Below are 138,818 nucleotides of genomic sequence, written 5' to 3'. Positions count from 1 at the left end.
GAACAAAGAAAACTGATTACTTAGATGATTTGCTGTACTTGCAAGGATCATAGAGACTTTATAAAAAGCTTTTCCACAAGCACATCTTAAGGGTAAATTAGGTAAGGACTGTAAATAAACATCAGGGAGCTGTATGTATCTCTTTCTTGATATGCCAATGTGCATTAAAAGACATTTTATACAAGGGAAAAAAAACAGAGACGGGGTTTGTGGAAACCACAAAAATGATTTCCTTTCCTTTACAAATTTCACTATACACACAAGTTCACCTCAGCAATAACTAGGGTTAACAGGAATACCCTTGACCAAAACAAGACTTGCCATTAGAACTTAGAAGTAAGCTTTTGATGCCTCTAACCATAAAACAAATCTCAAATCAAATACTTCAAGGAAAGCAATAACTATCAAGAGTAAAACCAATGGTAATAACCAAACTAAGCACCTGAGTGTTTTCCTTCATCTGTGCGCACACAGAATAAACTGGTGCTTCATGACCTTCAAAACTATACAGCTTATTGCCAGTGACAGCATCCCAGACCTGTATAGAGATGAACCTTGATGATTGCAGGCCATAGCCTTGCCAATAGCATTGAAGGAAAATGCCATACAAACCAAACCTTGATGGTCTTGTCCTCTCCACAACTTATGATGCATAATTGTTTGTTTAGGTGAGTAAAGGCAAGATCATTAACTTCACCAACATGAGCATCAATCTGGAAGAATTTCATTTGAAAGTATAATATATATAAAAAATCCAATCAGTGCATAAGTAATTACAGTCTTAAAAACAAAATTTAATTAATTAACTGACAGCTGCAGAAGGCCAAGAAACCTACTAGCGATCACAATTTTAAAATTCATAAGCCACTTCAATGAAATCAAAAAAATAAAAAGAGAAAAACAACCTCTAGTTGGTTCCGTAAATCATCAGCACCATGATAGGAATATATGTGCGCTACACTCTTGGAATATCCAATACCTGAAACAGAAGTTGGCTTAATAACAAAAACTAATCATAAAAACATGACCTGTGAACTTCAACCATTTTCCCCCACTTCATTAAGAAAATTTTACCCATGACCAGAAATTGTAATGTATTTTTTCTCGTGTCTAGAAAATATATACAAGTATTCTATCAGTTTGGAAAATAAAATGAATAATAGGAAGTAAATCCCCTTATATACCAATATGGGAACCATCAGGACTCCAGATAACACGATTGACTGATGCAGTGTATTCAAAAGCCACAGATGCCTATCAGAAGACATGAAAACTATTAGTCTTATTGGTGGGAAAAGATAGAGGGTGGGAAAAGAACAAAACCAAGGGAATTAAACCTGCAGAGCCATTGAACATGCATCAAGGTCCCAAATCTCGAAATTTCGAGAAACAAGCCTCTCTCTGCTGCCTACCTCCCAAATTGTTATATCGCCAATATTTGTTCCAACTGAATTTGGAAGAAAAACAAATGAATAAAACTTCAATCCAGAAACCATACAATTAGGCATTGACTGAAAACATAAGACTAAAGACTCATTAAGCAGCATGAGCAAACCGAGAAGCAGAGTCTGTTGCACTGGATGAAAGTCCATGCTCTTGACAGCTGAACCTTGACTCAAACTGAAAATAACAGTCTTCGGCAAGTCCTCAGAAGAGTGAAGGGTATCGGCATGGCTCTGGCCAGGATATGTGTGTGGAAAGACATTAACAGACATATTATTGGCCTGAAAATGCAAAAGGGAAGTCACGGTGCGAGAAAGATAAATTCAAACAGTTAAGGCACCAAGGACATAGCAACAATTTCACCCACCATATTGCACATTGAAAAGGCACACTTACAACTAAGCTAGTTTCAAAATCTTATTTCAACGAGAAATGAAATATTGGGAAAAGTAAAAAACAAAAAACAAAAGTGAAATATTAATATTCTCACTAAAAAAAAAAAAGTAAACTACAAAAGGTATTGCCAAAAGGAAACATAATCAGTTAAATACTGATTGAAAAAGAGTGAGTTATAAATTTAGAAAACAGCAGTACATAAACATTTTGATAAAGATACCTTATCTGGCGTCCCCAAAGGTCTTGATCTCTTCTTGGACACGTGTTTAGAATCTGCAATTTGATAGTCCATTCTTGGGTTATTAGTGGGAGGAGTTCTAGGGTGCTTTAGCAAAGATGCTATCACACCAAATAAATGCAAAAAGGAAAATATAACTTAGTTGGAAAAGTGAAATTTGAATGAAAATAATTTTAAAAAAATCATTCCAGGGGAACCATATAATGTGATTGTGGGAACAAAATCGTTCAAGCAAAAGAAGAGTGATTGGCAAGTATCTGATGATTTTGATCAGGGAAGACCCTATTCACTAACAAGTCTAACATATAAATGAAACACAGGCAAAGGCACATCACGAAGTGTCATACAATCCCCTTAAATAATTCAACAACCAAGAAGAAATTCAACTGACGGAAAAAAAACAATACAAGGGGCAATTGTAGACTCTACAAACTATTTCAATACCAAAATTCTCAACTAATCCTAAGTACAATTCAAGGTCACCGAATGTAACAAACCTAAGCCAGACATGGGCCACCGATCAGTTTCACTCTTAACCCTGTCAATATCAGAACACCCATGAATCGCATTTAAACGATTGCTTGTTGGGAAAACCTCTCCACATCAACCTCTTACTTCATAACATATTCAGCCATCCTCGTGACATGGTTGGGGCCTCGAAACACCACAACCAATTTCAATTCCATAAAGAGTTTTGAGTTTTTCCTGTTTTCCCCTTTATTTTTATGGATTTTACAAACTGGCATGTTAAGCATTTAAAAGACATCATCGCAACATTAAATTCAAAAGCCCATAGAGTCAACAATAATGGGTTCTTCATATTTCTATCATTAAGCAAAGCTTGAATTTATAGGGATCATGATATTAAGGCAACTCCATCTTGTATTGCCAAATCATTATTGGTTTCAATTTACTAATTTAAGACAACATTGTATATGTTTGACATTTGCAAAGTCGTGCCTTATTGCATTATGACTTATTCTAACAGAAATACAATATAAATATCAAAAGAACTGCAACTTATACCAATTATTCCTTCACAACGTCTGCAACAAAATATTTAATCACGTTCAAAGTCAAAACTATTATTGCTTATCTAGAGGTATACTGTACTTTATATACATTTTATTCATTTAAAATTGCACCCCGTAATGACCCGAAAAAACAAAAAATTCATCTTATTTACGACTAGCAAAACTGGTTATGTACCCTATAAGTTATATCCATAAATTTGTAAGATTTCCTCGTAATATAGCACAATCAGCAATAAAGCCACAAACATAGAGAAAATGTTATAAAAAAATTGACTAAACAAAATCAAAAGCAATCATACATGCATTATTGGATACTGTTAGACCTCTTGGTCTGGCAGAAACTGTTTGGTGCGGAACAGAGGCCGGGTTAGCTGTCCATCCAGAGAGAGATGTTGTAAGAGGTGCTGGTGCAGGCTGGCATGGCTGAAAATCACATATATTAAATAAACATACAAATAGGAGTTCCTCAGAAAACTACTTCCTTATACACCAAATGTAAATTTTGTATAGAGACTTACACCATGAGCACGTATTGGTGGGAAGCCACCTACTTTTTTTTTTCTCGAACCACGTACTTTAGCAATGGATCCCATTATAGGGTTAATTGCAGGGGAAGGAGCACAAGCAATATGTCCACAACTGTGGTCCGAAAATAGAGTTTTAAAGTCAGCGTTTGGCCTAGGATTATTGCAAAGGTGATGCTGCCAATTTAAACTGCAACAAACATTACAGACAATGACTTCAGATGACAAAAAAATTTCACATCCCCATAATTTTTAATTGAAAAAAGAAAGAGCAAAGATTATGTAGATAACTTGTGTTCGAATTACCCCTGATTGATAAGTGTACTCAGCCTTGAGTTCTTTAACTTGGGGAATTGCAGCTTATCAAGGAAAAGTGGACTTGCCTCAATTATCTTTTTTACTTCAGTAAGTATAACAGCCCTGGCAGACTTAATATCACCATAATCTGATAGTTCCTCATTCTCCCTGGTTTTTTTAAAATGAAAAGAAAAGAAAATGCAGGTTACTGAGAAACTTCAACAACAAAAAAATATATAAAATAAACATAGTGGACAAAGAACTAAGCAAACAAGCACAAAACAGAACTTTTGGAGCAAGCACACTTCAAAGTGCACACTGGTTGCCTTCAACATCCAAGCAAGATAAAGGCAGTGTTATATAACAATGAAGGAAGAAAAAATGACTTACACTCTAATAAATTCATCATTTTAGGTCAACAACTCTTTGTCTATTGGAAGAATTGTTTTCACTTTCAAAGATTTTAACATATAAACCATTATGTCTCAGTTCAATCATTATCTATCTTTAGGTAACAAGCTACAATAGAAATGTAGAATTGGTCATTTCGGGTTTGAATCCAAAGGAAATGCACAAATATAAGCAGTCACAACATGCAACAAATGGACACCAAGACAACTGAGTTGGGTGTCTGACATCCGGACCTAAAGAAGTGTATTAAAGGAAGAGCGTTACTTCATGCTAAATATTTATGATGTCCTCAATTCATTTTAGTTTCTTCTCTTCCTAGAGCTCAGGTGGTATTTCTATAATTCTGCTCTATGGAGTCTAGCATTTGAGAATTAGCCACTTATAGCGTATTTAGATAAAACAGACAATTTAAGATTTGAGTTACTTGCATTCACAACTAAAGTCATGAAACCCCTACTGCCAACTATTTCATTTCGGTAACCCAAATTTGGCATAATTATTTCACAGAAACTGGAACTAACAGCCTGAAATTGTATCACATGATTTGGTACATGATTCTCACTTGTCTGTAACTATCAGTTTCAATGACCCAATAATTCCATTCTTTCTGCCTTCAACATATCTAACTCTTAAGAATCCATATTTTCTACTTGGTCAAAAAAAAAAAACAGGGAGTTTCACAAACATGGGCAGATGTTATGAATGGCACAATCAAGGCACAAATAGGACATACTCAAAGCTTTATCTATAACAGCATAAATAAAGACTTTGATGCCACAAACCAAATCAATCATATAAGAGCATAAATTTGACGCCGCAACACTTATGGTCATGATTTTTTTACAATAGCATGTCTTATGCATGGTCATGAGTCATGACTTGTTTAACAGGAGCATAACTTTGACTCCACACCAAATTAATCACAAAAGAAATACCCAACACACCTAAAATTCCCCAACGACAGAAGCAGGGTCATTTCCTTAAACCTCTCTTCGTTGATTGTCGAGAAAACTTTCAAATCCTTCTGAAGAATCTCGACAGCTCTAGCATAGTCATGCCTGCATTAAAGACAAAGTTATAACAAAGCCACGACAAAGTATTTTTGTTTCCGAATCAAACAAAGAGCTTACCTGTCAAGGGCCTCAAAGTACTTTTGTTTCCGAATCTCAAAGAAAATCTTCGTTGAGTATCTACTTTCATCAACCTTACAAAATCCACTCAGGTAACTGTCCGCCTCATCCCATTCACCATTGTTCACGCAATCCTCAAAATACCTCATATTGAAGAAATACCCTGAATCTTTTTCCAACCTTCATTCAGACACAGACACGAGAACCTCACTCAGTATAAACCAAACAATATAAGTTCCATTTGCACTATGTTTCCATAACTGAAGAAAAAAAAGGTGCAAAAACGATCTTCCTGACCTCCCTTCCATTTTCTCAAGTTTCTTGGCAACCAAGCAAACCCGAAGACGAGGGCCAATTAACAAAATAAACAAGACTACGTACGAACCAACGAATATAAAGAAGCAAAAGAACAAACTCACTCACCTGTGAACAGTGTCCTTGTATTTCCCTTCATTCGCTTCATTTAAGTACTGGAGTATGAGAAAAACGAGCTCTCTGTCCAACAACGTCATGGTTCGCGTTCCTCCAATAAAATAATAACCACCAACACAATCAAAATTAGGGTTCTAAATTCAAATTCTCCCCCAAATTTCACTCATCCAATTCAATTCCTCAAATTCTCAGTTCCATACACGCCAAACGAATCTCACACAGAAGAGACACACAAACGGAGACATGCATACACAGAACCACCAAACCTATACAACCAGGCACTCCAATACCTCACGCGCATGCGTATATCACATAGACATACAATACGTGAGTGTTCGTTCGTATAGACGCACCTTTTTCAGTGAGAGTTGCAGATCAAGACTCGAAGAGAGAGAAAATGAGAAGGAGAGAGAGAGTGTGTGTTGAAGAACAGAGACCAAGAATGGAAAGGTTTTGAGGGGTTGGGGTTTGGGTTTTGGATGGTTTTATAGGTGCTCCCTGTGGGGTTTCCTTTTGCCTTTTTGTGTTTTTTATTTTATTTTGAATAATGCTACTCTTATACATTTGTATATCACTTTATACCACCTTATGGCGGTTGAGTGACAACCACATTAATTAAAATTATTTAATATTTTCTTTTCTTTTATGATTTATTCCCTTATTTGTTTTTGTAATTGCCTTAATTAAAATACACTTCATTCATTTAATTGATGTGGCATATAATATGAACGTGCAACATCATGCAGATGTAATCATTGTGGGATAAAAATGTGGTAAGTGTAGCATTACTTTTTTATTTTTGTGTCTTTCTTGCTCTTTTCATACGGAAAATATGTTGTCAGCAGAAAAAGCGGGTCCGGGCACATTTGCAAATTTTCTACAATAGTAGTGGGGTTGTGTGTAAATTGCGTATGTGGCATTTTGGACAAAGCTATACTCTAAATCGAATTTAGGTGCAAATGATGAGTATACGATTTTGTTTAATTGACACCTTATATAAGTACGTGCATGTGTAGAAATTTAAATGCCAATAAAAAAAAGCAACCATAAAATAACCACCAAATTTTTTTGAAACATTTATTCATTTTTTTACGAGTCAAAATTTAATATTAAGTCGTGTTCCACAATAAATAATAACAATTCTTCTCTTATAATAAAAGGTCACTTTCCTGTAATTTTATGTTGATAGTGATTCCCTTGTATAGTTGGCATATGCGCTCTTGTTATGTTTGTCAAAGTCACCTGGCCAAATCAGCATTTTGACCAACTTTATTGACAGCCTTGGTATATGAAGGACTTGATTGCAAATGTTTGCTATCTCTGTGAGCTCTGTTGCAAAATCAAAACTATTCAAGAAAAACCAAGTACAAATGAAACCTCTTTTCTAGTCTGAAATTTTATTTTGGATGCGGAATTTTTATTTAACAAAACATATGGGAAAATTTAAAGCTTTGTTAAAAATAACAATAAATAAGCCTTTGAAATTAGCCCAAGTCGTGATTGAAAATGGTATAATGAGTTAAGATTAATAGGTTCATAGCTGGATAGATTCATCATGGATATGAAACAAGAACAAGACATTGATACACACATGGGGTTCAAGGCATATCCCTGTAAATTGAAGGTTGCAGCACAAATTCTCTCTTTGACATTTTTAAGTCAACCATTCTTTTGGTAGCTAACGAACCGAGTTCAAGCAGGTGTTCCAAGTCTACTTTTATTGTGTTTACTAATACATGCGTATTGAAATGATTCTAATTAATTTTTCACTTCTTCCTTGATTACTAACATATAAAGGAATAAAAAATTATGTCGAATTTATATTTAAAATCTGTAACTAAATACCCTCAAAATTAGGAATGGGATCAACTAGAGGGGAGTAGTTGATCTGATTCCAATTCACTACTCTATCTAAGTTACCCGATTTCATGACTTTTGTCATTCTTGAGAAGTAAACATATTCACGTTTGGTTCAATCTTATTGTTCCTCAAGGAACTTTCTTTAAGCTTCAATACTTGAAGCTCTCATGTCTTTATTTCAAGACCATCGACGCATTTTAACTGTATTAACTTTAGCTTCTCTATGACATAATGGGGCATATGTCCGCTAAATAAATCCTTAGGTTGAATATGGCTCCAAGCTCAAAGAAGTTCTAAAGAAACAGAAGGAGGAAAAAAATTACAAATCTCATAGCACAAAGTGCAAACTATCCATTATAAGACAAAAGCAGTGCCTGCAATGGCGTCCCTAGTCTTCAAGAAGCTCAACCCTCAGCTCTGGATCCACATATATTTCTCACAGGTAAGTCTTTCAGTCTTGCAAATGCATCTTTTGCAGCATTTTGAATCTTCCCAAATTTCTGAAAAGAAGAAGAAAGAAGAAAAAAGCTGGAAATCTTAGGAGGAGAAGAAATAGGAGCTGATTGGGATCTAGTGAGTCAGTTTTTGATCGTGTAAAGAAGCCAATGCCTTGTATATTTCTTGGATATGAATTCTGAGCTACAAGAACATGTGGTTACGAAGTGATGCATGTCAACAACAATTTGATGAATTTAAGTTACCATGGTTGAGCCAGTGATTCGATGGCCCCAGCTCGAAAAACTTTGGTATAAACCCCGTGAAGTACATTAATGCTGAACGAAATTATTCCATGTATTTATTTCCGCTCGTCACACTTGCTCCCTTTTACCGTGAACCCATAAATATAATTTACTTCATTCACCAACCCAACCCATATAACATTAACTCCAACTCAACCTTATATATACACCTCTCAATCAAATCCAATGCCTCTCACACTCATCCACTCCCGAAACTAGTCCTTAGTCTTTCTTTTCTCACAATGGCACTCATTTTCTCACCTCTACTCTTGTTTCTATCTTTCATGTGTTTTAGGCCATTAGAGGTCCTGCCTTTCACGGTCATCATGTCAGATTCTGGCGTGCCATCCGCCCTCGTGGACGGGCCACAAACAGGGTTCTCCATGAACAAAGATGGGGCCCGAACTGACACTCATGAGCAAGAAGCGGTCTATGACATCATGCGAGCTACGGGTAATGATTGGGCCACTGACATTCCCGACGTGTGTCGTGGCCGGTGGCATGGAATTGAGTGCATGCCGGACAGAGATGATGTCTACCACATCGTTTCGCTCTCCTTTGGGGCGCTATCCGATGACACCGCGTTCCCGACTTGTGACCCAACCCGGTCCCATATTTCACCATCCATCACTAAACTTCCCTACCTCCGGACCTTATTTTTCTACCGTTGTTTTAGTTACAATCCTCAGCCAATCCCATCACTTTTGGGGCAATTGGGCGCCACCCTACAAACTTTAGTGCTTAGGGAAAATGGGCATGTGGGTCCTATTCCTATTGAGCTGGGCAATCTCACCCATTTGAAAGTTCTTGACCTCCACAAAAACAATCTCAACGGCTCAATTCCGGTGTCCCTGGGCCGGATGACCGGTCTAAGGTCGTTAGACTTGAGTGGGAACAAACTAACTTCAATACCCAATTTCAGCTTCCCAATTTTGAGCATTTTTGACCTGAGCCAAAACCTTCTAATGGGCTCAATCCCATCCAGCATTGGAGCCTGCCATGCTCTTATCAAAATGGATTTGGGCCACAACCAACTCACCGGCCTGTTACCCGACTCCATCGGTACCTTGAAAAACCTAATGCTCATGGATCTGAGCTACAATCGCCTCAAGGGTCCACTTCCAATGTGGATTAGGAGCTTAATCTCACTTCAAACTTTGATCCTCAAAGGAAATCCAATGGGGCCCACACCAATTCCAAGTGATGGTTTTGATGGCATGAAGGGGTTGATGACCCTAATTTTATCAAGCATGAATTTGCATGGTCCTATACCTTCATCGCTAGGCAAATTGCCAGGCCTTCGTGTGCTTCATCTTGATGGGAACAATTTCAATGGCTCAATCCCAATAAGCTTTAGAGAGCTCAAAAGTGTGAGTGAATTGAGATTGAATGATAATTGGCTCAGGGGCCCAATCCCATTTGGGAGAGAAATGGTTTGGAGGATGAGAAGGAAGCTTAGGGTTCATAACAATTCTGGGCTATGTTACAACGCCAATAGTGGGTTGGAAGATTCTGGCATTGGCCCATGTGACACTCCGAGGCCATGAAGAATCAAATGTTTCAATTTTGAGTTTCTGTTGTGCTCTGATTTTGTTGTAGCAGAAAATAGGGCATATATTTGTACATTTGAAGTTTGTAACACTTATATTTGTCCCAAAAATAAGAAAGTAGCTACTTTATATTTCATGTGAATGGAAAACCCTAGGCATGGCTCCTCCGTTTGGGTCTTGGCTCCTCCAGAGACATATAAATATGGTAGCCCACACCCACAACTTAGGGAGTGGGCTTTGATTTGTCACTTCCAGGTATCAAGGACGGACTTTTGCTTCCTTTGTGGTGTCAGCTGATGTTCGTTGCGAAAGGCTCATCTGACATGTTTTCTCACCTCTCCTTTCTCTCCTTTTGTTTTGTGTCCATTACTGGGGAGATGATTTCATCGCTTTTTCTTTTTTCTTTACAAAGAAAATCACACGAGAATGGAAGAGCAAAGAGAAGATGTTCTTTTTGTTTAAATTGGATTGAGTGAACAATTCCATATTTAAAATATACCATAATGATGTACATTTTTTTTATAGATTTAATGCCCAATTTGGGATTGCTGTCGCTTTTATAAAAAAAAAACTGCTTATATTGTACTTTAAAAAGAATAAGTTGTAAAGTAATTATTGAAAAACAAACTATATTTCATAATATCATATATAATTATTAATGTTGAAATGATAAAACAATTTAGTCAATGTAATTAAATGAAAAATGCAATGCAGTGTTTGCAAAACTGCAATGCCGTGTATGCAAAACTGCAATGTAACACCTGTCTGAAAATTCACTAAACTATCTCTAACATAAGCAATCATAAACTGAATTTACACACACAAACTTAGACCTCGAAATCAGTAATGTAGTTCATGTCATAAACTTGAAATTAACAATTAGATCTCCATTATAATTTGGTAGGCCAAAGTATTTTATTAAAAATATCAATCCCGAAACTCCTTCACTGAAAAAGGAGCCTACCTCTGAAAGCGGTGGTAGTTTTTTGTCCACCTCTAACGGTAGGGGCAAGTGATATAACATGCATTAGGCAACATGTGCAAGTTTTGGAGGAAGTGGTTAACAAACTTATATACAAAGATTTCTTGTCATACGTACAGAAAAGATGCACAAAATCAAAGTTACATAAATTTAAAGACCAAATTTAAACACAGCATACATGACATGAAATATATGCTGAATGTTATGAGCATCTTGGGCAATAATCAACATAACCAATGATCACTTTGTCTAGAGACCATGTTGATGTATATATGCACATAATAGATACACACATATTCATAAAATGCAAATCCATATATTAATACATATATATTGAAAGGAAAACTGCATGCGCTAGTTTGTGCAAAAATGCACCTATTAATAAGTGATGAACCAAAAGTCAAAATCATGATGAAAGTACTAAAATAATCATCCATAAATGGAAACGGCATTGCAGAATTTGAGTCAAACACTACCAAAATCATCAACTCAAGACCAAAACTACATGACAGAACCTAGTAAAAAACAACCTAAACAAATCAAATCAACATATTCTACGAAAATCCCCAACCAAACAGCACCTCAAACTCAAATTTGATAAATAAAAAACCAAAATAAAAACAAAAACTACAATACAATTGCTATTCCACAACAAAACATACATGCAATACTTAGATACTACCAGAACCGCCATGAAAACAATGTTCAATCTACAATCTAACAAAAATATAAGTAAAACAGTAAAGAAAAAATTCGAAAATAAACTCAGATCTCACAAAATATACGTACCTCCTAGTCAATGCAAGCTCCAATTCAAAACCACAAGAAATCCAAAACCTTCAACGAATTTCAAACAACCGTACACTAAGAGAACCTGAAATCACACAAAAAATTGAACAGAAAAATCACACTGATTTTATGTATGAAATTGGAAGAAGAAATGGAAAAGAGAAGAACAGAGCTCATGAAACGCAAACCAAAAGCCAAATGACTGAAGAGCACGTTTACTTGGATTTGCTTTTAGCTATATTTCAACCTATCTTTTGACGATTGGATTTCTCGAGTCTAATACCTAATTTTTCTTATAAATATTAAGAGTCTAATTCGTGGTTTCGGTCTGACGTAATTACCGTCCTTGACAGCAAGCAGTTTTCGTCGACAGTCAAACAGTCAAACAGCCAGCGACATAGAAATGGTGGCGGCAGTTGCCTCTGCCACAGCGACTGGAGCCTCCAACCTCCGCTACTCTTCCGGGTCGGTCCACCGGCGGATAAGGCCCGCAAAGAAGGTCACGGGTTACACAAAATTCGCCACCCAGTACCCCAACCGCTTCTCTTCCACGAGGGTAAAAGGGTCTCTGCTTATTCGAGCTCTTGACCCTCATAGAGGAGGAGGAGACGAAGAAGAAGAAGAAAGTTTTCTCTGGTTTTATTAAGTGTTCATTTCTGAGATAGAAAGCAGCTCTGGTCAGAAAGCAACTTTGTTCATTTTGTACGAGCATATATATCGAATATGAATTGTCTGTGTTCAATGCTACAATTATTTTTTGGTAAAAAAGGAGACGTAAGCTTCAATATATGTATGAGAGATCTGCGTCTGGTAGAGAGATTCAAGCCCAGGTAAAGAGCATGATGGTTTTCTTAGCATAATAGCTAACAGTCTAGTTTTCAAATTTCATGTGAAGATTTCAATTTCTATTATTCAAGAAAATAAATGATAAAACTTTGACCAGATGGAGCTGTTTATAAAAATAGTAAGTTTGTTTTCTTTTATCGGTGACTTCAAATTCGCTTATTTGTTATCTCTTGAGTAGCTAGTCTGAAAGAAACATGTTTCACGAACCAATCCAACATGCTTGAGTTGTCTAAGTACGTACTTGATTTGGCCAATCCTATGTGAATGGACTTTACAAAACTAGTGGTTTGAGTATCAAATATGTACTGTACGTATTCAGGGCCACATTTGTTTTATGTCGTATTTCATTGAAATGGAAAGCAAAGAGATGTAAACTTCATTATAGGAGTGAGAAATCTGTGTCGTATAATCGGTAAAAGAGCATGATGAGGATGGTTTTATTAGCATATGAATTTTTGCTCCCATTCTCAGAGTCTTGTTTTCTGTTGTCATCTGTGATTTCACTTAATTTTGTTTTGAGTTGGCCAAGTACATAGCTGGGAAAAGTACATACACAGAAAAATGGACTAAAGAAAGTGGCTTCTTTTGTGGTTTTGTATATGTCATGGGGAAAAAAGAACATAAACAAAGGCGCAATGTATAGGAGGATTCATTACAATGTTCATTGTTGCACAGGGGCAAAGACATTTGAAAGGCGCAAGAATTCCAGTGATTTCTTCCGCATCCATTTGAAAGCACTTCCTGTAACATCCATTTGGTCTACTTGAAAGAAAATTCAACTGCCGTGATAATCTTCAGCTGCTGAGATAAGAAAATCTCATATTACATGAAAATCAGATATAAAAGCCAGTAGCATTAGCCAGATGAGTGTCAGCCCTTTGAGCCCAAGTTTGATTCCTCTCGTCATCGTTTAGAGTAGTTTAGATTATTAAGAGTTGATGATTGAATTCTTGGCAATACTGTACATATTATCTGATATTTCATATCAGAGTGATATATAACATCTCAATGGAGATCATAATATAATATAACATCTCAACATTGTTGATGATTGAATTATTGGGTATAATGTACATATTATCTGATATTTCATATCAGAGTGATATATAACAACATCTCAATAGAGATCATAATATAGTATAACATCTCAACAAAGTTGATGATTGAATTATTGGCTATACATACATAACAGACATTATAATTATTTTCCCTACTGTACAACATACGCACATGACAAGATTATCTACAAAGTGTGAATTCAAATGGGACTTCCCTCTTTGCATCTTAGAAAATACCTTCAACTGCTGACATAAGAAAATCAAAACCTTCTTCAGCTTCAGTAAGTGTAGATAGAATAGATATAATTTATACACAACATTCATCGTATAAGCAGTGTAGTAAATACCTGGAGTTTGAAAATGGGGGTCGTCGGCACATAGAGGATTTATAACCCGAGACAATTTTTAGACATATGTTTTAATACCTACATAACCCAATGAATTTCAAACCATTAAGAAAATATATATATATATATATTATATCCTCTTAAAAAATATGTGCAAAATATTTATATATAAAAAAAAAGTAAAAACATTCTCCAACTACTGTATATTCCCCACCATCATCAGTTTGGTATTTGAATAAATAGACATGGAATTTTCCCAAAGAAAAAACAAACATAAAGAAAAGAAGAAAATTTGTGATGTTAAATGAATAATATAAATATTGGCGAAAAAAAAAAAGAATAATATAAATAGACATTAACAAAATGAAATCTTAATAATTACCAGAAGAGGTGGAAGCAGCATGGTCCTCCTCCATTATGGATTCATCATTAGTTTGTTCTTGTTCTTTCATATTTGAATAAATAGACACATGGAATTTCCCAAAGAAAAAACAAACATAAAGAAAAGAAGAAAATTTGTGATGATAAATGAATAATATAGATAGACATTAACAAAATGAAATCTTAATAGACATTACCAGAAGAAGATGTGGAAGCAGCACGTGGCGGCTCATCATCATCAATTTGGTAAACTCCGTCTTTTTGTACAAATTCTTTACCAACTTTGATGTTTGGGATGTGAGAAATCTTGGGCCACTCTCCTCTGCCTTTTCGGCAACCTTCTGCAACTAGTGACATTGGAAAGTCAAAGCCCTCATCGATGACCAACTCCTTCAGTGGTGTATTTCAGTAAGAAGTTGGGCAGTGTTTTAAGCGAATTGCAATAACCAATTCTCAAGGAAGAAAGGCAGGGCATTATTGTAATTGTCTTCTGAGAATCCTCTTCTTCACTCCACCCTGTCATTCCTTCCCACTCTTCCCACATCCCCATAAATTGGAATTCAAGTCTTTTCAAACTTGGGAATAAAATAAGTGGTGATGAGGATGTTTGCGTTTCTATTGTTCCATCTATTCCCAAAAACTCAACTCCTACCTTTTTCAATCTTCTCCAATTGAATATGATTAGTACTTCAAGGGACTCCAATCTCCCCAAAGAAGGCACAAACTCAAAAAACTGGCAATATTCGAGGGTAAGGCTCCTCAATTTGTTTAACGACGTCATCCAATGGGGCCGGAGTGTGGTGCCACTGTAGTCAGAAATAGATAAGGATTCCAGATTTGGAGGTGGTTGTAAGGCATTCAGATTTCTTCCTCGATGTGCTGCGTTGTTTCACTAAAGGAGAATCCCAATTGCAGACTGACAAGGCAATTTTTGTTCACCAAATGTGCTTTCACCTGCCTTGCATCCTTCAGATCCTTCTTAAACCAAATCTGAAAACTCCCACGAAGCTGGTCCATGTTTCTCAAATCACTTAACTCGAATAATGCTTCTTTGTTGTTATCAACGTCATCATCGTCATGGATGCGAACTACATCTAGCGTTCGTAGACTTGTTAACCTTGCAATCCCCTTGGGCAATTTTAGTCTATGACACCACCGAACATGAAGATGCTGCAAGTTAATCAGCTTTCCCATGCCTTCAGGTAATCTTTCAAGTGCCCAGCAGTTAATGAGTCTCAAGGTTTGCAGATTGATTAAATTACACATGGTGTCTGGCAATTTCATCAAATCATGATTATTAGACAAATCAAGATACCTCAAATGTGCCAATTCTCCAACCTCATTTGGAACTTCTTTCAAGACGTTACGACTCAGATTCAACGTTCTAAGGCATTTTACTTGTGAAATTAACTCTTGACCAAAACTAGTAATCTTTGAATCAAAAGTTGCAAGAGTTCGTAAATTCTTGCAGTTGCACAAGGAACTTGGAATTAGTGGACCTTCGGGTGCAAACATTAATGTCAAATGACGAACTTTGTTATAACCATCAAACTCCATTATTCTCTTATTATTACCACCCTCAGCCTCAAAAACAAAGCATTCATTCTTAGTTAGAAATTGTAGAAAGTCATGCACAACATCATGCATCTTGCACCCCGTTATATTTCCAAGACCATCTTTCTTAAATTCTTGAAAGAAAGATCTCATTACTAAGTTATCAAAGTACATTTCGCCTACCGCTTCTTTTTCTTTGTTTCTGATTGAATTAAGATAATTTTGTGACATCCACAACTCAATCAACTCATCTTTGACAATGTTATAATCTTTTGGGAAAATAACACAATACAAAAGACAATGTTTGATTGTTGGGGCCAAATCATAATAACTTAGTAAGAGTGGTTGGAAAACTTGTTCCTTAATCTCTTCTACATTCCATATCTTACTATTCAAAACATCTTCCCATTGTTTCCTCATTTCCTTGTAGCGCATGAGACCACCCAATGCCTTTGCAGCAAGGGGCAGACCCTTACACTTTTTTACAATCTCTTTGCCAATAAATTCTAACCCCTTAGACTCATTTCTTTCTCTATCAGCCAGTGCAATGTGATAGAACAATGCCCAACAGTTTTCTTCACTCAACACCTTCAAATTGACAATATCAGTGGATGCTCCCATCATCCTCGCAACTTCTTCTTTTCTTATGGTCACTAATATTCTACTACCCACATCCCCATTTTGTAAAGGTAACTTTAATTGTTCCCACTTTCTATAGTCTTGGTTCCACACATCATCTAGGACAAGAAGGAACTTCATGTCCTTAACAGACTCATGTATAAATTGCAAGAGAATTTGCAACTCATTTGAAGCTGGAGAATTCTCTTTTTTCAGACCATCAATGATGGCTTTGGCAATTTTGATCTCATCAAAAGGATCTGACACACAAACCCATATTCTATTGTCGAAATGGGCTTGAACCTTTTCATCATTATAGGCAAGTTGGGCAAGAGTTGTCTTGCCAATTCCTCCCATCCCTATAATAGGGATGACAAGGCAGGTTGCCCCTCCTTGACCACTCTCACTCAGCAACTTTGTTACTAATATTTCCTTTTCGTCGACTCGACCAAATGTCTTATCAACGAAAGAAGAACTTTTTTGTCGTTCAATTTGTTCACTTCCTCTTTTCATGTATTGAAAGTTATAGTTTTGCCTTTCATTAGCAATCAGAGCTAATCTTTCATTTAGTTCTTTTATCTTCACAGCAATGTCACGACGAAGAATTACTTGACTGACTTGGCCAAAACAAAACCAAGGGGCAGGAATGCAGAAACATACCTTCTTGGTAGTACTAGTACTACCAGCATTAGCAGCTTCTTTTTCTTGTTTCTGAATATGTTGTTTCAGAATTTCAGTACTCCACTCATCCAACACGTCGTCCATCTCGTAGGATACATCCTTCAAAGTATCCAGCCAGTATCTCACGTCCACCTCCTTCATTTGCCGCTCCTCAGCATTCTCGAGCACAACTTGAATAGCTTTGAAATTGCGGGTGAGTTTTGCCACTTCTTTCTTAACATCAACAACTAGTCTGACCTCTTGTTCTACTTGTTTTTGGATGATTGAGGCCAACTGTTCTAGGAGCACGGAAATGAGTGCTTCAGCCATTTGTTTGCTCTAGAAATGGATTTCTAGTGGAAGAAAAAAGAAAGGGCAAAGGAAGAAATCTTTTAATGCAAATGATAGCAAGGTAGTGTTGGGAATTGCTGTAGTCATTCTCATTTCTCCCCAAATAATTTTATAATGTTGAGGCTGATGAAGAATGCTTGTAAGTCAATTCAGGCACCACGACGACAACAAACACACACTTGCTAATCAACAAGAATAGAATTTATCTCTTCCCTAACTTGTTTGTTTCTTCTCTTTTAATTCCTTACTTTTTCTTTCCCCTACCTTGTTCCCTTATTCTTTTCTTGTTTGCTAGGTCGAAGCATCCTCCAAACAGCCTCTTATTCAAAAATTAAAAAAATTTGATGGCTGCACACTGTCGCCCAGTTAATATTAGAAAAATCATAATGAAAACAAATTCAATAATATTAGAAAAATTCAATGTCTTCACATGCTGGAAAGTTTGGTAACTCGTTGGAAATTCTTGACGGCATGGCTCATCCAGTACCCTTTCTTCTGGAAGAAAGAAGAAAATCTAAAGCCAAATTTTGGTCAACGGTGAGTGTTAATTTGGAGTGGACCTCATAAACACACCAGACTAGAGTGTGTTTCTCAGCCATATTCCAAGGACTTTTTTGGTCAATTGCATTGCATATTATGAGTACATTAATTAATGAAGAGAAGATAAAAGTAACTATGACACAGAAATATGCATCTGAAAAATAGAATTCTCTACACATGAAAACAGACTATATATAATCTCGAGAACTTGTGATCAATTGCAGAGTAGCTCAAGGAAATTTGGATATGCCACGTTTAAAACAGAGTAGCTCAAGGAAATTCGGTAGCAACCGAATTTTAAAATTTTCACTCAGTAGTTAATGACCATATATAAGTAGTATTAATACTTGGGCAAGAGAGAGAGAGAGAGAGAGAGAGAGGGAGATTTTTAGCCAGCAAAGTCTTTTAACTTCTTCCATGGGTCATTTTGATCTTCTCCTTCATCTGTTTTCTCCCCAACCGATCCCACCTCCGGTTCTATATTATTTGCTACCGAAGCAAAGGAACATATTCAAGTCAGATAAATCTATACACTCATATTGAAACTGTATAAAGTGATCTGTCATGCAAATCTAATGACTAATTACTTTAAATTCACCACATTTTAAAGTTCGAAAACGTTTATGAAAGGACTTGAACACATCCACTGATGAATTATCAAAACATGCACAGACAGAGAACACATCCTCAGATGATAAGTGATTACACTAGCTGGTTGCATTTTAGGGCGAGTGCGTGAACGTCTGGTGGTAGTATTATTCAGTAAAGCAAGCTCTTCAAGCAGTTCACGCTCATTGGCACTATAAAGGAAAGAAAAATCTGTGGGTTAAAATTTCAAAGAAAATGTTCATTGTTTAGAGGTTACAACTTTACAAGAATATAGTAGCTTAAGGATTTCTTCGATGTGCATTACTTGTTAGTTGAAAGAAATTAAATAGAATTCCAGCTTCTGAAAGCTGAGAAGGAAATGACAAAAGGACAGTGGAAAATCTGGAATTATTAGTCTCAAAAGTGCGGATGCATAAGTTTTGATGGAGTATTACGTTATGGAGATGTAAGCTTCATCCACAAATTTGTGAAAAACTAATTGTTGAAAGTCCACGATATAGCATGTGTACTTCACAATTTTACTACTCCAAAGCATTAAAAACAGTATACCTTTAGAGAGATAAGTACATTGTGGGACAAAAAATAAACAATTAAACTTCGAGCATTAGTGTGGTATCTGTCGAAGGCTCTCCGATGTTTAAGTCAGAGTGTAGGATGTGTGTAATTTTGGTAGAGTAATAATAAAGGTGAAAAGTAGTTACTCTTTTTACTTGGGTACTATTAGTCTTTTATAGAGAAGTGAAAGTGAGAGTTTGCACAAAGTTTCGATGTGGGACTTTGTGCAAATCGTTGTGGTGATGACACGTGTCTACGGTTCTAGGTTATGTAGTTGAGAGCATTGGCAGCCACCTTCGGTAGGCAACTACCGCTTCGGAGGGAGGTATTCCTTCAGCAGGTTAGGAGGATGATGACTTCATCAGTATTTTAGGGATTGCTCAAGTGTCTTTCCTTTTAGCTATCGATGTGCATGCCAGTTCTCCAATACCGAATGTGCTTGGTTGATTATGGTGCAAACATGCTCAATAAAAATAACAACAGCCCCCCAATATGGCATCCAGATAATTGATAGAAACTGTTGTGGAGAGATATACACCATCTCTCTTTGAATCCCTTCTATTTCTTCGACATCAAGAGATGTGTAAAGATCCTCAATAGGGCCCCTGATGGAATAACAAGATAAACAAATTATTCTAAACCATGTGTCACAATATGAGACGTATATGAACATACTGATGTTATATAACAGGAGGAAGAAAAAACATTTAATATTATGTCTGAGGAGCTGGCATGCAAAAAATAAGAGAAATGATGAAACCTGGAGGCTAAAATTCTTGAGAATATGAAATCCTCAACACATTAAACTGGGTAGCAACAGCTTCAATTTTCCCTACAGTGCAGACACCAACATGACAGGCTACAGACAAGTTACAAATTTGACGCAACACATATGCAAAAGTCCATATGACATAAATTTTCATAGAACAACAGGAGCAAGAAAAGAAATAGGGAAATAAGTCTTCAAAGTCTCAATCATCTTCATAGAACTTCTCTTTCTTATGAGAATCTTCACATGACTTTTCTGTTCTAATCCTATTTGTGATTTTGACCGATGAGACTTCTACAAACTTTGTAGCATAAATAGTGCTCCCACAAAGCAGTTATATTGCAATCAAAGAAAATCTATATAACAATTCTCCAATTCTAAATAAGCTTATTTATTGTTGTGCTCTGAAATTTCAGTCAAATCTCACATTACCATCCTAAAGTTAAAGTGGCCCACTTACCATAATTGCACACTTTCTGTTTCCAAATTAATGAACTAATACGTGATAGTGTGTACTATATAATTATGTTGTACCCATATAATTAAGTCGTTCATTTTAAATTTAAGTCAAGTCTAACGAGTTAAAACACTTTTTAGTATTAATTAAATATACAAAGCTCACATACATGACATTTCATTTAACCATGTAATTATGGGAAACACAATTTGAAAGACGAAAAAAAAGGGAAAAGAAAAAAGAGAAGATATTCATATGAATGACGATTATAAAAAGTGTAATTTTATTGGCACCCCAAAATTTTCTCTTTGCACCCCATATTCTCCTTACACCCCACTGAATTTTAGTAAATTTTAAAATTACTCACTACACCTCATTTTTCTTCCTAGATTGCCCTCGTGAACCCCATTCTTTAACTTACTTGTGTAAACTCCACTGAAATCGTTACTTTGTTCAATGGTAGTCCACCGAATTTGTTTTGGTTTTTTAGTGGCTATCCACCGAATGTGTTTATGTTTTCAGTAGTAGTCCACCAAATCTGTTTCAGTTTTTTAGTGTAGTCCACCGAATATGTTTTTGTTTTTCAGTGGTAGTCTATTGAATTCGTTTTTTGTTTCCTTGATTTCGTTTCTTGCTTCAGTGATCATCTACTGAATTTGTTATTGAGTTTGTATTTAATATTATTTTTTATTAGGAATGTGAGCACCTTAGGTGCCTGTTGAAGACATTTACCCTTCGTTAGTGAAATTGGTGGGCTAATCCAAATAATGGTATATTCAAATGGTACATTCAGATGTCTGGATTAGAGCAACTTATTAGGTGTTCTTATCGGAATGCAGATAAGATTGTTGTATCTACCTTCGTTGAGAGATGGCATCCCGAAACGAACATCTTTCACATGCCTTTTGGTAAGATGACCATCACATTGGATGATGTGTTGTCTATTTTAAGGGCGTCACCTTGGTTTTGTTCCTTCAATAGGAGTAAGGTCAAAATAACTTCCATTAAATTTGTGGTCGACAATAAGTTACTGAAAAAATAAATATATTTCGGTTTGTTGCCACTGAATTGTAGGCAAAAATTCAGTAATACACCACCGAACACTGTTCCATATTATGGTGGATCTCCATTGCATCTGAAGTTAACAACCGATCAAACACCACTGAAATAGGTGCAATGTTTCTGTGGCATCCCACCAAATTTACCTATCGTGTTCGATCTGGTATGTCTGAACGCAACCAATGAACCATCATGAAATCCTAAGCTTGAAAAAGGCCAAAAAATAAATTCATACCTCATTCGAAGCCTCTCTAACTTCAATCTCACCCTTCATGAATAAATACAATATATTTTTTCACCAATATAAGCATATAAACCTTATTAGGGTTGTAGAAACATGATGGTTTGAGAAAAAAATCTAACTAGAGTTGCAGGAACATATGTGGGGTGTATTGAGCAAATTTAATTTTTATTATAAATATTTTTTGTCCTTAACAGTAATTATGTACAAGGGTTAAATAAATTACTTATGTTTAAAATTAGTATGGGGTGCAAAGAACAAATAATGGAATGCCAATAAAATCTTCCTTATACAAACTAGAGAACAAATAAAGAACCCTTATAAAAAAAAACAACAAAAATGCTAGGCTTACCACAATTGTATCACTTTTCTAATAGAGGTGGACCCCATTGTATTGGTGAGCTCCTCTATTAGAGAGGTGGATGAAAAATGTTAGCCTAGCATTACTCAAAAAACAAATAAAGAACACATAATGCATATAATCCAAGAATAGCAGCTCATACTTCTAGAACTGTCACGCCATGTACTAAAAGCCTTGATCAACTTGCATTTCCATGTCTTATACAGACAGCCAATTTCATAAAAAGCTCCAATGAAAGAGTTTGTCTTCTAGGATTCTCACCAATACCACTCCACTGCCCACTTGATTTGGTCTGACATCAATCATTGGTAGGTCTAATTTAAAAATAATTATACAATAATTTCATGACTTCCAATCTCAATTTGTTCTTCTTATGGTATTTTTTTTTTTTATAGAGAAAATGGTATTGCGTTCAATCCAAAGAGAACATTACATGGTAAGAACGAGCATGTTAATGGTGGCCTCGTTAAACCTTCCCGGGAAGAATCACAAGGGATAAAACCCCAGGGTAGGAAAGATTACCACCCATGCTAATGACTAAACAGAATAGTCAACACCCCTATTACGAAGTCAGACAAAACAAGACCAATCCTCCCTAACGCCATCTAGGAGCTAGGGAGGTCCATCACCCAACCAATAACAAAGCTCCTCCGCTCGAAGACTATAATGTGCAGTACGATGAGCCACAGTGTTAGCAGTAAGGGGGACAAAATGAAGACAAGAGGATAACGCCAGAAGAAGACACCAAATTGTGGGAGGAAAAAGATAAAAAATAAAAAAAACAATTGTGGGAGAAAAAAGAAATTGGATCTTGTGGTTTGTTGAACCAAACTAGAAATACCTATCTATGAAGATGAGATTGATATATTGGGTTGTTAAAATGAGAACTAAGATGAGAGTATAAGGATCTTTCAAGGAGGATTAGGTTTTACCACTTAGAAAAATACATTTTTGCATAACAAGAAGGTTACACTTGTGTTCATGCATAAAACGACGTTGATAGATACTATAATTTGTGTGAATTTGTAATCCTTAGACTGTATAATTTCTCCTCAAGCATGCCAAGCCTGACTTGGTGAGTCCACCACATGAAAGTCCCTGCCTCTCAAAGATATTTTATATAATTTTGGCTATTGTCACTTGGGTTGTGTTAATTTTTATTTTATTGATCAATTATTTATTGGTAGAATCTTGGGTTGTGTTACTATCTTTAGCGGAAAACCCAACTTATTCCAACCACTTTGGCATATTCTATTACTTATTTGATGTTTGTTCTTGTGTAGTTTTGTAATTTCCCGAACAACAACAGTCAAGAACGGATTTGAATTTAAAATAAGTGAACAATATGGACAATTAAAAAGTTAAAACTCACTGCTGCTTTCAAGTTTCAACCATCTGCCACAGATAATTACCAAAAGAATAAAAATAAAAACCATCTAGCACAAATGAAATGGTCCATATTGGTGTAAACCAATAATCATTGTCTCGCAAGAAAAGTGCGAATTTCAGATTTCTAAAGCCTGAAACAAAAACAAAAATGAAGAAGAAGAAGATGAAAATAGCTAACAATCACATTTCACATTTGATGTGCTACACTTAATCTTCTAATAATAAACTTATTGATACTCTTAACTCTCTTATGGTAAACCACGACAAAAGTTGCACATGTTTTTACGTCACTTAATATATGAGTTTAGTGAGTTAATGTGGGGTTTAGCCTAATGAAAAAGAGCATTGATTTATATACCAGTGGTCTCAGGTATTAGCGGACCCATAAAAAATAGAGGTGCGCAACAACATAGCAGAGCAGCACAAAAAGACAAGCTTGGTTTAGGCAATTTGTCAAACACCTGGTGTGCACCACCAAATGGTCAATATAAAGCATTTCTCAAGGCTTTTCCAGTGATGGGAGGTGCAATGCACTTTCTTGCGCCTTAATAGGTCTATCACTGTCTCATGTTTGAACTCCCATGATACCTTTGGTAGTGTATATATATGAGAAACCCTCTTATAGTTTAGAGTGTCGATCGATTGTATTTTTTTATTTTAAAAAAAAGTTACTCTACCATGGAGGGATATCTTTACCGTTTATACCTTCTATGTTCCTATTTTTATCCAGCAATGTGTTTGGAACTGTATATCTTTTTAGATACTGCCCATCTTCCTTAAATTATTCGTAGATGGTAAAAATGAAGTTATCCAAACATATTGGACAACCTTTTGTTGATTTAACTCACTAAACTAGTTTAACATAATCCTTTTTTCATTCTCCTCACCACTAGAGTTAATCCCAATACCTAATAATGATATCATCCTTTTGATTATTGTGTTTTAACAGTCAGATTATTGGTAATCTGTTAAAATGAATACATTAAGCAATTAATATCAGATTTATGCAAATGGCTCTAAGTGTGGAACTAACAGGCAACAGGGTCATCTATATCATTTGCAATTAATATCAAGATTTATGCAAAGTATGTGGATAGAGGGTGTGGAACTGGAACAGTAATGTTTAGCCCCAATTTTAATTATTTCATAACGAAGTCAGAAGTTAAGATCATCCATGTATAGTTTCACTTGAATGAAACCATAAATAAATAAAATATATTTATTTTCAATTTGAGAACATCATATGTTTCACATTATCTCCTAAACTATTTTATTTATTTATTTATAATTAAAATTGATTTTAATTTTATTTCTGACTTGCAGTGGTAAAGTTCAGTTCATTTCAGAGATCAATATTTCATTTCAGGGATCAATAGTTTATTTCAGAGGTCAATAAAATGAACTATGAAATGAAATTCATTTCAATAAGATGGTCTACCATAATAACTCTATAGCCTCTCTCTTATTGACACATGGACAACATTAGTTTTAAATTTGTAAACTATTAAACTACATCGCTGCAAATGAAACTACAGTTCAGCTTAATAGCTGCCAAAAAAGATAAATAAATTGAACTACTGAACTAAACTGAAATGAACTATTGAGCAACCATTGCGGATGCTCTTAGAGAGGATGATGTTCGAACTTTGATATCTTTTAACGTTGAGATGAGAAATATGAGTAGACAAATCCATTAATAAGTAATGAGAGGATTGAGTATATCCATTAAACATTTAAACAAAAATAAAAACCTTCTTATCTCTTTCTAACACAAAATAAGTTAATCAAACTCAACAATGATAGAATAAAAGGGAGGCGTTATTGACACTCTTGGAACGCTATCTTATGCTTCTCACCGTTGTTTTTATTCTTTCAATATTCATTTATTATCTCAACTAGCAAAATTATTTTTACTGAATAATAGTTATGTACTCCTTCATATTAGAGCACCTCCAGCAACAAACCCCAACCCTAACAGGATAGGGCCCGAGCCCAGCAGCTTCCAGTGGGCCAAAGAAGCCCGGGCAAGGTGTGGGTCCCATGAGACTGGGCCAACCGTAGGCGAAACCAACCCGAGGTTGAGCTCGAAGATTGCTAACATTAGCGCAGTAATTCAAATTATTTTTAATACACGCGCCAACATTAAAAAATTTGAATTACCGTGCGCTGGTGTCGGCCAATGGTAACACGCCACGTGGCACGCTCTAGTCGTTCCAATGGTTTTTTTTCCAAATCCAACGGCTGGGCTTTTTATGGCATAAAAAATGTGAAAAAAAAATTCAAAAATTTTTAAAAAATTCTGAACTTTTTCCCTATAAAACCTACAATTCTTCTTCCCTTTCAACACCAAATCCTCATACAATTTCATAAATTCTATTATTTTTCACTTTCTACACAAAAATTTAATTTTTATTCACCATCTCATGGCATCTTCCATCGTAGCCGGAGGCATGTGGGCAATCATGGAAGATGTTCTCTTGTGTGAGAGTTGGGTCCATGTTAGTCATTGTCCGGTCATAGGCAATGAGATGAAATTCTCTCACATGTGGAGAAAAATTCATGCCGAATTTTGTGAAAGATTGGGTTTGAGTCGTATAGAAATGACATTGAGTAGTAGGTGGAAAATATTGAATAAAGAGTTAGGGAAATGGAGAGATGTGTTAGCAAAAGTGAGGGACAATGTTCGAAGCGGTGAAAATCTTGGCAATGAATTAAATTATTTGTAATTTCCATTTTATTAAATGTAATGTCCTAAGTTTTTTAATTATTTTTTTATGTTTCTTGCATTTCCAATATTTTTGTAATGTTACTTGCATTTCCAATATATTTTAAATATTTCATGCGTTTTCAATATTTTATTAATGTGTCTTGCATTTTCAATATTTTTTTGTTAATAGATTATGCAAGCACATATGTGGTTTGTGCAATTGGGCAAGGCAAAAAATCTTTCAACCATCAAGTTGGGAGGTGGTGAAAATTTTATCCGAAAAATTCATTCAAATTATGAGATATGAATTTTATAATAAATATTGACAGGTAGGAATCCAAAATCGTATCCGAAAATATTCTCCAAATTAATTGTTTAGATGAAGAAAAAAAAATGAAAAGTGAATAGTATTGGCCCTTTGCTATGGCAACGGGTGCCACACGTGAATAGTATAAAGCTCATTTATGGACGCATTTATATATTTATCGTATTTTCTTTTCTTTTATGATTTATTCCTTGGCCGTAGTGCTCTTAGCTCATTTATGTTCTACTTTGACGATTAAAATACTACTCTTACCACATTTATATACCACATCCCTATATATTGCAAGTACAATTAAAATTATTTAATATTTTCTTTTCTTTTATGATTTATTCCAGTATTTGTTTTTTTAATTGTCTTAATTAAAATACACTTTATTGATTTAATTGATGTGACATATAATATGGACATGCCACATCATGTGGTATAAAAATGTGGGATAAAAATATGGTAAGTGTAACATTACTCTTAATAAAATGAAGATTGAAAGAATAGAATAAAAATCATTATACAAACTTGTAACTACTATCTAGTAATGGAGTGCCCTTCTTTTCACAACTCTTACAAAGAGTTAAACTCTATTTATCCATTTTCCTTTTACAAATAAAACATAAAATTGTAAAGCTGAGAAAATGGTGAAACTGTTAATAAATTTAATTACAATTAATATTATAAACAACCTGTTAAAACAGATATATAATTAAAGAATTGAAATGGGTCCCTGAGAGTATGCGTCTGCGCTTTGAAAAATCAAAATTGAATAACAGCTGGACCAGAAACTTGAAAACAGACAGAAAAGAAGGCTTAAGGAAGAAGGGTGTGGACTTTTGGGTTTGGCTGATAACAACTATTTTGTGCGCTCTGGAAATCCCGTCCGTTGTTCAGGTTCTCAAAGCGCAACATTCGCCTTAAAGACTGTAGCTTTTGCTAGCTTTTGCCCACCAAAACCCAACCAAATGACCGAAGCTCCAAGCTTGGTATCTCATCCTCTTCGTCTTCTTCGGCTTTACCTTTTCTCTCACCTTCACTCTGCAACAAGCTAAAGAGGGAGGTTCAGGAAGGCTCAGAGTAAAAAAAGAAGCTTGAAAAATTGGGAGAAGAAGAACAAGAAGCTGATTTGGTTTGGTGGGTCGTTTTCTGATTTACCAAAAGAAGCGATTTTTGTTGGTGGGTTTGGCTATGGCTTTTGGTCCAATGTTTTGTTGTGGAAGGGGCTTTGGTCGGTACGTTAATCATTCTTTGTTTCCGAGCTGAATTTGAAAATTTTGGTTTTGATTATTTACTGCTGGTTGGTTTTTTCTTTTTTTAATTCAATTTTGTTATGTAAGTAGTAGTGGAATCTGATTTGGAGAAATCTTTCATTGTGGTTTTTTGGATGATGAAATGAGAGTTGAAGTGGGCTTAGGTTCTGGGTTTAGCTCAGATTCGAAGGATGAGCTCATTGGTGTTAGGAAGAATTAAGTGCAAATTGAAGTGTTACCATTTTTTGATTACCAGAGAAACAAAAAGAAGAGGATTTGCATTCTTGGGATTTCCTCAGATTAAACAGAGAAGGAAAATGGGTGTTAGCAAGAGGAATTTATTGATCCACATGTCGGTTTCAAAGTATAAGGAAGGAAAAAGAGAATAAAGAGTTAATATCGGACTGGAATCTTAATGACTCAGTAAAACAGATTACAAACAGGCATCAATGAACAGATGATGGTTGGGCTTTTGTTCCATCCTGTTTCTAATGACTTGTCCACTTACAAACATTCAACAGTCAATCTATCGTTTTAATTTGTTTTTCTTAAGCAAACAAGAAAAGAAAATTAACTGGAATTTACCCCCTTTTTTATTTTTACTTTTTAAAATTAGATGGCATCTTTGGTATCCGTTTCGGGTTGTTCTTGGTTTTTGGTTCTGTAGTTTCTGCTGTTGTGTGTCTGCTTTTAGCAGTTGGGTGTTTTCTGAAGAAAATTACTATTTCATTAAGAAACCTAATTTGGTATTATATTGATTTGATGGAAACCTGATGTGCAGAAAAGAACGAGGAAAGAAGCAGCCAACATGGAGGGTATTTTCCTTGAAGGAACTCCACGCAGCAACAAACAATTTTAATTATGACAACAAACTTGGAGAGGGAGGGTTTGGAAGTGTTTACTGGGGTCAGCTTTGGGATGGATCACAAGTAATTACTAATATTTCAGTTATATGTCATTTTTTATTATTGTGAATTCTGCTGGTTACTCGGTTAAGTTTAGCATCATATACTTAATTGATTATGGTTTTGCTTCTTATTTTTTGGGTGAAAGAACAAACAAGAGTTATCATTCTTGATTCTACTATTTTTTTTATAAAAAAAACCATAAATCAAAAGGATACTGTTGGTTGATCGTTGGTTTTTATTTCTAAACAATAAATTTTTTTATTGGTCTTTTAACTTTAGATTTCTGATATCTCATTTTGTTTAAAATTCTCAATTGAAATGATTATGAGGATGGCATAAAGTGGGCTAATATGGTTAGAATTTTTCCCTGATGTTTAAGTGTTAGTGTAGATCATATGTCTGGATGAGGCATTAAAATGGTTATGACTGATGAAGAGACCACTTCAGTGTTTGAGCTTGTAGTTGTGGATTCAATAATATTTATGGATCTTTGCCATAATCCTTAAGGGTATGGTTGTAGTATAAATAATTATTACCTATTTTCTTCATAGAATGAATATGTGGTCAGACACAGCAGTAGGTATGTGATGATTTAGATTCTTCTTCTTGTAATGATAAATAAACTTCTATGCTCTATCAATGAGCTACTTGTGCCTTTTCGTTTAGGATACGGTTGTGAAACATTTTAGGTACGCATTTCCTTTTGTAACATGTAATGAATAATCTGAACCAAATAAATTTTCTTTTCTTTTTCCTTCATTTTAGAGAAGCTATAAAAACACTAATTCTTTTAGTGCACAAAAGGCTGTGAGAATTGCATTGAACATTGGAATATAGTAAGAATGTTAGATGGTGAAAGAGACTATGGGAGTCATAGTGCTGGTTGGTTCTCAAGGGAAGTGATTCTTTTAATGCACAAAAGGCTGTGAGAATTGCATTCAACATTGAAATATAGTAAGAAGATTAGATGGTGAAAGAAACATGGGAGTCGTAGTGTTGGTTGGTTCTCAAAGGAAGTGAAACTACCAACAGTGTTATGTTCTTGAAATTTTTTGAATGACACCTGAAGAACATGGGGAAAAATTAGTTGCAGCTAGATTATTGAAACTTGGAAGGGAAAGATAAGACGACAGGTGCTATGGCTGATTAGGGCAAGACGTATGCAGCCACATCCTTATTTCTAGAGAGGCCATTTCTTGAAATCAAAACTTCAAACACCAGATCACTTGGAGCAAGCCATATTGTTGCTCCAAGGTGAACCCTCATACGTACTGCTGGTTAAAATAATTATTTCAATTTGTTGAATTGCATCACTGCCATGAGGATCTAGCAATAAGAAAGAGAGGGACATGCTTGTACAAGATTTATCATGTATATTCAGTTGATTGGTGTAGTCCATTACTTTTTCAAATAGCTAAGGAGTATATACCAGTTTAATTTGGTATAGAATAGTTATAAGTCACTCCAGTGTTCGTCAGGATGAATTGTATTCAGTTTTATTTGGTCACTTTCTGTGCTAGACATAAAATCATAAGTAGGTGCAGACACCCTGCCTGTTTGGGAGCTTCCTAGAGAAGCCCAGTTGAGACAACTGTGCTTAAAAGACTGATTCCAATATCTTTATGTACTTATATTCTTCAGAGCATCCACAATGATGCTCTCTATTTCTTAGCTAAAATTTGGCTAAGAATATAAGAAAGCTATTTTAGGAGCTCTCTAAAAAATTTCAACTCCAACCTACTCCTTAATTTGGAGTTCATAAACGCTATAACTCTTTTTTGATTGGTCCATCTCTATTAAAAAATAAAATAAAAAATAGTTAGCATTAAATAAAGGTTTAAAATACTCATTAAATAAAGCAGCATTAAATTATAGGAAGCCACTAAGAGTCCTTTCTCTCTCCTCATATTTAGGAGCTCCTAGAGAACTCCCTATTTTAGGAGGTGAATAGGGAGCGTGGTTGGAGTTGCATTTTTACGATTTCTCCCTAAAATTTGTCTAAGGAGGTGGTTTAGGGAGCCCATTGTGGATGCTCTCAATCTTTTAAACAGGGTTGGAAGAATGTACTTTGTGTTGGTCAACATTGTGCACTTCAAAAAAATTTCTACAAAAACAAACTTTTATCGAGGTCCTTAATATCATTATGTTTAGCATCAACTATAAGTTTGTCAGAGTATGTTTCTTCACCGTCTTGAGTGAGCCTTATGAAGGAGTTGATATTTTTGCTCGAGTAATCTCTTAAATAGTGATCGCAAAGTATGAGCATAGTTTTTCTCTAAATTTTAATCATAACTAAAAGTAGCTTCTTCAAAAGGGCACCTGTAATTACTTCCCAGATACTGAGACTTCTGTAAAGTATCAAAATTTTCTGAAATGCTTGATCTTCTTGTTCTGCATTGGTCTTTCCTTAAATTTTTTCTTCGCTTGATAGTAATCGGTGGAATTTCCTTTAGTGCTCCATCTTCTGTAGTGGTGTTGATAATCTGTAGGCTCTTTTTTTCTTTTCTTTTTTTTTTTTTTTTGGTGCCTAAATTAAACCCAAAATTGTCTCTTGTATGGACTATTTATAATTCTGAATGATATCTCAATTCAAATTAATTCTCAATGAAATCTATACAGATTGCAGTTAAAAGGTTAAAGGTCTGGAGTAACAAAGCAGATATGGAATTTGCAGTTGAGGTTGAGATATTGGCACGAGTTCGGCACAAGAATCTGCTCAGTTTACGTGGCTATTGTGCAGAAGGGCAAGAGCGTTTAATTGTTTATGACTACATGCCAAATTTGAGCTTACTTTCTCATCTTCACGGGCAGCACTCAGCTGAATGCCTTCTTGATTGGAACCGGCGGATGAATATTGCAATTGGATCTGCTGAGGGAATTGCGTAAGTACTGAACCCATATTTCTCCCAACTTTATAACTGTTACTCATATTAACCTCTTACTTTAATTTTCCAGCTATCTTCACCACCATGCAACTCCACATATAATCCATAGAGACATCAAAGCCAGCAATGTGTTAGTGGACTCAGATTTCCAGGCTCAAGTTGCTGATTTTGGTTTTGCAAAGCTAATCCCTGATGGTGCTACACATGTGACCACAAGAGTGAAGGGTACCCTTGGCTACCTTGCACCTGAATATGCTATGTTAGGGAAAGCTTCAGAGAGTTGTGATGTCTACAGCTTTGGCATTCTCCTGCTAGAACTTGCCAGTGGCAAGAAACCCATTGAGAAATTGAGTTCAACAATGAAACGCACAGTTACTGAGTGGGCACTGCCATTGGCTTGTGAGAGGAAGTTTGATGAATTAGCAGATCCCAAGCTCAATGGAAAGTATGCAGAGGATGAGCTGAAAAGAGTTATCTTTGTGGCTTTGCTATGTGCTCATAGTCGACCTGAGAGAAGACCGACTATGCTGGAGGTGGTCGAGCTACTGAAGGGAGAATCAAAAGAGAAGTTAGCTCAATTGGAGAATGATGAACTATTTAAGACTTCCCAGGCTCCAGAATATAATGATGGGAATGATGGGACATCAGCAGCTGAAGATAGCTCAGATTTCATCTCAGAGGAAAAAGATGAAAAACAGGATTCGAAATAGGAGGCCGTGCCTAGGATTGGCCATAATGGCTGAGAAAATGTGAAAAGACATAGATGTGTGTTTGGATTTAAGGTTAAGGTAAGGTAGCACTGGCTGTCAATTTGTTAGAATTTCCAGGGATTATAGCTGCCTTTTTGTTTACAACCATTATTTTCGTGAGTGCCGTGTTTTATCTGTGTGCATTCCTCTTCTCTTTTTGGTTTGTTTTGAGCATCTGAATGACATGAAGAACTGTTTTCAGTGTTTATTGGCTGTCATCAGTCCTCACTATCGCTTTTATACTAGTTTGGTAACTTTTAGGGCAGAAATACACAAGAAATTGATTATGTTTAGCGCTGATCCTGAGTTCTTATCTGTTTAACAATTTACTATTTTACATCTTCATTCACATGATCATTACATGGACTGCCTCCTCCTCAGTCTGCATCATGAACCATATGGCTAAAATGCTTGCATACAAGGGGTGTTTATATAAATTATAATCTCTTTCTTACACCTAAGGCTTGGTGTCTTGGTTTGTGTGATATGTGAGAGGAGCGTTGTATGCGCTGGATATACGCGAGATCTTTTCTTTGCACCTAGCTTGGCCAGCGCATTTCTTCATGTTCATGTTGGCAACAAATTCAGATGCCAACATGATGGGCGACAACCTGGTCTTCCTTCAATTTTGAAACGCATTGTCACTCTAAAACACGAGGGATTATTCTATCAAGAGAACAGTTTTGTCAACGGCAATCCCATAGAAAATTCCCCTCTCTTTTGCGTGGTTGGCTGGTAGCCGTGTTTGGCATTGAAAGTTGACAAATGTCGCAAAGGCTTTGTCAACGAGGCGTTCTTCATTGGAAGAGTGTATGTTAGGTACAGGCTTTCTAAGTATGAATTTTTCATCCGATAAGATGTTGAATTCTTAGTAACACTTTTGTATTTATTTTGTATTTTTTTAGTAACAATGAAAAGAATATGGTAGAGAACTAAAAACAATTCTTAGTAGTAAGGAACTTGTGGCTCAAGTGGTTAAGAGCATTTATTATGCACTGATTTGATTTCCTCCTTTCTCAATATCAGTTGCATAAAAAAAAAAATTCTGTATAGTTCTTTCTTCTTCTTAATTTTAATTTTACTTTGTTAAAAAACAAACGAAGAATCAGAAAAATTATAACATTGTTCGAAGGGCGGGGCATGTAGATCCAATATCCAATATAATAAGCAAGTTGTTGGAGATTAATCAATCTTTTTATTTCTTTCGAGAAAAGAGATTAATCAATTATAAACTAGATTAGTCCCTTCACAGGTGTGCCAATTAGTTTTTTTATTTTATAATTAAAAAACATAATGGGTAATTGTGTTCTATAAAAATAGGACTTATTGTCAACAAGGGTTGGTTGAATTGGTAAGGATCGTTCTCTTCACTATCAAGGCCTATGTTCGAATCCCGCTGCCGACAATCCCTCTTAATGGGTAATATGTAAAAACCAAAAAATAGGCTAAGACCCCTTTTTGTAAGTCCTCAAAAAGGCATTGGGGTGCCTTGGCCTTGGGATGAGGTAGTCTCCCCTCTCTCTAAACTTTTTATTATTACTTATAAAAATAAAAATAAACCATTATTTAATTTTGTTTTTAATTTTAAATTTTTTTAATGGCTCATGTTATTAATGGTGAGTATTTTTCTAGATGCACGTTTTAAAAGTCGGAAAAATAAAAACTTAAAACGCACTTCACGAAAAATATGTGTCATTAATCACACGCTTATTATTAAAATAAGAAACTATTGGGACGGACATTTAGCAAAATACAATTGCAAAATTAAAAATATAAAAATAAAAAATAAAAACTTTGTAATGATGAGTTGGTTAGGTTTTGAGTTTGACTCTTCCTAAAAATGCTCAAGGTATTGACCAAAAAAAAAGAGCTCAGGTTTAAGGTGAGAGTCCAACCACCAAACACCAAAGAAAAAACAATGGGGCAAGTTTCGGTGGGAACAAATTCAACAATCCGGCTATTTGATAAATCTCTTCAAAAAAAAAAACGACTGGAAAAGCTTGGCTCCTTAAAATTGAGGAAGAGTTCCTCCTTAAAACCAATGTAATGTTGACATGTGTCAAATTCTTTTAACTTTTTTTGTTGTTGTTGGAAACTAAATTACCATTGTCATGCCTTCAATGTGGACCATTAGTAGGATGCGCGTGTAGTTTTGAGTTAAAGCTGGGCTGAGATTGATTCCTTTTGAACCAAATTCTTAAACGTATAGCCGTGCGGCTATATGTTTAAAATATATTAATATTTAAAGAGTATAGCCGCGCGGCTATACTTTTTAAATACATTCAAATATTTTAACAATACAGCCGTGCGGCTATAGTTTTAAAATATATCAATATTTTAAAAGTATAGCCGCACAAAATGGTTTTCCTTTTTATACTTAAGTAATATCTTAGCTTTTTTTACTTTAATTAGTAATTGGTCTCTCCGCATGCGCTTCCGTGCCTGCGAGGGCTTTTTTTATTTTTTTATTATTTTATTTATAAAATTTATTTTAGAATTAAAAAAGATAATGGGTAGTTTTTCTATTAATTTTAATTTTTTTTAAATATAAAAAAGTGTGAATTTATTATATTATCCTTATTTAATTAATAATTTCAATTCTTAATGTTTGCATTTGTCAATGGCATTTTCTGGTATTTTGAATGTTTCACCATTCTCTGCATTTTGCTTTATATATAAATTTGTATTATATATATGCTTTATATATATAGATATAGATTATATTTTAATTATTATTTCTTTAGTAAATAATTAGTATTTAAATATTTTACTAATTTCATAAATTACTTAATAAATAGAAATCAATTATTTTAAATTACTTGTGGAGGAAAACTGCTGAACGACTTACTGGCCGCAAATGTGTTTCTTTTTATGCTGACATTTGCTTCCTTCACAATACAAAACAAAAATATTTCTTAAGGGTTTTGTTTTGTTTATTTTTCAATTAACTCTACAGATTTACGTGCATTTTCTTTTGGGTTATTGCAGATGGTGATTGGAACTGATCTAAGAGACGAAGGTAGGTTGGATGTAGCTCAAAATGCGTAACTATGTTCTGCTGTCCAACACTTTGTTACAGAGGCTAGAGAGCAAATTGCAGCAGTGTTTCTTAGAAATTCATGGGATTTCTTGCTCATAATTCACCTCATTATAGTTTCGAATGTTCTCAATATTCTGCCATCTGGTGAAATAATTTTTCTAATATACTTTGATGGGGATCGGGATCAGGACACAGGTCACCAACCACATACACGAGCACCGAAATCTAGGGCTAGTGCAAACTCACATATATCGTAGCAAATCCATGCCACAAATAAACTATTTCATTAATCATCAATATTCCATCATTTACAACTATTACAATAACCTTATTTATAGGCTTTACAAGACTTAGGCACCAAGACTGCTTGGTCCAAAAGTAAACTAATTAATTATAAAATCACACATAAATAATAAAAGATATCCTAAAACTACCTAGATAAGAAAATAACAATATATCATGAAATAACTAATTAAATGATAAATATCTATCTTGATCCACCCTATGTTCCTGCATCAGACTCCCCTAGTTGGAAAGAATTCGTCCTCGAATTCAAGCCTTTGATTGAGGAAAATTTGAGTAGAATATTCAATTGCTTCATATTAATTATGGATCTTTTAGCATCCAATTGAAATCTTCCTTTCCAAATAAAAAGTTATTTGGAATATTTCGTTATTCTTGGCTTCTTCTTACTCCCTCTAACAATGCAAATGTTTCTCTCTAGAATCTTCAACCGATTGACAAAATCAACCAAAGTTTTGACAACCTTCCAAGTGAAAACATTAATGCCCAAAAAATCAATAATATCTTCGAAAGTTTTCTCAATTCTCATCTCTTCACTGTTTTGATCATTGCTTATCAAAATTGCTTTGAACACCCAAACAATTTTCATTGCAATTTTCACAGTTGCAAGGATCAAATATTGGAGGCAAATCCAAATTTAATAACTTTGATGAATAACAAGATGCACCAAAATTACCAAATCTATTTATACCTTCAAAGACACAATGAGAATAACCGTGCCCCTCTTCACTTGACTCACACAGCGAAGCGCAATAATGAAAAGGGTTATCCCCCTCGTACTCCCGTCGAGACTCCCACGGCTTAGAGTGTCGATGCGAGCTACTCGGTTCAGATAAGGGTTCATGCATCTCTCCCCGTCAGAACTCTTACCTATCTGGGTTCGAGCTTCGATGCGAGCGACGCGTTCCATAAGTTGTCTGTAGCATCCTCATAATTTCCTCCATGTCGTTGTAGTTGTCAATACGACCCTCCATTCAAAAACCTCCCCGATAAAGCAGATCTTGAGCCATAGCTCTAATACCAATTGATGGGGATCGGGATCAGGACATAGGTCACCAACCACATACACGAGCACCGAAATCTAGGGCTAGTGCAAACTCACATATATCGTAGCAAATCCATGCCACAAATAAACTATTTCATTAATCATCAATATTCCATCATTTACAACTATTACAATAGCCTTATTTATAGGCTTTACAAGACTTGGGCACCAAGACTGCTTGGTCCAAAAGTAAACTAATTAATTATAAAATCACACATAAATAATAAAAGATATCCTAAAACTACCTAAATAAGAAAATAACAATATATCATGAAATAACTAATTAAATGATAAATATCTATCTTGATCCACCCTATGCTCCTGCATCATACTTTCATGCCTTGGCAGATGGATGGAGAAAGATGGGCTTTCAACAGGTATCAATGGGAGTCTCCTGATGTTTTTCTTAGTGATGCAAGGAGTGAATCAATGTTTGGACCGAGGGACCATTTGTTTGGAATTTTTTATGCAGCTCATTTTATTATGTTCTACATCATCTATGTATTTGTGAATGTAAGCCGGTATAGATAGATAGGGACCAACCTGCATGTCTGATTTGTAAAGCTCGGAGGAGTTTATTCTGTTCAATAGCTTGAAGATTCTCCATATCTAATGATCATTTAAGACATTCAGAAGCCTGAAGACGCACAAACACTGAAACTTCCCTCTTCTATGTTTTTATTTATCAACTATGGTATCAACAATTTCTTGTTTTTTTTTTCCTTTTATTGCAGGTAAATTGTTGATACGTGCATCTAGATAAAGAGGGTGATAAGGGAAAACTTTTAAGAGGCCATCTAGAAAAATATAATTGTAAAAAAAAAAAAAAATTGTAAGTCACGGTACGTAGCGCGCTTGATGGAAAAAGGATAATTTTGTTAGAACCCCACACTAATTTTAAACATGAATAACTTATTTTACCATTGTATATAATTACCGTTAAGGAAAACAAAAATTACAATAAAAATTAAATTTGCTCCCTACACCCCCATATACGTTTCTGCAACTCTAGTCAGACTTATTTATCAAACCATCATGTTCGAACAACCTAATAAGGTTTATACGTTTATATTCGTAAAATTAGGTTCGAACCCATACATCCATTTTCAACAAAATCACAACCATAAATACATCTCTATACGCTAAAATACATCCAATTTTTTAAATATCATTGAGAAACATAAAATTTCAAATCAAAATTGAAGGCTAACCTTGAGTTCTTCGCGACCTAGGATTGGTGAAGTCGTTCTTCACGACTTGGGATTGGTGGCGTCGCAAAAGTTGTGCAGTAGAAGCTTGGCGTTTTGGAGGTGATTTGCCACATAAGCTACCTCCTTTTCGGTGTATTGTCGTTTGTGATGGGGTTTAGGGATACTCGGGTTTGCAATGGGGGTTTAGGGATACCAGGGTTTGCGACGAGGTTAATTGATAGGGTGTGAAAAAAAAAAGTGTGATATATTTAGGTTAGTGAGGGTAATTTAAGAAGAAACAATGGGTGTAGAGAGCCATTTTAAATTTCCCTAAAGTGTTATGGAATGTAAAAGTATGTGGGGTCAAAAGAGCATATTGTAGTTCCCGCAAGTGCATGTAGAGAGGCTAGTAGATAGATTATTGAAACGATAATCACTAATGACATGTTTACTAATCTGTAATTGGATTAAGATGAATTGAATTGAGGATGAATTGAATTGAGAAGGAGTTGGATTGAGGAGAATTAGATTCCGGATTTCTAATAAAGTTGTTTACTAAACAATATGGATTAAGGAGAGTTAGATTCCGATTTCCTATTGAAGTTGTTCACTAAATCATATGAAATTGAGGTAGGAATGATGCTAATTACTAAAAATTCCTCATTGTTAGGTTAAAGTAGATGACAAATTTCAAAATTTCAAAATTGTGTGAGAATATAATAGGTAAAAAAGATGAATTCATAATGGGTTAGTTCTTCAAGAATTAGAATACCACATCTCACTCAAGAATTGAATTCCTTCAAAATTAGGAATTCAATTCCTAACTTTATGTGGGCCCCACTTACTTTTTAATTTTTTGATGTGAAGTAAACACATGAATCCTCCATAGATGGAATTCAATTCCTGATGAGAATTCCAATTCCTGATTAGTAAACATATTATAAATTAAGTCTATCCCACTTACTTTTGAATTCATTAAAGTGAAGTAAATGCAGGAATCCTTCATAAGTAGAATTCAATTTTTTATGAGAATTCGAATTCCTGATTAGTAAACACACCATAAATTAAGGGCTAGTTTGGCATTCTTGTCTGTGAAAATAATCGATTTGTGAGAGAAATCAAGTGAGAGAAAGCAGTTTGACGTTTGGTAAACTTTTTTTTTATAAGTATACAAGCGAATTACAAACAAACCAAACTATAGATAAGCGGCACAGAGATAGGGAAAAGAAAAACCACAAGACAAGACAATAATGAAACATAAATTTACAACTAAGAATAGTAAAATAGAATTGAAGAAACAATCTGCACCTTTAAGATATGCTAGAGCAAGGATCTCAAAGAGTAATGATACACACACAGAGAACAAAATAAACACCAACATGATCTCTTTTGTTTATACGATATTTCCCAAATTATACAGAAATTGATAATTACTTCTTCCAACAATTGCATGCTGCAAGCCCACAAATTGATAAGCTCACAACAAGAGGAAAACTAAAAGGATGAAATATGAAATAAAACAATTACTCAAATTCAAAATAAAAAACAGAGCAAAGAAAAAAAATTCTGCACTAATTTACCAAATTGAACCCTTATGTATAATTATAACTTTGTGCCACATTGAATAGTAATTATTTTATAGGACTTCTGCTATAAAGTCTTAGGATCATTCTTTCCTGAGTGATGCTTAAACTAGTAGCACAATTTTATCACAGATCAGAATTTCAAAATTACGTTGGAATATTCAACACTGAAACTATATATATAAACTAATATATATATATATATATATATAGACACATATAATAGAACAAACTGGAAATTATCAAACAACTATCTTAAGTCAGTGTAAGTAGCATAAAGGAGAACAATGGCGGTATCTGCTCTGCAACTATCTTAAATGGAGGATTTTCTTAGCTCGTTGATTATGGATGGAGTTGTTCATGCTAATACATGCTTGACAAGCAGAGAAGCTTCACCTAGAATCTTCTTCACCAAGTGCTCATTTGGGCATTTGGGTTTCTTAAAATAGATGGTTCACTAAATCCCTAAATTCCTTTGTTCCTAAATCCCAACATTAGAAAGAAATAATAAAAAGAAGAAGTAGACAAGAATTGAAGAACCTAAAAAAGAAGAAGTTATGCCCAAGATAATACAGAAAATTCCAAGTAAAAAATACAGCTTCATGCTTTGGAGGTTGACCTTATTTGCCTCGAAATCTATTTGCCTAATTCCAAGAAGAAAATTCCAAGTAAGAAAATTCCAAGAAGTACCTCCTTGAAATTTATTTGCCTATTTCCCTTTTCTATACCAATTGAACCAGTTTATAGGAACTTGACCCCATCAGGAAGGGGCCCTAAAACCCAATATACAGAAATGTCATTCTCATGCCAATACGAAATATAGAAAACAAACAGTAGCTACAATTGAAAGTTAAAATCCTAGAAATCAAAGAGAAAGAGAGAACAAGGAAATTGAAAATAAATAAACATAATATGCGGCTCTTACCTGAATCTTGTAGCTTAGTAGTGCGATTCAATTTATCCAACCAGAAAAAAATCGTAGGCAATATGTGGAAGAGAAGGAGAGGAGTGATCTTTGTGAAGAGATGGCATGAAGAAGAACCAAGATAGTTAAAACCATAAAAATTAAAGAGAAAAAGGGAAGAACGAAATTGAGAAGAAATAAACACAATATGTCTCTTACTTGAGTCTTGTGGCTTCTTAGGAGTGCGTTTCAATTGATCCAACAAGAAAAAAATGGAGGAAGAATGGAAGAGAAGGAGAACAATGCTCTATGGCTTGGGATAGAGAAGACGCACAAAGAAGAGGAGAGCGTGGAATCATGTTGGGGTATTTTCGGAATATTTTAATTTTCATTAAACCCAGCGCTTTCTCAAATTTGATTGTCCCATAATCAGAAATTGAAAGCAGGTCATTAGCTGCTTTCCTTTTTGCTTTCTCCCACAACGATTTTTAATAATAAGTGATTTTATCACAGGTTACCAAATGGGCTGGGCTTCCCAAAATTTTTAAAAAATCACTTATCACCCTAAATAAGCAATGCCAAACGGGTACTAAGTCTAAATAATTGCCCTCAGTTGTTGTGACGTTGTTAGTGGGCCGGAATAAAAATAATTTGTTATCCAAAAGCCCACACTAGAATCCAATCTAAAAAAGCCCATGTCCAGAAGCGGTCTGGTCCTCGCCCCCCCGACTACCGTCACTTGCCACCGCCTTTTGTCTCTTTAGCAAAAATAAATACCACATCTCAAACCCGCACTCTTTTTCAACATCTCTCACTCTCCGTCTCACTGAGAGAAGAGAGCCAAACCCTGCAAAACCCTAGAAAACTCGAACCGCCATTGAAGCTCGGAAGGCTTCTTCGAGCGGAAGCACGAGCAGGCAAACTCTATCCATCTCTCTCTCACAATCCTTGTGCAGAGTTTGATACTCGATTCGGTTTTGGTTCCGCAGTATGTGGAACAACGGCCAGATTGCGCCGCCTGGCACCGGCGGTTCGTCTATCCCGCCACCGCCGGCGGCTCAGCCCTCTTACACGGTATTGCCTTCCCCGGCTGATGCCGAGGCCAGGCTCGAAGAGAAGGCCCGGAAATGGCAGCAGCTCAATTCCAAGCGGTACAGCGATAAGCGCAAGTTCGGCTTTGTCGAGTCGCAGAAAGAGGACATGCCTCCTGAACATGTCAGGAAGATCATTAGGTTAGTTTTCTTCTGTTTAATTTTTGGTGCATATAGTTTTCCTTATCGTTTTGGATTTGAAAGATCTTAAGGTTAGTTTTTGGATAATTGGATTTACTTTGTTTTTTGTGCTTATTGGACAAAGAAGTGACTAGAAAATGTATACAAAGGAGAATGAAGAATAGGTTTGTGTTAGTGTTTCTTAGTTGAAATTGCTCACGAAGCCTGTGAATGAGGTTATTGAAGAGGCTAGGTTGCTTTAGGTGTTTGTGATTCATTGTTATTGTCAAGGGGTTAAATATTGCGGGAGAAACTTTTTGTAGTGTCGATGGAACACTAAAACAAGCAGTAGCTAAATGGTTTTTTTGGGTGGAATATGCAAGATTTTCATCTGGACAATTCCTCAACTAGAACTTAGCGATTTCAATTCGAGTATGATTTTCTTATGCTTTATCACTTTTATCCAGATGATATATGTTGTTTTGTGCTTCTAATCTTTAACTTATATTCCATATTTTGTTTCAAGTGTGGCCTTCGCTTGGTTTCATGCAATGAATGCGCTTGTAATCATGAAATTAGTACAGTACATAGATCTCACCTGCATGATAATTAAGTTTGTGTTTATTTTGACAGAGACCATGGGGACATGTCTTCGAAGAAATTTCGTCATGATAAACGAGTGTATCTAGGAGCACTTAAATTTGTTCCACATGCAGTCTACAAGCTCCTCGAGAATATGCCAATGCCTTGGGAGCAGGTACCTATTCTATATCTCTCGCATATGCTTGCAAACTTTTCATTTGGATGCTTAAATTTATTCATCACGTGCTTTCTACATAACAGCCAGCTCATTTTATTAATTAATGCTGTAACAGGTCCGTGATGTGAAGGTCTTGTATCATATAACCGGGGCAATCACATTTGTGAATGAAATACCCTGGGTTGTTGAACCCATCTATTTGGCTCAGGTAGTTATCTCTCTTTCTTATTGTTTATATGCTGCTTAAATTAGATAATATGTCATCCGGTTCTTGAAATTGCTGGTCTGTTATACCTCCTTTTGATGATATGTAGCGGATTTGTTTTTTTATTTTTGTACAGTGGGGTACGATGTGGATTATGATGAGAAGAGAGAAGAGGGATCGTCGACATTTCAAAAGAATGCGGTTTCCACCATTTGATGACGAAGAGCCTCCATTAGACTATGCTGATAATCTGTTAGATGTTGATCCCCTAGAGCCAATTCAACTGGAGTTAGATGAAGAAGAAGATTCCGCTGTGTATACTTGGTTTTATGACCATAAACCTCTTGTTAAGACAAAGCTCATTAATGGTCCAAGTTATCGGAAGTGGCATCTTTCGCTTCCAATCATGGCAACCCTTCATCGACTTGCCGGACAGCTACTTTCTGATTTGATTGACCGCAATTATTTCTACTTGTTTGACATGGAGTCCTTTTTTACAGCCAAAGCACTGAATATGTGCATCCCTGGTATGCATATTTTCTCTCTTTTCTTGTTCCTTAGTTTTATTCTTGTCAAAAGGAAAACTTGTCATTTTCTTTTCTCTTTTTTTCACTTGTGGTTTATGGTGCGTGTCCTTACATCATTAATCTTCAATATGTCATTGGTGGTTTTTGAATTGGTTTGTGATTCATTCTTCTGATAATTCTGGCTGTGGGATTAATAGTTGTCAGATCCAAAGGGTCTGTTGGGGGTTCGAGTTAGGTATTTTAGGTTCCTGTTTGACCGAATGTCTTCACACTTTGCATGAGTCTAAGTGGTGGAATTTGCAGTCTAGGGAAATTTTTGTCAACTTGTTACTGCAATTAAGTGTTGTACCAAACATGCATTTTACCAGCCATGTTGGATGCTGGTGGCTGGGCCAGTGTTATGTTTATGGTTTTCGGTTATGCTCTGCTGGTCACTGTTTTCCTCATTTGAACCTTAATACAGCTCTGTTCTGTAATGAAGGTTAATGGGTTTTGGAAATTATTGCAGACTTAAGATATTTGTGTGTTGTTGGTGTATTTAGCTTTTAACTTAGATACTCATCTTTTGTTTTGCTACACCTTTTGCAGGTGGACCTAAATTTGAACCTTTGTATCGGGATATGGAGAAAGGGGATGAGGACTGGAATGAGTTTAATGACATTAATAAACTCATTATTCGGTCACCTCTCAGAACAGAGTACAGAATTGCATTCCCTCATCTCTACAACAATAGACCCAGGAAGGTAAAGCTTTGTGTGTATCACACACCCATGGTGATGTACATAAAAACCGAGGATCCTGATCTGCCTGCGTTTTATTATGATCCATTGATACACCCAATACCCAGCACCAACAAGGAGCGGCGTGAGAAGAAAACTTTTGATGAGGAGGAAGATGATGTTTTTGGTTTACCGGAGGGGGTGGGACCATTTCTACAAGATACTCAGCTTTATACTGACACCACAGCTGCTGGAATCTCCCTCTTGTTTGCGCCACGCCCTTTTAACATGAGATCTGGTCGGACACGTCGAGCAGAAGATATACCCCTTGTGTCAGAGTGGTATAAGGAACATTGCCCTCCTTCGTATCCAGTTAAAGTTCGGGTCAGCTATCAGAAATTGCTGAAGTGCTTTGTGTTGAATGAGCTACATCATAGACCACCTAAGGCTCAAAAGAAGAAACATTTGTTTCGATCTCTTCAAGCTACTAAATTTTTCCAGACTACAGAGCTTGATTGGGCTGAAGCGGGTCTTCAAGTTTGTAAGCAGGGTTATAACATGCTAAATCTATTGATTCATAGGAAAAATTTGAACTACCTTCATCTTGATTATAATTTTAATCTGAAGCCTGTGAAAACACTGACAACAAAAGAGCGTAAGAAATCTCGGTTTGGTAATGCTTTTCATCTTTGCCGTGAAATCTTGCGGTTGACAAAGCTTGTAGTTGATGCTAATATCCAGTTCCGTTTGGGTAATGTTGATGCCTTCCAATTGGCTGATGGCTTGCAATACACATTTTCTCATGTTGGTCAGTTGACTGGAATGTACCGTTACAAGTATAGGTTGATGCGGCAGATTAGAATGTGCAAGGATTTGAAGCATTTGATTTACTATCGGTTCAATACTGGGCCAGTGGGGAAAGGACCCGGATGTGGGTTCTGGGCACCAATGTGGAGGGTATGGTTGTTCTTCCTTCGGGGCATAGTTCCTCTTCTAGAACGGTGGTTGGGAAATTTACTTGCAAGGCAATTTGAAGGGCGGCATTCGAAAGGAGTGGCAAAGACTGTAACTAAGCAGCGTGTCGAAAGCCATTTTGACTTGGAGCTTCGAGCTGCTGTCATGCATGACGTTCTTGATGCCATGCCGGAGGGCATCAAGCAAAATAAGGCAAGAACTATCTTGCAACATCTGAGTGAGGCGTGGCGTTGCTGGAAAGCAAATATTCCTTGGAAGGTTCCTGGTTTGCCAGTTCCTATTGAGAATATGATTCTTCGTTATGTCAAATCAAAGGCAGACTGGTGGACAAATGTTGCCCACTATAATCGCGAGCGCATAAGAAGAGGTGCTACAGTAGATAAGACAGTTTGTCGGAAGAATCTTGGAAGATTAACTCGCCTTTGGCTAAAGGCAGAGCAGGAGCGACAGCACAATTATCTGAAAGATGGTCCATATGTTACACCTGAAGAGGCAGTTGCAATCTACACGACAACCGTGCACTGGTTGGAGTCGAGAAAGTTCAGCCCCATTCCGTTCCCTCCATTGTCATACAAACATGATACAAAGCTACTTATCCTTGCTCTGGAGAGGCTGAAGGAATCTTATAGCGTGGCTGTAAGATTGAACCAGCTTCAAAGAGAGGAGCTGGGTCTCATTGAACAAGCCTATGATAATCCACATGAGGCATTGTCACGAATTAAGCGTCACTTGCTCACTCAGCGTGCCTTCAAAGAAGTCGGTATTGAGTTCATGGATTTGTATAGCTACCTTATTCCAGTTTATGAGATTGAACCTCTTGAGAAGATTACGGATGCATATCTTGATCAATATTTATGGTATGAGGGTGACAAACGTCATCTCTTTCCAAACTGGATCAAGCCTGCAGATTCTGAGCCACCCCCGCTCTTGGTATATAAATGGTGTCAGGGAATAAACAATTTACAGAGCATATGGGACACAAGTGAGGGGCAGTGTGTGGTGATGCTTCAAACGAAGTTTGAGAAGTTCTTTGAAAAGATTGACTTGACAATGCTAAATAGGCTTCTACGTCTTGTCCTTGACCATAATATTGCTGATTATGTCACTGCAAAAAACAACGTGGTATTGTCTTACAAAGATATGAGTCATACAAATTCTTATGGTCTTATACGTGGTCTTCAGTTTGCATCGTTTGTTGTACAATACTATGGGCTTGTGTTGGATCTGTTGCTTCTTGGATTGACTCGAGCCAGTGAGATTGCTGGTCCACCCCAAATGCCAAATGAGTTCATCACTTATTGGGATACAAAGGTTGAGACTCGGCATCCTATCAGGCTGTATTCTCGATACATAGACAGGGTGCATATCTTGTTCCGCTTCACTCATGAAGAGGCTCGGGACCTTATCCAGCGATATCTGACTGAGCATCCAGATCCCAATAATGAAAATATGGTTGGATACAATAATAAGAAATGCTGGCCAAGAGATGCTCGAATGAGGCTCATGAAACATGATGTCAATCTTGGGAGGAGTGTTTTTTGGGATATGAAGAACCGCCTTCCTCGAAGTATCACCACTTTGGAGTGGGAAAACAGCTTTGTTTCTGTTTACAGTAAGGATAATCCAAATTTGCTTTTCAGCATGTGTGGTTTTGAAGTTCGGATACTTCCCAAGATAAGAATGAGTCAAGAAGCATTTAGCAATACGAGGGATGGTGTCTGGAATTTGCAGAATGAACAGACAAAGGAAAGGACTGCAGTTGCTTTCTTACGGGTTGATGATGAACACATGAAGGTGTTTGAAAATCGTGTGAGGCAGATTCTTATGTCTTCAGGGTCTACAACTTTTACAAAAATTGTCAACAAATGGAATACAGCACTTATTGGTCTTATGACTTACTTCCGCGAAGCAACTGTACATACACAAGAGCTGTTGGATTTGCTGGTCAAGTGTGAAAATAAAATACAGACCCGTATTAAGATTGGGTTGAATTCAAAGATGCCTAGCAGGTTTCCGCCTGTCATTTTCTACACACCAAAAGAAATCGGAGGACTTGGTATGTTATCTATGGGTCATATATTGATTCCACAAAGTGACCTCCGATACAGTCAGCAGACGGATGTTGGTGTGACTCACTTTAGGAGTGGAATGAGTCATGAAGAGGACCAGCTGATTCCAAATCTGTACCGTTACATACAACCATGGGAGAGTGAATTTATAGATTCACAGCGTGTTTGGGCAGAATATGCACTGAAAAGGCAGGAAGCTCAGGCACAAAATAGGCGTCTAACGCTTGAAGATTTGGAAGTGAGTATCTTGTTCTTGTCCAGTTTTCCATATGCTTTTCTATCATTTAAAGAAAAAATTGTTTTGTAAATTTTAATTTATTCTTTTTCATTTTTTGTGGGTTGTAGTTTTACATCCACTCTGCTGCAATTTCTTCCCCGTTGACTCTTATCTAGTGGGCATAATTGGTTTCAAATATTTGGAGAGTACTATCAGGAAATTATTTATTCTGAAGTGTCTTTTTTAATTTGATGGACAGGATTCATGGGATAGGGGAATTCCACGAATAAATACTTTGTTCCAGAAGGACAGGCACACTTTAGCATATGACAAAGGGTGGAGAGTTCGCACAGATTTTAAGCAGTACCAAGTCTTGAAACAGAATCCTTTCTGGTGGACACACCAGAGGCATGATGGAAAATTATGGAACTTAAACAACTACCGAACTGATGTTATTCAAGCCCTTGGAGGTGTTGAGGGAATCCTTGAGCATACATTATTCAAAGGAACATAGTAAGTTCATTATTCTATTTAGTTTGCTCAGCTGTCAATTTCCATTGTCATCATCCTAGACCCTAAGTCTATATAACATTATGCTATTTCTTATAACTATTCATACTACATCATTACATGGGAAGATCAATCAATATCATGGCAGATTTATGTGGTTGATATGCTTGTTTAAATATAATAGATGTTATTATATGCAGCATGTGTTTTGTGTGCTATTATGTATATAAGAGGTGATACTTATATGTGGTTGATGTGGAAAACATACATGTCAGTTTTAACATATGTTATTACACCTTACTGAACTCCTTTTGCCTATTTCAGCTTTCCTACTTGGGAGGGGCTCTTCTGGGAGAAGGCATCCGGTTTTGAGGAGTCAATGAAGTATAAGAAGTTGACCAATGCACAAAGATCTGGGCTCAACCAAATCCCCAATCGTAGGTTTACTCTTTGGTGGTCACCTACCATAAATCGTGCCAATGTTTATGTCGGTTTCCAAGTGCAGCTAGATTTAACTGGAATCTTCATGCATGGCAAGATTCCGACCTTGAAGATTTCACTGATTCAGATATTCCGTGCTCACTTGTGGCAGAAGATTCATGAAAGTGTTGTCATGGATCTCTGTCAGGTTTTGGATCAAGAGTTGGATGCATTGGAAATTGAAACAGTGCAGAAGGAAACAATACATCCCAGGAAGAGTTACAAAATGAACAGCTCCTGTGCTGACATTCTTCTGTTTGCTGCTCATAGATGGCCAATGTCGAAACCTAGTCTAGTAGCTGAGCCAAAGGATGTGTTTGATCAGAAAGCTAGCAACAAGTACTGGATAGATGTACAACTCCGTTGGGGTGACTATGATTCCCATGATATTGAGCGTTACACCCGAGCTAAGTTTATGGACTATACCACCGACAACATGTCTATCTATCCTTCTCCCACAGGTATGTTGTTTTTCCGGTTGCATTACTACTTCACATATTTGTATCTGTCTTTTGTAAATGTAATCGTGATTGTGTTCCATGCAGGGGTGATGATTGGTCTCGATTTGGCTTATAATTTGCATTCTGCATTTGGTAACTGGTTTCCTGGGTCAAAACCCCTGCTTCAGCAAGCAATGAACAAGATCATGAAAGTATGTTAATCATAACAATTGAATTTTTTATGCTACCTTCTGATTACATCATAATTTGTACAGAAAGCAGCAAACTAATTGTTCGTCATGTGCTTGCAGTCAAATCCAGCCTTGTATGTGCTGAGGGAGCGAATAAGGAAAGGATTGCAGCTCTATTCTTCTGAGCCCACGGAACCATATTTGTCATCCCAAAACTATGGAGAGATCTTCAGCAACCAAATTATTTGGTTTGTTGATGACACAAATGTTTATCGTGTTACGATACATAAAACATTTGAAGGAAATCTCACTACAAAACCCATCAATGGAGCTATTTTCATATTCAATCCAAGGACTGGTCAGCTGTTCCTGAAGGTATGCTTTCTATTTTTTCTTCTTTCTGTGATATTTTGAAATTAACTTCTCTCTCTCTCTCTCTCTCTCTCTCTCTCTCTCTCTCTCTGTGTGATGGTTTTGAACTTCATATTTTGCAGGTTATCCACACAAGTGTCTGGGCAGGACAGAAGCGTCTTGGTCAATTGGCCAAGTGGAAAACAGCTGAAGAAGTTGCTGCACTTGTGCGCTCTCTGCCTGTTGAAGAACAGCCGAAGCAAATTATTGTGACTCGTAAGGGAATGTTGGATCCATTGGAGGTTCATTTGCTTGATTTCCCCAACATTGTCATAAAAGGAAGTGAGCTGCAGCTTCCTTTCCAGGCTTGTCTGAAGATTGAGAAATTTGGTGATCTGATATTGAAGGCAACTGAACCGCAGATGGTTCTGTTCAACATTTATGATGATTGGTTGAAGAGTATTTCATCATACACTGCATTCTCCCGACTAATTCTGATTCTTCGTGCACTTCATGTAAACAATGAGAAGGCGAAGATGTTATTGAAGCCTGATAAAACAGTCATTACTGAGCCACACCACATCTGGCCTTCTCTTTCTGATGATCAATGGATGAAGGTAATTTCACTGTCTTCATTTTGCTTGATGATGCTTTGCTTTAGATGAATGTTTTTTTTTGTCCCATCAGAGTTGCTACGATAAACTCTAGTCAGTTATCTGTTACTTATTAAGATGGGTCAAAGAAATTTTTAAATGATTTTGATTTTTGGTCTTGAAAGGTTTAAAGAAGTTTCATTGGAATTGCTTTTTAATTAGCTTGTTTGGGTTTTTGCTGTTTTGGGGGCTAGGGGTGCTATTTGACTCTTTTTGTACTTCTACATGAATCTCCAACGGTATAAATATCTCTAAATATGGTGCAGGTTGAGGTTGCTCTAAGGGATCTCATATTATCAGACTATGCAAAAAAGAACAATGTGAATACATCGGCCTTGACACAATCCGAGATCCGTGACATTATACTTGGAGCTGAGATCACTCCACCTTCTCAACAAAGGCAGCAGATTGCAGAGATAGAAAAACAGGTGATGTTTCTTTTGTGGTGGTTTAAATTGTGATGCACACAGATGCACACATACATGTGCAGACATGTTTTGTGTTACTCTGTTATATGTAGACCATTGTTTGATGTTGTTATAGATTAACTTATATAAAATGCTGAATTTGTATTTTCAGGCTAAAGAAGCCAGTCAGCTGACAGCAGTCACAACAAGGACTACGAATGTGCATGGTGATGAACTCATTGTCACCACTACGAGTCCCTATGAGCAAAATGCTTTTGGTTCCAAAACTGATTGGCGTGTCAGGGCAATATCAGCCACAAATCTATATCTTCGTGTCAATCATATATATGTGAATTCAGAAGATATAAAGGTAGGGTTCTATCTTTAGTAATTTGATAGTTTCTATGCTTTGCTGCTATTTTCTTTGTGCTTCTTATTTGTTGACTGACGTGGAGCCCAAATGGTTTTACAGGAAACGGGTTACACCTATATTATGCCAAAGAACATTTTGAAAAAATTCATCTGCATTGCGGATCTGAGGACACAAATTGCCGGTTATTTGTATGGGATAAGCCCTCCTGACAACCCTCAGGTTAAGGAGATACGTTGCATTGCCATGGCACCACAGTGGGGGACCCATCAGCAAGTTCATCTTCCATCAGCTCTTCCTGAGCATGATTTTCTCAATGACTTGGAACCTTTGGGATGGATGCACACGCAGCCGAATGAGCTTCCTCAGCTTTCTCCACAGGTATGTTTACGTGACTAATGTTTCAGTCCTTGTTATCTGTTGTCATATTTGTCTTTTCCTGTAGAGGAACGTGATAGACAAGAAATAACCCATGTTTAATGTTGTCTTGCAGGATCTCACCACTCACGCAAAGATTTTAGAGAACACCAAGCAATGGGATGGGGAGAAATGCATCATCTTGACCTGCAGTTTCACTCCAGGTTCCTGCTCGTTAACTGCATACAAACTTACTCCATCTGGTTATGAGTGGGGACGTGTCAACAAAGACACCGGAAGCAATCCTCACGGATACCTTCCCACTCATTATGAGAAGGTCCAGATGCTTCTCAGTGACCGCTTCCTTGGTTTCTATATGGTAAGACTAGTGCATTAACCTCTGTTTGGTTATTTATGAAATTATTGGATGGTTTCCATTCTTACTGAGGGATCTAATTTGTTTAATTGCTGCTTGGTTTTCAGATTCCGGACACTGGGCCATGGAACTACAACTTCATGGGGGTGAAGCATACGCCTAGCATGAAGTATGGCATCAAGCTTGGGACCCCTAGGGAGTACTATCACGAGGACCATCGGCCGACCCATTACCTTGAGTTCAGCAACTTGGAGGAGGGTGACACAGTGGAGGGTGATCGCGATGATACCTTCACATAAATGTTTGTTCTGGCATGTAACGCAGCCTTTTTTGTTGTAGCAATCCATTTAGCAATTAATATGCTTGTGCACCTGTAAAGCTACTAGTAATGTTCATGTTTTTAGACGAGGCCTGTAAATATTTGATCTAGAGGCAAATTACAAGTTTTGTTGCCGAAAATATGAATTTTATTGTCATACTCTTCTCCCTTTCTCCTTGAGTTGGGAGGCAGAATCCTTGTATTACAACTATTCACTAATTTCTAGCCAAGTTTAGAAATATGTGCACGTGTCTTTGGGGATTTTGTCATGCTTTCTGTTTTAGAAAACAAAAACTGAACGCTTTGTTATAATTAAATTTTAACACAGTGGTTTATTTGCTGTTGGCATTTACCTCTTGCCTTGTTTTGGAGCTTCAGTTATGCAAGTTCCTTACAATGTGGGGGTTTTTAAATAGTGATAATTTCCTGCATGGGCTTAGTCTGGCTAGAGTATATGTGCTCCTTATTGCACTCAGGGCAAATCCCCTTTTCCGTAATTTAGAATAGTTTGAAGTAGATTATAGCTTGTATAAAAATTTAAAAAAGAAAAAAAAGAAAACTGATAATTTTCCTGTCTTCCTAAAAAGCCAATTAAAGCCATTAAAGCCATTTGGCAAAAGTTTTAACATTATAACTTCCTGTGGACTATAGAAGTCAGTTTTACGATCTGAGGATACAAAAAATCTAGGGAGTTTTACTAAAACACCCAAAATGGGGGTTGAAATTATAAAAAAACCCAAGCACTATTTAAACATATAAACACACCCAAAACCCATCATTACACACACTCAAAACCCATTTATAAACACACCCAAAAAGTTGACTTTGGGGTTAATTTTGGGTGTGTTTCTATGTTTAAATAGTGCTTGGATTTTTTTATAAATACATGTCTAGGATTGGGTTTATTTATAAATTTGTAAAAAATCTATGACTTGAGAAAACTTTATAAAAATGCACTTTTCTCAATCTTTACATATTCTTCTATCTACCGAAATTGTCTGCTTCTAACTAGCGGTATAATCTCGCTGCATAAGATGATGTGCTTGAAGGGCTCCTTGGGCTATCATATCCATATTCCGAAAGATGGCGATCAGACATCACATCCTAAATTGAGAAAGAACAAACAAACAAACAAAATGAAAAAAAACACACTTCAAGAAAATATGCAAACAAGAAAAAAAGAAAAAGAGAATGTTGTGCTGTTTGTTAGGTTTATGTTATGCAACTTACATGTATTGGTGAGAGTGCTCCATTACCCCCAATCATGAAGGGATTCATGCAATCTTCAGCGATTTCTCTCAATCTGTTAAGCTCAGGGAGCACAACCTTGGCAAGATCCGGCCTGTCTTTTCTCCGCATTTCAGTGCACTGTAAAGCTAGCTTGGCAAATTTGAAGGCTTCCTCAACAGGCCAGTCAGAAACTGCAGGGTCAAGCATCTCAGTGAAGGTCCCATTCTCAATGGCCTCCTCAACAAGGTGAGCCAAACCCATTGGTGGCCTGGCTGTTATTAGTTGCAGGAGCAGCACCCCGAGTGAAAATATATCAGATTTTGTTCCAAGCATGCCGGTTGTTTGATACTCTGGGTCGATGTAACAGAACGTTCCAGCCATTGATGTTATGCGGTATTGAGAGACACAGTTGGCTACTGATGCAGGGACAAGCCTGGCCAAACCTACATCGCCTATCTTGCTCACATAGTTGTGGTCTAGTAAAATGTTGCCAGGTTTTAGGTCCCGGTGCACAACTGGTTCGGGCTTGGTTTGATGAAGAAACAAAAGTCCAGTCCCAATTTCTGCAGCAATTCTGAACCTTAGCTGCCAAGGAATCACTGGGGTGTTGCCTCGCTGGAAGAGACGGTCTTCTAAGCTCCCTTTAGCCATGTACTCATAGACCAGACAACCATACTCTGGGCAGGCTCCGACAAGGAGAACCATGTTTGGATGCCTAATGCGGCTCAATACTTCAACCTGCATAATTAGGACCTGTTAGATATGTCTACAATGATATAAACATGATCACCACAAATAGCATTTCTATTGGAGCATTTCTATTTGCATAGTTACAACACAGATACCTCTTTCTGGAACTGTGACCGTCCTTGGGCTGCATCTGGACGCAGAACTTTTATTGCCACTGGCGTATGGTCCAGTTCACCTCTGAATACTGGACCATAGCCTCCTTCCCCAATCTTGCGAGCTGGGGAAAATTCATTTGTTGCCGCTTCAATATCTTCAATTGTGTATTTCCTGTACCTGAGACCGTCTAGTGATTTCTTCCTCCCTTCATATTTTCTAAGAGCTTTCATTTCTGCTTTCCTCCTTTTTTCTGTTTCCAGTTGTGCAATCCTTTCAGCTGCTTTTGCTGCCTCTATGGCTGCCCTACTTTTTAGTTTCTCCTTCTGTGCAAGTGCAAATGCAGATTCCTCAGCTTGTCGCGCCTCTTCTATTCTACACTCTCCTTTCAATTTCCATTGGTGAAATTCCTTTTCCTGTGAAGATATGTCATTATAATTCGTGCTTGAATTGTTGTTCAAAACCAATATCTTTTTTTCATTGACACCAAATCTTAGACAAAGTCCATATTCTTATAAGAAGTAGCATCGATACCTTATGTTTTGCTGTAACTGCCTCCTTGCAGGCCATACTGTACATCTCCATTGTTTGCTTGAGCTCTAGCCTGAGCCTCCGCATCTCATTCTCCATTTCATCCTATTATTTTCAAGGCAAACTAAGTATTAATATTCTGAACTTTTTCTGCATATATGCACCACGTAGGCTATTGTAGTAAATGGGTATCTTAATGCAGTCATGGCATAGAACTCATTCAAAACTATGGCACTTATTGGTCATTTTAGATATATCAGTTATAGAAGCAACAATATGGGAAAATGTAACCCTAAACTTGCTCCTAACTCTAGGAATTTCTGGTACACATTATTTGACCACAAGCTTATAGTTGGAGGCATGCTCGAAAGCTTTGTAGGTTGGTGGTGTTTCCATGTTTACTATGCTGGGAAATTGTCTTACCCTGCTTGTTGATGACCATGATCTTCCACTTTCAATTGAGGACGATGAGAATTCATTCCGTCCAGAGCTCATGTCAATAAACTTGATTCCGGAGTGAGATGACGTAGAGCTTCTGTTGTCTAACTCTGAGCTGATTGAACTTTGATAGGTCATTCTTGATGCCATACTAGGAAAATTTGACATGAGATCCGTGCTTGGCCTTTCACTGCTCACCGACAACCTATCACTCTCTGGCAAGGCCTCATATGATTTGTCTATTATAGGTATTGCTCTTGTTAATGGTGGCCTGCATTATTTGTATTTGGTTAGTACTCTTACTAACAGTATATATTCAGAATCAGTTTAATTCAATCAGAATCAGCGCTTACTTGAGTTTAATGTTGTTTAGCTTGCTACGGGTTGAAGATTGTGTTATCTCTGATTCTGCATCAATCAAAGAAACTTGAGTCAGGTAATGGCAAAAATTAACCACATACTTGAGTGGTGGGAAATAAAATGCAGCATGATGCTAGAACTAGAGAAACAAACCTCTGGACTGCAGGTTGTGCAGCATGTGTTGTGTATCATTTGAACCATAAACTTGGCTTGGTTGCTGCTGTACTTGATTATGCAGGGGAGGCTTTGGGGTTAGACGGCCTGTAGCCGGTCGCGAATGTGTTATCTTTCCTCTGCCAATGACATATACAGTGCAAAAGTCTGGTGCCCCTTTTGACACAGTGCTTGGAATGTCTTTAGTTTTGAATCTTTTTTTTTGGTGGTGAAAACAAGAAGAAGATTGATATAATTAGGACATGTGGAAGAAGAACTAACTAGGGTATACAAAAAAGAAGATTTTCTACAAGTAATTATTAATAAATAATCACCTGAGAAATCCAAAGGTGTTTCTTGATGGTGCACCAAGTACCAAAATCTCAATTGAATTAGCCGTGACGAAGTTGATTAGTGCTTTTGATATATCAGCATTCTCCAGTATGACTTCATTCCAATGAATCTGCAGCAACAATGGATGGGGAAAAAAATATCAGATCACAAGGAGATTTTTTATTTTTTATTTTTAAATCATGTTTGAATAAATTTAAGACGCATGCATTTACTCACAGCCTTTTTGGTGCAAAAGCAACGGAATGGGAGGATCAAGTCTTTGGCTTCAGCATCAACTTGGTATTTGTTCATCTTTGCAACCTCCCTCGGCAGTTCTCCACCTGCAACATAAGATGAAAGAAACCAGAGTGAAAATGGGGTTATTAAGAGAACCCAATGAGAGAGAGAGAGAGAGAGAGAGAGAGAGAGATACTTTTAGATTTGTTGGGAAGGGCAGGAGCAGCAGTTGGTTGCTTAACATGGACCAAAGTGAGGGATTGGCCAGGCCTGGTGAGAAGATGTTCGGCAATCCATTTGATAGCATATTCACTTCCTCTATCCTTGTCTATTGCCAATGCCACAGCCTCTTTTCTCTTTTCTGCTTGCCTTCTTATTCCCATTTTCTCTTGATCATAAAATTGCTTTAACTTAATATAAAATTTTCAACAACAAAAATAGAAGAAGTTTGTATCCAGTTGAGATTACCAAACTCCTTATTAAAAATAAATTCTGTTGAGCAGAACATGTTTGAGAAATCTCAATTAGGCATCACAAAACTCTGAGAGAATTCTCAAAGTTGCTTAATTTAGAAGCTATAAGCTATTTTGGCATTGTTGAGGATCTGTTAAACTGATTGTAATGAAGAGAAGTTGAAGTGTAAAACAGAAGTTGACTTATCAGGGGTGGTGGTGCCAGAAAATATCAGTTGGGAGCTGTAGGGAAGTCCAAATTTGAAAACTTAAATTGATTTTTTCTACTGTAAAATGATTTTTGTTTTACAGTAGAATCAATGGCAGGGGGGAATTGTTTTTACTTTCTACTTTTAGTTTTTAAAAACAAAATGGTATCCTAACTTTAGACAATGTAAAACGACAATGGCATCCTAGTTTTTTGACACAACTAACAGTAAGGATATGTGGGTGGAATAAAGGAAATTCGTCGTGTTCAGTTTGATATGGGTGGAATAAAGGAAAGTCTAAACTTGAAAGTGCTTTCTAAAAAAGCACCTAACAAGAATAATTTTTTTTACAAGAAATCTTGTAGATTGCATTGTGGAAAGGAGCTAGAATGAAAACTATTCATGACAGTCCATCTAAATTCCAAACCATTCTGATAAACTATATAAGCCCCCGAACCCTACTTAGTCAATTCCCGTATAAATACACGTATGTACATATTTTTTACAAATATTTTCATTTTTGTGAAGTGTTCAAGATACGGTGAAAACACACATTTAAAAAATAAATTAATTAAATACCATACATGTACTGCATATTAAAAAGTGTAAATAATTGACAATAAAATACTCTATTAGGGTTGAAATTTTCACCATGTTTTTTATGGGTGGTGATTTTCCTACTTTCCTTTTATCCACCTACACTCTCTTTTGTTTTTCTAAAATACTTTTTACTATAAGATAAAAGGCAATGTAAGTGAACAAAAAAGGAGTGAGAACATAAAAGTTTAAAAAAATTGAGTGTAAGTGGGTAAAAGTGGAGTGGGAAAATCAGTATATAAGAAATATGCAGAGAATGATAAAACATTCAAAATACCAAAAATTACTCTTGGTTAGTGAATTTATTAAGAAGTGAAATTTTTCATTAAAGAATGATAATATAATAAATTAATAATTTTTCATATTAATTTTTTTAAATCAAAATATTTACCGAACTCATTTTCTCTTTCTTAGTTCTAAAATGAGAAAAACAAAAATAAAAATTCAATTGACGCGTGTGTGTCAAGAGTCTAGTATATATGTTCATTTGATTCGTATTTTTTCAGTCCCGTATTTTACTGTACCTCCCGAAAACTATTTTACAAATTTCATACACAATCTAAGCCCAGCCCATATAGAATAAAAAATACCCGTTGGCCACTTTGAGTCCCATCTCCCACGCTCTTAAATAAGCACGCGCTCATCTTAACCCCGCCACACCCTCCTCTCCTCTCCTCTCTCACACAATAAGAAAGAAGCCAATACGTCACAGGCATAACGGTCTCTCCGCCTTCAAAGCCAACCCCAAACCAAAAAAAAAAAACCTTCATTTCTTCACTCTCTCTTCTCTGCAACTCCCAAGCTAAAACCCTAACCAGTCACCACTGTGCATTGCATTGCTGCAGACATTCTCACAGCTAACTCTGCAAAACGACACCGTCATCACAATTTCGTGAAATTTTTTGTTCTTCTTTTTCTATTATATTCCGGTGAATCCCAACACTCTCTATTTTGGTCAACTCCAAATCCTCCATGAGTTTTTTTTTTTTTTGTATTTTTTTGTATTTTCAATTTTTGTTTTGATCGGATTTCTAAACTCTATAAGCAAAGTGTGGTTAAGCTTGAATAATTGCAGTGGTTGCAGTAGAGAATGAAGATTTTGAATCTGATAGAGAGGCGGTGTTTGGCTTCTCTCAAGCGAGACGACGTCGTTCGTGTGAGTGATGCGCGGTCCTTCACCAACCACCACTCGTACAAGAAACTCCCTCAGCTTCCGCTCCTCAAGCTCTCCGTTCTCAAGCTCGATGGCTCTGTTTTCGGTAACTTTTTTAAAAACTTCGTTTCTCGTTTTGACTTTGATTTTGGGAAGCTCCTTTTTGAAATGGAGAAAATCTGCTTTTGGAAAAAGCTCTTTTGGTTAGAATGAGTATCTAGGAAACAACATCTACATAAAGTTAAACCTTTCTTGCATCTCTTGTCTTATGCTAAAATTATTACCCAAAATGTCTTTTTCCTTTTTCTGTTTTTTTTGGTCAAAATCATGGGGTCCATTATCACGCACCCAAGTTTCTATTTACCTTTTATGGATTTTAGGAATTTTATTATTTGGGTTGTTTGTAGAGTTAATGGGATTTCAATTCTACAGAAATTCATGTTGGGAGGACTGCTACAATAGCGGAGCTCAAACAAGCAGTAGAAGAGTTTTTTGGTTTGTTGGAAGGCAAGATTCCATGGTAAACTGTCTTATAAAATTATTTGTAATATGCTTTCTTTGGTGCTTAAAATTGTTTCTCACATGTAAGCCTATTTGATTTGCTCTCAGGTCACTAGTTTGGGGGCATTTCTGCTTGTGCTATGTAGGTCAGAAGCTAACCAATGAGAAGGCGTACATTCGAAACTTTGGAATCAAGGATGGAGATCAAGTATGTGCCACATTTTCCTTTTGAAAATATCAAATCTGTTAATGAACTTATCTAGTATATAATATACTTTTTTGGATTGCTGCAATTTTACAAGAGTTTATGGATGACTTCTATACCATTTTAAACCAAATTTATGGTATTATTAACTCCATTTGTTGAAATGTTACAAGAATCGTATGTGCGTTCAAAGTTCAAACTCCGATGGTGCAAGGAACACATTGTTCCAACTCATTGCTTTATTGTTTCTGATTGCTTTCTCTTAGGGGCATATGTGTGTAACATATGTACCTGATTGAATGAAGGCTAGATGGAAACACTGATATTCTGACAAATATGATATAACTAATTAGGAACACAAACATGATGATCAACTTGTATACCATTCCATTTTTTGCCTTGTTTTTTATGAGAACTTTGATGAAGATTTGAAATAAAATAACCTTAAAGGGGATTGAGATACACATAGACATGCTACACAGTATAATTAACTAGAACTCATGCTTCTATTTGAATGACAAGGCATACCCTAGCATACATGTTGCATACCCTAGCATACATGTTGCATTTATGTTTGATCCACAGTTCAGCCCTTTTATATTCCATGTGTTTATGCTCTCTCTGGATGAAGCAAGCAACGGCAATGTCTAATGTCGATATTTTTGTGTATGCTGTCCACATTAATTAACTTCTTATTTTGCTATTTAGCCAAGTGATGTTATTTCGTGCTTCAATTTGCAATAGCAATGTTCTTCTTATTATGCTAATGTTTGTTTTCTGGTACATGCAGCTTCAGTTCATTAGGCATATGTCCATCAGCAACTCACCATTAAAAAGACAGTCCAAGAGTGAGAGTGTTCCTTACAAACAGCACTCAACGTAAGAATCATTCCCAGGTTTTTCCTTATGATTTATTTAGGGGGAAATGGTAATCAAGTTTAAAGATGCATTAAAGCTATTTAATATTTACCTGAGGCTGGAAAATTCTGAGGGAAATAACGAGAGTAAAACAGGAATAGCCTTCAGCATATTGCTCTCATGAGTTTTCATTTCTTCGTTGTGACTCTTAAACCGAAGTTATTATTCTGGACTCTCCAATTTTTGTGTACAAGAAATAAAACGTCAGAAAAAAGCTTACTAGAGGCGATAGGCTTTATAGAGTTGGTTAATTGAGGTGGGATCTTGCAAAAATTTCCACATTTGATTTGTTTTTTCTCTGTGCACTATTATTCTTCTTTTGTTTTCTTTGTTCTTTATTGTTCATAGATGCATAACTGAGAAAGGGACTACTGGCTTTTGACTTAAGGTTGACATATGGATCAAATGGACACGAGGATGAAGAAAAGAGTGGTTTGGAGGGTTCTGACAGCAATGCAGTTCATGAGGACAACTCCAATGTAGATATGGAGGAAGGCCCTGTGCCTCAATTCAAGGTGGTTCACTACTTGAGTGGGTGGCTCTCGTGCTCCAAGGTCATGGTGGGTCTCAAAAAAGGGATCCGAAGACAGGGTCCATCCATCGAAATCCAGGCTATTAGGAAGCTGATCTAGAAGGGTGCAACTGTAGGGTAATTAGCACAGAATCCACTTGGAAAGTTTGAATTGCCATGGCCTGTCCTAGCTAGGATGTGTTATTTGGCTTACATTTTGTGTTTGTGAAGCTATTCCATGCCAGATGCTCCACAAGTTCAACATCCAGCTTCTATGTCTAGGTAGGATTAAAAGAAGAAACATTGATGTTGGACTTGTTTATTGTAAATGTTAATTCGGTAAGATCCATGTCGATAATTTTAACTCTTCTCCCTTTAACCGATCGTGAATGGAGGAAATATTAATGGTAGAAACAATGACCCTGTTTTTCAGGGTAAAATGCTCATGTTGATGTGGTTTAAATCAAAATGTTTTTTTCCTTTGTTGACTTGTGATATAAGTCACTAGTAACTTTTACTGTTAGAAAAAATAAATATTAGGTTAAACCAAATATATCACACCTAATTTCAAGTTTCAACTAAGAACACTGTGGGTTGGACAAAATGGAATTAAGTTGTAGATATCAATAAAATTATTATATATTTTTTCTTTTAACAATGTCGATATTCTAAATTATTCTAATATTCAAGCAAACTACCTTAACCAAGATGCTGACAAACCAAGTAGAGTGGTTTTTTTTTTTTTCCTTTGCATGATTACGAATTATGAGAAAAGGCCAAAAAAGAGAGAAGAATTATGAAAAATCCCAACAAGTAACCAAAAAATTTGTGCCCCACAATTAAGTATCTTCAATATTTTAAGTGGTCCAAGATTTTGGATAATTGATTCAGAATCCTAACACGAGTCATACTACTCTTTGCATAATTTCTAGTGACGTGTCTGGACAAGCAGCTTCCACGTGGGGCTTCCGATGACTTGGCGATCAGATAGACAGGCCGGCACAGAAGATACCATATCCCCTATGGTAATTCCAGTTCTGTTCTCTTCTTCTTCTTCTTCTTCTTCTTCAACTCTACTCGCATTCGCATATATCAGAAAAAACCAATTTATTATTTATTAAAAAGGAAAAAGAAGAAGAAATTTGTTGGGTCCGTCCGAGTTTCATTCCTGGATGTCACAGAGCCTCCCTTTCTCTCTAGTCTCTGCTACTGGTATGTTTGTGTATGTTTGGTTGCTGAGAAACTATTGGAAAAGAAAAAGAAAATAACTGTGTGTTTGGATTAAACAACGGAAGAAAGATAAAAGGAGTGATTCTACTTTTCAATTTTAATTTTGTTCTCATTTCCTTCCTTTTCGCATCAGGCAAATGGGTTTGGCTAGCTTTGTACAATCATCGTTGTTAATTCCATGTGTTTTTGTTTCCATTTGGGCTGTGTGGATGGATGCATAGATATAAACATACAAGTCATCGGAAGATAAATTTTTGCCGCTAAATAGAGTTTCATATGTATCATAATGATTAATATGGAATTTGATGGGTTTTAAATCTAATCTATTAAAACGCACTTTGATTTATGAACTGAATTAGAAAATTTTCTACGTTTTTGTGATAATTGTGAACTTTTATTTAGAAAATTTGGTGGTCCAAGCTTTATCTGAAGGATTCTATACCTGATGACCTTGTGAAATCACCTGTTAATGTTATTTTCTCTTTCTATAGTGAGGACCTTGATTATTTACTGTGAGATAAACATATTAAGGATGCACAAATTGTTGACTTGTAGCTTTATTTTTCATCCAGATACTTAGCTGATTAAATGGATGAGCAAGTGGGAAAAGCAAAGCCAGCAGTTTCTTTTGAGTATGAGCTCTTTGAGGGGGACCCTGATCACCTAAGAACTGTTGTAGCTACACTCACGCCTACACTCACTCCAACTAGTCCGTGGATCGATCCTGCCTCACTCAACTTTAAGTACCGAATTGGGCGAGGTCCCTTTGGTGATGTTTGGTTAGCAACTCGTCATCAGTCTGCAGAGGATTACGAAGAATATCATGAGGTAGCTGTTAAGATGCTCCATCCTTTGAAGGAAGACGACAGACAGGAGTTTGTCCGCAAGTTTGAAAGGTTATTTTTCAAGTTCCGCAGAAGTCTATGGGGTTGGTTGGCTTCATGGTATCTCCATTGTTGATGGGAAGGTGACTGCCTAGATTTTTTATTTTTTATTTTTGGAGTTGTATCTTTTTGTTTTGCTTTTGTACTCTGATATGGGTATAACTTGATTAGTACTCATCTTAATTCCTGGCAGATCTGCATTGCTATGAAATTTTATGAGGGATCAATTGGCGATCGAGTTGCTCAGATGAAGGGTGGCAAGCTTCAACTTTCTGATGTCTTAAGGTTATGTTATTGGGAGTGTATATCTTCTTTCTGAAGCATACAATTGATACAACTGGTGTTATTGACCCAATAATGCTAATGTTTCCAGGTACGGAATTGAGTTGGCAAAAGGAATTCTAGACTTGCACTCACTAGGGCTTCTGGTGCTAAACCTGAAACCTTCCAATTTCCTTTTAGATGAACATGACCAGGCGGTCCTAGGAGATTTTGGGATTCCATATCTACTTCTTGGGATTTCATTGTCTAATTCAGATATGGTTCTTAGACTTGGCACCCCAAACTACATGGCTCCGGAACAGTGGGAACCAGAAGTGAGAGGCCCTGTATCCTTCGAAACGGATGCATGGGGCTTTGGTTGTTGCTTTGTTGAGATGTTGACTGGTGTTCAACCCTGGTTTGGGAGGTCAATCGAAGAAATTTATCATTCAGTTGTGATCAAGCAAGAAAAGCCACCTGTTCCAAATGGTTTGCCTCCTGCACTTGAGAGTGTCATAAATGGTTGCTTTGAGTATGATTTCCGCAATCGGCCTTCAATGGAAGATATCATACATGCTTTTGAAAGGTATTCTCTCCTAGTTATGTAATAATCTCACTCACAGTAACCAAACCTTTTTCTCATCAAAACGTAACAACCTGAAGGCAACAAAGTACTTGTCCCTGTCCAGTTGACTGTGTGTAGCCTCAAATTTTGATCCTTTTTATCCTCTTAGCCACACCAAGCCCTATCATCTTTTTACACCTCTTATATCCCTGGCTTGATATTTTCCTTAACCCTTGGCTATCAGTTAACCCATTGATACCAGTTACATTCTTTTGTTTCATTCGAGAAATTCCTGCTGTTTCACGATTCTGCAGGGCCCAATATTCTATTTCCAAATTACAAATCTTGAATCCCTTTTTAAGCATCCAAAACCTTGAGGACTTAGTGAAATTCAATTGCTTTTCCATACACTATTAATTAAGATTGCAGCTTCAAAGTGGTGCTGCTGTCATAGAATTTGTGACTTCAATTTTCTGTTGGCCTTTTATGTACCAATGAAATATAAATGAAAAATTCAGTATTTTGATTATCCTGCCTTTTATTTTATTTTATTTTATCTTTGTATGCTGATTATGTGCAACTGAACATGCAGCTCACAAAATGATGCTCAAAGTGATGGAGAATGGCTTGGTTTAGGAAGCAGTACACCTGCTGGAAAATTTAGTAGCAGTGGTTATACTACATGGTATCTCTTGAAAGATCGTCTCCAGGTTGGAGACATAGTTCGCTCAAGGAAGCCCCTGAATGCACGCAAGCCTCAAGCTATGGATGTCCCTGAAGGAAGTGTTACTGGTCTGGAGACTGATTCCGATAGAGATGGTTTTGCCCTGGTGAAGATCCCTGGAGAACGCAACCCTGTAAGAGTACTGGTGTCAACAGTTGAGAGAGTCACATCTGGCTTCGCAGTGGGTGATTGGGTGAGCTTGAAGGGTGAATGCAGGAAGCACTCTCCTGTTGGAATTCTTCATTCCATACAGCGTGATGGAAGTGTTGCAGTTGGATTTATTGGGTTAGAGACTCTATGGAGAGGAAAGTCATCTGACCTTCAAATGGCTGATGCATATTATGTGGGAGAGTTTGTGAGGCTCAAGGCAAACGTGCTCTCTCCCAGATTTGAGTGGCCTCGCAAGAATGGAGGAGCATGGACAACGGGACGGATCTCACAAGTCCTTCCAAATGGTTGTCTGGTTGTGAGGTTCCCTGGAAGGCTGGTATTGGGAGACGAATCTAATAGCTTCTTGGCAGATCCAGCTGAAGTAGAACTAGTGTCCTTTGATACCTGTCCTGGGGTGGTCCAAAAGTATCAACATATTGAGGATTTTCACTGGGCAGTAAGGCCTCTCACAATTGCATTTGGTCTATTTACAGCCATGAAGATCAGCTTATTTGTTGGACGAAACGTAAGTGCAAAGCTGAAGGGTCGAAGAAACTCAATGCGGAGGGATGGGAATAGTCAGGATGGTCAGAGTGGTGGCAATACAGCTTGGCTTCCTCCACCGGTTGCGAATCTTTTCAAAGAAGGTGTTTCTACTGCTAGTGCTAGGTAGTTTACTGTTGTCATCTGGGCATGGGTAAGTTTGCTGAAACCTATCCATAGCAAAGATGAACTCAGGCCAAAATGTACTCATAATCCGAGCGCATATGGGGTGAGACTGAAAAGTGAACTTTGATGGTCGAAAAGATCCGAAAGCTGTTTCGGAACAAAAGAAAAAAATCTGTTTGTAATTAGAAGGATGATGCAATATGTATATATAAAGAATCTGCCATTGCTACTTGCTTTCAGTGTAAATAAATATATATCTAATGTTCTGTGGAAATTCTCCCTCTGTTGCAGTGCAAAAATCTGTCTGATTCATATATGCAGGAAGCCATATAGGTTGAAGCGTTGGCCTAAAACTAAGAGCCCCTTTATACAAATTTATAAATAAACCCAATCCTGTATTTATAAAAAAACCCAAGTATTTAAACATAGAAACACACCCAAAATCAACCATAAAGTCAACTTTTTGGGTGTGTTTATAAACTAATGAGATGTGTTTATATGTTTAAATAGTGCTTGAGTTTTTATAATTTCAACCCTCATTTTGGGTGTTTTAGTGAAACTTTTTTTTTACCACTTTCTTTCCTTTTTATACCCCAGAAGAAAAAGAAAAAATTTATCCAATTTCCACGCTGAATATTAAAATTAAAAAATTTATCCAATTTCCACGCTGGATATTAAAATTTGTTTTCAGTTTTTTTAATCAGTTGTGGAAAAACTGACTGTGAAAGGCCAAGAACTGGCCATCGAGCAAAAGGCCCGGACTAGAGAAATTTCTCATAAATGACCAAATTAGCCCTGGTCGTGTTATAAATTAATGAAATTCAGTGTGTGCTTTGTTGGTATTTCATTTTTCTTCCCTCCAGTTCAGTAGCAGAGGCTTAGCGTTACGGTTCAGTTTTCCGGCTCAGGAAAAGAGAGAGAATCCAAGAAAACCATCAACGTAGAGAACTGCAACACAAAAGAAAAGAGAATGAAGGGGATTTCATCTCAATCCTCCATGTAAGTAGTTCTCTGCCACCTCCTTCTTTTCGCTCTGTTTGGCTTTTTAGAAATAAGAAAAGAAAAGGTGAGAAAATAGAGGATATGGGGCTTGTCACAAAGAACCCAAATGTTCTTTCTGGTTTTCTTTTGGAACTGTTTGGTTGCTGAGAAAATAAGTAAGAACAAGGAAAATGTGGGACTAATGAGAACCCAAATGTTCTTTCTAGTTTTCTTGATGAAAGGACAAATGGGCATGCATTGTTAGGAACCCACGTATTTTTCTTTTTCCCTTGGAATTTCTACAGGAACTACTCTAATGAAGATGACTACGAACTGCAAGAAGAAAATGAAGGATTGTTAAGGAGAGACATAGGAGAAGGTGATTATGCAATTGACGACAGTGCAGAGAAGTTTCAGTGCATGAGCCTTCACAAGCGGGACACCACAAAACGAGGTGATTAAGATAATTATCTCTGATTTTCGTTGGAAATTAAGACAATTAAAATTTATTTTATCAAAGTAGCCAAAACCCATAAATTATAAAATGAGGATGATGTAAAAATTTGAATGCTAGATGTTTCCTCTTGCTTGCTTTCAATCTTTATCTGGGAAGAACAAGAACATTGTATGTTCTTTTATTCAGGACCAAGAAAACAAAAACAAGATTTTCCTGGCATGAAATGGTTATACTTGAGTAGAATAAGTAGTCCTAATTGCGGTAACACATTCAGTCTGAAAAAACTGATGAATGTGAGTCTATGGATCAGGAACATCAAGTGAAATTTTGTTGTAAATGAAATATTTTATGGAAATGGTAAACTATTTCGTTGAATTTCTGGCTCAAGTATTCAATTAGTTCGTAAAAGGCTATTCGTAGTTATAGTGTTAAAAGGGAGAGCATAGAGCCTCTTCTGTAAAGACTTAAAGCCACATACTAGAAGACCATGACCACATCCACTTTCCACTAAATGCATTCAAATGGTTTTCCTGTATATACCTAGTTTCTGTGGATCCAGCAAGCCAGCTTGCATAACGAGCGAAAATATATTTATGTATATTCAGGTGAAGAGCTATCTTTTCAGAAGAATGGTCTGTGGAGGCAAGAACAGAAGGGCAGAGTTGCCAGGCTAGAGAATTGGCTCAAGGTAAGGTGGGAACTTGAGGAGATAATTGAAGAACAACTGAACAGGTTCCATGCCCACTACAACTTGGATATGGTCCCAACCCGGCTAAAGGGCGTTGCCCAAATCCTCATGCCCAGTTGGACTCCGCCTGATGAGCTGGCCTCCATAGCGTGGCTTGGTGATTGGCGGCCCTCTGCCATTCTGGAGCTCGTGCGTGGCTTGTCCCTCTCCTCCTCCTCCTCCTCAGCATCATCATCATCCTCTTCTTCAAACTCTATTGGCACCGAACAGCTCTTATCACAGCTCATTTATGAGATTCGGATTGAAGAGGCAATACTTGATGAGGAAATGGCTGAAATTCAATCTACATGTATTCTCTACCTTCCATTTGCTCCAACCAACATCCAATCAGGTGGAGCTGCCCTGGCTTGTGTTCAGTCTGAGTTCAAGAAGATTGAAAGGGTGATCACGAGAGCTCAACGACTCAGGTTTGTTTGCTTTCCTTTGATTTTTTTTTTTTTTTTGAATTGGTAACTGTTATAACTTCAAGAAACATGATAGTTCTCGACAACTGTGTTGTAGGGATTTTTCTTCCTGTCTTTGTTAGTTTATTGTTGTGTCGTGGCTTTTCCTCTTTCTATTCCTTATAAGTATCCCCTTCAAAGGAATAAAGGCAAATGCAATTATGACTAACTACCAGATATGTGATTCTGTACAACAGGTTCAAGGCACTGGAATTGGTGTTGAAGAAGGTACTGAGTGAAACCGATGCAGCAGAGTTCCTAGTGGCATTTGAGGGAATTCAAGACGCAATTCACCAGTTTGCAACAAACCAGAGGTTCCAAAAGGGTCCAGTCACGTTGCCTGTCAAGGCCTTGGGATCTAGCTGAAAACACAGAAGTGTTATGAATTACCACCCAAATCAGAAACAGTCAGTCAAGGCTTTGGGGCCTTTCCAACTTACCATTTTTACTCAGCCTATTTGTTGCTGATGATACCGTGTCATAGCGTCAGCTCCGACTGAGCCTCTGTGGATTGTGTTGTCTAAACGTTCTCAGCAATTGAAATCTGAGCATGGAGTTGAGTGTGTAATAGAAAATAGTAAGGGGTCGAATTTTGGTGAATAATATAGTTTAGTATTGTGAATGCAGTTTAATAACGTTTACATTCAAACTTGCATGCGGTTGCAAGTAGTTGAACCAAGTTAAAATTTACAAGTCGCTGGTTTCGACTTTATGAAAGCAGTTTCCAGCTAATATTTGGCTGGTAAGAGGTAAGTTGAATAAGATATGAAACTGATTGCTAAATTGCATGGATAGAATTGGGAAAAACTGGAGTTTGTGCCAACATAGGAGCTGGAACTGGGTGGAAAGCCGAATATATGGTTCAAACATACAAGGGATTTCGCCACGTGGTGTTATTAGGATACGTGTTATAATATGAGTGGACAATATAATTAGATATGTCATGCATTAATTAGTAACACCATGTGACACCAAAAAACAATAACCAAATCAAACAATCCATGTGAGTTTAATTTCATTTTTACACTAAAAATTGTGATATTTGACTAAACTAAAATGTAATTTATGGTAATGCCCAATTTGACTTCTTTAGGACATCATCTTAACTGAAAAAACTTAGATTAATTTCCTTTATTTTTATTTTTTGAGGAAAATTTTCTTTATTTTTGATACGTGCTTTTGGTGGTCAAGATTTTTTTATTATGGTTCCTCCCACAATTTGATATAACCATTTTAATTGTAAAAAGCTAAAGTTCTTTATCCATTCAATTTAATTGTCGCCCCTCCCTCAAAATTTGTATTTCTTATTTGGCGAGTCATTTGATTTGGCTAAGTTACTAGAACTTTTCCTTTTCCAAAGAAAGAATCTTGTAAGGCTAAAGTTCACATCCGGAGCAAAAATATCAAAAGGCAAGACGATAAGACCTCTATAAGTTATAACCGAGAGAGGTAACTAATTAGAGGTGTCAAACGCATCGGGGCGGCCCGATTAAGTAAGGTCAGGCATGACACTGCTTGTATCTTTAAGCGGATGGGGACGAGATAATTAAACCTAATGGGACAAGTCGGGCCTTGACCTGTTATGGGCCATGCCGGCCTTTTTGAAGTCCATTTATTAAATTTTGTTTGTTTTAGAGAAAAATAATAAATATTATTATTATATTTATATCTTAAATTCAAGCTATTTCTTTTCTCTAATAATATATACTAGCCCCTTGGCACATGCATGATTTTCTTTTTTCTTTTTTATTTTTATTTTTGAAATTAAGAAAAGATAACGTAGGTAGTTATGTTCCATAAAAGTAGGACCTATTATCTGATTTCGTTTTTAATTTTAATTTTTTTAATATGAAAAAAATGTGAATTTATCATATTATCCTCATTTAATTAATAATTTCAATTCTTAATGTTTGAATTAACCAATGGTATTTTCTGATATTTGAATATTTCACAATTCTCTGCATTTTGCTTTATATATATATAGATTAAATTTTAATATTTTTTATATATAAAATAATGATTGTGTTTTTTAAGTTTTAATTTTAAAACTCAAACAATAATCTAGATATTTTCTATTTACATGTACTTTAAATAAAGTTATTGACATCTTTTTTTTTTATATATAACAAATAATAAATCTTATTATTATATACATAATTGTAAAAAAGATTGTAAAAAAAAAAATTGCAAGACATAAGTCAAATTTTGCATGAAATCGCCCCGTTTAGTGGCTAGGCATAAGCACAGCCCGATCCCCTTATGGGGGGCCATGGGCTTGGGCCGGAATTGATTATTTTTCTAAATGAGCAAGCCCGACACGATTTGTTTATTAAATGGATAGACTAAACGGGTTGGCACGACCCGTTTGACACCTTACAATTAATGACATGTTTACTTATTAAGTTATTAAGAATGAGTATTAGAATAATTCCAAATCCTTCTTTCAGTGTGTTTACTAACATATACTTAGGGCTTGTTTGGGAGTGCTTCTGGAAGGGCCAAAATCGCTTTCTAATAATTAAAAGCATTTGACGTTTGGCAAAAACTTTAGAAGCGCTTCTTGGAGAAGCACATGCCATGTGCTTCTTCAGGAAGCACTCCCAAGTACTTTCCACGAAGCACTTTAATTTGTTATGAAAATTTAGATTTTTATAATATAAGTGCTTTTGTTAGAAGGACTTATAAGCAGAATACTTCCTAGAGAAGCAGTCCCAAACGAGATTAAAAGTATTCCAATGCCTAACATCTCTCTCACTCACTAACACATAAAGAATAAATAATTATGTGGGTTCCATGTTAAAATTTGTAATCGAATACTCTCAACACTAGAAATTGGTAAAATCATGAATCAAGGAACCAACTATTCTTAATTTTAAAAGCATTTGATCAAGATTTAATGTGAATCCTCATAACTTTTGATTCCTTATATTTCATCGTGACTTTCCCTATTCTAGTGACTAAACAATAAGTAGAAAAGAAATAAATGTTTTATTTTCCTAATAAGCTCCATAATTTTAAATTTAATAGTCTAACGTCTAATTGTTATTGTTAACAAATCCCGAAGATTTAAAAACTTAAAAGTCCACCAACGCGCGCATAGAGCGCGTGCTATATCATCTCCTCGACCGTCTCTTTCCCCACCACTCAACTATATATAAATAACAAAAGCTCCCTGGCAATTCGAAGGCCGAACCAAACCAATCAAAGCACCAAACACGAAACCTAACCCCGAAGACAAAACCCATAACTTTTTCCCCTTTCTCACCAAATCCCCACAATCCCCTCAAAACCCTAACCCTAATTTATCTGTAAAATCATCCGATTTGAATCGGTGGTGTGGTTGATTCGTTCGGAATTTAGAGCCGAGAGAGATAGAGTGAAGGATGTCTGCGGCAGTGTGTGGAAGCAAGAGGTCCTTCTTCGAAGAGCTTCCTCCATCGCCGCCTCTCTCAAAGAGGCTTCGCTGTTCTTCTTCTACATCTCCCATTCGCTTCTCTGCTCCTTATCTTCTCGATCAGCTTCGCTCTCTCTTCCCTCAGATGGACCCTCAGGTATTAATGGATATGGTCTTCTTGTTATTAGATGTTATTTTTGGTTTTGGATTCCTATTGCCTGTTTGATTTCTGAGAAAAATAAGGTATTTTGGAATTTGGGAAGTTTGTAACTTGTTTCTATTTAATACATATGATAGCGTAGATTTCTCACATCGTTTACTTTGGTACAAAAAGATTTATTTTCTAGTTCCGTGGTAATGCGGGGACGATTTACTGCCATGGGTCTAGTGGACTATTCAGTTCATGTAAAGGCTGATTTTTCATAACAGGGCCGAACAACAATGTAGAATTGACCTTTTCAAATCTAAGTTTGATTTAATAAATTTTTGTAATTTCTTGGATGTATTCAGGAAACCAATAATTGATTTGCTTTGAAAATCTTTAGGTTCTTGAGAGAGCATTGGAAGAATGTGGTAATGATATAGATGCTGCCGTCAAGTTGCTGCATGAGCTTCGCATAGGATCTGCAGAAGAAAATTCTGCCTCTGCTGCAGAACAAGATGATTCGGTAGCTCAAGGTATGATGTATTCCATACTTCTTTTGCTGTACTCAGTTTCATTCTATAGTAATCTCTGTAATAGCTTTTTCTTTTTCTTTTCACTTACCATTATTACTGGTAGCTTAATTTATACGTGTTAGTTTGGATAGAACTTGACTGGTGATGTATGAGGCTTGCCATTATCCATGGTTACTTTTGTTTCAGGGACGGTAAAAGTTCTGTCATGTTTTGAAAAATAAGAAAGTTCGTTAATATGTTATCAGCAAGATTCTGTTACTTGTAAAAAGTGTTTTATGCATACAACTCTATGTCTTGCAGATACAGATTGTCTTGTTTGTGTGTTTATGCGTTTCGAGCAGCATTACTAGTTATGATGAGCGCTAAACTGTGCTAATCTGTTCACTTCTGTCATCAAGGTTGTAATGAACTGGTTCTTGTTTGTATTTTGAAAGATGGAATACCATTATGCAAGCCTGCAAACTACTGAAATCAGCACCTTTTCATGCTGTTTATGTTTTTTTTCAGCTAGTTTTTCCAGTATTTGGGTAATGAACAGTATTCAGTTTAAAAGAACAAAGCTTTGGTTCCCATAAGGGAGGAAAAGTTCTGAAATTTTTGCTACATTATAATATGTGTTTTATGTTTCAGATTGCTGTAATTTTCAGCTCACAAATAATATAGAAAAAGAAAAGGAAAAGACCGCAGGAATATTTGTTATATTTCTGTTATTTCAACTTGTTCTCGAGAACGGTTGATCGTTGTTACCTGAGTCCGATCCTTTCAAGTAAATAATTCCGTTAATAATATGAACATTCTTCATCAATTATTTCAACTTGTTCCCGAGAACGGTTGATCGTTGTTACCTGAATCCGATCCTTTCAAGTAAATAATTCCGTTAATAATATGAACATTCTTCATCAATTATTGTACAGTATATTTCAAGCTGGTTTTTTTTTTTTTCCATGGGTAAGAATTTGATTGTTGCTTTTTTATTTAGTAGGTATATTGACTAATGATGAAGCTGCAGCTGCTTCTGAGAATCCATCAGTTCCCAGCAACCTGCCTGTAGATGGTGCCGAATGGGTTGAACTGTTTGTCAGGGAAATGATGAGTGCCAATAGTGTGGATGATGCTAGGGCCCGTGCTGCAAAAGTGCTAGAGGTTTTAGAAAAATCCATCAGTGCACGTGCTGGTGCTGAGGCAACCCAAAGTTTTCAAAAGGTGAGTAAATTGTTTCTGATTCTGTGATGTGTTGGCCTTATTTTTGATAATTGGTCAACCTGTTGTTTGTTCTTTTGTTCCATACCTTTAGTTTCTGGATAACAGGTCTGATAGGTTTGAAGTAAAAAAAATTGAAATTGACCCATCTTTGTAGATAGGATGCTAAGCCAGGGATGGTAGAATTTATCTTTTTATTTTATTTATTTATATAATGATTTCTGTTTATGATTTATAATAATCAGGAAAATATGCTGCTGAAACAACAAATTGAAGGACTGATAAGGGAGAATACCATTCTTAAACGAGCTGTTTCTATCCAGCATGAACGTCAGAAAGAGTATGAGGAGCGGAACCAAGAATTCCAGAATCTGAAGCAGTTGGTGTCTCAATATCAGGAACAGTTGAGAACACTTGAGGTCAGAATCATAACTGTCTGGCTACTCAAATAATTGTTATTTTTTTGTCAGGAACAAGATAATGAATGATTTGTATGGCACTTTAGTATCAGGAGGAATATAAATGCTTCTAAAGATAATATGACTGAATACAGAATGTTTTGAAGGAACATAGAATAATTTAAAATTTCTGAAGATGCATAATTTTTTATTTATAGAGTTTCATTTGATCAGTAGAAACTGTTGCTGGATATCTAATGTGATTGATTGAGTAATTAATTCCTGAAGCTGGGATGGAGGGAGTTAGTGGCTGTGTTTCTGTTAGGATTCCCTCGATGTCTTTCAAATGATATAGTAAAAGATCTGAAACCATATTTAGTACTGATATGTGATGCAAACCTATTATAGAAATGGAGGAAATATGAGAAAGTTGTGCAATTTGTTTATTGTATCCAATGGATTCTCTTGCATACGTTCAGAGAACCTAGTCTATGATCCATATTAACTATACTAAGAGAACAGTACCTCTGCATCTAGTTTACTATGCAAAGAAAGTGCATTGAACTTTGTTTTTCCTGCTCACTAATCTTGATAAATTTGTGTGGTTTGTGACAGGTTAACAACTATGCCTTGACAATGCATCTGAAGCAGGCTCAGCAAAGCAACTCCATCCCTGGACGTTTTCATCCTGATGTCTTTTAATGAAAGGGACCAAATTTAGCATTTTGATGATATAGAGTCGGCAATACATGCTCTGTCGTGAGCCCGTTTCAGATTGTGTCTGTTGAAGTATGCGCATTTGTAGATTGAGGCTGCTTTATGTCTTTGATATCCCCTGTCCAGGTCTGTGGCGATCTGTCAATCAATGTGGAATCGCTGAACTATTCGGTTTATATTGGTGAATTTGTATTTTACATCTATGTAGTTTGTAAAAGATGGAATTTAACATAAAGGTGAGAACATGATTGTTGGTGGTGCATATAGTTGAGCTGCATTCCTTCCACCGCAATGCCCGTATTGACTTCAGAACGCGGTTTGCACTGCTTATCTGAGACACTCAGGCAGACTCTAAAATTCCATGCAGTCTCTGGCTCGGTTCTGCCACCCTCTTTAGCTGGCTAAATGTGTTCATCATGTTTGGATTTTTATTCCGATATATCTTAGTAATATGCATGACTCTATTTCCCTGTAGATTCTCAATCAATTGTTGGTACAAACCTAGTTTTGAGAACCCAGTCCGGTGGGCTTAATATTTGCCTTTTATTGTTGTTTTTACTGCCAGTTTTTCTTTTCTTGATGGTGAACTATATTTTTTGTCCTCGAGTTTTAACTAGCTTTGGTTTATTCCATTAGCTTTCAATTGTTTAAATTAGTTTTTCCTATTGAAAATATGAGGCATTTTCTTTTTTTGGGCGATATGATTAGTCTATTACATTTTTGCTTGGGTATTTTGTCAAAATGCCCCTTGAACTTATACTTAATTATCAATTTACCCGACCTTATTTTTCAGACAATTAAGGACTTAAACTAAATTTTATTCTCAATTTTTCCCTTACTATCAACATTTCATCAAATTTTCTATTAAATCATTAAAAATAAAGGAAGGGAATACTCACATGTGGCATTGGATTTTCCAACGTGTGGGCTTCTTTGGTTACGGATCTTGGAATTGATGGATACTTGGAAATTGTGGATATGGTTTGGATATGTCGGAACTCGGGGACCCTTGACGGGGTGTACCATAGACCTTTAGCGGGGTAGTCTGCGCGTGTAGAACTTGTCACAAGCGCACGAGTATTGAGGATTCTGTACTGTACGTGTTGGTAAGCTTAGTCTTCCGGTTGGACGACTCGTCCCTGACCACATGGTTGTTGAGGATTCCTCCGTGTGGTTCAGCCAAACGATCCCCTTGTTGGATTGTTTCCCCCAGTACATGATGTGCAATATCATATGTACCTCATCTTGGATACGGATACATGGAAATTGATACGTGGATATGGATACTTGGATATGATCGGAACTCAGGTACCCTTGACGGGGTGTTATCGTAGACCTTTGGTAGGGTAGTCGCACGCGTAGGACTTGTCACAGCGCAAGAGTATTGAGGATTCTTGTGCGTCTTTGGTTAACCCATCCTCGGATGGATGCTCATCCCTAGCCACATGGTTGTTAAAGATTCCTCCACGTGGTCTAGTCAAACGATTCCGGATTGGATTGTTTTCCCCTAGTACATGATGACGATGTGAGGTAGATGTATATATATATACATACGCATACATATTAAATATATATATATATATGTGGATTCATTTCCGGGTTGAGATTCTTGAATTTTTGCTTCGTGAGTACCCTGCACAAGTATGAATGTTTATGTCATGAATTGGAAAGTGTTGTTCAGCAACATATGTCTTGGATATGGTATGGTTGCGGGGATGAATTGGCTTAAGGGAAGAAATTTATAATGTGTTTAGTGTGTGCCTTGCCTTGACGGATTTGAAGTTGTAGGTGAATCTAAAATAAATCGTTGGTTTTACTTTAAATAATTGTATGTTATCTTGTTCATGATTAGTGATTGTAGAACTACGTATGGCTTGATTCCTCAATAAAGGTACGTGGTAGCCTGAAGTCTTACTCAAGTGCAGCTGCAAGATCAATTATATTTTTGGACCCTATGTTAGATTGTTCCCTCGGTACTCAAGTTGGGGTGTTACTATCTTTTATATATATATCATATGATTCGTATACTTATGCAATTTGGGGTACATATTTATATAGTATAAGTTATCGTAGTATGTATGTATATAACTCTATATATTCGTATATATGTATATATAAATGTATAAATTGATTATTTTAAAGTCATTCCTACCTATTCCATTTTATAATCCTATGTCTCGGGAATGTGATAGGCTGAAGTCAAGGACATGACTTGGATATTATTATTGCTATCGGGGAAGTTAGAATACTTCGATTTCACCTTGATTTCGCATTAATGGATTAAATTGCATGTTGTCGGATGAGACTTATAAATGTGTCTTTAACATGTTGAAAATTTTGGAAAATGTCCGTTTTTCAAGGAAGATTATGCCGAAATTTCGGTAGAAAGTCTTGTCTCTTTCATAAGTGGGCCGACATCGGTATGATATCTGAAATACCACAGGATACATCAAGGATTCCAAGGAATTCGGGGAGGGTTTTGTCATGGGGGTTGATGGGTTTGGTTGGGGCTAGCACGAGGGCAGAGTTGATGAGAGAGAGAGAGAGAGAGAGAGAGAGGGGGAATGGATGAAATGGCCAATTTGCCCTCATATTTAATGGCAAATTGGATGAAATGTTGATGATTTAGACGGAAGGGGGAACATTGAGAATAAAAATTAATTCAAGTCCTTAATTTTCTATAAAAAAAAAATCATGGGTAAATTGATAGTTAAGTACAAGTGTAGAGGGTAATTTGACAAATTACCTTTTTTGCTTTTACTTTGCACAACTATAACATTATACTTAAAATCTTCTTGTACACTTCTCGAAGATACAATAAAACATAAGTTTCTATAAAATCGAATGTACAATATGTTTCACGTAGACCTCATATATTATATGTATTTTCACGTAGTTTGAAGTAAAAATATTATACATTAAATTTTAAATAAACAATAAATAAATAAAACTATATAACGATCAAATTTGTCACTGCTTGTTCAATAACGTACATATATAATTGACTCGTATTTTTCTTCTTAAAAAAAAAAAACCTATTATACTTCAATATTCGTAATGCAATTGTTTTTTTTTTTTTGGGGAGTGGAAACTTACAAGTGACAAAATTAGACAAACATTTTTCTAGGGTTTCACAGTTAAATATCATGAATATTTATATTGTGATTACTAAAAAGTTTAAGAAGTAAGGGAGATTCTCTAATAAGTATTTAAGTTGAGAATTGCTTACATACTTCTAATATTAAGCGTTGAATTGCATATAAGAGACTATTAACATATTTAATGAATGCAATCAAACAGTCAAAATTAGAAGTATATAACAAATTCTTAATACAAAATTCTTATTGGAGAATCTCTCAAAAAGTAAAAGAGTATTGAGCTCAGTCATAAATTGGTAAACTGTCCAAATCAAATCGCATAATGATGGTTTGGTTTAGTTCAGTTTAATGTATTCGGATCAGACCGCATCCACCCCTAAATTAAATTCTTAACCTTTTTCCACTGGGGTGGGAAATTAGGAATATACTATTTTTCCAGAAAAAGAAAAAATAAAAAAAAAGTGACGTGGGGCAAAAAGAGTAGCATAATTTAATTTAATTTAAAACGTGATGCATGATGGTATGGAAGTCCACACCACACATATCCCCTCTTTGTATTCCAAGCTTTGCCATCTCACCAACACCAATCTTCTTTGTATCAGTAGTTTCTTTTTCTCAGGCTCAGCCATGGACAATTTAGCCTACTCAATCACTTCATCTCACGACTGATTCTCCGAGCTTCAATGTCGGCCGCGGCTCTTTCTCTCCTCCCCTCCTCCTCTCCCCACCTTCTCTTCCCACCGTCTTCTTCTTCTTCCTTTTCCTCTTCTTCGTTTGTATTGGGCGGGACCCACTTAAGGACCCACAAGAGCTTCGTTTCTCTTCATTCTTGGTCGCCGTCTTCTTCTTCTTCTACCACTTCGTCATGGAAATTCAACACGAAACGCCGCGTTGGGATTGTTTTTGCTGCTTCTGGGGATTACTATGCCACTCTTGGGGTTCCCAAATCTGCCTCTAGCAAGGAAATCAAAACCGCTTATCGAAGGCTTGCTCGCCAGGTACTTATTTTCACCCCCTTTTGGAAAAGAAAATTAATCCGGAAATTGTAAGTACCTGAAGTTTCAATTATCGGTTATCATGTGATTATGGATAATTTTCTCAGCAACCAAACAACTGGTAACTTGCAATGTCAATAAAATTTAATAGATTAAATGACAGCAAAATACATCCTTTGACATCCACTTTGACTGAGCGAGTCATATGTCCCGTACCACTTGAATTCTTTTGGTATAGTAAAATTGTTTAAGTAAGTTTACAAAACATTTGGCTTGCTTTTAGGCACGTTGTACTCTTTAAAATTCAGCGGTATGATTTTCTGTTAAGAGGAGGGACTTGCAGCGGAAATTCGGATCCCATTGTAGTTGATCTTGTGCTTTTGACTGTCCAAAGTTAGCATTATTCTTCCATTATGTGATACAATAGAGAAGCATAGGATATTTGCTTCTTTGATGCTAGTTTTTCAAAGTAGTAATTAGCACCATAACCATTCATCTTATAAGTTTGAATGTAATCCTGACCTTCTATGTATTATTATGCTCTCAAGTACCACCCTGATGTAAACAAGCAACCAGGAGCAACTGAAAAGTTTAAAGAGATAAGTGCTGCATATGAGGTATGAACATCTTTTGCTTTTTCTCTTCTTTCCTAGAGACATGCTTGTTGCATATCTATAGAAAGTGACGACCTTTATAATAAACTATAGGTTTTATAGTTAATGCATTTTAATCGAAATATTTGAAAATGCAGTCTGTGCATTCTAGTGGCTATACTTGTGGTACTTGTTGTTTAATTAGCTTTTACTGGCATACATTGGTTAAATGCACGAAAAACATATTTACAGGATAAAAAAAATATCAACATTCAATCCAATCCTTTTACGTATCATATATGGATTGTTATCATGTAGGAGGTTTTGCCTTAAAATCTTGTATTTCCTGGTATTTCACCTTTTCCTCCTTATTTTGACTTTAGCATTAAAACCTCATTTTAAATTTATTGCCTAATATTTGATTTTGTAAATGTGGTTCACTTTTTCTTTCCTATATTGTTTCCCTTTTAAATTATAAAGGGGGTACTGTCAACAGAACTGCAATAGAAGCATATGCTGCATATCTCTAAGTTAGACTCTGAATCAGTGAGCAACATCCACCTAAACTCGTGCCTACAGTTCTGACAATAGCTCAACTCATCTTAGTTATTCTTATTTGTATTAGTGCATATGCTCGTCATCTTTCCAAGCATGACCTCCATCTCAATGAATGACATAGTGAGGATAAAAACCAACAATCAACTTCCCATAGTGAGGATAAAAACCAACAATCAACTTCCCATTTTCACTAATAGTGCAGTCAGATTGTATTTCTGGATTTTCCTTCATTACCAGGATTCTAATTTTGAAACATGCATAAACTCTCTTAGTTTGCAATCAGTGAATATTGGGTTATATGCTCTTTTTGCTTATTCTCCCATGAAATACATTATCTTGCTCATCTTTTCTTTTTCACATTTATAATATTGTCTGTTGAATTCTGAAGTACAACCCTGTCAGGTGCTATCAGATGATAAGAAGCGAGCTTTATATGATCAATATGGTGAAGCTGGCGTTAAGAGCACTGTAGGGGGATCTTCAAGTGCCTATACGGTAATGGGTGTAGTCGCAGATTCTTTTTCCTAATTTCATCTGATAAATAAAAGTGTGGCAGTCACTTGATGCATGTACAAAATCGCATCTACATGTCAATCATATCGTTGCACACCATGCAGTGTCCAGTTTTGGATGTATTCTGATACAATGTGGCCTCCATTTGGTCATTCTCCTTTATGCATCTAAGGTTATAAGCATGATGGTGAACAACAACAAACATGCGTCTGCACACACACGCATCTTTAGAGATAATAAGAGGCTGCTTTGCCCCCGAGTCATCCAAAATAGGGAATATTTTCCGAGTCATCCAAAAATAGGGAATATTTTTCTCATAAATAACCTTATTTAATATTTAAGGTATATATGTTACTTCCTCTGCAACATTCTTTACGTAGCAGTATTATTTGAAAAGGTATATGCTACAGTCTCTGCAATTTTCCCTACATGGAGGCATTATTTGGGAAACATACCAATCATTTAGAGTACTTATGTTACTTTTAGTTAATTTCTGGTTTGTTTATTTGGTGTTTGCTCAAAAACCAAGCCTATGGGTATGGGTAAACTTTTAGTTTTATATTTGCATTGATTCTTGGATGATATTCTTTCTGAGTTAATATGTCCACTAGTTTCCCTCGATTGAATGGCCGTAGAATGTATGTATTTTATTAGCATATGCTGATCACCTGAAATGCATGCCTAGTTTCCCTTTCACCTGCAGTCCATGGGAGACAATTGCTTCCCATTTCCTTTATGCAATATCAGTTTATTTCTTTGAAAAGTATTAAAATCAGAAAAACCGCATTTTGCTGTTTCCTCGACCGTTAATCTGAGTTCTTTGCTGAATGTTGAATTTAATTAAATACTATATTCTTCTTATTCTTCAACATGGGAAAAAGATGTTATTTGTTTACATAATTGTTAGGTACCTGAATAAGAAAGTACAGAGCTGTGCAAGGTTTCTCTAATCGTTTGCTTAATGATAATGCTGATAGAAAGTTTAAAATTTACACAGTTTTACTCTTATTTTGTTGCAGACTAATCCTTTTGATTTATTTGAGACATTTTTTGGGCCGAGTATGGGTGGATTTGGTGGTATGGATGCTGGTTTTGGAACACGTCGTCGTAGTACTGTTACTAAGGGTGAAGATATACGGTGAGTCATGACTCCTAATGTTGATGAAAATACACGTGTTTTGATTACCACCAGTTGCTACGTTCAACAAATATATTCACTTGATGCTTAAGAAAATTATATGTAAAACAGCTGTTTGTACATGTTGGTTAGTTGTGCGGCCTGATTATGTCCATACCAATTTGCCACATAGTAAAGTTAATAAGTTAGTTGTTAATTAGTTGCATTTGAAGTTGGTTCTTCAAGTAGTTATAACATACGATCAACTCAGGATGGATAGGATAACTTTGTTCTTTACAGAAAACTTTCTTTATGATGATAAAAATATTAAGAAATTCTTATTTTAATTCAATCCCTTATATTTCATATTTTCCTCGTTTTAGTATAATATCTTTCCCTTGTTAAAAGTAAGGCTAAGTTATTAGGATTACTAAAGGATGCCTGATTAGAGATTTTGTTGTCTGAGCTGAGATGTGGCTAAGCAATGATTAAGAAAATAAGTTTGGAATTGGTTGATTGCTTGAGAAGATTAATTTCATGTAAATGTGTGGAAATTTCATTTTCTTGGGTTGTTATGATGGGTCTTGAGTTGCTTTCAATAATCACAACCACGGTTGTTTCTTGTCCTTTATTAACCTTATTTGATAACATCCATCATGCCTTATGCCACTTGTTCACATGTATAATCTCTTACTACCTCTTCTTACTGTTTGCAACATGTTATATCGCTCCTAGTGATTTGTGGTGATTTGTCTTCTTTGTCTTAGACATTATCTTCCTTCTCGTATTGTTCAGTTATTGTTGTGATAAATGAATATACCATGGACGACTTCTTAGTTGACTCCTGGTCCAAATATGTTCAGTTATGACATCACTTTAGAATTTTCTGAGGCTATATTTGGAGTGGAAAAAGAATTTGAACTTTCCCATCTGGAAACATGTGAAGTTTGCACTGGGACTGGCGGCAAAGTAGGTTCCAAAATGAGGATTTGTTCTACTTGTGGTGGGAGGGGTCAAGTTATGAGAACAGAACAGACACCTTTTGGCTTGTTTTCGCAGGTAACTTTGGGCTTCTGGTTTCTATGCCTCTGTTGATATTTTTTTTTTCACTTTTTAAAATATGCATCTGCATATCGAATCAAAATCACAAAAAATTCATCTAGTGTGATAAGTGCTTATAGTAAAGTTCTCTTGTTCTATGGTTTATAATTTGTGCTGTTTTGTAAAATATTGAATTCACATTCACATCACTGATTGCATTTCTATAGAGTAGCTCGACTGTAAAACTGTCTCTGCACTAGATAGCAGCAATTGGGGATAAGACAAGAAAATATTGGTGGAGGTGTAAATTTTGATGTGATGAATATGTCAATGAGGAATGATATTCACTCAAAAGGTACTCCCTGCACATAGGAAGGCCAAATCATGGGATGACATAATGGCCAATTCTTGACCTCGAAAATGGAACTTATTGCTTTAGTGGCATCATTTAGCTTTACATGTTCATGAATGTTATGAATCTATGATACATCTGATATATTCCCCAAGTGGTTACTGCTAAGGGCATATTTTTATGTTTATATTGCATTACTCAATTACTGGCACCATATCTTCTGCACAAAAATAGTTACATGATTGTTTGAGTTCTTTCTGTTCATATTAGGTTTCTGTATGTCCAAATTGTGGTGGAGATGGGGAAGTCATTTCTGAATACTGTCGGAAGTGCTCTGGTGAAGGACGTGTTCGTGTTAAGAAAAATATTAAAGTTAAAGTTCCTCCTGGTGTTAGCACTGGAAGCATTCTGAGGGTTGCTAGAGAGGGAGACGCTGGGCCAAGAGGGTAGGAGGTTTTGTTTTACCTTTTTGATCTCCGTTACTTTGTTTATGTGTAAGGTAGATGTTGCCAGTGTTTATGGAATAGAAATGCATAAGAGATTTATTTAGGAGCTACATATTCTCATCATTCATGCTTTTCAAGTATATAAAAGTCTCATAATCAATATTTAGAAATGGAGAATTGTTATACAGATTTTCTTTGATTGCAATATAACTGCTTTGTGGGAGCACTATTTATGCTACAAAGTTTGTAGAAGGTTCATTGGTCAAAATGACAAATAGGATTAGAACAGGAAGATCATGTGAAGATTCTCATAAGAAAGAAAAGTTCTATGAAGATGATTGAGACTTTGTAGACTTATTCATCTTGTATGTATAGTTTATTTCCCTATTTCTTTTCTTGCTGCTGTTGTTCTATTAAAATTTATGTCATATGGACTTTTGCATATGCGTTGTGTCAAATTTGTATCTTGTTTTAAGCCATTCTCTTGTCTCTTCCTGTCATGTTGGTCTCTGTACTGTAGGGAAAATGTAAGCCGTTGTTTTACCTAGTTTAATGTGTTGAGGATTTCATATTCTTAAGAATTTTATTCTCCAGGATTTCATCATTTCTCGTATTTTTAAGTGCCCCCTCAGACAGAATATTAAAAACATTTCTTTCAAGAGGGAGATGTACTTTTTTGGCTGAAAGATAAGATGTATTCAAAGCATTCACATATTATATATTTGCGCATTCATCAGTGTTCATATATGTCTCATATTGTGATACATAGTTTAGAATCATTTGTTTATCTTGTTATTCCATCAGGGGCCCTCCTGGGGATCTTTATGTATATCTTGATGTTGAAGAAATAGAAGGAATTCAAAGAGATGGCATAAATCTCTCCTCAACAGTTTCTATCTGCTATCTGGATGCCATATTGGGGGCTGTTGTTAAGGTATAGTTTGTATTTCTATTGAGCTTCCAGTTTAAAGGTATACTGTTTTTAATGCTTTGGAGTAGTAAAATCGTGAAGTATACATGCTATATGACTTTCAACATTTAGCTTTTCATTAAAGCTTACATCTCCATAACGTAATGCTCCTTCAAAACCACTGTCAGTATGACATGTGGAAGTGGCTATTCTGTATCTACACTTTTGACTTGAGACCTAATAATTCCAGATTTTCCAATATGTCCTTTTGTCATTTCCTTCTCAGCTTTCAGAAGCTGGAATTCTATGTAATTTCTTTCAACCAACATCTTGAGTTCAGAGATTTAAAGGGCTTCCCTTAGTCTGGAATTCCCATTTTCCCCCCTCTTTTTGCCCCCCTATTGCTCACCAACACTTTTTGCATGATCAATTGATTTGAATTTCTGGCAGGTAAATACAGTCGAAGGGATTGCGACACTACAAATCCCACCAGGTACCCAACCTGGCGACATTCTTGTCCTGGCTAAAAAAGGAGCACCAAAGCTAAACAAACCATCAATACGTGGCGACCACATATTTACGATTAAAGTAACAATACCAAATCGTATCAGGTATACAGGTGTCTCTTTTTCTTCTTGTTTTCATTGTAACTGGTTAGCTGTAGCTGATCCCCAGATATGCAATGTTACAGATATCAACTATTCTAAGTGTTTAGTGTATGCTTTGTGGCAATATTTACTCTTCTAGCGGTAGAACTTCGTTATGAAATAAAAAGCACATGAACATGATTAAAGGATAAAATTTAAAAGAAACAGAAATATGGTAGTAGCTTCTGAATAAAAGGACTAAATTTTTTCAAACAAACGATAAGAGAAAAGGGAGATGAACACTGTTGAGAGGAAGAGTGTCACCTACCATCATACCTTGTCATGCTGTGGAAGCACATTCATGCAGACAAAAATGAGTTGTGTTTGGATGGGAGATAGAGAGTGAGAGACTGAGGGTGGCATTTTTGTTTGCTCAATGAAAAAAGCCTCACAAGTAATGCACATCGAAGAGATCCTTACGTTTCTATTTTCTTGTAAAGTTGTAACCTCTAACTTAACGAACATTTTCATTGAAATTTTAACCATGGATTGTTCGTTCCTTTATAGTGCCAATGAGCGGGAACTGCTTGAAGAGCTTGCTTTACTGAATAATACTACCACCAGACGTTCACGCACTCGCCCTAAAATGCAGCCAGCTAGTAAGTAATCACTTATCATCTGAGGATGTGTTCTCTGTCTGTGCATGTTGCAATCGGTGGATGCGTTCAAGTCCTTTCGTAAACCTTTTTCGAACTTTGAACTGGGGTGAATTTAATGTAACTAATCATCAGATTTGCATGACAGAACACCTTATACTGTTTCGGGTTCAGTGTACAGATTTATCTGACTTGAATTTGTTCCTTTGCTTCTGTAGCAAATAATATAGAACCTGAGGTGGGAACGGTTGAGAAGAAAACAGATGAAGGAGAAGATCAAAATGACCCATGGAAGAAGTTAAAAGACTTTGCTGGGTATTAATCTCTCTCTCTCTCTCTCTCTCTCTCTCTCTCTCATTTCTTCCAACTACCGAGTATTAATACTACTTATTAAGGTCATTAACTATTGAGTGAAAATTTAAATCTATTTCCAGACTAGGCTAAAAAGATATATAGAAAATTTGGTTGCTACCAAATTTCCTTGAGCTATTCTGTTTTAAACCTGGCATATCCAAACATGTATAGTCTGCAATTGATCACAAGCTCTCGAGATGATATATATTCTGTTTTCATGTGTAGAGTATTCAGTTCTTCAGATGCATATTTCTGTGTCATTTACTTTTATCTTCTCCTCATTAATTAATGTACTCATCATGTGCAATGCAATTGACCAAACAAGTATTTGGAATACGCAGGTCTGTGGCAAACGGTGCTCTAAAATGGCTGAGAGACAACCTCTAGTCTGGTGTGTTTATGAGGTCCGCTCCAAACTTACAGTCACCATTGACCAAAGTTTGGTTCTAGATTTTCTTCTTTCTTCCAGAAAGGGTAGTGGATGGCCCGTACTGTCAAACATTTCCGACGCCTTACCAAACTTGCCAGCAAGTGAAGACATTGAATGTGCGGTAGCAGAGGTTTTATTTGGTCTACCTGTAATTTAACATTTTTGAGATGATACAGAATCACCTGGCAGATGCATTTACTGATTGATCTCATGGAAGCAGCTGGTTAGAGGGGCACATGAATATTTGATTATTTAGTTAATGTATATCTCATTTTCAGAGCGGTTTATTGAATTTCTTGTGATAGTTATTTGTTGTTGGTGTATTACAATTAGTTGGTGAGGCTTTTGTAAGCGTACCATTGGGAAAGTACTGATGACTTCAAATCAATTATTATCACGATTTTGTTTTCATTAAATTGTAAGAGGAATGCTTTCCAGTCACACTGGGCGACTTGAAAAGTTTAATCTTTACAGTCTCCATTAGGAAAGTTTAATCTTTTTGTTACAATTTGAATTCTCCTTTTTACCCCTTTATAATGAAATTGAATAGCGTAAAGGAAAATGCTAGGGAGAGCACATTTATGCTTGATGGAAGTTGAGCTGTACACGTGTCAAAGAAGTTCTTAACCACATGGGTGAATTTTAAGGTATGCAAAGTAAAATTCACCAAAATGGTTAATAGCAGAGTATCAAAGTAGTTCTTAACCACTTGTTGATTTCAGCCCTTTATGTTTGGAGGATGCTTTGACCAAGCAAAGAAGAAAAGAATAAGGGAACAAGGTAGGGGAAAGAAAAAGTAAGGAATTAAAAGAAAATGAAACAAACAAGTTAGGGAAGGGATAAATTCTGTTCTTGTTGATTGGCAAGTGTGTGTTTGTTGTTGTCGTGGTGCCTGAATTGCCTTACAAGCATTCTTCACCCTCAGCATTATAAAACTAGCTGGGGAGAAATGAGAATGCCTACGACAATTCCCAACACTACATACCTTGTTATCATTTATACATTAAAAGATTTCTTCCTTTCCCTTTCCCTTTTCCTTTTTCTTCCACTAGAAATCCAATTCTAGACCAAACAAATGGCTGAAGCACTCATTTCCGTGCTCATAGAACAATTGGCCTCAATCATCCAAAAACAAGTACAACAAGAGGTCAGACTAGTTGTGGGTGTTGAGAAAGAATTGGCAAAACTCACCAGCAATTTCAAAACTATTGAAGTTGTGCTCAAGAATGCAGAGGAGAGGCAGGTGAAGGAGGTGGACGTGAGACAATGGCTGGAAAGGTTGAAGGATGCATCCTACGAGATGGACGACCTGTTGGACGAGTGGAGTACTGAAATCCTAAAACAACAAATTCAGCAACAAGAAGAAGAAGCTGGTAATGCTGGTAGTACTAGTACTACCAAGAAGGTATGTTTCTGCATTCCTGCCACTTGGTTTTGTTTTGGCCAAGTCAGTCAAGTAACTCTTCGTCGTGACATTGCTGTGAAGATAAAAGAACTAAATGAAAGATTAGCTCTGATTGCTAGTGAAAGACAAAACTTTAACTTGCAATACATGAAAACAGAAATTGAACAAATTGAACGACAAAAAAGTTCTTCTTTCGTTGATAAGACATTTGGTCGAGTCGACGAAAAGGACAAAGTAGTAGAAAAGTTGCTGAGTGGCAGTGGTCAAGGAGGGGCGACCTGCCTTGTCATCCCCATTACAGGGATGGGAGGGATTGGCAAGACAACTCTTGCCCAACTTGTCTATAATGATGAAAAGGTTCAAGCTCATTTCCACACTAGAATATGGGTTTGTGTCTCAGATCCTTTTGATGAGATCAAAATTGCCAAAGCCATCATTGAGGGTCTGACAAAAGAGACCCCAGCTTCAAATGAGTTGCACACTCTAAAGTCCATTATACATGAGTCCGTTAAGGGCAAGAAGTTCCTTCTTGTCCTAGATGATGTGTGGAACCAAGACTATAGAAAGTGGGAACAATTAAAGCTACCTTTACAAAACGGGGCTGTGGGTAGTAGAATATTGGTGACCACACGAAAAGAGGAAGTTGCGAGGATGGTGGGAGCATCCACTGATATGGTCAATTTGGACGTGTTGAGTGAAGAAAATTGTTGGGCATTGTTCTATCACATTGCACTTTCTGATAGAGAAAAAAATGAGTCTAATGGGTTAGAATCTATTGGTAAACAAATTGTCAAAAAGTGTAAGGGTCTGCCCCTTGCTGCAAAGGCATTAGGTGGTCTCATGCGCTACAAGAAAACGAGGAAAGAATGGGAAGACGTTTTGAATAGTAAGATATGGGAGGTAGATGGGGTTGAGGAACAAGTTTTCCAACCACTGTTACTAAGTTATTATGATTTGGCCCCGACAATCAAACGTTGTCTTTTGTATTGTGTTATTTTCCCAAAAGATTATAACATTGTCAAAGATGAGTTGATTGAGTTGTGGATGTCACAAAATTATCTTAATTCAATTGGAAACAAAGAAAAAGAAGCGATAGGCGAAATGTACTTTGATAACTTAGTAATGAGATCTTTCTTTCAAGAATTTAAGGAAGATGAACTTGGAAATATAACGGGGTGCAAGATGCATGATGTTGTGCATGACTTTCTACAATTTCTAACTAAGAATGAATGCTTAGTTTTGGAGGCTGAGGGTGGTAATAATAAGAGAATAATGGAGTTTGATGGATATAAGAAGGTTCGTCATTTGACATTAATGTTTGCACCCGAAGGTCCACTAATTCCGAGTTCCTTGTGCAACTGCAAGAATTTACGGACTCTTGCAACTTTTGATTCAAAGATTACTAGTTTTGGTCAAGAGTTAATTTCACAAGTAAAATGTCTTAGAACGTTGAATCTAAGTGGTAACTCATTGAAAGAAGTTCCAAGTGAGATTGGAGAATTGGTACATTTGAGGTATCTTGATTTGTCTTATAATTATGATTTGATGAAATTGCCAGACACCATGTGTAATTTAATCAATTTGCAAACCTTGAGACTCATTAACTGCTGGGCACTTGAAAGATTACCTGAAGGCATGGGAAAGCTGATTAACTTGCAGCATCTTCATGTTCGGTGGTGTCGTAGACTAAAATTGCCCAAGGGGATTGCAAGGTTAACAAGTCTACGAACGCTAGATGAAGTTTGCATCCATGACGATGATGACGTTGATAACAACAAAGAAGCATTATTCGAGTTAAGTGATTTGAGAAACATGGACCAGCTTCGTGGGAGTTTTCAGATTTGGTTTAAGAAGGATCTCAAGGACGCAAGGCAGGTGAGAAAGCACATTTGGTGAACAAAATTGCCTTGTCACTTGCAATTGAGATTCTCCTTTAGTGAAACAGCGCACATCGAGGAAGAAACAGTGAATGCCTTACAACCACATCCAAATCTGGAATCCTTATCTATCAAATTCTACATTGGCACCACACTCCGGCCCCATTGGATGACGTCGTTAAACAAATTGAGGAGCCTTACCTTCGAATATTGCAGGTTTGTTGAGTTTATGCCTTCTTTGGGGAGATTGGAGTCCCTTGAAGTACTAATCATATTCAGTTGGGATAGATTGAAAAAGGTAGGAGTTGAGTTTTTGGGAATAGATGGAACAATAGAAACGCAAACATCCTCATCACCACTTATTTTATTCCCAAGTTTGAAAACACTTGAATTCAATCATATGCCCATGTGGGAAGAGTGGGAAGGAATGACAGGGTGGAGTGAAGAAGAGGATTCTCATAAGACAATTACACTAATGCCCTGCCTTTCTTCCTTGAGAATTAAGTTTTGCCGTTGCTTAAAACACTGCCCAACTTCTTACGAAATACACCACTGAAGGAGTTGGTCATCGATGAGGATTGCTCTCCAGCACTTGCACAAGGTTGCCGAAAAGGCAGAGGAGAGTGGCCCAAGATTTCTCACATCCCAAACATCAAAGTTGGTTTAAAGAATTTGTACAAAAAGACGGAGTTTACCAAATTGATGATGATGAGCCGCCACGTGCTGCTTCCACATCTTCTTCTGGTAATGTCTATTAAGATTTCATTTTGTTAATGTCTATCTATATTATTCATTTATCATCACAAATTTTCTTCTTTTCTTTATGTTTGTTTTTTCTTTGGGAAATTCCATGTGTCTATTTATTCAAATACCAAACTGATGATAAAAAAAACTCACATGTGGTGGGGGTAGAGTAAAGACAAATATAACGTGGTTGGAGAATGTTTTTAATTTTTTTTTTAAATTTTGCAAATATTTTTTAAGAGGATGATATATAATATATAGAAATTTTTTTAATGGTTTGAAATTCATTGGGTTATGTAGGTATTCAAAAATTATTCATTTATCTATTAAGATTTCATTTTGTTAATGTCTATCTATATTATTCATTTATCATCGCAAATTTTCTTATTTTCTTTATGTTTGTTTTTTTCTTTGGGAAATTCCAAACTGATGATGAAACAAACTTTTGAATTTGGCTTTAAAAAACCTCACATGCGGTGGGGGCAAAGTAAAGACAAATATAAAGTCGTTGGAGAATGTTTTTATTTTTTTATATTTTGCAAATATTTTTTAAGAGGATATATAATATAATATAATATATATTTTTTAATGGTTTGAAATTCATTGGGTTATGTAGGTATTAAAAAATTTCTAAAAAATTGTCTCGCTAGGCTCGCCCTACTGCGAGCCTAGATCCGTCTAACAACCCCATTTCCAAATTCTAGGTATGTACTCTACTGCTTATACGACGAATGTTGTGTAGAAATTTATCTGTCATCTACACTTATTGAAGTTGAAGAAGATTTTGATTTTCTTATGTCAGCAGTTGAAGGTATTTTCTGGTATGCAAAGAGGGAAGTCTCATTTGAATTCACACTTTGAAGATAATCTTGTTGGAAGCGTGTATGTTGTCCAATGCAGTAGGGAAAATAATTATAATATCTTATATGTATGTACATGCAATAATTCAATCATGAACTCTGTTGAGATGCTTTATTATATTATGATCTATGTTGAGATGTTGTTATATATCACTCTCATCTGAAATATCAAATAATATGTACAGTATACCCAATAATTCAATCATCAACTCTTGATAGTCTAAACTACTCAAATTTATGAGCAGAGGAATCGAACTCGGGCTCAAAGGGTTGACACATTTTTCATGGTCGACTGGCTACATCTGGCTAATGCTACTAGCTTTTATATCTGATTTTCATGTGTTAAACATTAATGCACACTTGTGTGATAAAACTAGAAAATTCTAGAACAATTGAGAGAATTACTAAATAAAAGTTGGTTGACTCTTACTAGAACCATCCTAATAATCATCTAATGTAATTATAACTAGAGAATTCTAGAATTATAGGATAACTAGTGTCTACTTTAGACAGTCGATTACTATGCACAACCGACTTGTCCAGTAATTTGCCGACTTAGATAGTCGGTTTAGCACCTCTATGAATATGCATGCAGCCCACTTATGTAATCAAGCTGAAAACTACCAGCTGTCCTATATCTAAAGCTTTATACCTTTCCTACTCCATTCAAGTAAAACTACTTTGTTACTCTTTCAAAACCTCTTTTTCACATGAAAATTTATTCAACTATAATGCATGTTATACTAAATATATTGGATGCGAGATCTTGTGTTCAATTTTCTCATGCTCACATGCCGCTTATATTAAAAAGAAAAAACTCATGACAATTTCAGTCCCAACCCATCTCAAGTTTCATTTTGGTCCGTAAATTTCCATAGCAAGCATTTTCGTAATCATACTTTTTTAATGCGTTAATTTCAGTTTGGTACCCTAAAGTTGAAAAAAAACTTACTTACACCGGGGATACCACTATGGAGCTATCCTGAGCCAATCACCCATTGCCATGTATTTTAACTTTCTGACATGGCAATGCGTGATAGGCTTGCAATACCGCCGTTACATGTAAGTTCTCCTGAAGTTGTACTCTTAAGGCATGTTCGTCCCTACGTTTTCAATATTAACAATGTGGTACGCGACTTAAAAATTTGTTGCAATGTTATGTCATTACGTTCACCGCTCTTGATTTGTACTAGTCCCTGGTTGTATATGCTCTGCTTTTACTAAAATGAAGTAAAAAATTCAGGACCAAGAGAGTAATAATAAATGAAGTCAGCAGGCAAGAAATTCAAGCTGCCATTACCAAAGCAGAGGAGCTGAGAGCTCTTCATGCTGCTTTGGTGCAAGGAAGCAGCCCTGCAAGCAAATCTCAGATTCCCTTCTTCCCCTGCCTCACGCCCTGCTTCTCAGTTCTCTGCTCAAGACTACCCCTGTTTTCACACTTGTGAGTTCAAATTTCCAGCCATGCTTCATTTGCTTCATTTTTACTCTCTAGTTTGGTCTTTTCTCTGTTTTCTTTATTATTGTGAGACTTTGTTTTCAATGCCCATTTGCATTACTTTATGATGTTGTTTCAGTTCCCAATTATAGTTTTGACCTCTACCTAGTAAGTGAGCTTTCAATATTTTTTATTCCATCACTAATTAATTTTTTTTAATTTTTTTATGGATATAATATTTCTCCAGAAATTTTTTATTGTTTACCAATTAAGGCATTTTCCCCCTTATTTAAGTTAGTTCTTTGGTTTGAAGTTTGCTATTTCCAGTGAAATCAAATACATAATGTATAATTTATGGTTTCTGAAATACTGGAAAGGTTCACTAAATTTTGAGATATTATAGCTGAGGATCATAAATCTGTGACTCTCATGTGCAAACCAAATCACCATAACATAATGCTCCTTCAAAACTACTGTGAGTATGACATGTGGATGTGGCTATTGTGCATCTACACTTTTGAGACCTAATAATTTCAGGTTTTCCATTGTCCTTTTGCCATTTTCTTCTCAGCTTTCAGCAGCTGGAATTCTATTTAATTTCTTTATAGCGCCAATGAGCGTGAACTGCTTGAAGAGCTTGCTCTCTCTCTCTCTCTCTCTCTCTCTCTCTCTCTCATTTCATAGAAAATTTGGTTGCTACCAAATTTCCTCGAGCTATTCTGTTTTAAACCTGGCATGTTCGAGCATGTATAGTCTGCAATTGATCACAAGCTCTGGAGATGATATATATTCTGTTTTCATGTGTAGAGTATTCTGTTCTTCAGATGCATTACTTTTATCTTCTCTTCATTAATTAATGCACTCATCATGTGCAATGCAATTGACCAAACAAGTTTTTCGAATACGCAGGTCCATTGCAAACGGTGCTTTAAAATGGCTGAGAGACGACCTCTAGTCTGGTGTGTTTATGAGGTCTCTCTGAGAGTTGTGATTGTAATTGAGAAAACAAAGCAAGCCATAGCCATGGATGATATCTCACCACAGCTTCTGCAGTACATATTTAATTTGGGCATAGCAACCTTGGTTTCACTAATATCTTTCTCACTTTTGTATGCAGCCCCTAGACTCATATCCATTTTGGGTTACTTTTGGCCTCTCTTTGCCTCAACAACTCTGTTCTTGGTGGGAATAATCACCTTTGGTTATATTTCTCAGCTGTCAACAGAATCACAAGAAAGCTTAGAAAGCTAATCTCATCACAACAATACATGTACTCATATCTCTATATTCAAATTCCCATTATAAATCATAATCTCAGCACAAGATGGCAAAAAGAAGAAAGGCAGATCATTAGAGTCCCTGCAACGGGAAAAAAAAAAGCCAAAAACTGAAAGCCTAAAGATGAAGAAAAAAGCAATTAAGGGAATGCTCCAAGTAGAATTAGATGCCTAATTTTATACAACTTACAGCAAACAACAGAGATAGACATGACTTGGCCCTTCTAAAAGATTAATCAAATGAGATCAAATCAAACGAAGGATAACCAATTCATGTCCAAAAGATTAATCAAAATTCCACTTCCCTTTTTCCTTTGGCATCACAGAAACATGACGCTGGGAGAGAATCTCAGCATTTAAAAAAATTGGGTTTTCCCCAGACAGCACGAGTGTGTTCTGAGTTCTCTTCAGTCTTCATCATCGAATTATGTTCCCCATCTTCTCCTCCTCCTGTAAACAATAAAACAATTAAACATCAGCAACAGAGAGTGTAAAATAATTTCATAAACTGCTAAAAAAATAACATAAAACTGCAGACAAAGGATTCACCTTTTGCTCTTTTCCTTGATTTCACAGAAACAGCAGATAATTGACAAACTATTTTAAAGCTATTTTCTTTGAGAGTTTCTATTGCTATCAGTGAATCCGACCCTTACATAAAAAACATAGAAGGGATCAAACGGTTATGCTACCATATACGCATATACACGCATAGATACTATCTTTCAGTTCATCTAAACAGTCAAAGAAAGAAAACAGAAGCCAAACCAGTCACCCGAACTCTCCAACAGCTCAAATACCTTGTCGTCCAACTCAGTCTCACCCGCAGAGTTCGTCCCGCCCTGAATCAACTCAAACTCGGCGGTCTCGATCAAAGGCTGAGTCTTTTCTTCGGTCATCGAATCGGACGATGAAGACGTGGCTCGGGTGTGAGGAGACAACCACTTGGCCTTGATGTACTTTGTTTGGGACATCCACCCACTGCCCTGCACTGGTGGATCTAGGTGGTGGGTATGGGGGGAGGTTCGGATCGGGGTTGGGGAAGACGATATGGGGGTGGCGTTTTCTGGGTTTGGTTTGATTGTTCTTGTTCTTGTTTTTACGTTTTTCATTTTTTTGTTATTTATTCTTTAAGATATATTTGTTCTTGTTCTTGTTTTTTTGTTTTAATTTTTTGGTGCGTTGGGAGGTTGCAATGGGGTGGAATTGGGTTTGGCTGGGTTCGTTTTTTATTTTTATTTTTTCAATTTGAAGATTTTATTATACTTATTTTTAAAACTAGCCCCTTATTTTATATTTTATTTTTAATATAAAGAAAAGATAATATAGATAGTTATGTTTCATATAAAAGTAGGATCTATTATCTGATTTTGTTTTTAATTTAAAAAAATTTTAATATGAAAAAATATAAATTTACCGTATTATTTAATTAATAATTTGATTCTTAATGTTTAAATTAACCAATGGTATTTTTATTTTGAATGTTTATTCTCTTTTTGCTTTATATATAGATGAATGAATTTTTTTAATAATTTGTTGACCGAAATACCCCTCCACAACTAACAGAAGTTAAAAAAATGAGTCCCACTTTTGACACGTCAGCATTAGATAGATTTACTAACAGTTTGGCTAATAGAGGGGGGATTGTAGTGTTTTCACAACGTTGAGTATGTATTAGTAAATGTTTCCAAAATCAGGTGTGAACTCATAAATGACCCTATAAGTTGGGGGGTTTACTGTAGTTTGTCTTTAAAAAAATTTGATAGAAATTAATGATTGTTCTTAAATTCCTTTAAATTGAAATTACAAGGATAAAATTGACCAAATTGAAACGACAGGAACCAAAGTGGTAAAAAAGGCAAACTACATGGACCAAAAAGTGATGTTTTGCCTTTTCTAAACTCATGTCTATGGGTTAAGAAGCCCTAGACCTCACATATACTTTTAGCTACTTGTCGATCTCATAGCTTCACTACAGGTTAGGAGATAATAAGGGTCGTTCGATATCTTACTTGAACCCAACTTTACAAACTCAAAAACAGATTTGAAGTCCAAAACTTAAAGAAACCCGTTTGGTAGGCCCATTTTTAAACCCATAACCAAAACAAACTCAAAAACACCCACATTATTGAAAAAAAAAAAAAATTGAGGTTTTATATATTTTTTTCTCTCTCTCTCTCTCCTCCCTCTCCCGTCTTCTCAGGGAAACCCTCAAAAGTTTTGATTAGAGAAAGTAATTTTCTAGGTTCTGGGTCGACGCCGTTGTTTGCAGCTCCGTCAAGGTCTCATTCGTCCACTACTGGACCCAAAATTGAACAATCTTTTCTCATGTTTTGGGTTTCTATTGAAATCTCACAAATTTTTCTTTCATCTTTTAATTTCAATTTGTGAATCTAGGGTTTCTGATTTTAATTTCAATTTTATTTTTTTATATCTTAAAAATAGTTTGGTGTTCAATACCAAATGAGTTTTTAGATCTTAAAATTACTATTTGAAAACTCATCTTTTTAGAAAAAATTATAGTTTTTGAGTTTCTTTTTTGAGTAAAATACCAAACATGGCCTAAGCCTTTTATTTATTTAATATTTTGAATACGAGGCTGTTTGGAGGATTCTTCGACCAAGCAAACAATAAAATAATATGGGAATAAGCCTTGTATTTATTTATTTTTTTGAATAAGAGGTTGTGATGCCTGAATTAAAAGTAAAAGTAAGGAATTAGAAGAAAAGAAACAAACAAGTTAAGGAAGGGATAAATTCTATTTTTCTTGACTGGCAAGTGTGTGTTTGTTGTTGTCGTGATGCCAGAATTGCCTTACAAGCATTCTTTAGCTTCAACATTATAAAACTAGCTGGGTAGAAATGAGAATGCCTACAACACTTCCCAACACTACGTACCTTGCTATCATTTGCATTAAAAGATTTCTTCCATTTCTTCTTTTCCTTTTTCTTCCACTAGAAATCCATTTCTAGAGCAAACAAATGGCTGAAGCACTCATTTCCGTGCTCCTACAACAGTTGGCCTCAATCATCAAAAAACAAGTAAAACAAGAGGTTAGACTAGTTGTGGATGTTAAGAAAGAAGTGGCAAAACTCACCCGCAATTTCAAAGCTATTCAAGTTGTGCTCGAGAATGCAGAGGAGAGGCAAATGAAGGAGGTGGACGTGAGATACTGGCTGGACAGTTTGAAGGATGTATCCTACGAGATGGACGACGTGTTGGACGAGTGGAGTACTGAAATTCTGAAACTACATATTCAGAAACAAGGTAATGCCAAGAAGGTATGTTTCTACATTCCTGCCGCTTGGTTTTGTTTTGGCCATCAAGTAGTTCTTCGTCTTGACATTGCTAGGAAGATAAAAGAACTAGATGAAAGATTAGCTCAGATTGCTAGTGAAAGACAAAACTATAACTTTCAACCCCCGAAAAGAGGAATTGAACAAATTGAACAACGAAAAAGTTCTTCTTTCGTTGATCAGACATTTGGTCGTGAAGTTGAAAAGGACATATTAGTAAAAAAGTTGCTGAGTGAGAGTGGTCAAGCAAGGCCAAACTTCCTTGTCATCCCAATTGTAGGGATGGGAGGAATTGGTAAGACAACTCTTGCCCAACTTGCATATAATGATGAAAGGGTTCAAGCCCATTTCGACAATAGAATATGGGTTTGTGTCTCAGATCCTTTTGATGAGATCAAAATTGCGAAAGCCATCATTGATGTTCTGAAAATGGGGACAAATACCCCAGCTTCAAATGAGTTGCAAACACTCTTGGAAATTATACTTGAGTGTGTTAAGGGCAAGAAATTCCTTCTTGTCCTAGATGATGTGTGGAACGACGAGGATAGAAAGTGGGAACCATTAAAGCTAGCTTTACAAAATGGGGCTGTGGGTAGTAGAATATTGGTGACCACAAGAAAAGAGGATGTTGCTATGATGATGGGAGCATCTGTTGATACGGTCAATTTGAAGGAGTTGAGTGATGAAAACTGTTGGAAATTGTTCTGTCACGTAGCATTGGGTGATAGGGAAATAAGTGAATATAGAACATTTGAAGTCATTGGTAAAGAAATTGTGAAAAAGTGTAAGGGCCTGCCCCTTGTTGCAAAGACATTGGGTGGTCTCATGCGCCACAAGAAAACGAGGAAAGAATGGGAAGACGTTTTGAAAAGTAAGACATGGGAGTTAGATGTGGTTGAGAAACAAGTTTTCCAACCGTTGTTGCTAAGTTATTATGATTTGGCCTCGACTGTCAAATGTTGTCTTTTATATTGTGTTATTTTCCCAAAAGGTTATTTGATTGAAAAAGATAACTTGATTGAGTTATGGATGTCACAAAATTATCTTAATTTAATTGGAAATAAAGAAAAAGAAGAGGTGGGCGAAAAGTACTTTAATGACTTAGTAATGCGCTCTTTCTTCCAAGAATTTGAGAAAGATGATCTTGGAAATATAACCCGGTGCAAGATGCATGATGTTGTGCATGACTTTCTACAATTTCTAACTAAGAATGAATGCTTTGTTTTGGAGGGTAAGGGTGGTAATAAGAGAATAATGGAGTTTAATGGAGAAAATAAGGCTCGTCATTTGACATTAATGTTTGCACCCGAAGGTGCATTTCCGAGTTCCTTGTACAGCTGCAAGAATTTACGGACTCTAGCAACTTTTGATTCCAATATTAGTACATTTGGTCGAGAGTTAATTTCGCAGCTAAAATGCCTTAGAACGTTGAACCTGAGTTTTAACTCCATAAAAGAAGTTCCGAATGAGGTTGGAGAATTGGCACATTTGAGGTACTTTGATTTGTCTTATAATGAAGATTTGATGAAATTGCCAGACAGCGTGTGTAATTTAATGAATTTGCAAACCTTGAGACTCATTTGGTGCAGAACACTTGAAAGATTACCCGAAGGCATGGGAAAGCTGATTAACTTGCAGCATCTTTATGTCATGGGTTGTTTTCGTCTAAAGTTGCCCAAGGCGATTGCAAGGTTAACAAGTCTACGAACGCTAGATCAAGTTCGCATCCTTGACGTTGATAACAACAAGGAAGCATTATTCGAGTTAAGTGATTTGAGAAAATTGGACCAGCTTCGTGGGAGTTTCCGAATAGAATTTCTGGAGGATTTGAAGGATGCGAGGCAGGCCGAGAAAGCGCATTTGGTGAACAAAAATTGCCTTGTCAGTCTAGAATTGCGCTTCTTCTTTGGTGGAACAGATGAGATTCCTCTTGTGGCAAGCCAGGAAGAAACACTGAATGCCTTACAACCACCTCCAAATCTGGAATCCTTCTCTATCTATCACTACAGTGGCACCACCACACTCCGGCCCCATTGGATGACGTCGTTAAACAAATTGAGAATCCTTACCCTCGGATATTTTGAGTATGTTGAGTTTTTGCCTCCTTTGGGGAGATTGGAATCCCTTGAAGTATTGGAGATACAAGATTGGCCGAGCTTGAAAAAGGTGGGGGTTGAGTTTTTGGGAATAGAAACGCAAACATCGTCATCGTCATCCTCATCATCTCCAATGATTTTATTCCCAAATTTGAAAAAACTTGTATTTGAGTTTTTGCCCATGTGGGAAGAGTGGGAAGGAATACCAGGGTGGAGTGAAGAAGAGGATTCTCAGAAGACAATCACAATAATGCCCTGCCTTTCTTCCTTGCAAATTGGTTATTGCGGTTTGCTTAAAACATTGCCCAACTTCTTACGAAATACACCGCTTAAGGAGCTTGTCATCGGTTTCGGCTGTCGGATTCTTGCACAAGGTTGCCAAAAAGGCAGAGGAGGAAGTGAGTGGCGCAAGATTTCTCACATCCCAAACATCAAAGTTTGGATCGGACGAAGTAGCGAATTTGTACAAAAAGACGGAGTTTGGATCGGACAACAACAAACTGATGATGATGAGACGCCAAGTGTCGCTTCCACCTCTTCTTCTGGTAATTATTATTCATTTATCATCACAAAATTTCTTCTTTTCTTCATGTGTTTTTTTTTTCTTTGGGAAATTCCATGTCAATTAATTAAATACCGAAGGACAAGAACAAACTTATGAATTTGGCTGAAGGAGTAAACTTGGGAGATCGTGCTTCAAACTTGGGACATAAGTCTACCTTGAACTCGAACGTGAAGATGAAGACACGTACTCCACTCCTTAATTCCAGGTACTCTATCATCTAGACTTACTGAAGCTGAAGGTTTTTATTTTCCTATCTGATGATATTCCATCATGGCATATGGCATGGGATTTATTTTCTTATCTCAGCAGCTGAAGCTTTTTTATGGCATTCAAAGAGGGAAGAGTGGATGATGTGATCCGGAAGTGAAGTCTCATTTGAGTTCACCTTTGTACAGTAATGAAAATAATTACAATATCCGATAGCCAATAATGTAATTATGATCTCTGTTGAGATGTTGTTATATATCACTCTCATCTGAAATGTCAGACACGTACATTAATAGCCAATAATTCATGAACTCTTGATATTCTTGGTGTGAATCTACAGATACACTTTTTCGTTTAAGAAAGATTTTTTTGGTGGTTGTCTTCCTTTCATATAAAGCTTTCAAACTTCCTCCACAATGAAACTGATGTAGTCATTTTTGAAACACGATGAAGTACTTTTTCCTTCAAGCCACTGTCAAATAACCCCAATGGTTCTCCGGTTCAGCTTCCAATCTTCATCCTTCTTTTTTCCGGCTTGTCGCCTTCTCTTGGGTTTGATATACAATTTCCATGTAATATGGGATTTTCTTATCTCAGCAGCTGAAGATTTTCACTGTATTTGAATTTACTTTCAAGTAGACCAAATGGATGTTACAGGCAGTGCTTTCAAATGGATGTGGAAGAAATCACTGGAATTCTTGTAGCAGCTCCACAAATATTGATGAATTACATTCTTTTGGGGTTCGCAGTTTCGGAATACAGGGCTCATGAAGTGACTGAAACTAGACACAAGGCTTCGGCTACAACAGTAATCGTGTGTGTAACAATAGCTTCCATGATGTGGCATGATTCTAACATTCAAGACCCGGAGAAATATAGATATTGAGTTTTAAACAGAACTAAATCTTTAAGATTAGAAATTGTTTTGCATCATCAAGCTTCTCTTTTCTTTATTTTGCTTTTGTAAAAATGCAGTTGCACGGCACCTCATCGTACAATCAACCATATCTCAATCTTGCTACGCAGGAAAATCTGATTGCTTATACGTTCTTATAAAACCAGCTAAATTTGTCTTATAGGCCTGCAAGAGGATATGTGCTAAATTACAGGCTTGCATTCCTAGCTTCGCCCCTCTGCACGGCTCTGCTTGATCAAAAGCAAAATGGCTACAATAACAGGAGTTAATATCATGATAAGAGCCTGTACGATGTTGGGTCTGGTTATCTCAGGAAAAACTATGCTTCCATACTTTATAACAGCTGCAGCCACAATGGAACCAGCTACAACCTTCCCCACATATGCCAGATCGTCCTGTTTACAACAAAGAAAGCATTTAGATCATGTGAATGTTTAAAACCAGTGCATGATATAACAAAAGATATATGGTGCCTTTTAAATCTTGCGGTTCCTGATTAGTTTGTAAGGGAGGAATTTTGTGCAGATTTTTTACAATCTTCTCTTCCAATAAATCAGGCTCTTTTGCTGGGCCTCTTATCAGCTCCATTCCCTTCATTTTAGCAAAAGGACTCATGTACCAGATGCATTATTCAGTTCTTGGTTTGGTCACGAAAATTTTCAATGTTCAGTAAATTGCTTGCTTCTACAGGGTTGGACTAGTCATATGTAGACCCACAATCTGCAAATTTAGTCAAATGCTGCGTTTGCTACTTGCTGTAGAATCAGTGGAGTCAACGGTGATCCTCCTATAAATTGCAGCTTTGTTTCTGTTCTGTTTTCCCCATGACATATCAAGCCACCCTATACTTCAAAAAGACAGAACAATCCAAAACCGCAAAAGAAGCCCCTTTCTTTAGTCCATTTTCTTTGGACGTACTTTCCCCGGCTAGAGAACCTAATGAAATATATACTTGGCCAACTCAAACAAAACTAAGCGAAATCTCAGATGACAATAGAAAACAAGACTCTGAGAAGGGGACAAAAAATTCATGTGCTGATAAAATCATCCTCATCATGCTCTATACTATAACTGTATACCAGAAAAAAACAAATGTGGCACCAAATATGGACAGTACACAGTAGATACTCAGACCACTAGTTTTGTAAAGCCCATTCACAAAAGATTGGCCCCATCAAGTATGTACTTAGACACCTCAAGCATGTCAGATTGGCTTGTGAAACATGTGTGTTGTGCGGAAACTCCCTTTGATTTTGTTCTCAATGGACTATGTAACAAACCCTCACAACTCACAAGGATGAATTGAACACTCACACTTGTTTTCTCTCTTTGGTTTCTAGACTTACAAGACTCCAACACTTGGACTCTCTCCCTGCTCACTAGGTCTCAGCTACTTTGCTCCCTTGCATCTGCTCTCCTCTTTATAATTCTGGTGTAGTTCAGCCTTTCAATTTAGGAGGGAAGCTTCCTCCACCTGCAAACCCAACAACCAGCCACTCTCTTCAATGCCTAAGGATTGGAAGCTTGCAACAAGTCAACCAGCACCAATAAATGCTCTTCCTAGTTCCCAAAACTGATTGCCAACGTTCCTAGAGCTCAAAAATGACTTAAGGAACCATTGCCTTGGAATTGGGAACAAAGCACATGGGAAAACTCATTGAAAACGCGCGGAAAATTTGACTGCAGAGCAAAACCGACCAGTCCTTCGACCGATCGTCTGAAGTCTGGAGCAATCTTGTGCTCTCCGTAAAAAAAGCGGTAGCCTCCCGATCTCAACATGCTGAACAATTCTTCTTCCTTTGCATATGTTTTCATTGAGCCAAACAACAATATGATGTTTCTTTCGGATTGGCTTTGTAAGAGATCACAAATCAGCAAATTTGAAGCCATCGATAAAAGAGAACAAACTTAATATTTGATAAACACCTCCATCTGGTCAAAGTTTGATCATTTTCTAGCCAAGCAAGCAAAATTGAATTTGAAATCTTCAGATGAAAAACTAAAACCTAGACAGTTAGAAGGGGACCAAGAGTTCATATCTATTATGCTAAGAAAACAATCATGCTCGCTCTTTACCTGGGCCTGAATCTCTACCGGACACAGATCTCTCATATATTGAAGCTTACATCTCTTTTTTTTTTTTTTTTCTACATGAGTGAATTACCAAAGAAAATAATTGTAGCATTGAATACAGACAATCATATTCAATATGCTTGTACAAAATGAACAAAGTTGCTATCTATCTCAGAAATGAACACTAAATTTCCCTGCAGAACCAGAAAAAATATTTCCCACCATAGTTTCATATCATAAAATCCTTACAAGCTTATTTCAAATACCCAATAGACATGTAAACCCATCAAAGACAATCGTATAGAGATGAGAGACAGAAAGCAAACTACCCATAAACCCAAAGAAAACAGAGGCCAAGACCCTAATTTCAAAAGAACAAGAAAAAGGTAAATGGGTGGTACCTGAGAGTTTGAAGCGCTTGTAGTGTTAGCGATGCCTGAACTTTCTTCTTCTTCTTCTTCTCCTCCTCTTCGAGGGTCAAGAGCTCGGATAGGCAAAGACCCTTTTACCCTCATGGAAGAGAAGCAGTTTGGGTAGTGGATGGCGAATTTTGTGTAACCCGTGACCTTCTTTGCAGGCCTTATCCGCCGGTGGCCCGACCCGGAAGAGTAGCGGAGGCTGGAGACTCCAGTGGCTGTGGCTGAGGCAGTTGTCGCCACCATTTCTATGTCGCTGACTGTTTGACTGTCGACGCAAACTGCTTGCTGTCACGATGGCCAAGCATTATGGGATAGTTCAGATGATGAAGTCGAGTCCAAACCACTATTTCCTTTTTTTTTTTTGGTGACATCGAGTCTAACCCAACGGTTTTTTATTCGGCTATTTCTTTTGGTCAAAACTCGTAAATAGTTTTCGATTTAGCAATGAGTCGGGTTGCCCAGTATGGTTTTAGAAAATAGTGGTTTGGGGCTGTGTTCTCTTATGCAGAAAATTTCATGTGTTCTTTTGGTTTTCTGTGTTTTCTAATGAAATGATTATTTTTGGTAGGCTATAGTTAACGAACTTCACAAAATGCTGGATCCAGGGAAACCGTCTTCTTGGGGTTCCTTCTTCTTTCTTGTGCTACTGATTCCGCTTCTGATACGAAGTTCCTTATGCATCGAAGCATATCCTACCTCTATTAATTGGGACACTAAATATTACTTCCAAATAACTCCTATGCAAGCACAACTGATGGCCATACAATGTAAAATGCTACAAAATGATTAAAATTGGTTGTGTAAGATAACTAATAATCTTAAATTTGAAGAGGTCAGGCATTGGAGGGGTTCTCATACCTCCAAAGTGAGGACACCACGAAAGTGCCTCTCCTCTTGCTTTTTGGTGTAGCCAAGCTGTGAAATAAAGAAAGGGTCAAATTATATCCGGATATCAATTTGCAAGAGTGAAAGGAGCAGCAATAACAACAGCAACACATTTACAATCCAATATTCTGAAGTAAAATAAAGAGAAATAATGCAAAGAAAACAAATGACTCAATTCTGACATATTGGGACATATATATAATCTACGAGCTAGCAAGTGCTACTCCATCCTTTATAAGACTTCTTGTCTGGCAGTAAGACATTGTCTTATAAGGACTCAAACAAAAAAGATTGGAACATACAGAAAACTATACATGAAGGCTTTCCTCTCTGATAATAATCAAAAAACAAATAGAGGCTTTCCTCTCTAAACACCTCGTGGGGAAAATTGTCATCCCCACAGTCAATATGTAATTTTTTTAATTTTTGGGAACAAATAATCAGAAACTTGGCCTTGAAGTCTTTGTTTGTTTTATCAGTTACGTTTTGTTTATCAACAATAAGTTTCTCATTTAAGAACTTCAATATCAAGTACTATACTATTTTTGTTATTAATAATTATTTTTTAAGCAAAGCGATAATAGTTTCTCATTACACTATGGCCCAATTTCCAAAGGATGGGAAACGAAGTTTATATAATTTTCACGGAATGAATTTGAAGGGAAATCACTTTCCATGTCATTTTCCAATGGATGGGAAATGAATATTCATTTCTCATGTTTAGTAATGCCCAGAAAGTAATCGGGAGATATCACCTTGTTTCATTTCCCATGTTTGTTTTGAGTAGGAATTGAAAACAAAGTTTGTATAATTTTCCAATTATACCCATATTAAATCAATTAAAAAAAATGCACTTCATGATATATTGTAATTTTAAATTGTTAATAAGGACAAAATGGTCATGGAAAATGTGCATTTAATGTTACCTCATTTTCTCAAACTTTCTCATGAAGAGGAAAAACAAAACCCAGATTTTTTTTGGGTTCTCATGTGTCATGCAATCATTTTTCATGCCTAGACTTACAAAACATGGAAAAGCAGTTGATTTCTCATCCTCAAGCCTCATTTCCCATGAACCAAACTGAGCCTATATAGTCTCGCTCACCTAAGGACCTAAAAATTAGGCCATGTAAGCATTTAGGTTGTTAGATAAATGGGACTGAGATTATATATATATCAAACTTATCAATCCAATACAAAACCAAAACCAAAACCAAAAGATTTTTTCTCTTCCCATACTACACCACCGGCAATAAGAATTTTAGTCACCTTTTTATTTGGATGGGTACGCTTGAGTTTAGCCATTTATGTTTTATGCTTCCAGTTTTGTTTTTAATTTGAATAACATAATGGGTTAGTCTGATCTTATTTCTTTGTAAGTGAACTTTGAGAAAAATTAAGCAAATAACTATTGTTATTAAAGCCAGATTCCTCCATTAACCTTTCCTTGATCTTGTTCTATCTATATTAATTTCCATAAAAAGCTTGTTTTATTAGCCGCATCATATAGGTTCTAGCAAGCAAAAGAGAACCAACCATCAGTTCATACCAGCAAGCTTATAATCTATATATATAAAGCAAAAGGTAGATAATGGTAAAACATTCAAAATACCAGAAAATGTCATTGGTTAATTCAAACATTAAGAATTAAAATTATTAATTAAATGAGGATAATATGGTAAATTCAAAAAAATTCATATTAAAAAATTTAAAATTAAAAACAAAATCAGATAATAGGTCTTATTTTTATGGAACATAACTACCTATGTTATCTTTCCTTAATTCTAAATAAAAAATAAAACCAATTGGCACATACTCACATGTGCCAAGGGGCTAGTGTAATATATGGAAAAAGTTAATAATTAATATATTTTTTAAAGGTAATATTTTATATATAAATGTAAGACCATGAGCAATATATTTGTTTGGTGCTTATGATTGAATTGGATAACCCACTAAATTTAAGGCATGTTGAAGAAAGACATGAAGAAATTTTCTCCAAGTTGAAGGTAGAATATAGATTACTCACGAAAAAAAAACTTATCCAATCTAATCCCTTCATAATGGTAGGATATATCGACATCTTATGACTTGAACCTTCTAATTCACCTGAAATAAAAAATTGTTCACCTTTACATACCTTAAGGGCCCGTTTGATAACCATTTCAGTTTTTAGTTTTTAGTTTTCAATTTATAGTTTTTTAGTATTTATTTTTTTTTAAAAATAAAAATTGAAAACTTGTTTGGCAACTAATTTCAGTTTTTGGAAAAAATGAAAAGTGAAAACTAAACAAAAGTTGTTTGGTAACTGATTTCAGTTTTCAGTTTTATTCGGAACTTGAAAATGGAATTTTTTGGGGGTCAAATTGTGAATTTCATATCGTAGAATGAAAGTGCATGTTACAAAGAGTTTGTAGTATTTTTTTGGGTCAATTTTTTGGATTTAGGATGATTTTTTTTGGTGAATTTTGGATTTGGAGGTTCCGAGGCTTTGATTGGACCCAATTGGAAATTCTGAAGCTTTGTTGGATTTTGATTTCGGTGTGATGGATTGCTTGAGTTTTAATGAAATGAGTTATGGTAAAACAATAACGGAGAGAAATGCTAGAATTAGAAAGAAGACAAAGAGCAAACTAAGCAAATGGAACATAAAGCTTGTGCCTTTGGGTTCAGAAACTGAGGAGAAATCTGATGGAATTGGATTGGACCTAGTTGGAAATTTTGAAGCTTTATTGGAATTTTGATTTGGGTTTGGTCGAGATGAGAGAGAAGGGAGGAGTTGGGGTTTGATTGGGATGAGGGAGAGAATATGTGCGTTTTTTATCTTCTAAGTAAGTCATTTTACAAATGGATAAATTTGTTTTTAAAATTTTGAAGGTGAGGTGAGTGAGGAAATAAGATAGGTGGGTGGAATAACAACACTCAAATAATATGAGTGAATGACGAGCTTATAGTTATACCCAAGTTATAACATGAGGGAATGCTTATATTTATACTACATGGCAAGGTGATACGATCGCTAAAAATTAATCAAATTTTACTTAAAGAAATAACCAAAGTTTAAAAAGCCCTTAATTTATTCCAAACCAAAAAAAAAAAAGGCCTCCATTTTTCTCATAACAAAATGCTAGTCTCTCTGCATGCGCTTTCACTCATGCAAGAGGCTTTTTTTTAATCATGCGTGCGTACTTACAAAGTTTCATTTTTATTTTTTTTGCAATTGTATTTTACTAGATGCCTATATCAACAATTTTAATTTTTTATTGCCCTTATTTTTCTAGATGCCCATCTCAACAATTTCTTTTTTTTTTCTTTTATCACATGTAAACTATTTAGACGAGCATCTAGAAAAATAAGGGCGATAAAAAATTAAAATTGTTGATATAGGCATGTAGCAAAATACAATTGCAAAAAAATTAAAATGAAACTTTGTAAGTCAGCGTAGTGCGTGATTTAAAAAAACCCCTCGCACTCGTCAAAACACGTGCAATGAGGCTAGTCTAATAAACTTTAGGAGCTGGGGGGATTCTTATTCAATTAATTGTGCGTAATACCCACACTTTTGTGTGTAGACTATAGAGATGGACATCTAGAAAAATACGAGGATAAATAGTGGCAGACAGACATCTAAAAAAATACGTGCAATAAAGGAAAACTTTGAAAACGACCTTCTAGAAAAATATAATTACAAAAATAAAAAAACCTTTGTAAGTCGCATGTAGTGATTGTGATAAACTATGTTGCATGGACACTGGTACGGAGACATGGAAACACAACACGGTGACACCAAAAATCTCAACAAATAAGGACACGGCGACACAACAATTAAAATAATTATAAATCCTAAAAAAATTATAATAGTATGTACTTATATATATTTAAAAAATTTACAAAAAGCAACAACATCATAGCTTGCTTCCTAATTCCACAATAGGAGACTTTGGCCTAGTTTGGAATTGCTGTCACTTTTAAAAAAAGTTGCTTCTGTTGTGTTTTGAGAATAATTAGCTGTAAAGTAAAGCAGCTCCATGCTTTGTAAATAATATTTTTAAAGTGCTATTAGTACAAAAAGCAGTGTCAAAACCATTTGGTAAATTTTAATATAAAATTTTTGTAACTGTGAATAATGATTAAAATAGACATTATGTTAAAAGTGTTATGTACTAATCATGTGGTGATAGTGGTAGTGATGGAGTGGAGGTAGTGGTGGTGATGAAGGTGGAGTTAGTGGTTGTGGTAGTGGTGGTGGAGATGGTGGGGATGGCAATTGTGGAGGTGATGGTAGTGGTGGTAGTGGCAGCATGGTGGTGGTTATGGAGGTGGTAGTGGATGTGGAGGTTTTGGAGGAGGAGGTGGTTGTGGTGGTGGTGGTGGTGGTGGTGGAGGTGGATGAGGTGATGGTGGAGGTGGAGGTGGAGGTGGAGGTGGAGGTGGAAGAAGTGGTGGTGAAGGTGGTGGAGGAGGTGGTGGTTGTGATGGTGGTGGCGAAGGATGAGGAGAATGATGTGGTGGTGGTGATGGAGGTAGTGAATGTGGTGGTGCAAGTGGTGGAGTTAGATGTGGAAGTGGAGGTGATGTCATTTTTAAAAATGAATTATGGTATTTTGGGAATTAAAAAATTTCATTAAAAGTTCATCTCTACTTTTTTGAAAGTAGCTTTGAAAAGCAACCCAGAACCTGCTTTTAAAACTTGCTGTCAAAATGTGTTGATTCGATTCCTAACAACTAAAATGAGTTATTAAAAACAACAACTTTAATTCTCGCAAGTGCACGAACTATTTATAGTATAGCTTATGTAAATACGAGGTAGATTGGTAACTTGGTTTTAAGTTAAATTACTTAGAATGCTAGAAAACATAGAACAAATAAACTGACTAACTAGCTAAAGGCAAGGTCGAATTCAACAATGCCTCTTGCTAATTACTCAAGGTCTAGGACAGAATCCTAGCACCACAAATGCACTCGAAATGGGGGGTTTTGTTGTTGAAATGAAAAGAAGAAAGTGAAATGAAAGTGCTCGAAAGTAAACACTGGACAGATTGTGAAACAATAATTGAGAGGTGTTAGAGCCTTGGAATCCACTACTAGTTTTCCTATCCAAGTTATGAATGCATAGAAATTGACTCAAGCTTTATCAACAATAGATTATCGCATACAAGCCTATGGTATCTAGGTGCAAGATGCATCATTCTCCTAAGGCATGTGATTATGCATGGTATCTACACAACACGTGATCTCTAATATGCAACCTAAGCATGATATCTACTTAGAATAAAGCATATAAGAGTCATTAAGCTCCTTGAGAATATGATAATTACACAAGTCCTAGAACATGGTATCTGTCCTAGTCAACCTATGGTTATTAACCCATTGAATGATTCTTAGGCCATTCATATGTTGCTTGTGAAAGGAGAGTAGAATTGGTGAATCTAAACCCTTTCCCAACCTGTGTTAGATGCATAAAATCCTAGTTAGCTACTTCAAGAAAACATACATCAAGCACATAATAAACTGGAGATTAACAATTTGATAATGAAAGCAAGGAAATCAATTAACTATAAAATCATTCATAACATTGAATATTCATAACTAGGGCTTCATCCTAAGCCCTAACTAAATGGATTAGTTAGACATAACTATGAATAAAGAAAATAAGAAATACATAGATAGAATAAATAGAAGAGAAGAACTAGTTGGCAGCAATGTAGTTCCCAGGACAGCTCCAAGCTCTCTTCTCTCTTTGTGGTGAATATGAATGTGTGTATGAGAGTAATGAACGAAGGGAATGTGTGTGTTTGCCTCTTTATCTTGAATGAGTGTGTAGCTCTCTATTTATAGAGTGCAATTTCGTCCTCCCTTTTGGCTGGTGAAGCATACCTCTCTTAGCTGCTCCTAACTACTCCAACTGCCCATACTTGCCAACTGCTCCAGCTGCCAAATATATGCTTTGGTAAGGTTTCTTTATGAAAAGCTTGACTTTTGTTCATCCTTCTGAGTTCCTGAGCTGATTTGACTCCCATGTATGGCTGCCCATACTTAGCACATGACTCTAGGGATGTAGCCACATTAAATGTAATGGCAGCCAACATGACATTTTTGTGAACTTAGTTCAGTCTTTGACGTGATGAGGGCTCCAGCTTTATCCAATTGGGCTAAAATTTGGACATGTTATAATAGACACCCATTGGAACAACTTCAATCAAGGATGTCTCCTTATCCGACCTGTGTAAGTTGCTGAAATGAGGCCTGCAAGAAGACCTACGAAACTGAACTGACAAGGAATGTGGCCCAAATTGGGTTTGTCTTTAAGCTCATATTCCTCTTATCCCAATCAGCCCTTAACAAGCATGGATTGTATCAAATGTGATCTCTTGCTGTCTTAACCTACAAAACACACAAACATAGGTAAGAGACTCAAAATAAAGAGAAGCTAAACGAAATTACTAAGCAAAGAAGACAGGCAAATGTGTGAAATTATGACCTTATCAAAAGGCTACTGCTTTTAAAATAATCGGAATATTTTATTTTGACCAAACACCTTAAACTGCTTAACTTTAAAGTGAAATAGGTTTTCGGTCAAAAAAAGCAATCCCAAATAGGGCCTTTAATTTGGCCCTTTAAAGTGGTCTAAAGCTTAACCGAATCCAAATGCTAGGATTGATTTGGTTTTTCTTTTCTTAATTTTAATTTTAAATTTATTTTAAAGCAAAAGTTTGGAGGGGGAAGGGAAACCCACAAATATGAGAGTATCATGGGACTTTAACCCATGACCATTTGAGAGCATATCAATTGCCTGGCCAATCCAACTAACTCCTCTAAGGGTAGGATTGATTTGGTATGGATGGTTGTTTTTGCACACCCCAAATAAGGTCTATGGAGCAAGACCCAAAAAAAAAAAATCTAGGGACCAAAATGAAATTTGGACAAAGATTAGGTACCATTTTGTGTAAAAAGAACCCAATTCAATTTTGGTCGGGAGAGTTGTTCTGTTTCGATTACAGTTTCTTCAAAGTCAGGTTAATCACATATCGAGAAGAGGAGACATCAGTTTATTTCTGATTTCTCCCAAACCCTACCCCTAATTTTCACCCAAACCCTAGCCCCAAATTTCCTTTAAACCCAATCCCAGAATTCGAAATCAATTCCCAAATTCTCAACCAAACCCATCAAGTTCTTCTCCTTTAATCAGCGAAGATGGTGTTGGCGCAATTGGGAGGGAGCATTTCACGTGCTCTCCAGCAGATGAGCAATGCTACCGTGATCGACGAGAAGGTCCTGAACGAGTGCCTCAACGAGATCACTCGGGCTTTGCTCCAATCCGATGTTCAATTCAAGCTTGTCCGTGACATGCAGACCAATATAAAAAAGATTGTCAATTTGGATGATCTCGCTGCTGGTCACAACAAGCGCAAGATTATTCAGCAAGTAAATGTTTTCAAACACTCTCAAGCTTTTGTTCTTTTTTATGTTGTAGTTGGTTGTTTGATGACGAGCGTTTAGAATAAATTTGGTGTTTTTGGATGTTATTAAGTTGGTATTGAATTTGGGGCTTAGTTTTTTATCTTATATTGAGCTTATCAAAATCATGCATTTTAGGAAAGTTGGGGTTAGTAGCATTTGCAAGCTTGTCTGGTAAATGGAATAAAAACTTGGCAATTCGATGCATTGAGAACTTTAGACATACAGACATAAACAATTTCACCCTAAGGTTTAGCTTAATTTAATTAGACATACAGACATAAACAAGTTCACCCTAAGGTTTAGCTTAATTTAACTTTTCTCAAGAAAATAGCAATAAATATCAAGTAGATGTTCAATTGTTTATCATGTGTAGCCTACAACGTGTGGAATAAAAACTTGGCAATTCGATGCATTGAGAACTTTAGACATACAGACATAAACAATTTCACCCTAAGGTTTAGCTTAATTTAATTAGACATACAGACATAAACAAGTTCACCCTAAGGTTTAGCTTAATTTAACTTTTCTCAAGAAAATAGCAATAAATATCAAGTAGATGTTCAATTGTTTATCATGTGTAGCCTACAACGTGTGGAATAAAAACTTGGCAATTCGATGCATTGAGAACTTTAGACATACAGACATAAACAATTTCACCCTAAGGTTTAGCTTAATTTAATTAGACATACAGACATAAACAAGTTCACCCTAAGGTTTAGCTTAATTTAACTTTTCTCAAGAAAATAGCAATAAATATCAAGTAGATGTTCAATTGTTTATCATGTGTAGCCTACAACGTGTGCATCAAGGTTTGCTTAAAAAAAAAAAAAAAGTTTGTTTTTAGACTCGTTAGAATGGTAAATTTAGACTCGTTAGAATGGTAAACAGTTTTAAATTGACTAGAAGATGAAGATACGTACACTTCCAACAGCTGGTATTTTGGATATATTTTCATGGAAACCTTTATGTTAAGCACTCATTTTACTGCGGGGGATTCTTTCTTTGCTGTTCATTGAACCCCGGCTTCCCTCACCCCCTTCCCCCATCCCTTTTTTTTTTTTTTTGTATTCAGTTTGCAGCAAATTTCATATGTTGATGCTCGATGATCTATTTAATTTTTTTTCTCTTCGTTTTCTGTGTTTTCTAATGAAGTGTTTCTTTTTTTTATAGGCTATATTTAACGAACTTTGCAAAATGCTGGATCCAGGGAAACCGTCTTTCACTCCCAAGAAAGGGAAACCAAGTGTTGTCATGTTTGTTGGTTTACAAGGTATTGTCACTAATTTCACACTGGTTGGATTTTATTTTTTTGGTCAGAAAGTTGATTCTTGATTGGATTATTTCACATTTCTTATGTGCAACAATTTTAGTTATTAAGTTCCAATTGAACTAGCTATCTGGAAGAGATTTAATGATTAGAAGTTTCTTGGACTTTAAAATGTACTTTTAGCTGAAGTATGCTGTATTTATATCTTATTTTGTGTGGTTTTCAATTGGATTTATCTATTCCATTTACATTACATGTTTAATCAATTCATCTAATTTTCTTAAAACATGCAGGGTCTGGAAAAACCACCACATGTACAAAATATGCATATTATCATCAGAAAAAAGGTTGGAAACCTGCCCTAGTGTGTGCAGATACATTTCGAGCTGGTGCATTTGATCAGTTGAAGCAGAATGCCACTAAGGCTAAGATTCCATTTTATGGAAGGTACTCTTTTTTCTTTCTACTGGTTTCTTTCTTTTAACAATTACAAGCCCAAAAGAGTTGTGAAGTTTGAGAATGTTGAATTTTTCTTTTCTTTATGTAAACATCTCAATTCTAGATATTAGTTATTTTTTAAATAGGGGAAGTGAAGGAAAGAGGAAGGTAGTATTTAGATTAGTATCACAGTGGCTATATTGGTCTCATACTCTACTGGTATGGATCACGGTTTGATGTTTTTGGAGTTAGGAAAAAGATGGTGGTCATTACAGGCAGCCATCCATGGTGTCCTCCTGCATATCCATCTTTATTTCTATACTACCTATATGTTTTTCTTCTCAGAATTTGATGCCTTTAGCATTCAAGTGATTTTTGGTATTTTCCCCTGCAGCTATATGGAGTCAGACCCTGTGAAAATTGCAGTTGAAGGTGTGGAAACGTTCAAAAAGGAGAATTGCGATCTTATAATTGTTGATACTAGTGGGCGTCACAAACAAGAAGCTGCCCTTTTTGAAGAAATGCGTCAAGTTTCTGAAGCAACGGTATATGTTCTGGAATATACTATTTAAACTTACAGATGATTACATTTGTTTGATAATATCATTCTCTTAATATACTTTCTCTCATATTCCAGAAACCGGATCTTGTTATATTTGTTATGGATAGCAGTATTGGTCAGGCTGCATTTGATCAAGCTCAAGCCTTTAGGCAAAGTGTTTCAGTTGGAGCTGTTATTATTACAAAAATGGATGGCCATGCAAAGGGAGGTGGTGCTCTTAGTGCGTAAGTTTTACTGCAAATATTGCAATGTGTAATTTAATAATAGTTTGATCTAAGCATTGATATAGCTCATAAGAAGATGGTCCATTAAGATTACTCTGGAAACTTGGTATTTAGTTTCAACCTGTGCAATTCATGGGAAAAGTTTGCTATATTTATAAAATTTTGAAATAGTTTGCAAAATTGAAATATAACAAATAATTAAAAACTATAACCTCTTGTCTCGCTCAAATCTTCAAAACCTCTCATTGTACATCCACCTCATGTAGGTAAGCCAAACCACATTGACATCCATATTATGTTCCAACCCCGAACATCCAAATTATATATTTACCCTGTATACCTAAATCTCTAATTGCAGTACATTCTTTGCTAACCCGAAGTTCTCACTGTGAAACACTATTGGTAGTACCAAGCTAACGTTGCACAACACCTACCATACGTACCAATCAGTGGTTAGTCCCCTAATAATCAGCTCAATGTTTTCCTAAGGATGGGATTTGAAGTAAAATGGTTCAGCAATGTTATTGTATAAGAAATATTTATCTTGGGGTTTGATCTCTGTGAGACTGCTGAATTTGTACTCTTGAGGTGGCCGGAAATTTTCTGCTGAACTTGGATTTTAATGGGAATGAAAAGAAACGCTAGACGACAGTAGGAAATCGCTCCTGGGTCTGTAAGTAGTCACAGCTAGGAAGATAAGTGAAGCACTCCTTTGATGGCTAAAATGCTGGGGCAGTAGGAAACATTTTTTTAGCAGAATTTTTGACAGAGTTAGTGTTAGGTGACACATTTGGAATATTGAAAAATCAAGGTGGCATTTCTCTTAAACAATTTTGTTTTCCTAAGGTGACAATTGAAACTCATGTATAAGTTCAGGTGACATATCTGAAATCTTCCTTTTATGTATTATATGTGTTTTTTCTGCTAATCCGCCTTCTCAGTCTTGTAATGCTATTCCAAAATTTTCATGAACTTTAACTTCAAACGTTAGTCTAGTGTTCAATACCAAAGAATAGGTACAGTGAAGGAATGTATCCCTTTGGTTTCTGGGATTTCCAGCAATGGAAATAACATAGAAAACTAAATTTGATAGTGTGCCTATAAAATAATGTCTAAAGACGACACAGAATTTTAGTCCTTACTAAGGTGTGGTGTGAAAAACAGAACATAGTGTTTTAGAGTTTCTAGAGTATGCACTTACAGAGAAGCATTGGTCGCTTCTCCCGTTTTCTTGTTTGCAAAATCATGGTCCAGAGTTCATTCTTAACTTATTATGGATTAATTTATGTAACAGAAACTTCTTGCTCATTGCAATCTAAGCAGTTGAAAATTCAAAATTGTAACTCTTGGATCATTAATCTCAGTGACTGTTTGACAACTAGATTTTCATTTATTATATGTGTGCAGTGTTGCAGCAACAAAGAGTCCTGTTATATTTATTGGAACAGGAGAGCACATGGACGAGTTTGAAGTTTTTGATGTTAAACCGTTTGTCAGCCGTCTCTTAGGTCACTATCTTTTTCAGTCTTGACTTTTCTTGATGTACTTAGCAATGAATATTTTAAACTGTTTAAATAACAATGGTTTTTACCACCAGGCATGGGCGACTGGTCTGGATTTATGGACAAGATCCATGAAGTTGTTCCTATGGACCAACAGCCAGAACTCTTGCAAAAGCTTTCTGAAGGGAACTTTACATTAAGGATTATGTATGAGCAGTTTCAGAACATACTTAAAATGGGTCCAATTAGCCAGGTTATCATTCTCTTTTATTGAACTTTATCTAGAACGTGCCTCTTTTATGTTCTTGCCCCTTCTTCTATACTTCTGTTTTACAGGGTGTGCAATGTTTGAATACTAAATAGGTGGCACCTTTGTGTGATTGGATCTACTGAAGCTAATTGTAGATAAGAATACATTACGTTCACATGTTTAGGGATAACGTTCACGTTTTATGGTAGCTTCACTAATTCTTCCCCAAATTTAAATTTGAGCAAAAACCACTTAAAACCCAACGTCGACCCTTCTCTACAGCTTCCCCAGAATTGAGAAATGCCCAAACTTTTTCTCCAAATCAAGTTTGCTGTTTCATTTTTTCAAATGCTGCTTATTACTCTGACTCAGTAGCTATATCTCTCCTCTATAAAAGAGGTCTTCCCCTCCCCCGAATGTCGTAAATGGATTTTAAGAAACCATATTATTGATGTCATGAAGACTGGGGAGGTAAGAATCATACTCATGATTATGTATGAACTGTATGTCTTGTTCTCTCTCTTTCTCTCTCTCTCTCTCTCTCTCTCATACACACACACACACACACGCAGAAGCTTTAGGGTATGTAATCATGGATGTTATAGTTGAGACTTGAGAGGATCCTTGCAGACTAAGAATTTATTTGGTTTATGTAGGTCTTCTCAATGCTTCCAGGATTCAGTGCTGAATTAATGCCAAAAGGTCGTGAAAAGGAAAGCCAGGCGAAGATCAAGCGGTACATGACCATGATGGACTCTATGACAAATGAAGGCAAGTAAAGCCCATTCCTTTTGTTTGTGTGTATTAAGCCGCGTAGTTTGAACAATAACTGTGATGTTTAGTTCCTTTTGCGGAAAAAAAATACAAGAAACTCACATGTTCTACTGAATTCGTCATGTTGAACTGAGTAGCTTAACTTGTCTTGCAGAGTTGGATAGCTCAAATCCAAAACTCATCAATGAATCACGTATAATGCGAATAGCACGAGGTTCTGGTCATCAAATTAAAGAAGTAATGGAGATGTTTGAAGAATACAAGCGCCTTGCCAAGATATGGAGCAAAATGAAAGGACTTAAGATTCCGAAGAAGGGTGAAATGAGTGCACTATCCCGAAATATGAATGCGCAGCATATGAGCAAAGTCCTTCCTCCCCAGATGCTGAAGCAGATTGGTGGCATGGGTGGCTTACAAAGCTTGATGAAGCAAATGGGTTCTGGTAAAGACATGATGGGGATGTTCGGAGGCGGGGACAAGTAAGATATTTATGTCAATTACAGTGGTGATCTCAAGTTTATTTGCAAGTAAGGGTTGTCCTTGTCAACCAGAGAGGCTTGCGGTTGTGGGAGGCTAACATATATCTGCCCGCCAGTTGATCCTGCTAACTGTTTTGCTAGAGCCTATTATCCAAGGGGCCAACAGATAATTTTGTTTTGTTTTTAATCGATAGTTGCTTTAGTTGTGATCTGAAGGGTCGGCATTTCTTTTTTAGTCTTATTGTATACAATGTATTTGGTTAAAGAAATGATCGGTGATCAAAAGAATTGTAATGAAGTGTAGGCAATGAAGTGAATTTCATCATTTAATGTTTAAAACAGAGCACATAGGATTTGTTCCCCCTTCTCTTTTTTTTGTAGCCATTTGCCAATTTGATTTCATGCTTGCAAAAAGTTTTGTGAGGATATTTAATATCAAGTATTTTGGCATATTGAGGCCCCAAAACTACCTATTTGATTACTTTTTGTAGTTTGCCTCACCCAACATAGCTTCGCTTTCTTGAGGTGATTATTCATGTTTGTTTATGTGAAAAGTACGAATAAAATAGTAAGAATTCTGAATGCTAGGTAGCATATCCCAATTGGAGCATTCCTGGTTAGTCTTAATCTTCTCTCCCAACCGATTGCGATTGGCTACATGACTCGTTTTGCTAAGAAGATTCTCGAAAATAGTCGTGGATTATACTATTTCTTCAAAGCTATTTAACTTCTATGGCAACCTTTTCTTGTACAACAGCAAATTGAGGATACAACAGCCATGAATTCTGTAGTTTCTGTGGTGAATCTTCTTGTACAATAAAGAACAAAGAGCATGTATATTTTTCATTTAAAATACATTAGTCTACATGCAACACTTCTAAATGAAGCCATTTCATCAAAGTACGAAAAACCAACATGAATATATGAAATTTTGAGTTTGACTGATAGATACACAGCCATCTCTTTACCTATTCAACTGCAGCTAGCTCAATCTCATTTATTTTAGAAGTCTTTGTGCTTGATGCAGAAGTATTCGAGTCTTCATCTATTCCACTACGTTGGGATAAATTTCGTGGAGGAGATTGTCCATGTTCAAATGGAAAAGGTGGTGGAGGAATCATCATATGTCCCTCCAGCATCATCACCACATTGCTCATGAGAGGCCTTTCTTCTGGTGAGTTCTGAATGCACAACAGAGCTACCAAAAACATCCTCTCTGCTTTTTCCCTGTCTTTCTCTTCAATCCCGCAACGAGACACCAACACCGCCAATTCATTTTTGTTATACATGTTCCATGTCCACTTTGGAAGCCATTCACTTGACTCGTTTGCATTAACATCAAGATGCCTTCTCCTTCCAACAATCTCAAAGAGAACAATACCAAAACTGTACACATCACATTTGTGAGTCACAGGATAAGGCTTCCATACATCTGGAGCTGCATATCCTGCTGTCCCTCTAACGTTGGTTAACACCATGTGACTACTTCCCCTGTTGCAAAGCTTTGCAAGGCCAAAATCTGCAACCTTTGGATTCAAATTTTCATCAAGAAGTACATTTTCGGGCTTAATATCGTAATGAATGATTCTTTTTCCACACCCCTCATGCAAATAAGCTAATCCTTGTGCTATTTGTACTGCAATATCATGAAGCTTCTCCAAATCTACTTGTTTGTTCTCGTCGAACAATAACTTGTCAAGCGATCCATTCTCCATGTACTCATAGACAAGTGCTTTCAATTCAGGGTCGAAGCAGAAGCCATAAAGTCTAACCAAATTCATGTGACAAATTCTTCCCAAAGTGCCAACTTCTGCCATGAACTGCTCTTCAACTATCTTAGCACTATTATTGTTGGTAAGGACCTTGACAGCCACTTCCACTCCGTCAACAAGAAGCCCTTTATATACTACTCCGAAAGCACCTGAACCCAACAAGTTGGCGGGGTTATAATTATTTGTGAACTCTGCAATTTGCTTAGGTGAGAAAGCTATAGGCTTCTCTCTTGCCATGTTGCTAAGAAACCCTTTGATTGTTGTTGGAAAATCAACTTTTACCGGAAACTGATCAGCTCTTACGTCTATTGCTACTTGGTTGGAGTCCTTGCTGGTGCTGTCAACGCTACCGACTATCCGAGCAGAGATTGGAATACTTCCTGCCTTCTTGGCGCAGTTAATAATGGCGTATATAATGGCTGCAACAGCAACGATAAACACCACGCCAGAAACTGAAAAGGAAAAACAAAATTGAGAACATGATTGTTGTAGCATAAATATAAAGTAGAAAATCACTTGCAAGTTTTCTGAAAATAGAAACTGTAAAAATGAAAAGAATAGCTAGCTAGCTGCATAGGCAACAATTATGTGTTGTATTGCTCTGGATTGAAGCTTTATTACCAACAGAAGCAGTCACCATCTTGTTCACGGAGGAATTGAAGGTTTCCTCTGGTGGCGTTGAGAAGTCGTTCATTTTTTTCTGCTAAACTCTAGTGCGTAGAATGAAATGTCAGAAAATGAAGCTGATAGAAGTGAACACAGAAAGAAAGCTAAGATATAAGTGAGACCTTTGCTTATTTGTTTGTTCCTTTTTCAAACAGATTTATATATATTTTCTTTCTTCTGCAGTTTGCAAAATTTTGTTTGAACCAGCAGGTTTTCATGATAACTTGCGAGGAAATTACAGGGAAGTTTCCAATTTCTATTCAAAACTCATTTGGACGGTGCTCTAAGTGGATGAATTGAACACGCCTGATATGAAAAAGAGAATTTTTAGACCATGAACTGGTCTACAATTATTTTCTTAGGAAAATGCGTTGCAAATGGCAATAGCATATGAGGCTGTCGCAGTCGGGGAGAAAATAAGGTGATTAGGGAAATAGGTATACAAGTGGAGGAAATAGCACCGCTTTAAATTAAAGGATATGATTCTCACTCCCTCTTTCTCCACTTGCACTCCCTTTTGTTTTTTAGTACTTTTTAATTTATTTTGTTCTTTTTTCTTCCTATTCTACCCTTACCCTACATTAATTTCCTTTTACTCACTTTTATATTAGTTCTTTTTCTTTATACTTAATTTTCCAACTTGCACTCCATTTTCAATATCTTTTTTTTTCCTTTAATCGAGTAAAAAATTAAGTTTTTTCCCCCCCTTTAATACTGAAAATGCAGTGCAAGTTGGAAAATTAAGTATAAAGAAAAAGAAATAATATTTAAGTGAAGTAAAAAAGAAATTAATGTAGGGTAAGGATAGAATAGGAAAGATAAATAACAAAATTAATTAAAAAGTATTAAAAAGCAAAAGGGAGTGTAAGTGAAGAAAATAAGAGTAGAAAAATCAACTCCCTAAATTAAATATGGGATCGTACGTTCATATAAACCCTCATCCGATTCTGTGCTGAAGGACGAGTGGATTGGCAATTTCCATTATACTGCCGAAGTCAACTGTTGTTTCCCCTTTCCCATTCGGATGAACTTATTCATTATTTTCTTTCAATTTCATTGACTTGACTTCATATAATAATACTAATACATTCATTTAGCCAATAACCTAATGACTTCTTGGACGATAAGTAGCCCTATTTCTTTCTACTTTATTGGAAACAAGTCTCACACTGATGGAGTGGCAAGTTTGATACATTTGTAAGAGGAGAAGAAGAATGCAGTGTCACGCTTTTAGCTTTTGGATGAGTTTTAAATGACATGGCCTGCTTGGAGTGAGAGCCAAGCAAATCCGAACAGAGAAAAAGAGGATCCCGATCTTTCGTAATATTACAATATTATGACTTTGTTCAAGGAGACTCTATTTTTATTATAAAGGGTTATTCGCAGCAATGGTCCCTCAACTATACCCGTAGTTATTTTGGGTCACTGAATTCAATTATTAGTTGCAGACGTCACTCAATTAGGTGTTGTGTTGCACCATTAGTCATTTCATCAAATTCTGTTAAATTTTCTGTCAAAAGTAAGGATAAATTCGGAAATTCATCCACAACCATCCCCTTCCTTCACAACCCTCCATTACCGCAACCCAATCCTTGCCGACACCAAAAAATTCAATTAAAAAATGCCGCACAGCAACAGGAATATTTACAAATATTCATAATAAATACCTTCATACCAACAAACAGATTCAAAATCTCGCATTTTAAGCCGCTTACGAGAACCCAAGTCAAGTTCTTGTCCCATTTCAGTACTCACCCGCTTCTCCCCATCAATCTAAAACAACCCAAAAAATAAGCAAAGGAAGAAGAACCAACCTTTGAATCCGATCTGGGTATCGAGACCAACCCTTCTCCTAAATCACATCGGTCTTCCATAATCTTCGAACCCAATTCAAATACACCAATTAAAACCCAATCCTTTTGCAAGAGCCACTAAATCTGACTCATGGGTGCTAAAATTTGTAGACTTTTGAAACAAAAGTGAAAAAGGGTAAGTGATGAAATGATGAATCTTTGGACCTCCCCGAGGGAGCAAACAAGAATGGAAGGTTGAACCATAGGTTCAGCACAAGAGGAATCTTTCTTAAACTCGGTTCGCCGTCAGTTTGCAAACCATCAAGAGGTTGAGAGGGAAGAGGGGTTGGTGGGTTAGGGTTTTGAAGTTTTGTGTAGCAGATCTGTGGGAATTTTTATTATTTGATATTCAATTTGAATTTCCGCATTTACAAATTTAGGTTGTGAATGAATTTCCGAATTTACCCTCACTTTTGACAGAAAATTTAATAGAACTTGACGGAAGGACTACTGGTGCAACAAAATACATATTTGAGTGACCTCTGCAACTAATAATTGAGTTCAGTGACCCAAATGTAACTACGGGTATAGTTAAGGGACCATTGCTGCGAATAACCCTATTATAAAAAACAAGAGGGTGGCACACATTTTCATCCACCCTTTTCTAATGCATACTTACAAATTGTTTATTCATAACTATCCAATAAATGGCAAGAATTGGATTATGGAAAGTAAACCACGAGTAGGGAACGTGTCCTGTTGTACAATGAAATCGGAGATAGGCTTGACTTGAGGAATGATAATATGTTAGAATCTAGAAAGAACATGTGTGTTGGTAACTTCTACCTGTATATACAAGGATTTAGAAAACTTGGGTATGCATTTCGTATATTGATCTACAATAATATTACTCACATGTCATTTTTCCAAGAATTTGCTTAGAACAGTTTTTCTTAAGTATGCATCTCCTCCATCCTCATCATCTTCTTCTTCAGCTTTTATATTGGCGTTCAAAGCACAACGGATTACTGAGTTGACCTGCATCCTCAATCTGGCGCTATCAACAAACTGATCTGTAAGCATCTTCCTCAACTCATCATCAGCCGTCCTATCACTGCCAGCGATGTTGTGAGCTTCGTCTACTGCCATAACTGCATTTTCGACGTCCTGAGCCAGGAGCTGTGCCTGTTGCAATTTTGTGAAGCATTTGGTCACACCAAAATTATAAGCAAATAAAACCCTAACAATTGGAAAGAGAATACATCATTCTTGGAAACATATATTCTAGATAAGTACTGACTAAAAGACCAGATGTGTATTTGACTGCTATGGGTATATAGCAGTAAAAGTCACACATGTTGGACAACACGGTGCTTCTCATATTTCATCAACATTTCTAGCATCATATTTTATAATACTTGGATCACTTGTATAAGGAGACCAATAAAGCTAGTTAGCACCTTCAACTTTTAGAAGTATACTTTCATGAGCCGGCTTGCAGTCTAATAAATACAGATTACTAATATACGTCACTCAATGAGTTAAAAGACAAGAACAAGAACTAGGGGTAATTACATTTTTTGTCACTGTGGTTAGGGTCGAATTTAATTATGGTCACCGAAATTTCAATTTTTCAATTTTGATCACGGTATTTGCAGCGGTTAGCAAATTATGTCAAATGTTTCACTTCTGTGAGTTTCATTAATTTAAAATTTTAAAAACCCACGTGCCCATCCCCTCCTCTCTCTCTCTTCCCTTTCTGTCTCTTCCCCCTCTCTTTCTTCGACTGGGTTTGTTCAAACCCAAAACCCACACCCACCTACCCTCCCCCCTTCCCACTCCAATGCAACCCAGAACCCACCCCCCTCTCTATCTTCAACTAGTTTTTCTGCATTTTGCTCTTCTGCATCTGCTATGGCACACCCTAATACTTCTGCAATTATCTATCATGGTTTTGATTAGGGACGATACTCCTTCGTGAGGAGGTGGGGAAGGGGAGGTGATGGGGTGGGCAGTGATGGCTGTGAGGTGGTGGGGGAGGTGGTGTGGGTGGCTGTTGAGGGGGAAGAGATAGAGGAGAGAGAAGGGGATGTGGCTTATGGGAATTATCATGAAGCTCCAATGGCGGTTTGAATTTGAGAGGTTGGGTAAAAAGATTGAGGTGGGGTGGTTATGGCTGCCAGGGGTTGGGTAAAGAGAGAGAAAGAGGAGGATTAAACAATTATTTAAAAAAAATTAATAATTTAATTTAATTTATTTATAATTTAATATTAAAAAATATTTTTAATTAATGAAACTGACGGAATTGAAACATTTGCGGTGACCAAAATTGGAAAAATGAAATTTCGGTGACTAAAATTAAATTCGACCCTAACCCCAGTGACCAAATATGTAATTACCCCAAAAAGAACTAAAGGTGCCAAACATACCTCTGCAAGAAGTAGACCTATTCTATTGTCAGAGGTTGTCAGTAAATCTATAGCATCAGATGGGGATGAGGTATCCAAAATGAGTTTATCTTCCTCTTCAACAAGGAAATTAACACTACACTCTTGAAGCCGATTGAGAAGAATTTCACATTCATGCAACAACTTTGCATTAGCAGTATTTGCGCCCTCTATTCTTCGCCTTTCCTTTTGAAGAATCCTCTGAAAGATAAACACGAAACAACATATTTAGAGGGTTTTAAATCGTATTTTTCCTTAAAGAAAATGCATAATACGACCAAAACTGCTAAAATCCAGAAGAATAGAGAAACACTAAATTCTGCTTAGCACCCTTATCTCCTATCATCAAATGCCCAAAAGCGTTGGCTAATGTATTCATGTGCTCTAAGTGTCGTCCTTGTTAATTTTCCATTTTTTTAGAAGTGCAATCTTGTTCTTTTGTGAATCCCATTCAGTTGGATGTCTCCTAGTCCAAGAAAACTACCGTTCATAAGAAATTTCACACATATGAGGAAGAACAACGGCGGTTTACCAAAACATATTATTCAAATTTCCAAGTTTGGGACTCAACAAAAATCAAATGAAGCAGAAACAACATTACCTCTACTTCTAACTTTTCTTTCAGTAATCGACTGAGTTCCTGCTTCAATTCTGATTGTGAATTCCGAAGAAATTTGACCTCTTTAACAAGTAGCTTTACATCTGTCTTTGATTTTGCCTCAAACTCTTCATGATATTTCTGCAAGTTCTCAAGTTGCAGCCTAGAGGCATCCAACTCCTGTAGCAACATATCATTCTCCTGAATGATAGATATTTTTGTTGACTCTGAATGCACCTTTGCATCCTGGAATATTCTTGCACGTCATCCACAGAAGGTCAATGACAGAGAAATCTAAGAAAAAAAAATTGTAGTAAAAGGAACAAACCTGCTCAGATTTTAATTGTAATTCCAAGTCCAAGCACTTCCTTCGGAGTTCCTCCATATCCCACTGCATTTGGGTAAACCTTTCTTTTTCAGTTAACACCGTCTGCTGCATGTTTTCTTTACAATTCTCTCTGGTAGTTTCAAGTTCCACTTCCAGATCTTTGACCTGCAAGAGAAAATTCTGGTAAGACAATAATGTTTTAGGGAAATAGATTACAGCCAGTAGTTATGGGGATTGAAGTTGAACTAAGACTTCGAAATTAATGTCAACCTCCTTTTTCTCTTTCACAAATCCATCAGCATAGTTATAATGCAACCAGTAAACAATTCCAAGATTTCACCAAGATAAGTCAATTCTTAGTTGCAAAGATGAAAATACACTACTAAGTCCTCGCATATTCACTTGGGTATCTGGTGCACCCTTTTCAGACATCACGAGGGGAAAAACATTTCTACTCCAACTAAACATTACCAGTATTTAAGGTAAATCTTAAGCAGTTACCCAACTATGAATACAAATCACCAATCTGTAACCATTACACAGTAACTATCATTTATATAAAGAATCAATCATTCTCCCCCGCCAGTTCTGTGACTTCTAACAACTGCTAACGCATTCTTTGACTTTGCATCTGACTTAGGTTTGGCTTTGCTGTTACAGACTCACTTATTTACAGCACTTTATTCCTTACTTCCATGCATGGCTGAGACATGACATCCTCTAGAATAATAATATTGCGTACTTGCCAAATGGAAAAACAATAATTACAACCCAAAAAACCAAAAACAAAAAAAGACAAAAACTTATAAAAGTCCTTAAAAAAAACAAAGGAAAAACTGAAACTAATGGATAACCCCCAACCCCAGCAATCTAAATATAGAGGACCCAATGGCTGGGAAATTGGGAATAGAAGCAGACTACAATCCCAAATGAAGTCAATCAATATCATATTAGCAACAAGAACTTATTGACTGTTAAAGGTTAATTGTCAATTAGTACCACAGTAGCAACAAGCACGTATTAACTGTCATGTTTCTGTGCAGTTTCTATTATAAAATAAAATTTCATCTTCTTGTTTCAGAATAAAATATAAAAAATTATACCTTTGTCGTGAGGAATTGTCTCACAGCACCTTCTTGATTCAATCTAGCAATAAGATCCTCAATGTCAGTTTTTGCTGTGGCTAGTCTCTGCTGCATTGTAGTAAGAACCCTGTTTAATTTATGTCGCTCATCGGATGGAAGAGCAACGAGTGAGTCCCTTGAAAACCTTAAATCTGAGTTCACAAAAGTATTAGGAGCTTCAGAACTTTCTGCAAGATCAAGGCAGCTATCACCAAATAAATTGGCCACTCCCAAGTTAGATGTTTCACTAACTCTCACAGAACTCAAGTCACTTCCAAAACTCTCCGTTGACAGCCTTCGAGCATGGCCATCCCGCTTGCAATCCTCTATTTCCGAAAAGAACTCTGTTCCATCCATGCGAAGAGGTCTGGCATCAGAGTTGTTCTCACTTACTCGGTCCCTGTCAGTACTGCTGGCATAACTTCTGCCAGGAAATTGACGCCTGGAGAGCCTTTCTAGGCCTGCCTGAACAAAGTTCCGGTTAAACATGCCAAACTTGACGGACATTGCCATTGAATCAATTAAGTCCTGTTCAGATGTCGAATGCTCCATGCCAGGATTAGCACGGTTATCATCTCCATGCCTTGGTGTTCCAATCTCAGATTCATCGTATGGAGTATCATTACCATGATCTGATGTAATAGATGAACTAGCAGCAACCACAGAAAGATCTGAATGAGCTTGCAACAGGAATGATGGAGCTGCGCCACTAGTCGAAGAGTTTACATCTGAAATTTGCTGATTCGCTTCTTGGAATGCTGAAGAGCATGACAACCAAAAACTAATATAAGCAGATGGACGTATTCAATACATGATAGAATTTAATCTCTAAGATGCATCAAGGATACACCTACAAGACCTGGCAGCAGCTTCAAGCTCAAGAAAGGTTGCAACCAATACATTTCTTGATAAATCAATGTCTGATAATAGCTTTTCCATCCAATCCTCCAAAGAACATCTTCGCTGCAAGAAACAAACTAATTTGAGAATGAGAGGATAAACACTTCAGAAAAATCAAGCAGACATGAAAAAACCATGTTCAATAATCATGATCATCCGTGCTGCAATTCCTTTTTTAAAACCAAAAACAAAACAAAAAATCCCTCACCATGCCCAAAAAAAATTGCAAGAGGGACGATAACGATTGATGAATGTGTTGAGTAACCCTAAACTCTATCCTTTTTCGACAATCAAACTGACATTAGGCTATTTTAACAAGTAACCTCTGCAATTAACTACAAACAGACAACAAAAATCAATGATCCAATCAACAAGTACTTTTATCAAAATGTATATCAAGATTCTCAACTTTGACATGAGGATTTATGTAGCTTAAAAAGGTGTTCCCCATGAGGATTTTTATCAAAATGTATCACACCATTCTCAACAAGTTGGGCTTATATTAAATTTGCTTCTAATTACAAAGAAAATAAAAAAGCTAAGAGGTGCACCATTACTTTAGAGAGAGAGAGAGAGAGAGCCCACCTCTTCCAATTGTGCCTGACTTTTCATTCTCAGGAACCCCTTTGGAGGAGCTGGAGGCAGATCTTTCGTAGGGAACGCCTTTTTAAGCTACAGAAGACAATAGTCAATGAGATTGCTCAACAGTCCAACAAAATATGAAATTGCTAAGATCTACAATAAACAAAAACACAAAAGGCATATGCATAAACTTGTGTGTTCCGATTAGAAAGTAGCTAAGTTCAGTAATAGCATCTCAACCCTTAGGTTAAAAATAGATCGCTAATGCGTCTTCGACATAGTGTTGATCAGTCTATACCTAATGAAAGGGGTTAAATGTTTATTATTCAAGTTAACTACTTGTTGTATTGGAACTGAACATATAATTTTTGATAAAGTATGCAATAATGAAAGTCAAACCTAGATATTTTGAAGATGAAAGTGAAATATCAATTAGAGATAAGAAATTGGCACATTTGAAGGTCATCATCCTTACCCTTGTCCCAATCATATGGGATGCATATATCTCCCAAAAAATTTAAGATAATTTAATTTTGTTTCAATCTTAGTCTTGGTCTTCGTCGCTCTTTTGGTCACTTACCTTATTACTAAAAGGTGCCACTCAGAATCTTTCTCCAATACGTTGATTTTTAGTTGTCCTTCTTAAATCAAACATTGAAATTTTCACTTCCACTACATAGATGTCTTGCTCTTCCTCTTGTTTTCCTTTAATACCCAAAATTTTGTCCCGTGGAAAATAACTAGCCATGTGATAATTCAATAGAACTTCTTTTTAACACGAACGATAATATTATTAAAAAGAAACCGTAAAGAACAACAAGTGGAGCAATTCAATAGAACTACACTTTTATATATTTACTATTTAGTACTCTTTTATGACATAAGAAATCACAAGCTTGTCTCCATTGTATCCAGCTTGTTTCAGTAATGGATATTACATAATCATCTATTTCCCCACCATTTTGCCTTACCAATCCTAAATATCATAAAACATTTGTACTTCCTTTTAATGTGCACTTCATATATTTGAGGTTGACACAGACATTGTTTACTTACTGCTGAGTTCTGACTTACATAAATGAACAGAAATGTCACTTACTTCAGAAAATAGTTTCAAAAAGTCGCTAAATCTTCGTAATATCCCGCGAGTAGTGGTGATTCCTTCCCGTGATTGTACACCAACTTGAACCCTATAAAACTGTTCTCTATGAATGTTAAAATGGAAGTTAACTAAAAAAAGGTACAAAATTACCAGAAAATAATGCACATCCAACTTTACAGGAGAACTAATTGAAAAAACTAACCAACATTCCATTAACATCTCCAGCAATTCTTTGTTACGAAACTTCGAAAAATTAGATAATAATAGCCGTGAAATGGATTATAATTACTAAAATGAAAGTGATACCCCATCACGTGTTTTTCATATGTCAAACACAATACAATGGGAATTACAAAATGTAAGCCCACAAGAAAATTTCAAAAAATCCATTACTTAGGTACTCAACAATGAGGCTGAATAGTTTTATGTTCTAAATAATGTTGTTGCAAATGAGAACAGAAAACAATTATATATGTAAAGACTAAATTTAATTAAAATAAAAATACACATAAAGTATACCACCACAGGATCTGAACCTCTTGATTTGGGCAGGAAAATCCAAGAAGGAATAGTGACACAATAACTCCATCCTGTAGGCGGGTTATGCGGCCAAACAGAGTCGCGCCCATCCTTCATTTAAAACCAAAATAGATTATTATAAGGAAAATGACAAAGAAACATAATAATTTAAACCTAAATAATGCACCATTGTGTGCCTGCAAAGCCAAATCTGTCAAATACTGACAAAACTGATTAACTTACAGCATACTTGGTCATGTCAGAGACACTACATAGTTGAAGCACTGATTTCAACTGACCCCCAAAAAAATAAAGACGGGGGAGGGCTAACCCCTAAACTTTTGCAATTACCATGCACAAGTATTCACCATCATTTCTAGTCATGTTGGGTACTATTATACTCAAGAAATCCATAATGTTTAAACTTGGACCTTAAGCTTAGAAGCATATAACTGCAGCAAAACTTATACTAGAACATGTTTTTTCTTGGTGAGAATGAAAAAAAAATATATATATATATATATCTAAAATTAAATACCATTTATTATACTTGTTTTCATCTCTCTGTTGGTGAACCACCAAAATCCTACATAACAGCTCAACATCATATCTAGTATCTCTGCAATCTTAAATTTCAGATGCATGCAGCCTACAATCAACTTTATAGGATTCCTGCAATATTTTCTGTTCCATAACCCTCTTTTTCCCAGTGTGCAAATGTGCATAGATGATGCAACATCCCACCATATTACTTCCTTCAATACAATCTTCTATTCTCCTTCCCAGTCAAAACAATCTTTCTATTCTCCTGGGGATTTCTATCCCTACTCCCTGCCCTCACCCCCATCAATGATTTTGCTGATCCTCTGCCCCTTCCTTCTCTCATGCACACATTTACAAACATCTGCAACTGTTTAGATTCCAAGAAATGTCCTTCCAATCAAATCCCAGTAACTATTTAGGTTCTAGATTCACTCCCCAGGTACTTCACTGGATTCTCCCCCTCCTCCTACCTCTGGAGATTATGCAGAAAATTTATCGATTCCTAATTCTTTCACTCTCATTGCATAGTATATACTTTTCATAATTGATGCATGGACTTCTAAATTCCTCCACTATATCCTACACTTACCCTTTCCTGTTTACCCCGTCCAAAAACAGTCTTTCAATTTTCCACCAACAATTTGCTCTACCCCAAAAACTTCTCCCAAGCTTCCATCCCAGACCAACCAACCATATCATATAATTTACACTCATTATAAAGCTATTGACAAAATACTCATTCATTGTGTGCAGTCTTTCCTAGTTAATGCTTCTGGGGCTTTCAGAAGTCCAAAAGTACCTTTTCCACTCCATCACTAGCATGGATCAAAATTTTCTTCCCTCCCCTCCTGTCCATACTGTCATATTTCGATAAACAAATTTCATGATGCTTAGACTACTAACTGACATATGTCCTCTTTATAGCTTCAAAGCTGAAACAAAATAACTAACTTGATCGGTAATATCTTACAACATAGACTATAGCTTATCACCACCGCTTCAGCCACCCCAACTTCATAATCAAGTGCTTGAAATTAATCAAATTTGAAACATTCAACAGATTGAACCAAAAACTCCAACAACACATTCACAAAACCCACTAACCAAATTCCAACCCAAACCCAATAATTCCCTCAAAAAAAAAATTTAAAATTAAAACTGCATAACTGGGTTTCCACAGAAGCATAAACAAAACCAAAAAAAATACATAAAAATCAAATACCGAAAAGATAGAGTACCCATTTGCGAGGAGGAGGGCTCCAGTCCATGCCCAGAGGGAGAGGTGAAGTGCCGTCATGGCGGTACTTGGGAGGGCTACGACTGCGCCGGATGCTGCTTTTATTGTCATTATTGCCCCTGGCATCAGTAGCATCGTCATCGTTATGATGAGGGGCAGTTTCGGGCTCAGAATATAAAGGAGTACGGCGACGGGAGAAGGAATCGGAAAAGGTGTCGGAGAAGCTGAAGTCGTTGAAGTCCATGAGAGAGAGGTCGTGCGCGTACAGATTCATTTTCGATTCGGTGATTGTGTTTGTGCTTGTATGTTTACTCTGAAGGTAGATGGTTAGTTTGTAGATTGTGATTTGCAACAAGAACTTGATTTGATCTCCAAGTGTCTCTCAACAAATAATTTTGGGCCTTCAATCAAACAATATGACATAACAAAAGAACAAAAAGAAAAAAAAAAACAAAAAGAAAAAAAGAAAAAAAAAAAGAAAAAACTGGAATGATAAGGAAGATGCCTTTTTTATATTTTTAATGAGAAAAATGGAGGCCTTTTTAAGCTTGGGAGACTTTAGAAAAATATAAAGGAGAGAGAAATTTTGTAAAATAAGCAAAAATAGATAAAATTACCCTTATTTATTTTCAATTTCCTAAGGAATCCTTTACTTTACATTTGTATATCTTTGATTTAAAAGTTGAGAGGTTTTTCTGCTTTTTTTAAATTTTGGCTTTTTTCAAAAGTGAAAATTTTTTTTTGACTAAAACCTAAATTTACTTTTAAACTTGTGGTAACCCTCCGTTTGGATGAGGGAAAATAACTCAGAATTTAGGTAAAAGTTGGGAATTGAAGAAGAGAAATTGACAATTCCCTTGTTTGAGTAATTTTTAGCGATCGTATCACCTTGCCAAGGTTAGTATAAATATAATCATTCACATTCACTTATGTTATAACTTAGAGCTGGTCACTCACCCATATTATTATTTGAGTGGCGCTATTTCCACACATCTATTCTATTTTAAAAACAAATTTATTCATTTGTAAAATGACTTGCTTAAGTTAAAAAACGCACATATTCTTCCTCATCCTTGTCAAACCCCAACCCCTCCCTTCTCTCTCATCTCGACCCAACCCAAATCAAAATTCCAATAAAGCTTCAAAATTTCCAACTGGGTCCAATCCAATTCCATCAGATTTCTCCTCAATTTCTGAACCAAAAGGCAAAAGCCTTCTATTCTATTTTCTCAGTTTGCTCTTTGTCTTCTTTCTAATTCTGGCATTTCTCTACGTTATTGTCATGCCCCGGACCCGGAGGTCGGCGAAAACCCCATGCTCGGTGCGTGAGAAAATAAAAAATAAAAAGAAGCCGAAACATGAGTTTAAAATAAACTTCTCTTATAAAAATAGATCCAAAATCTTAAATAAATAAACAAAGCTCTACTACTCTCATCTAATTCAGCCTCAACTTTTTTAGTCATCGTCTTGAGCACTAATTCATCTGAAAAATTAAACAAGGTGAGGGGTGAGCAACTACAGCTCAGTAGGGACATGAGACCTTACCACAATAAATTGATATAACTAAATTAAGTGACATGCAATCACACAGCCAAATATGACATTAATAATAATAATAATAATACATGAATGAATGCTCTTCATCTAATCCCGTTAATTCATATAACTGGATAAGCAAACCAGCACGTCTCATACCATGCTTATACCACTTGATCCCGAATACCCATTTATATGAACTAACATCCATTTCAATCATCCCACAATTCTCATTTTGTTAGTCATCTTGTCTAACTCCCTTTCACCAATCCCAAATCACCCAATAAAAATCATGTGCACTGTGGGATCCCTGAGACCTGGTAACTGCCAAGAGTTAGACTCAACTACACAAAAGACTATTTTCATTACCCTCTTTTTCATCATTATTTTCTCAATCCAACAACTCCAATGATCATATTATTATGCCTTTCATGTATCTCATAATAATGTAACATTTAAACATCACCAATGTACATATAATCATATCACGCATAATATAATGCTCACGAAATTTAATCAAATCAATCTCTGTAAGAGGCCCTCAAGAAACCCCTACCTTGATTCCAAAGCATTTCTCCAAGTTAAGAAAATACAAGCTAAGACTTGTACTCCTCCAAGAACTATATCACAACTAGCCCTCTTTCTCTGCTGTCTCTTCTGTCTGTCTGTTTGTCTGTCTCTCTCTTTCTCTCTCTTATCCAAAAGATAAATATCCTAACAAGATAAGATCATCCAAGTCTATCTAAAAGATAAATATCTTAAAAAAATAATATCGTCTAAGTTTATCCAAAAGATAAATATTTTCTTTTATCTATTTAAAATATGGGTATTCACAGTTATTGTTTTACCATGACCCATTTCATTAAAATTCAAGCAATCCATCACACCTAGATCAAAATCCAACAAAGCTTCAGAATTTCCAACTGGGTGTAATGAAATTATTAGAGTTTGAGTGGGAAAATAGTTTCCTACACTCTTTATAACAGTAAGGATCTTTCACTACAATAAACACAATTGAGTTTTTCTGAAGTGGGCTTTGGACTTGTTGGCCTTATTTAAATTCAATATATATTTTTATATATTTAAGTTTTTTTAACTTCGGATAACTTTTGTTAGTTTGAAATTCAAAGTTCAAACATATCTGTTTGAACAGATATGTGCAAGGGGTGTCTTAGGCTTATTTAAATAGCCAAACGTACAGATAACAAAATGAACTTTGAAACCCAATACATCTCACACAACACTGAAAATCATTGAGAGTACCCATACTGTAGTTCGCTAGATACCAAAATTCAAGTGCTAGAATTTTGGTTTCGATAGTTGTATCCGGGTGGACAGTCGTCTGCAGAACCACAAGCATAAGAGTAGGGGCGAACATCGTTCTAAGGACGTAGCAAATCTGCTAGCCTCTATCATCTTTGCAAGTTAGTATTTCTGGTTAATACAAACTCTTGTATCTGTAATTTTTTGCTGTCATATATTGATTCATTTAAAAGCCTTATATATATATTCTGTTATATTATACAAGTTATTGATTGTTTCCAACAATCTTATACAGTAATCAATGGAACAATCAGGGAATAACTCTCATTCCGAAAAGCCTCAAAAATTCAAGGGAGAGGATTTCAAACGTTGGCAGCAGAAATGTTGTTTTATTTAACAACATTGAATTTGGCTAATGTTGTGACAGAGACTGTACCTAAGGCAGAGAGAGACAATATTCCTGCAAAGACTTTAAATGCAATTTCTGCTTGGCAACACAATGATTTCCTCTGCAGAAATTACATTCTCAATGCCTTGGATGATTCGTTGTATGATGTAAATGAGTATTCACAACAGCTAAAGAACTTTGGGAGTCATTGGAGAAGAAATATAAAACAAAAGATGTAGGGTCAAAGAAATTTGTTGTTGGCAAATTTCTAGACTTCAAAATGGCGGACTCTAAGCCTATTGTCAATCAAGTGGAAGACCTCCAAAAGATCACTCATGATATTCTTGCAGAAGGCATGAAAATAAGTGATTCTTTCCAAGTGGCATCTATTATAGAAAAACTCCCTCCACCTTGGAAAGACTTTAAGAGTTATCTCAAGCATAAAAGAAAGGAGATGATTCTTGAAGATTTGATTTATGGCTGCGGATTGAAGAGGACAACAGAATAAGTGAGAAGAAATGAGTGGTTTCAAACATGGAAGCCAAGGCAAATATAATTGAGAGCAATCCTTCAAAGCAGAAATCTGATTCCCAAAAAAATAAGAAGTCTACAAAGAATTTTGTACCAAGGGCTAAAGGGAAGGATTTCAAGAGGATAAAAGGAGGTTGTTGGGTTTGTGGGAAACCAAGTCATAGAGCACAGGAATATTGCCATAGAAGGGACCACAATCCTGCGAATTCAAACAACCAGCGCAAAAATAATCAAGCAAATGTTGCAGAAGCAGAAGATGCATTGGCTGTAATAGTTTCTGAGACAAATATGGTCTCAGATTTTTCTGATTGGTGGATGGACACTGGAGCCACTCGTCATATTTGTGGTGATAGAGCAATGTTCTCTACTTACCAGAAAATAGATGGTGATGAGCACTTATACATGGGAAATTCTTTTGCATCTACAGTAATGGGAAAGGGCAAAATGTTTCTGAAGTTTACCTCTGGAAAAGAACTAACCTTCCTAGATGTGCTACATGTGCTAGAAATTCGAGAGAATTTGGTTTCTAGTCCAATTCTTAGCAATAAGGGATTCAAACTAGTGTTTGAGTCTAACAAATTTGTATTGACTAAGGGGAGGGGGGGAATGTTTGTAGGCAATGGATATCTTGCTGATGGATTTTTTAAACTCAATGTATCTGCCAATCTTATTAATAATAATATGAATAAGGCTTCTGTTTATATTGTTGACTCGTCTAGTTTATGGCATGCTAGATTAGGTCATGTGAATTTTCGTTCTTTATATAAGATGTGTGCTGAGGCCCAAAAATCCAGGGTTTGGCCCAAATAAATTCTCGGCCCAACATAATGCATTATTAAGAAAAAGACTCAGTTCGGAGCATGCAAAATTCCTCATTCATGCTTGCACAAGCCACGACCACATGTCATGCCAAATAAATATGCAATCTCTCACGCTAAGAGTTCAAATAAGCATTGACTCTACGAGCCCATGCTAATTACCCCATCAAGCATCATGCCTCTATTCAAGGACGATAAAATTAAAACACGCCGATTGACATGCCATGTCAAGCATGAAATTATTATTTCACACCCAACCACGCTACAAGCTTAAGTGGGCCCAAGCCACGCAAATACCTGGGGTTTGCTTGAGTGGGTTGTAATATGGATGGTAACAAGCTTTCATGAGGCTCATTGATGAACCAAGAAATGGAAGTTTTGGGCTGTTTAGGAGCCCCAAAACTCAAGCCCATTTCTTGAGCCCAAATACATGGGCTAGCATGAGAGAGAGAGAGAACATAACCCAATGCCTTAGAAAGAATACAATAGCTTGTTTAAAAAACCTTATGTTGATTAGAGCACCCAAACACTTTGTCAAAAACACTTCCAGCAGCTTGACAAAAACTCATTAGATGCTGGAGATAACACGCTGATAACCCAACACTGTACATACAAGCCCGCCCAAAGCCTTATAAAAAATCTGGCATTGTGCTCCATCCTTGCTAGGATTCCAAGACGGTCAAACAAGGAACCATGGCAGGAACCAGTGGAAATCCATGTGTGAGAGACGAATACCCATCAGACAAAGAACTCATCCTATCTCTTTTTCCTCTGCAAGCTCCATCTTGAAAACCATGAGAGAAAGTAGGTGGCGCCTCCCCCCTTATGGGAAGGTCCAGCTGCGTCAAACTATTGGAACCACAAAGGGTTCCTTACCCATGCTCCTTGGATAGGAGAATTTCACCAAATTAGATCAAGTAGGAAGAAACGATGAAAAAGGAAAGGAAAAGTTAGATGAAATTAGGGTTCTTCAAGCCTATAAAAGAGAGCCTCATCTACCCAGAAAACCATCCACAACCTAACCCATCTAGAGCCTGACCAAGCTTTGTCAAGCAACTGGAAATTCACTCAATCCACATCCAGATAGCAAGCTTCCTCTCTTGCTTCCAAAATCCAGCAATTTCGAGCCCTATTCCTCCATGCTTCTTCTACCTAGCAAAATAACTCATCCAAAGCCTGACCACGCTTTGTCAAGAAAACTGAAAATTTTACTCAAGCCACCCAATTCTCTTATTCGTTCATTCTCTTCCCCCCTTAGGAAAGAAATTTGTCTAATCTTCCTCTGTTCCACTTTAACCTTTTGTTCACTGTAAGAAACTCACGCTTATCTCTCTCTGTTCATGCTAAACTCATGATGGTTTTGCTTCCATGCCACAAGCTCCTCATGGTAAGCCATTAATCGATTTATCATGCTTATTTGGTGTTAGTGAGATGAACCTAATAGTGTTTTTCTAAAGTCTCATCAGATTTTATAAAAACCCTTTTGGGAGCTTGGTTTCGAACTCAGGCTTTTTGGGGAATTTTTGTTCATTGTCTTCTTACGGCAGCCCAAGCTCATTCGTCAAGCTGCTGGAACAAAAAGACCCCTACAATGTGTAATTTAGGTTTGCTACCCAAGTTTGGTTTTATTTCAAACAATAAATGTGAAACTTGTACAGAGTCAAAATTTGCAAGACAAACCTTTAATTTTGTACCTAAAAGTCTAATGAGTTGTTGGGATTAATTCATAGTGATTTGTGTGATTTTAGATCAACTTCTACACATGGTGGGAAAAACTATTACATAACGTTTATAGACGATTGCAGTAAATTCTGTTATGTATACTTAATACATAGCAAGGATGAAGCTCTGGATATGTTTAAGACATATAAGGTAGAATTGAAAATCAACTTAATAGAAAAATAAAAATATTAAGGTCAGATAGAGGAGATGAGTATAAATTCACTGCCTTCGCTGAATTCTGAGCATTACATGGAATTGTTCATCAAACAACAGCACCATACACACCACAACAGAATGGTGTTACTGAAATAAAAAATAAAACATTTAAAGATATGATAAATTCCACGTTAAACAGTTCAGGGGCTCCACACAATTTGTGGGGTGAAGCCCTACTTACTGCAAATGTGATATTGAATCGAATCCCACAAAAGAAGACTAATAAATGTCCATATGAAATTTGGAAAGGGAGATTGCCCACTTATAAAATTTTGAAAATGTGGGGTTGCCTAGCAAAAGTACATATCCCTTTGCCAAAACGAACCAAACTAGGACCAAAAATAATGAACTGTGTTTTTATTGGTTTAGCATCTAATAGTGCTGCATATAGATTTTTAGTTTTTAAATCTGAGGTTTCAGACATACATGCAAACACTATCTTAGAATATGTTGATGTTGTATTTTATGAAGACATATATCCATATAAACAAGATAGGTCCTTTACAAGAAAAAAGAGACCAAGTGATTACCATTCAAAAGAGAATGATGATGTTGTTAATCCAACTTCATCTAGTTTGTCTGTTGTAGGGGTATTTTTTATTCTAGCAGCCTAACGAATGAGCTTGGGTTACAGAAAAAGAGACAAGTGAAGCTGCCCCTGTGTCTGAGTTCAAGGATCAGGCCCCAAGAGTGTTTCAAAAGGGTAGCTGAGCCTTAGGAAACACTTTGGTCTTCTTCACCAATGAAACCAACAGTCGCTTACAGATAAATTCTTGGCTTGACATGAGAAGATTGTGGCATGGAGAGCTGAGCATTCATGAGTTTAGCATGAGAGAGAGAGAGAGAAAGAGAGAGAGAGAAATAGCTGCAATTTTCAGAATAGACGATGAGAGGAGATGGAGGAATATGGCTCGAAATTACAGGGTTTTCAGGGATAAAAGATGATGATTTCTCTTTGGATGTGTGTTTATGGAAAGAGAGGAAGAAGACGGAAGCATGAGTGGCTTTAGCATATTTCCAGCAGCTTGACAAAAGCTTCATCAAGCTCCTGGGTGATTTGACAGAAGAGAAAATGGGAAGCAATGGAAGAATAAGGCTTGAAATCAAAGGGTCCCAGAGATGAGAGATGATGCTTGCTCTTTCTAGATGTGGGTTTTGAAAGATATAAAGGAGGAAGATGGAAGATCAAAGCATGAAATTGAAGGGTTCCAAAGGGGATGATTGCCTTCAATGAATTCTCATGGTTGCTGGAAGGCTTGCAGCAACCAAGGTGAGTTGTCTTCGCTGGGTAGAAAGTGGCTCCTTTTATAGGCACTGAAAACCTTAATTTTATCAAGTCACCATCTCCTCTTTTCCTTCACTTTCTTCCATTCCATCTTATTTGGTGAAACTTCCCTAGCTTGCGCATGTAGGCATGAAGCTTTTTGGAGTTCCAAGGTCCTCAGGCAGCTGGACTTCTCCATGTGGGTGAGGAGCCACCCACTTTTACTTCTTGTTTTCTCACCAAAGCTTGAAAAGGAAAGAATGGGTATGGATGCTAGTAAAAAGGTGATCAGCACATGGGTTTGCTTGGTTTTGATGGTTTTGATAGATATGCTGGATATTTTCCATGATGCTTGGCTGGGCTATTGGTATCTTGTTTCCAGCCTATGAGTTTGCTCAAGTTACTGGAAACAGCCTATTTGATCAAGGTGCTGGATATTTTGGTTGATGTGGGATTTTTCCAAGTGTTTGCAAGCCATTGGATATTTTCCTAAGCTATTGGGCCACTCTTTCTCTCTCAGACTTACCCATATGTTTCGGCTCAAGAAATGGGCTCGAGTTTTGGTGCTCCCAAGCAACCCAAAACTTCCACTTCTTTGCCCATTAATGGGCCTCGTTAATGCTCGTAACCATCCATATCACAACCCGCTCAGCAAGCCTCAAGCATTTGCATGGGTTAGGCCCACTTAAGCTTGTAGCGTGGCATGTTGCTTAAATAAGGATTTTTCACTTGGTGTTGTATTGGGCCGAAAATATATTTGGGCGCCTTGGATTTTTTGGGCCTCAACATCTGCAAATGAGGCAGAGCCTAGAATAAGTAAAAGAACTAAGGTTCCAAAGGATTATGGACCAGATTTCTTTACATTTATGATTGAAACTGAGCCACAAACTTATAAATAGGTCATGTCTAGTCCAGAAGCTCCTTTTTGGAAGGAAGCAATCAAAAGTGAAGTTGAATCCATTTTACAAAATAACACATGGGAATTGGTGAACTTGCCCCCTG

General features: G+C 36.4%; 16 protein-coding genes, 1 long non-coding RNA gene and 1 pseudogene across 34 annotated transcripts in view; 11 read left to right on the top strand and 7 right to left on the bottom strand.

Moving 5' to 3' along the window:
• LOC103328088 (topless-related protein 4) overlaps positions 1 to 6,407 on the bottom strand; it is a 10,988-nt gene extending 4,581 nt beyond the window's left edge. Inside the window, exons 1-14 of one of the 6 annotated variants that reach the window (XM_089050993.1) lie at positions 6,259 to 6,393; positions 5,897 to 5,996; positions 5,474 to 5,653; positions 5,288 to 5,401; positions 3,942 to 4,100; positions 3,630 to 3,825; positions 3,411 to 3,534; positions 2,060 to 2,112; positions 1,556 to 1,724; positions 1,338 to 1,447; positions 1,185 to 1,254; positions 906 to 979; positions 618 to 713; positions 443 to 538 (exon numbers count right to left, since the gene is read on the bottom strand). In XM_089050993.1, coding sequence (XP_088907119.1) covers positions 443 to 538; positions 618 to 713; positions 906 to 979; positions 1,185 to 1,254; positions 1,338 to 1,447; positions 1,556 to 1,724; positions 2,060 to 2,112; positions 3,411 to 3,534; positions 3,630 to 3,825; positions 3,942 to 4,100; positions 5,288 to 5,401; positions 5,474 to 5,653; positions 5,897 to 5,985 — 1,530 coding nt within the window. In that variant the 5' untranslated portion in view covers positions 5,986 to 5,996; positions 6,259 to 6,393. Of the gene's footprint in view, positions 1 to 442; positions 539 to 617; positions 714 to 905; positions 980 to 1,184; positions 1,255 to 1,337; positions 1,448 to 1,555; positions 1,725 to 2,059; positions 2,113 to 3,410; positions 3,535 to 3,629; positions 3,826 to 3,941; positions 4,101 to 5,287; positions 5,402 to 5,473; positions 5,654 to 5,896 lie in introns of all 6 variants that reach the window. The other 5 variants (XM_089050994.1, XM_089050992.1, XM_089050995.1 and 2 more) reach the window with 5 other exon arrangements.
• A 2,298-nt stretch (positions 6,408 to 8,705) lies between these two features.
• Positions 8,706 to 10,541, top strand: TMM (Leucine-rich repeat (LRR) family protein). Its single transcript, XM_008230507.3, has one exon. It carries the CDS (start codon positions 8,748 to 8,750, stop codon positions 10,050 to 10,052), a length of 1,305 nt encoding a protein of 434 aa, XP_008228729.2. The 5' UTR covers positions 8,706 to 8,747; the 3' UTR covers positions 10,053 to 10,541.
• A 3,154-nt stretch (positions 10,542 to 13,695) lies between these two features.
• LOC103328089 (putative disease resistance protein RGA1) lies at positions 13,696 to 17,658 on the bottom strand. The gene is given in 6 exon segments (XM_089051417.1): positions 13,696 to 13,973; positions 14,078 to 14,155; positions 14,460 to 14,522; positions 14,656 to 14,861; positions 14,863 to 15,322; positions 15,325 to 17,658. Coding segments are annotated over 5 exon segments (3,045 nt in total). The 5' UTR covers positions 17,621 to 17,658; the 3' UTR covers positions 13,696 to 13,973; positions 14,078 to 14,135.
• A 9,694-nt stretch (positions 17,659 to 27,352) lies between these two features.
• On the top strand, positions 27,353 to 32,639 carry LOC103328090 (PTI1-like tyrosine-protein kinase At3g15890). Its single transcript, XM_008230477.2, has 4 exons — positions 27,353 to 27,873; positions 28,673 to 28,820; positions 31,419 to 31,681; positions 31,755 to 32,639. The coding sequence occupies exons 1-4, from the start codon at positions 27,830 to 27,832 to the stop codon at positions 32,392 to 32,394; spliced, it is 1,095 nt and encodes a 364-aa protein (XP_008228699.1). The 5' UTR covers positions 27,353 to 27,829; the 3' UTR covers positions 32,395 to 32,639.
• An 8,661-nt stretch (positions 32,640 to 41,300) lies between these two features.
• On the top strand, positions 41,301 to 51,876 carry SUS2 (Pre-mRNA-processing-splicing factor). The gene is made up of 15 exons (XM_008230478.2): positions 41,301 to 41,730; positions 42,343 to 42,466; positions 42,585 to 42,677; positions 42,811 to 43,201; positions 43,790 to 47,202; positions 47,441 to 47,694; positions 48,016 to 48,632; positions 48,717 to 48,823; positions 48,923 to 49,177; positions 49,297 to 49,770; positions 50,073 to 50,234; positions 50,386 to 50,583; positions 50,686 to 50,964; positions 51,077 to 51,319; positions 51,424 to 51,876. The coding sequence occupies exons 1-15, from the start codon at positions 41,489 to 41,491 to the stop codon at positions 51,613 to 51,615; spliced, it is 7,044 nt and encodes a 2,347-aa protein (XP_008228700.1). The 5' UTR covers positions 41,301 to 41,488; the 3' UTR covers positions 51,616 to 51,876.
• A 632-nt stretch (positions 51,877 to 52,508) lies between these two features.
• On the bottom strand, positions 52,509 to 56,293 carry LOC103328118 (U-box domain-containing protein 35-like). Its single transcript, XM_089049760.1, has 10 exons — positions 55,957 to 56,293; positions 55,761 to 55,864; positions 55,526 to 55,653; positions 55,191 to 55,405; positions 55,031 to 55,085; positions 54,663 to 54,948; positions 54,243 to 54,344; positions 53,711 to 54,124; positions 52,866 to 53,603; positions 52,509 to 52,739 (listed from the first exon to the last, which is right to left on the bottom strand). The coding sequence occupies exons 1-10, from the start codon at positions 56,141 to 56,143 to the stop codon at positions 52,644 to 52,646; spliced, it is 2,325 nt and encodes a 774-aa protein (XP_088905886.1). The 5' UTR covers positions 56,144 to 56,293; the 3' UTR covers positions 52,509 to 52,643.
• A 1,513-nt stretch (positions 56,294 to 57,806) lies between these two features.
• LOC103328093 (Ubiquitin-like superfamily protein) lies at positions 57,807 to 60,689 on the top strand. 3 transcript variants are annotated; one of them, XM_008230479.3, is made up of 6 exons: positions 57,807 to 57,947; positions 58,094 to 58,277; positions 58,604 to 58,691; positions 58,781 to 58,880; positions 59,668 to 59,756; positions 60,184 to 60,689. In XM_008230479.3, exons 2-6 carry the CDS (start codon positions 58,109 to 58,111, stop codon positions 60,425 to 60,427), a joined length of 690 nt encoding a protein of 229 aa, XP_008228701.3. In that variant the 5' UTR covers positions 57,807 to 57,947; positions 58,094 to 58,108; the 3' UTR covers positions 60,428 to 60,689. The 3 variants fall into 3 exon arrangements, with proteins under 3 accessions (XP_008228701.3, XP_088905888.1, XP_088905887.1); XM_089049762.1 differs by having other exon boundaries at positions 58,079 to 58,277; XM_089049761.1 differs by having other exon boundaries at positions 57,810 to 57,947; positions 58,069 to 58,277.
• Positions 60,690 to 61,376: 687 nt separating this feature from the next.
• Positions 61,377 to 65,063, top strand: LOC103328094 (protein KINASE OF THE OUTER CHLOROPLAST MEMBRANE 1-like). The gene is given in 6 exon segments (XM_089050272.1): positions 61,377 to 61,518; positions 62,109 to 62,451; positions 62,453 to 62,503; positions 62,614 to 62,705; positions 62,794 to 63,267; positions 63,839 to 65,063. Coding segments are annotated over 5 exon segments (1,899 nt in total). The 5' UTR covers positions 61,377 to 61,518; positions 62,109 to 62,124; the 3' UTR covers positions 64,794 to 65,063.
• Positions 65,064 to 65,625: 562 nt separating this feature from the next.
• Positions 65,626 to 68,040, top strand: LOC103328119 (seed dormancy control protein). The gene is made up of 4 exons (XM_016793732.2): positions 65,626 to 65,788; positions 66,076 to 66,224; positions 66,833 to 67,382; positions 67,616 to 68,040. Exons 1-4 carry the CDS (start codon positions 65,760 to 65,762, stop codon positions 67,782 to 67,784), a joined length of 897 nt encoding a protein of 298 aa, XP_016649218.1. The 5' UTR covers positions 65,626 to 65,759; the 3' UTR covers positions 67,785 to 68,040.
• Positions 68,041 to 70,600: 2,560 nt separating this feature from the next.
• Positions 70,601 to 74,279, top strand: LOC103328095 (uncharacterized). Of its 2 annotated transcripts, none has more exons than XM_008230485.3 (5): positions 70,601 to 70,969; positions 71,358 to 71,490; positions 72,473 to 72,693; positions 72,936 to 73,109; positions 73,704 to 74,279. In XM_008230485.3, exons 1-5 carry the CDS (start codon positions 70,802 to 70,804, stop codon positions 73,788 to 73,790), a joined length of 783 nt encoding a protein of 260 aa, XP_008228707.1. In that variant the 5' UTR covers positions 70,601 to 70,801; the 3' UTR covers positions 73,791 to 74,279. The 2 variants fall into 2 exon arrangements, with proteins under 2 accessions (XP_008228707.1, XP_008228706.1); XM_008230484.3 differs by having other exon boundaries at positions 72,470 to 72,693.
• Positions 74,280 to 77,422: 3,143 nt separating this feature from the next.
• LOC103328096 (Molecular chaperone Hsp40/DnaJ family protein) lies at positions 77,423 to 85,871 on the top strand. Its single transcript, XM_008230486.2, has 11 exons — positions 77,423 to 77,901; positions 78,447 to 78,515; positions 79,452 to 79,544; positions 80,582 to 80,700; positions 81,543 to 81,738; positions 82,343 to 82,518; positions 83,323 to 83,452; positions 83,879 to 84,039; positions 84,583 to 84,674; positions 84,890 to 84,986; positions 85,367 to 85,871. The coding sequence occupies exons 1-11, from the start codon at positions 77,587 to 77,589 to the stop codon at positions 85,410 to 85,412; spliced, it is 1,494 nt and encodes a 497-aa protein (XP_008228708.1). The 5' UTR covers positions 77,423 to 77,586; the 3' UTR covers positions 85,413 to 85,871.
• A 553-nt stretch (positions 85,872 to 86,424) lies between these two features.
• LOC103328120 (putative disease resistance protein RGA1) lies at positions 86,425 to 90,128 on the top strand (annotated as a pseudogene). The gene is made up of 2 exons (XR_016125971.1): positions 86,425 to 89,481; positions 90,098 to 90,128. The product of XR_016125971.1 is annotated as a putative disease resistance protein RGA1 (transcript).
• Positions 90,129 to 93,359: 3,231 nt separating this feature from the next.
• LOC107880954 (uncharacterized) lies at positions 93,360 to 93,790 on the bottom strand. The gene is made up of 2 exons (XR_001677645.2): positions 93,603 to 93,790; positions 93,360 to 93,503 (listed from the first exon to the last, which is right to left on the bottom strand). It is a non-coding gene; the product is annotated as an uncharacterized LOC107880954 (long non-coding RNA).
• Positions 93,791 to 95,872: 2,082 nt separating this feature from the next.
• Positions 95,873 to 99,579, top strand: LOC103328097 (putative disease resistance protein RGA1). 3 transcript variants are annotated; one of them, XM_008230488.3, is made up of 3 exons: positions 95,879 to 98,990; positions 99,119 to 99,215; positions 99,320 to 99,579. In XM_008230488.3, the coding sequence occupies exons 1-3, from the start codon at positions 96,035 to 96,037 to the stop codon at positions 99,321 to 99,323; spliced, it is 3,057 nt and encodes a 1,018-aa protein (XP_008228710.3). In that variant the 5' UTR covers positions 95,879 to 96,034; the 3' UTR covers positions 99,324 to 99,579. The 3 variants fall into 3 exon arrangements, with proteins under 3 accessions (XP_088907101.1, XP_008228710.3, XP_008228709.3); XM_008230487.3 differs by having other exon boundaries at positions 95,882 to 98,990; positions 99,317 to 99,579; XM_089050975.1 differs by lacking the exon at positions 99,320 to 99,579 and having other exon boundaries at positions 95,873 to 98,990; positions 99,088 to 99,215.
• Positions 99,580 to 100,137: 558 nt separating this feature from the next.
• On the bottom strand, positions 100,138 to 103,095 carry LOC103328098 (homoserine O-acetyltransferase). The gene is made up of 2 exons (XM_008230489.3): positions 102,608 to 103,095; positions 100,138 to 100,528 (listed from the first exon to the last, which is right to left on the bottom strand). Exons 1-2 carry the CDS (start codon positions 102,866 to 102,868, stop codon positions 100,337 to 100,339), a joined length of 453 nt encoding a protein of 150 aa, XP_008228711.2. The 5' UTR covers positions 102,869 to 103,095; the 3' UTR covers positions 100,138 to 100,336.
• A 7,234-nt stretch (positions 103,096 to 110,329) lies between these two features.
• Positions 110,330 to 116,828, top strand: LOC103328099 (signal recognition particle subunit SRP54 2). The gene is made up of 9 exons (XM_008230490.2): positions 110,330 to 110,935; positions 112,142 to 112,241; positions 112,532 to 112,685; positions 113,071 to 113,221; positions 113,314 to 113,462; positions 114,870 to 114,970; positions 115,060 to 115,217; positions 115,871 to 115,985; positions 116,143 to 116,828. The coding sequence occupies exons 1-9, from the start codon at positions 110,705 to 110,707 to the stop codon at positions 116,469 to 116,471; spliced, it is 1,488 nt and encodes a 495-aa protein (XP_008228712.2). The 5' UTR covers positions 110,330 to 110,704; the 3' UTR covers positions 116,472 to 116,828.
• Positions 116,829 to 117,273: 445 nt separating this feature from the next.
• LOC103328101 (LEAF RUST 10 DISEASE-RESISTANCE LOCUS RECEPTOR-LIKE PROTEIN KINASE-like 2.2) lies at positions 117,274 to 119,065 on the bottom strand. Its single transcript, XM_008230491.3, has 2 exons — positions 118,861 to 119,065; positions 117,274 to 118,691 (listed from the first exon to the last, which is right to left on the bottom strand). The coding sequence occupies exons 1-2, from the start codon at positions 118,931 to 118,933 to the stop codon at positions 117,436 to 117,438; spliced, it is 1,329 nt and encodes a 442-aa protein (XP_008228713.2). The 5' UTR covers positions 118,934 to 119,065; the 3' UTR covers positions 117,274 to 117,435.
• A 2,235-nt stretch (positions 119,066 to 121,300) lies between these two features.
• LOC103328102 (Phox (PX) domain-containing protein) lies at positions 121,301 to 130,512 on the bottom strand. Of its 7 annotated transcripts, none has more exons than XM_016794011.2 (10): positions 130,080 to 130,512; positions 128,299 to 128,409; positions 127,777 to 127,875; positions 126,681 to 126,767; positions 126,046 to 126,172; positions 125,175 to 125,953; positions 124,072 to 124,236; positions 123,747 to 123,989; positions 123,128 to 123,346; positions 121,301 to 121,883 (listed from the first exon to the last, which is right to left on the bottom strand). In XM_016794011.2, exons 1-10 carry the CDS (start codon positions 130,350 to 130,352, stop codon positions 121,617 to 121,619), a joined length of 2,370 nt encoding a protein of 789 aa, XP_016649497.2. In that variant the 5' UTR covers positions 130,353 to 130,512; the 3' UTR covers positions 121,301 to 121,616. The 7 variants fall into 7 exon arrangements, with proteins under 7 accessions (XP_016649497.2, XP_016649498.2, XP_008228714.2 ...); XM_016794012.2 differs by having other exon boundaries at positions 126,055 to 126,172; XM_008230492.2 differs by having other exon boundaries at positions 126,050 to 126,158; positions 130,080 to 130,511.
• Positions 130,513 to 138,818: the final 8,306 nt, after the last annotated feature.

Source organism: Prunus mume, linkage group LG4, assembly GCF_029339155.1.
Source record: "Prunus mume cultivar Tortuosa linkage group LG4, ASM2933915v1, whole genome shotgun sequence".
In the NCBI taxonomy this organism is placed as follows: domain Eukaryota; kingdom Viridiplantae; phylum Streptophyta; class Magnoliopsida; order Rosales; family Rosaceae; genus Prunus; species Prunus mume.
The sequence above is the reverse complement of the archived record's forward strand: the minus strand, read 5'-3'. Positions and strand labels throughout refer to the sequence as shown.

What these genes read in the sequence shown, in the direction of transcription:
- LOC103328099 (XM_008230490.2), top strand. Translation starts at nt 110,705, where the DNA reads ATGGTGTTGGCGCAATTGGGAGGGAGCATTTCACGTGCTCTCCAGCAG. An exon ending in CATGTTTGTTGGTTTACAAG is followed by an intron (nt 112,242 to 112,531) that starts GTATTGTCACTA and finishes TAAAACATGCAG; the next exon opens with GGTCTGGAAAAACCACCACA. An exon ending in GTCAAGTTTCTGAAGCAACG is followed by an intron (nt 113,222 to 113,313) that starts GTATATGTTCTG and finishes CTCATATTCCAG; the next exon opens with AAACCGGATCTTGTTATATT.
- LOC103328097 (XM_008230487.3), top strand. Translation starts at nt 96,035, where the DNA reads ATGGCTGAAGCACTCATTTCCGTGCTCCTACAACAGTTGGCCTCAATC. An exon ending in CGCTTCCACCTCTTCTTCTG is followed by an intron (nt 98,991 to 99,118) that starts GTAATTATTATT and finishes ATTTGGCTGAAG; the next exon opens with GAGTAAACTTGGGAGATCGT.
- LOC103328118 (XM_089049760.1), bottom strand. Translation starts at nt 56,143, where the DNA reads ATGGGAATAAGAAGGCAAGCAGAAAAGAGAAAAGAGGCTGTGGCATTG. An exon ending in CAGTTACAGCAAAACATAAG is followed by an intron (nt 54,125 to 54,242) that starts GTATCGATGCTA and finishes ATATCTTCACAG; the next exon opens with GAAAAGGAATTTCACCAATG. An exon ending in GGTCACAGTTCCAGAAAGAG is followed by an intron (nt 53,604 to 53,710) that starts GTATCTGTGTTG and finishes CTAATTATGCAG; the next exon opens with GTTGAAGTATTGAGCCGCAT.
- LOC103328093 (XM_008230479.3), top strand. Translation starts at nt 58,109, where the DNA reads ATGAAGATTTTGAATCTGATAGAGAGGCGGTGTTTGGCTTCTCTCAAG. An exon ending in GCTCGATGGCTCTGTTTTCG is followed by an intron (nt 58,278 to 58,603) that starts GTAACTTTTTTA and finishes TCAATTCTACAG; the next exon opens with AAATTCATGTTGGGAGGACT. An exon ending in GAATCAAGGATGGAGATCAA is followed by an intron (nt 58,881 to 59,667) that starts GTATGTGCCACA and finishes TGGTACATGCAG; the next exon opens with CTTCAGTTCATTAGGCATAT.
- TMM (XM_008230507.3), top strand. Translation starts at nt 8,748, where the DNA reads ATGGCACTCATTTTCTCACCTCTACTCTTGTTTCTATCTTTCATGTGT.
- LOC103328096 (XM_008230486.2), top strand. Translation starts at nt 77,587, where the DNA reads ATGTCGGCCGCGGCTCTTTCTCTCCTCCCCTCCTCCTCTCCCCACCTT. An exon ending in GATCTTCAAGTGCCTATACG is followed by an intron (nt 79,545 to 80,581) that starts GTAATGGGTGTA and finishes ATTTTGTTGCAG; the next exon opens with ACTAATCCTTTTGATTTATT. An exon ending in CCCTAAAATGCAGCCAGCTA is followed by an intron (nt 84,675 to 84,889) that starts GTAAGTAATCAC and finishes TTGCTTCTGTAG; the next exon opens with CAAATAATATAGAACCTGAG.
- LOC103328119 (XM_016793732.2), top strand. Translation starts at nt 65,760, where the DNA reads ATGAAGGGGATTTCATCTCAATCCTCCAT. An exon ending in GCGGGACACCACAAAACGAG is followed by an intron (nt 66,225 to 66,832) that starts GTGATTAAGATA and finishes ATGTATATTCAG; the next exon opens with GTGAAGAGCTATCTTTTCAG. An exon ending in ACGAGAGCTCAACGACTCAG is followed by an intron (nt 67,383 to 67,615) that starts GTTTGTTTGCTT and finishes TCTGTACAACAG; the next exon opens with GTTCAAGGCACTGGAATTGG.
- LOC103328090 (XM_008230477.2), top strand. Translation starts at nt 27,830, where the DNA reads ATGGCTTTTGGTCCAATGTTTTGTTGTGGAAGGGGCTTTGGTCG. An exon ending in TGTGGAAGGGGCTTTGGTCG is followed by an intron (nt 27,874 to 28,672) that starts GTACGTTAATCA and finishes CCTGATGTGCAG; the next exon opens with AAAAGAACGAGGAAAGAAGC. An exon ending in AGCTTTGGGATGGATCACAA is followed by an intron (nt 28,821 to 31,418) that starts GTAATTACTAAT and finishes AAATCTATACAG; the next exon opens with ATTGCAGTTAAAAGGTTAAA.
- LOC103328101 (XM_008230491.3), bottom strand. Translation starts at nt 118,933, where the DNA reads ATGAACGACTTCTCAACGCCACCAGAGGAAACCTTCAATTCCTCCGTG. An exon ending in GATGGTGACTGCTTCTGTTG is followed by an intron (nt 118,692 to 118,860) that starts GTAATAAAGCTT and finishes TTTCCTTTTCAG; the next exon opens with TTTCTGGCGTGGTGTTTATC.
- LOC103328098 (XM_008230489.3), bottom strand. Translation starts at nt 102,868, where the DNA reads ATGGTGGCGACAACTGCCTCAGCCACAGCCACTGGAGTCTCCAGCCTC. An exon ending in CAAGCGCTTCAAACTCTCAG is followed by an intron (nt 100,529 to 102,607) that starts GTACCACCCATT and finishes TGTTGTAAACAG; the next exon opens with GACGATCTGGCATATGTGGG.
- LOC103328102 (XM_016794011.2), bottom strand. Translation starts at nt 130,352, where the DNA reads ATGAATCTGTACGCGCACGACCTCTCTCTCATGGACTTCAACGACTTC. An exon ending in GTCAGGCACAATTGGAAGAG is followed by an intron (nt 126,173 to 126,680) that starts GTGGGCTCTCTC and finishes TTCTCAAATTAG; the next exon opens with TTTGTTTCTTGCAGCGAAGA. An exon ending in GCTGCTGCCAGGTCTTGTAG is followed by an intron (nt 125,954 to 126,045) that starts GTGTATCCTTGA and finishes CATGCTCTTCAG; the next exon opens with CATTCCAAGAAGCGAATCAG.
- SUS2 (XM_008230478.2), top strand. Translation starts at nt 41,489, where the DNA reads ATGTGGAACAACGGCCAGATTGCGCCGCCTGGCACCGGCGGTTCGTCT. An exon ending in AACCCATCTATTTGGCTCAG is followed by an intron (nt 42,678 to 42,810) that starts GTAGTTATCTCT and finishes ATTTTTGTACAG; the next exon opens with TGGGGTACGATGTGGATTAT. An exon ending in TTCCTCAGCTTTCTCCACAG is followed by an intron (nt 50,965 to 51,076) that starts GTATGTTTACGT and finishes GTTGTCTTGCAG; the next exon opens with GATCTCACCACTCACGCAAA.
- LOC103328095 (XM_008230484.3), top strand. Translation starts at nt 70,802, where the DNA reads ATGTCTGCGGCAGTGTGTGGAAGCAAGAGGTCCTTCTTCGAAGAGCTT. An exon ending in AGATGATTCGGTAGCTCAAG is followed by an intron (nt 71,491 to 72,469) that starts GTATGATGTATT and finishes TTTTTTATTTAG; the next exon opens with TAGGTATATTGACTAATGAT. An exon ending in CAACCCAAAGTTTTCAAAAG is followed by an intron (nt 72,694 to 72,935) that starts GTGAGTAAATTG and finishes TATAATAATCAG; the next exon opens with GAAAATATGCTGCTGAAACA.